This window comes from Telmatherina bonti (assembly GCF_933228915.1).
Source record: "Telmatherina bonti genome assembly, chromosome: 9".
NCBI lineage: Eukaryota > Metazoa > Chordata > Actinopteri > Atheriniformes > Telmatherinidae > Telmatherina > Telmatherina bonti.
The window spans coordinates 19,761,594-19,888,720 of record NC_136627.1 but is presented as its reverse complement, the minus strand read 5'-3'; the positions used below and the strand labels follow the sequence as shown (position 1 = coordinate 19,888,720).

General features: G+C 38.4%; 1 protein-coding gene across 2 annotated transcripts; it reads right to left on the bottom strand.

Moving 5' to 3' along the window:
• Window positions 1-9,830: 9,830 nt before the first annotated feature.
• gria4a (glutamate receptor, ionotropic, AMPA 4a) lies at window positions 9,831-124,730 on the bottom strand (the record flags this gene model as incomplete). Of its 2 annotated transcripts, none has more annotated exons than XM_079245905.1 (18): window positions 9,831-9,995; window positions 13,890-14,027; window positions 18,330-18,444; window positions 21,270-21,517; window positions 24,988-25,186; window positions 44,780-44,940; window positions 45,719-45,934; window positions 47,785-47,991; window positions 56,126-56,236; window positions 57,138-57,242; window positions 58,626-58,793; window positions 66,080-66,238; window positions 68,891-68,944; window positions 71,685-71,816; window positions 72,023-72,075; window positions 78,043-78,282; window positions 121,254-121,412; window positions 124,584-124,730. In XM_079245905.1, the coding sequence occupies 18 exons, from the start codon at window positions 124,675-124,677 to the stop codon at window positions 9,831-9,833; spliced, it is 2,724 nt and encodes a 907-aa protein (XP_079102031.1). The 2 variants fall into 2 exon arrangements, with proteins under 2 accessions (XP_079102031.1, XP_079102030.1); XM_079245904.1 differs by lacking the exon at window positions 18,330-18,444 and adding an exon at window positions 15,716-15,830 and having other exon boundaries at window positions 124,584-124,677.
• Between the last annotated feature and the right edge of the window lie 2,397 nt (window positions 124,731-127,127).

The window sequence follows — 127,127 nt, the reverse complement described above, 5'->3', positions numbered from 1 at the left end:
TTTTTAATATGTTTTGAAGACTTCCAGACTTCTGTGGGTAAATGGCTGATGTGCTCATGTCAAAGACAACATAGCCGAGGCAGCTAAATATAAATCAGCTATCACTCTTTTTAATGATTTAATCTGGCCTTTTTTCACTTCATTAAAACAATCCTTTTTTGTTGTCTGTTCAGGTGTCGAATGCTTGATGTGCATGTTGGAAAGTGACTAGTTATTTTAAGTTCTGCAACAGTGTAAATATAGTGTTAGGTTTTAAAAACTGTCTTCTACTACTTTACTGAAGTTTAAGACATTAAATATGATTAAATGCACTGCACAATATTTTATTTTGTAAATGAATATTGAAATTGTTACAAATGTAAATAAATGTCATTCATTCAAGTGCTATTTGTTAAATATAATTATTCAGTGTTTTATGTTTTTTTTATTCAGTTCTATTTCTGTTTGGTGATAGAACTGAATAAAATCTCTAGTAATAAAATGTTGGTTATGACTTTTTTGCTTTATTATCTCTCTCTCTTACTTAAGCTTTGAGAATAAACATGGTGCAAAACCTTCAGATGCTTGTTTATAATTTAAGATCAGACTGTTGAAAGAGGAAATTAACCATGTAAATATGTGACTTTTCCCCTGTAAGACTACAGTCAAGCATTACTTGAGAAAAAAAAAAATTAAGGTAACACCTTGTAATGAACAACGCTGTGTCACAGGTCTGGTACATGCAGAACATGACAATGTGGAAGTTGAAGTTTCTGCAACTAGAAAGACCTAGAGAGAGTTTTCTATCCACTCTGTTTGGTTTCTATTATATGCCTTGATTTTGTGACTGTTTCCTGCAAGAGCTGCAGTGCTGATTCTACTAAAAGGAGTAGCAACCTCTTTCAAAGACTGCAGATCATGCCAGGTACAAAAACAAAGAATAGGAAGTCACAACACAATTTCTTCACAAGCATAAGTCTACAAACCCAGAAGGTTATAAATATATGAACATAACATCAAAATGCAGAAAACAAATACACAGAAAAACAGCAACAAACAAACAAACAAACAAACAAAAAAAACCCCTTCAAGGACAGTTGTAGGTATGAACACTAGGTCATATTTGCATCTCTTTGTCAAGGTCTCAAATGCTGGAGTACCAGGTTTCTTATTGCCACTAAAGCTGAGTGAAGGAGATGGACTCCAACTGAGCAGAGCACCTGGTGAGGCTGTCTTGGAGTTTCTCTTTCTTTCCTCTTGAATGTGTTCCTTCGTTCCTCGAAATCTTTTGAGATGCTTTTGGTTGGAAAAATCTAGGTCTCCTTCAGGTTTGTGGAGCAGCAGAGAGCAAAGCTCAAAGAGAATAAGTGATTTAACAGGAAGACTGTTTGTCACAGACAGTGATCCCTGTAGGCCAGAAGACAAAAGACACAGTTTTAAAACAGAAGTCACAGCTTTGTGACAAAAAGAACCCCTGGCCAAATTCTCAGCCGTTTACAAATCTCACAGGATTACGAGACAATGTTAGTACTGTTCCAACCAAAGTCAGACCAACACATGAAATAATCAGCTAGTTACAGTCACATCAACTGTGCACAAAAACCAAATGAGAAAATTTGTATGAGTAACAAGAATCCTGAGAGAACAATACGGGGACAAGTATGGTTTTCATCTGACAGAAGACTAGAGTTGGGCGTCTGCATAAACTGATACAACAGTAATGTTTTAAGGATTTGCATGGAAATGTCAAACTTTATGTCAAACTAACAAAAACAATCAACAGATTTACTTAATTATGTGTATTAATTGTTTGTGTAAGAATCTGTTTAGTCTGCATTTGTCAGTCATTGCAGTCTGTGTCTGGGGTGCTTATCATCATTGTGTTGTTTCCAACAAGTCTACAAAAAATAAAAGAATAATAAAAATTTTATTTTAAATCTAATCACAATTCCCCTCGCTTGGCTTCACCATTTAGTTTTGCGGATGCAATCAGCCCATTTTCTTTCAAAGGTCAGTTAGTACTGATTTCTGAAAGAAAATTATGTCTTGCTTTGATTTGGGCCATTGTTGGACTTTTGGATAACTACATAATCAGTGTTCCTTGATATGCAAAAGAAAAGGTTCAACTTATATCTGCAAAAGAGAGGGGTCAGGCCAAGGTCAAGGCCTGGGATTGTTGTTTAGACCTTACTGCTTTTGATAGATAGAGATTTTACAAATATAGCAATAGCAACTACCCCTACATAATAAAACAAAAAGGGACATACATGTAGGGCGTCATTGGCTGAATTTAGCTTTGTACAGCACAAACACAACAGCTATCTCCAAGTACTTTTAGAGATACACTCTAAAATGTACCATTTACTGTAGTCCAATTATAATTGCATGAAAAAACACAAACTTTTTTTTTTATCAACATCAGTGTAGATTATAATAACTGTGTTTATTAACAACAATTACCTACCTAAAGAAACAATGAAATCTTTTTGTTTCAGTTCCCATCCTTAGCAGGTGACAGTGGAAAGGAAAAACTCCCTTTTAACAGGAAGGAAAACCTTATGTAGAACCTCATGTTTAACTCATGACGTGGTAGTTCAAAGAAGGAGACTGACAGTGTGTCAGTGTACAGGATGCACAAGGCAGCATAGCAGATGTGTGGTTTTCAGAACGAGCAAGAAGAGAGAATTTATCTGTAAATGATGCTGGTTCATTGCGACAGCAGAGCTGTTGGAGCGACGCGATCCAAACTTGTAGTTCACACATCATCCTCAGATCTATGCCAGCTTTTCATGGGGCTGCAACACGTCTTCTTCTCTTTGCTCGAGTGTGTCCCCATTTCTCAGCAACTTTCTCATCATTTTTAACCTTTTAGTTTCATGCATATCATTTTTTTTCTTTGTTTGCATTGATTTGAAGATGACCCAGTGATTTTTGACACTCCTTTCCACAAAGATGGTTGGCTATTTGGTTGTTTGCAGTTATTCTTAATGCATGAAGGTTGGTGTTCTTGCTGGCAGTCTAACAAATATTTCTTTCCTACTGCGACAGTTTGTGTAATCATCCAGAAATCCTTTGTTTTTTAATCAATTTCTAATCAGTTTCATTTGATTAAGTCTTGCATTTCAACTGAAAATATTTTAGTCACGCTTCAGATTGTATCAAATGGATAACAATTTGCCTGTTATATTTAGTCTCTATTCAGTCAGAAAATGATGTTAATTCAACCCCACAGAATCCCAGCTGCATGTTCATTTGTTGTCATCTCGTGGAGTATTTAATTGACTGCAAGTCTGTATGTAAGTGCCAGACTTGTCTGCAATCTAGAAATGTCAAGACCACAGCAGCTGCAGCGGAGGCAACAACAAAACAACTGTTGCTGTATGCTGAGTTTTGGAATTTAATTTTCTTTCCCATTTTGAAAGATGCCTGTGAGAAAAACAGCAAGGGGAGGTGGTCATGTCAAGATGGAAGCTGAGGGAAAGAAATCAGAGTTTGAGATGCATTGCCTTGAGAAAATGTAAAAAACGGAGAAATGAAAAATGACAGCAGAGGGAAGATTAAAGACTATGAGCTGACGATTGTGTGAGAACAGAGGACACAACATGGAGCTTAAAGCGGGAAAGACCAAGCCTGAGAAGGAAGGAGTGAAGCAGGGTAATACAGCAAAAAAAAAGGTGAAAAGGCTGCTTTACTCTGTGGGGATGATGGCAGAGGTTGATTGAAGGTGTTTGTGAGTGTGTTGTGTGCATTTGCACGTTAAGGTGCAAGGTTAAAAGGGTGGCAGGACTCCCCCCACAATGGTTATATGGCTTCAATTTTGAGTAAATGGAAAATACTTGTCAGTAATAACCCTGCATATTGTGTCAGTGTGTGTGTACGTGTGTGTCTGTGAAAGTATGAGAGAGATTGGAAATGCTTGTCAGTGATGGGTCTCCATTAGGAGTGTTGGGTCCTCAAGGACTGAAAAACGTCACAAACGGGGAATATTGAGCTGGAAAACTGTGTGTCTCCAACAGTAGAGACTCTGCAGTCTCAGACTCAACATACACACTGAGCTCAAATGAACAGAACTCTCCTGAAAATCATTTGCTAAAGTTAACTAAAATGAGGTAAAAAAGAAGCATAAGGAGGAACTTTACAGTACAAATTCAAAGATTTGGGGGCTCTAATAGAGTTACTTATAATCAGATCAATCAGTATTGAATGAGTTATTACTGGGTTATTTATACAGTCTTGAATTTGGGATTTTTAACTATATAATTTCTATTAAGCTGTGTTATTATTTTATCTCCTGATGCTGCTTTTGATTCTGTCTACCACAAAAGTTTGGAGCATGAGGTAGGCCTCAGCGTGTTACTCAGCCGTCAAAATTTCTGTATTACCCTTTGTGACTCTGTGTCCTTCACTGCTCTTTTCTTATTTCAAGTCTATCGAGGTTCAGAGTTAGGATCTGTTCCTACTCTGCTCCTGCTTGGCACCAAATGTGATGTTTAATTTCAATATTATTTAATGACAGTCACATTTATATGCCCCTAACAGATAACTTCCTCTGTCAGATGACTGTCCCTCTGTCTAAACTTTTTACATTTTAATAAAAAACCAAAACAAAAAAACCCCAAAACAAATAGAAGTATTGGATTTTGCTGGCAGTATTAGGCATCCCCTGTAGATTGGAATTCTTTAGGCTTGTCATAAAATTAAACTACTTGTCACTTAAGGCAAGTGGTCAATGTGAAGGCAATCATTTCAAAGAAGCATTCATTCATTTTCCAAACCGCTTAATCCAGTTCAGGGTCGCGGGGAGCTGGAGCCTATCCCAGCTGGCTTTGGGCTTTGGGCAGGGTACACCTTGGACAGCTCGCCAGTCCATTGCAGTTCAAAGAAGCACTTAAGGAAAATAATCTTTGCCTTTATCACCACTCGGCGGATTTGCTGCAGTGCATTGTATTTGTGGGTTGGTGGGTCCTCCATCTCTTGGCTCCACATGGTAAAAAGTGCTGCTGTGTGTCTTTTAAGAGGCACATCCTGAACTTCAGCACTCTTCTTTCATGTTAGCATCACTCTATTTGCTGCTTATTCATTTTAGAATAAATTTTAGAATAATTCTGTTTGTTTTTTAAATTTATTTCATCTTTTGTCACCCTACTTCTCTAAGTCGCTTCAACCCTTACACTCCTACTTGTTCTCTGAGATCAGCTGATCAAGGCTTTAAGTGTGCCGAGAACAAAGTGGAAGCTCAGAGGGGATTGTGCCTTTGCTGTTGCTGCTCCCAAAATATAGAACAGCTTGCCTCTCACATCAGACAGGCTTCCTGATTGTCACTTATAAAAATTCCTCTTGAAATCCATCTGTTCTCTTTGGCCTATGACACTTTGTGAAATGTTGACTTTATTTGGTTTCATGAATTTTATATTAATTTGTTTTTACTGTTCTAAATTCTAAATTAGATTCCATTAAAATGTGGGAGTGATCTGGCTCACCTTCTGGATCCAGAGCATTTTTAAAGGATTCTTCATCATAGTGAGAGGCCATTTTCAGAATATGTGCATATAACAGGAGCTCAGGGAACTGGATAACAGCCACTTCATCTGCATCTAACGTGTAATACAGGAGAAGTTTCCAACACGCTTTACAAGATATCAAAGATAAATCTAGATCTTGTCAAAATTCTGGACCGAAACAGGAAGGAATATGGGATCTTTGAAAGTTCCATCACTGCAAGAGAACAAATTGAAATTCAAACATGCAACAAACACCACAACATAGCCAAGACACTGTGGATTCAGTCCCAGTGAATCTTCTCTAACAGTGTTTGTTTACATATGCAATGAACATAGGGTGGAAATCACAGTTATGGGTGGAAATAGTCCACTGTGGTTTTAAGGCATTTCAAAAATTTGGAATTGGATTCTTTTGTCTTCTTTGGCCATTCATAAAAATGCAAATTAATGTGTATCTCATCACCAGGTTTTATCCACATTAGCAGCGTTCAGTTTACTTCATCTTGTGTCACTGAAACAAATAAAATTTGAAGGGAGGTCAGAAGATAAATAACCAGAGACAGACAGCAGATTCAATATTGATGTTTTACTAGAAAAAGAAACAAAATGGGACTTCAGACATTAAGAAAGAAAGAAAGAAAGAAAGAGTGTTAAAGCCAGAGTGTTGACAGCTCAGCAAACAATTTCTTATTGTTTACATTTGGAGTTTTATGAGCTTGAGGTGGCAAAAAACAATAAAAAAGGATCAAAGAAACATAACTGCATCATGTGCAACTTAACAGATTTATCTGGTGACAGCTATTCATGTTTTTGAATTCCACCATCTCTCCAGCTTTTCTCCAGCTGTTTTAGTACGATGCAGCTGTACTTTTACAGCTGATTTCCTGTGCTGATAAGCAGTGTTTGGAAAATGTATTCATTTTTATTTTTTTATTTTAAACACTAATATTTTATTAGTTTAATTTGGCTTATGGTTTTATATTAACATAAAACAATATTTCTGATGAATGTGTTTGAGTGTTAAGTTTTCTGGAATACATATACAATTCTGGAATACATGTAATGCAGGACATAAACAAGAAAATTAAAAATCAGCCAAAACATTACAAGACTGACAGGTGAAGGGAATACCTGCTCGTTTTGTTGCCTTGCTGCACCCCCGCTGGGAGTCCTTGTCTCCTGGCATCCATATGGATTTTATTTCAGCTTGCACTAACCACCTTAACATCACTGCAATCCATGCACAATCCTGAAACAGGACTCCTTGTTAGCTACAGCCTCCCCAGCAGTACAGTATGACCAGGAAATGGTCGAGAATACAACTAGCACAAAGGTGCCGTTGCAGCCTCTGAACGTCCCGCATAATAACATGGATGTGACTTGAATGTTGCTGTTGATCAGTGAATGAATGTGGGCTTAGAGTAGTTACTGTGCATAATGTGCAAGGTTAAGAACAAACAACTGCAGGAACCTCAGATTGTCATCCGGTGTTTCAAGATGTTGATTTATATCTGCCTCATAAGCTTGCTGTGAATTTAGGCAGCAAATAAAGTCTTTTGTAATTAGCTGAGGTGCCTGAACAGAGATTTCTGTTGCACACAGAGAGAAATGAAAACAAGAAAGCTATAATAAAGACTTTGGGAATGGGCAGAGAGGTACAGTACATAGAGTAGAACTGATAAAGAAATTAGCATGAGAACAAAAGACTTTTAGGAAGGGCAGGTCAGGTGAGAAGTGCTTAAGAATATTTTGCTTTCACAGTATTTATGTTATGACATAATAATTCTGAAAGCATTACCACCATGCTGGATTATGGCAGCAATGTAATTCTATTAAAACATATTATCCCACTAACTGTTATCTTATTTCAATGCATTGTTTAATGTGGATCAGCATTATTATGAAGGTAAGAACCAAATTAATAAAACATTTATATGTATATATATATATATATATATATATATATATATATATATATATATATATATATATATATATATACATACATATATATATATATATATACATATACATATATATATATATATATATATATATATATATATATATATATATATATATATATATATACATATATATATATATACATATATATATATATATATATATATATATATATATATATATATAAATAAATAAAAAAGGGAAAAAAGTATCAATTTGCATGCAAACCCTGTTCAGTTTGAATTTATGTTGGATCTCTCACTGCAGCTGACTCACATCTGATGAGGACAAAATAAACAAAAAGCACTGAGGTGATATGAAAAATGTTACACTTTTAAAATGTCACTCCTCATTGTTTCCCCCAAATCGCTTTAGTTCGAACTCTCTGCGAACGTATTGTCACTTTGTGTGGGCTGCACTCATGAATACTGTGTCAGGAGCTTCTCTAGCCCACACACACATACACGCACACACAAACACAAAGAATTTTGGGATAAAAAAAAAAAAAACACTAAGAGACTATGAACTAGTGTATAAGTAATGGTGCTTGAGTGATCACTCTCCGCTGACCCTGTGTATGCAACAATGTATGTGTGTGTGCAATTCCTATGTGTGTCCGTGTGAGTGCCAGATGGACATTCAGTGTAGAGAAGGACACACATAGACAGTGGCTAATTAATATTCTCAAGTTATCAAAAAAAACCCCAAAAAAAACAGCCATATAACAGAATGAATGCCATGGCCTCTGACAATCAGTGATCAATGTTTTCTATAGCTCTCTATAGATGTATAGATATATATTTATTTGCATTATATATAATATGTAGATTTATTTAAAAAAAAGTTTTTTTTTACTTAATTACAAGTAGTGGCATTTTTCTTTTATATTCATTATTGCAATGAATTGTTATCTAGTATGATTAAAAAAAGACAGGTGAGTTCTGTTTTGCTACGCAGTTATTTACAACAATTCTAAAAAGCAAGCTTTCATATACGGTACCCAGTCCCAGGACCTTAAAGTGACAGCAAAGCTGCTTGGTAGAGTTTTAGACAAATTGGAGAATGTACCAGTAAATTTTGACAACTGAAGTCAAATGAAGTGCACAGCACAGACTAGTGGTTCTCAACCTTTTCTCAGTCAGTGGATACAGTCGTCCAACTCCCTTCATTGCAAACAAGGAAAAGAAAAACAAACTCTAATCTGCCTTTTAAGCTGTTATGTAGATCAATTATTTAAAAGGAGCTGGATCCAGAATTTGTTTAGAATTTGGAAATGTTGTAACCCACGAATTCCCCACACATATCCATCATTTATTTTGCAACATCTGTGAGGTCCTAGCGGTCAGGTTGAGAAGCACTTTATTCTTTTCTTATTTCATCACTGAACATACAACTTAAATCCTGCTTTTGCTACTAAAAAAAAAAAAAAAATAGTACTTATCCCTTTGTTGTCTAGCATTTCTACTATTAATGCTGCTGATGGAGTACTTCATAGATCACTATGTTTGTCTTCTAGAAACCCCTGTGTATTGTTTGGCCAAGATCAGCCATGCGTGTGGCTCGAGGTTACTTCTCTTCCGTAGGGTTGATAAACTCTCTGACTTGGAAAACTAATCGTTTTATATATGTTAAGAAAGCATTTTCATTCAATTTGAAGAGTCCATGGCAAAGTAGCAAGTTCACACAGTCCTAACGTTCAAGCTTACAGTTTTCTGGTCTTCTAAGGGTTATAATACCTGGCACTCAGTCTTTGCAGGCAAGTTAAGATGATGATGGCCATGATGATGATGAAAACAATATTTGTAGTCTTAATAAGGCGTTGTAAGGGGGTGTGGCTTATTGGCCATCATCGTCCAATAAAAACTGAGCAGGAGCAGGATTGTTTGGTTGTCTTGTTTGTTTGTTTTTTTGTTTTTCATTAGCTGTGATCATTATCTTTCTCACTTCCGTCACCACAATCACGTTCATGGGTCTGTTCACAGCTCATAGTTCACTTCATGTAAATCTGTGCTGGCTTTCATGTTGGCTTGAAGATATCACAATGGTGTCCTCCCAAAAATGAGAAAAAAATGAAAGCTGCAGGAAGGAGAGATGTCTTAGCTGTCCATTGTTCTTTTTCTAAATCATTAGCTCCACAGCTGCGTTTCATTTTTTACTTGTAAAATGAGTCAGTGGCAGCAGGAAGGTGAAATGACGATGCACACTTTGCGTTTGCGTATTCAAGTGTGTAAAAATGTCTCTATATCTGAGTATTTTTATTAGGGTTTCTGTAATTATAGTCATGTGTGTATGAATATTGTATTGATGTATGCAAGTGTGTGTGTGTATCTTCGCCAAAGTCTGTGTGTTTGTGTGTCTTTAAGGCACGGCAGGTGTTTTTGGTTTTCAGGGCAGTCCAGAGGAGACCACTGCAAGGCCGGGGTGTCGAAGGGAGGCGTGGCCAGCATGCACAGCTTTGGGGCAGTCTGGCGTCAGGACGCGGCCATTCTCCCCCACACTTCCTGTGATGGACAGACGGGCCTTATTCCGCATGGCTTCGGTAAAAGACAGCTGGAGGAGGTAAAGATAAAAGAGTGGACATGTTTAAACAAACAAACAAGACATGCACTGAAAGACAGGGAAGCTGCATCAGCGAACACCATCATTTGCAGAAAGAGACCATCATTTCTTTATACATACACATGCACAAAAGACACTTCGGCATGCATGTGCCTGTGCACACATGATATACAAGTATGCTGATATACATGTCTGAGGGCGCAATCACACACATAGTTAAGGACAATACACAGACGGTTTTACTTTTTGGATATAATGTGGCTGATGTTATCATCCATAGCAATTTAAATATAACTTATTGTTATGTCACTGGAATAAACATTTCATTATCAGTCAGCTGCATCTCCTGATATTGCTCATTCATCTAATTCAGTATGCGATTCAAATCCAAAGTTTGCAGCTTCTCAAATTGAAGATTGGTCAGTTATAATATTTTACTTAGGGATTATAATAATGACATATCTGGATGTGGATTGTGGTTTTTATATGGAAAAACTATCTAAAAATGACCCTGCATTGACTCATCTGCAAGTATATTTTCGTTAAGTTGCAAATAAAAATGACATCCATGTGAATGCCTTTATGCAGGATTTTCCAGCAAAACATTACGTTGTAACTAGATGAGGAGGGTTTCTCACTTAGCTTGTCAGCAGCTTAAATACAGCAGCTTTTTAAAACTGTCTTCATTAATTACCATAAATTAAGGATATTTGGCTTTTCAGCCTACTAATAAGATTTTCAGGCTTCAGCTTGAGCTGTCCAACATTAAGAACGCTTTCATTTGCCATGTCTTTATTTGATTGTGCAGTCTACCTCCTCTTTTCTGAGATGATTACGAAACACCTTAGGGATTTTATAAATGGAAGTGAGCATATAGTAATTTATGTTAAAAGCGTTTCAAATTAATATAATGATACATTTTACTGGCAAGCAGTCTCCCATGACTATGACTGGATGGGAGCAGCTGCATCCCCAGCATACTTGTGTGAATTCTTTTGGATTTTTGCGCATGACATAAACTAAATACAGACCTGTACATAGAGACGTTAATGAATAATGCTACTAAAGGTAAAAAACTCCACGAAAAGTCAACATTTTTCTCCTTCTTTTCTTTTTTTTTTTTTTTTTTTTTTAACAACAAATGAGTTAATAGAGCACAAATTATATAAAAATAATCTCTGTTCAATTCAGAATAAATACAACTCAGTTCTACTATTCATATAATCTAATTAAATTGTTTACGTCAAGTTTTAAATGTTGGAAATGAACTATACTTTATTTAAATATCCTAAACCATTCAAAGTGTGAATGCACCCTAAACTACATATGCATATGTTTTATGAGCTACCACACTGCAACAATTACATACAGTACTTTTATGTCTTTAATCAAAAACAAAGCAGGCAACAGTCAACAAACACAAACACTGGAGACGAGATTTGGGTTGTAGACATCTGCATTTGGGGATACCATGCATTTGTGGGTTCTGGGTTTTATTTATGTTATAGATTCAGGTGTGGAAAGGATAGAATTGGGAAGGTGAATAGCCGTGACACATGGATATGGTGAGGACTTTGAAAAGACAAAAGGAAAAGAGTGAAGGAGTGATTTTTCTTTAAAGCTTTTAGAATTATAGAGAGGGCGTGACTGACTATACTGCTCAGAGTGGGGAACACTTCACACATACGGCTGCTCTATGATGTGATATTTTAGCTAAGATGCTGATACTGTCTGGTTGTAAAACTTAGTTTATGACAAACAGTAAGATACATTTTCATAAGAAATGTGCAACTTTTGAAAATATTAAGTTCCGTTAGTACTGCAACTGAGATAATGTTTAACGTAACCCTAATAAAAGGGGAACTGGCTGTCCAGAGAAACCAAATGCATTTTAATATCTGCTAATGATACTCACAAAGGAAACACACAAAACTTCTTTTTAAATGAAAGGTACTTAAGGTAAGAGATGCTATTAAGTGTCCTGCATTTAGTTGTCCATGTGTTCAGTTTCAATTTGCTGTTTCACGTCACTTGAATGTTCTTTGGAGCCACATTTTTGCAACATTGCTAAGAAGCCGTTCTATATGAAGTGTTAGTATCATCATTAATTCTTTTGCATTAATTCTAAGTGAATAAATGGGTTGTTATGAAGTTGTCAGGGCTGACCATCTGCAGAAAGGGTGCACATCTCCACTTTATGGATGACAATAACAGAAACGTGTATGGATGATCAATGGCGTGGACGACTAATAACCATAAGAGCTCTAAAAGGTAAATTCTGGCTATTGTGTAAAATCTTTTTTGTACCTTTTCTGGTCGTTGGTGGTTTCCTATGTACATTGTACTGGATTATTATGAACAAATATTGCAGATTTTTGAAAATCATGGCGAAAGAAATTAAAAATAAAATCAACATGCTCTTTAATTTGTTTCTTTAAGAGGTACTTTGCCTGTTGGAGTACATACTTGCATACGTACTCACATTGTATTCAATTAGGTTTCAAAGGTATTGCTGTGGAGAAAGATGTTTTTGCAAACTCTCAGAAGAAGTGAAATGCCCCAAATGAAATGGAATGAGCTCGGTGCAAACTGGCCCTAACAACCATAGAGCAAAGAGCAATGTTTATGTGTTTTCCTGATGTTACAGTGCCAGAGGGATCAATGAGAGGTCTTGTTACAAGAAACCGCTTTTAAAAAAGCTAAGCATCCACTAACATCAAAATATCTCAATTGTCTGTTTGTTTGTTTTTTAGAATTGGTTCATCACATTTTAGGTAAAACAAAAAAGACGTAATAATCAGAACTAAAGTATTTATACTTGGTGTCTGCGCAGCTAAGTTACTCATGGCTAGAAGCAGCCACTGACTTTAATGATAAACACCTCACTAATAGGATTTTTGCTTTCAGGACGATGAAATACCAAACTAAAATAAATTTTATAGCGAAGGGAACACTGAAACGTAAGTGAATAAGTTAAATAACATTTTTTAAAAAATGGAAAATGATTTTTTTACATTATTATCTTTATGTATCAGTTATTCTCATACATAAAGATATAAACAAAATGTCTCAATAATATTGGCATATATAAACAAATAGTATATGGACAATTTCTTCACAAGTTGGTTATCCACACACACACACACACACACACACACACACACATATATATATATATATATATATATATATATATATATATATATATATATTTATATATGTGTGTGTGTGTGTGTGTGTGTGTGTGTGTGTGTGTGTGTGTGTGCGTGCGTGTGCGTGTATGCATGTATGTAGACCACCGGTCTAAAGATCGGATACACTTTCCCATTGGATTTAATAGGAAAGTGTGTCCAAACCTTCGACTGGTAATGTATATTGCTGATTGCTGTGTTGGATCCATGCATCCCTGTTGGATCACTTTGTTGTTAATGGCTAAAATGCAGGTGCCTAGTTGTCAAGTCATTTGCCAAGAGCATCACCATCATCATCCCCATCAACATCACCATCTGCAGCCAAAGACGATGGAACCAAATCTGTAATCACTAATATCCAATCCCAATCAAAAAGAGGCAAATCAAATTTAAAGACATATTTGTGCAAAAAAGACACTGAACAGCTAAAACAAAATAAGCTATATTGGTTCCACAATGCTTGACCACAATCACATGAACAATGTAAGGCAGCTATGACGGCCTCAACAGTACAAACTCTACATCACCATCACCATGATTAACACCACCATCAGCCCACCTACATGGCAGCCTCTAAATCCTACCCCTATATCTTGACCCCCTCGGAGCCGTACACGTTGTACCCCTCCCTATAAGTGGCTAGATTCTGGGTGCTGGGGGAGGGGCTGGGACAGTGGGGGGGGCTAAGGTCCACCTTCATGCGCTTGGCTTCGGCCCGTGACTTGTAGCAGAACTCAACCAGGGCCACCAGCATGGCCAGGCCCAGGCCGCCCACAAGGATGTAGAAGACCCCGGCCACGTTGGACAGGCTCAGAGCCTGGGATGACTTGTCCTGAAGAAAGGGGAGGGAGGGCGAGAGAGAGGGAGGAATCGAGGCCAAGAATTGGCATTGTGAGGTAATGGATGTTTGGGAGAGGATTAGAAAGGAAACGTGTTGGGTTAACCACAGAGAAAGTCATGGGGAAAGATGGAAAAAGGAAATGGGAAGTTGATGGAATAAAAAAGTAGAACAATAATGGACAGTTAAAGTTTTGGAGAAGTGAAGAAGTCGATGCAGATGGAGGAGGAGAATATAAATATGCAGAATAGATTAGTTTTTAGAGTGTGTGGGGGGGTGAACGTGGGAAAAAAGCAAAAAGAGACAATATGGTACAGTTAGTTAGAGAAATGGCGAGACGTTCAGCTTCATATGTACAATTGTACATTTCTATTTCTACTGTAAGTAAATAATCACCATCAATTATCACAATGTTGTATTGTACCATATTCTTAATATCACTATAATGTTTTATCACTACTGCCACCAAAACAGCTACAACAAAAATATACTGCACATGTGTGACAATTAAAACAATCACATATTTAATCTGAGCGGTGATGACATCAATGTTAAAGGTCCCTTTCTTTTACACCTAAAATGTTATAACACAGTGCCAGTCAAAGATTTGGGCACACCTTTTCATTAGATTGAATGGGAAAGTGTATATGTTTTGAATGATTTTATCAGCTTTTCTTTAAAAGAGTTGTGATGTTTTTAGTCTGGGAATGAAGGCGTATAAATGATCTATAATATTGCAACAGCTACACTTATACAAATCTGACTTTGCTTTGACTCAATGGTCATTGGTTATCTCACTTCCATTTAGTTTATTTAGTAGATTTTAGAAATTTTAACTTTTGTGGTAATTTGGCTCAAAGAAAGATTTATTCTACATCACTTCAAGACTTGTACTTAATAAGATCAAGTAATTAATCATGACTTTTTCAAATCTTTTATAATCTAATCTAGTATTGAATGTTATACTTTATGAACAAGTTAATAAATTTCACATCATATTCACATTTTATTGCAACTGACCTGCTTTCTAATGTTTGCATTAGCTGCCATTTCACAGTATAGTCACCAAAATAATATAATAATTAGGAAGCAAAGTTGAACACTGCAAACTATTGTTCATATAAATCGATCTAAAATGAGATATTTGTAAATACTGAAAAAAATTCTGGACATGTAAAATAATATGCTATCAAACACAATGAATGCATTTTTAATAAAAAATAAAAACATTGTCTGATTAAGATTCAAATTTGAAAGCAGGAGACAGTTATTTAAATAATTTAGTGTTGCTCATGACAACACAGTGCTATTCACATTTGCTTGATGTGTATAAGGGCACAAAGACTATGCTTGCATGTATGATTAACACATCATTATGAAGGTGAGAAACTCTTAAAGCATTGTAATGAAAATGGGATTGCCACAGATTGCTACACAAACTGAATAATAATTTATGTTCATTCTGGTGTAAAAATTAACCAGAACAATAAACAAATTTTGTTAATAGAACTGAAGAAAGTGCAGAACATCACCTACAAGGAGCATGTTTAATGCATGTTTGAAGGTGATTAAGGAGGTTTTTCAATAGAAATTTTTAATGCAGTAGTTGCAGTAATCTGGAGCGTATTCAGGATGACAGTTTCAGGCTAGCGTTCTGCAGGCCGCAGCTGCGTGAGACTGACCTTACTTCCAGAGTCCTTGGGTCCACACTCTCCCTTGTCATACCACCATTTGTTTTTCAGTTTGTCTAAGACGCCTGCTTCGCTCAGTTTCAAAACTGCAAGGTTTACTGGGGTTCTTCGCGTGTAAAAATAACATAAATAACATCATAGGTCATGTTATTTTATGTTATTACGATATTTCACATTTGCATTGTACAACTCATTCACATAGAAACTTTTGCTTACATCAAGTGACCTAGCATGGATCCCACTGAGTACATGTGTGTATGCTCGTTGAGGAGGGGCTGGGGGGGACGAGGAGCTAATTCGAGCTACAGACATATGAGTGGGACCCACCTTTGTCACTTAAGGTAACACACCCATACTACCCCAGCTGTTCTTACAATGAAATATTGAAAAATACCATTTACCAGTTCTGAACTTTTTCTTTTGTACCAGCATGTTTTCTTTAAAATTCACTTAAACTCTCAGATTAATTACTTTGACTAAGATGAGTGGGTGATAAAAAATTTTGGACGAATTATTTAATTGAAGACTTTTCTCCCAAAACAAACCACAAGAGTTGTTTCTCAAATGCATGGTGCAATGACCTAGAAATGAATTTCTGTGCTTGTAATAAGCAACTAAGAGTCATTTACTGCAAGCATGTCACTTTTTTCTATTGCTAAAACAGCTCTAAAAGTTTGTGTAAGGAATTTATACTTTTCAAGGCGTTTATGATGGACTGGCGACCTGTCCAGGGTGTACCCTGCCTCTCACCCAATGATTGCTGGGATAGGCTCCAGGTTCCCACAACCCTGAATTGGACTAAGCAGTTTAAACAATGGATGGATGGATATACTTTTTATTTTAGAAAACCAGTGCTTTCTATATGTTGCATGAACTAATGTTCACTGAAGTGAACATTAGTTCATGCATGTTAAATCCTCCTAATTTCTTTTGCTTCCATACAGCCCTTTTCTGTGGTGGAGTAAAACTAGCATATCTCTTACTGTATATGCTTGTTTAAAAATCAGACATGTATTGTATGTATAGGCTTTATAGATGCATGCAGCCATATGCATGCATAGATGTATGTAAGAGTTGTATGTATATATATGTATGTAAGCAGGCATGGACATGCTTATCAACTGGCCTTCTTCTGATATAGGCTTCTCTACTAAATACTTTAGCGTCAAATATGAGTATGCGTATTATATGTTGTTGTTGTGTGATATTGTGGGACTGTGTTGGTTTGTTTGTTCTGGATACTTAAACTATGAATAAAAAAATAAAAAAATAAATAAAAATCAGACATTTTACCTTTTGAAACACTGGGCTGGCCTAGTTTATCTCTGCTTGGATGATTTGGTGTGTTTATGTGTGACTTTCAGGCTGCCTTTTGGTTTTGATCCATCCAACTTTTCAAAACCTGCATGAGGAACTTTGGTGTTCCACAAGGAGATAAGACTACATAGTTAGTTGGAAGAATAAATCAGTGTAATTAAGTTTCAGTTTCACATTTTTGCGTTGTAACTTTTGTTATAACAGTAACAAATGTGGTGAAGGCAATGCTAGTGCTCAAATTTAACTGTACGATATCTCAACTGCTGAATGATTTGTTTTAAACTGATCATGAAATTAGACTGAAACATTCATGTTCCTCTGAATATTTAGTGTATTAATTCCCTAATCATTCAATTGCAATTACTGGGTCAGATTTAAAAAAAAAGATTTTTTTTACACATTCTAACAAATACTAGCCATGCACACATTGTATGTTTGTGCTGTGGTGGTTAAAGACAGATATTTGTACAACTTGAGGGACATTTTATCTTCATTAGCTTAAAATATTGGTGTTTCAATGATTAATGGCATCAAATTGAATCTGTGAAATATATCAGAAGACAGAAAATAATCTCTATTAATTATTCATCCTTCCATTTGTCTCAGCCAGCCTGAGCTCAAGAAGATTCTACTTAGACAGTTTCACTCTCATCTTTTATCCACTAGATATTTAAAAACCAGCTTCATCTGCTTTGTACCTCTGTTCAGTTCAAGAAAAAATGGATATTCAGGTTGTAATTTTTCCAAGTAGCTGCCACCAGGGGGCAAATATTCCTGTCTTCACAGTGACTTCTCTTTTTACCAAGGTTCTGCAATCTCTTCCCATTACTTTTCAATTTTTGTTTTCTCAGAAAGACGTTGGCAGATCACAAGCAAACAAGTTGTTCTAATGAAATATATTGCTTTGATAATTTAATACAAACTTCTTTGATATATTGAAATTTTAAGGCAAGTTAGCACAGCCAATTTATTCTTTCAAAAGAAGCCATTATTTTTGAGCGCTCCATTTCTCTGATCATTATCACCTTTATATGCACCTTGACAGGTTGTTTTGATCACTGCAAGTGAGGTTTTTTTTTGGCTCACATCACTGACAAAGATGCAACATTGCATCAATGTACAGTTTTTGTTTTCCTTTAGGTTGGGGTGGGGGAATATTTAAGCTTTGCCTTTCTTTGCTGGGGCAGATGCATGTGTTACACACAGGACGGGGGCCGTTGTGAGCTGCTCAGCTACTGAGTGGCCCCCGTCACCTTGCGGTGGGGGGGGGCAGACAGAGAGGGCTAACCTTGGAATCCCCTCCCCCGCTGCCACATTCTCCTTTGTCATACCACCACTTGTTTTTCAATTTGTCCAACAGGCCCTGCTCGTTGAGTTTTAGCACGGCCAGGTTGACCGCATTTCTTTAAGTAAAAAAGGAGGGACAGATAAGATAGTTTGGTCAGAGCAGAGGATGGAGGGACAAACAGACAAAAGAATAGGAACCACAGCCAAGGGAGGAAATAAAAAGGGGAAGGAGGAGAGGAAGCAGAAGGAGGGTAAAGTAAGAGGGATTGAAGGCAAAAGGTGAGTTAGAAGGGACAATGCACCCCAGACAACGCTCACTGTCATTATTTCTTTCATCGCTGTTTAAAGTGTTTTTGATATTTTCAGATTTGACTCTTTCTTCTTCCTGTATCTCTTTTATTTGAGCCTGAACTAACAGAAGATGCTCCACACAGTGTCAGATTGCTGCTCGATGTTAACCATGTCCTTTCAACCCGCTCATGGTGCTCTTGTCCACTCCCGCTGCTCCTTTACTTTCTACCAGTGTGTACATATGTCTGCTGAATGTGTCTGTGGGTGTGTGGCTCCAGTTTTCTTCAGCTCTCCTACTTTGATGAGCTGGCTGACCTCCAAGTAAAATCCAGGCACACAGGGCTAAATATCCAGCATTCCTGCAGGCTGTGTGCAGAGATATTCAGCTAAGCTCCATGTATCAGGCTTTACTAAAATCAACTTCCCAGTTGTGGAATTAGGCTTATCAGTTGTGGTTTGTCTCTGTGTGGTATGTGGTCGGCATACTTACTGTCAGTGAAAGGGTTGACAAGAATTACATATTATTCTCTGCATTTTTACATGCATGCCATGCTTCCCCTTCAATTCTTTCCCCCTATTTTCAGGGCCTGCTGACCAAGCTTTTATTTGATGGCATCCACTATCAACTTGGCTGATCTCTTCTAACAGGTCACTAAATTTGCTGCCTACGTGTTTGCTGGTATGCCTCCTGTCTGGAATCTTATCTCAAAGCCTGATGCTACACTGTAGGCAAGTACTGACTTGGAACAAGAGATTTTCCTTTTAACAAGGTGTAAAATAAAATATTATGCACTTAAGATAAATTTTACTTTTGGAAAATGTTTTGCTCAGTGCTGAAAATGTGATAATAGATGTCTGATTAAAGAAAATCAAAAGATTCAGAAAGAGCGTTCTCTGGGGTGACTGTTATCTCCAGGCTCTGGCCTTTCTCATCCACATAAGAGGTGTAGGTTAAAAAACATTCAAACATCTTATAAACACAGTACTATTCACTTATTGAAAGTCATTAAGGAGAAGCAATAGGGAAGCATAAAACACTATTATATTCATTGTAATCATCACAATATTCATGCTCATCAACATTATCAAGCCAAACAAGGCAAATGATTTATCCACCAGGAGGAGAGGCAGACCCCCATGATGCGCACACTCTACAGCCACATGTATGCAACCGGAAAAGCTGCGATTCTGACAACTGAGAGAAGCCAGAGACAACAGTGGATAGTCCAGGAAAGTTTTGAGGGGGCTTAAAAGGAACCCATCCACTTGCTGTCTGTGACTTTTCCCTCGAAAACAGAAATCCTTGATGCATTAGTTAAACTAAGGAGGGGCTGGGGTCTTGAGGAACTTTGCACCATACACAGGGGGAGGAATTATAGAGCAGGATGTGAGGCTGATGTGCGTTTTGAGATTTGCCTATGACATGGCAAATTGGAAATGCTGACAGAGATAAATGGAGGGAGAAAAGAGAGAGCATGGTCAAAGTTTGCTAAAGTCTGTCAATTATTTTTCCTCAGTGGGCACTTGTCACATTGAAAGGACCGAGCCTTTGCATAGGTCCCCGCAAAGTGATTTTTTTTGCATTGTTAGCACACATCAATGAAACCCTTTTGTCTGCTGGAGGAAAAAGAAAAACAAATTGACCAACTTTAGGTCACTTTCTCATTTTTTTCCTCTATTTTATGTTCTTGTTTTAGATTCAAGCACACTGTCATGCATTCTGTAACAGTTATTATAGTGATAGTTATAGTTATATTTTGTTTTTAATTTAGCTTTGTTTCATTATTCACCAATTTAATATTTCATTCCATTTGTTACTCAACAGGTTTGTGTGTTTGATCCCATATTAATTTTACATTCTTGTCCCCCCAATGGCCAGGCCCCTCAGCTTCTTTTCTCACTTTTGGCTCCCGATTGTCTATGAATCCCCCCCCCCCCCCCCCCCCCCCCCCCCCCCCCTTAACCTTGTGGCTCTGGAAGAAGTAGCAGCAGTCGGAGGTTCTACCACTCCTCATGGCAATATTCTGTTACTAATATTATCATTTAATAATCATTATCTTACTCACAAATAAATGTCAAAATGAGACAATGGACAAACAGACAGGGTTACCTGGAAGGTGGTCCTGTGGAAAGAAAGAGTAGAGGACAGAGCAACAAAGAACAAAGGACAAATACAAAAATAAAAAGAATTATGGACAAAGGTGACACAGGACAAAAAATTTAAGGTGAGTTGCTCTAAATCAACAGTGAGATGATAATGAAGAATGACAGAGATGAAGGCAGAATTACATGCAATACGAGAATAAATAAAAGAAGGCGAGACACAGAAATGAAAGCAAATACAAAAGCATGATGGAGGACATAATCTGCACATTCAACAAATTTATCGTTGCCACTGCTGCCAGGTGAAAACTGTTTGACTATATTTACCATTAACTCTTCTCCATTTTGCTTTGATATAAATATAAATCAATGAAAAGTCCATTCCAATTCAAATTTCCCATTTTTGGTGAATAAATGTTCACATTACAGCAGTGACAGGTTGTTTAAGTTATTGAAAAAAAAGGCACAGCAGGGTAGGTGGAATATTGCAGCAATAGTACAGTATCAGTATTGCTACTGTTCCCTATTGTTACAGTATTCCACCCACCTTAACTGTGAGCCTTTGGGCGTAGCAATCCCATATCCTTTGGAGTCCAGGTTTCCTCCAACTTTCATGGTGTCACAAGGCTTGCGCTGCTCCGTGTATTCATTCATGGTGGACTCCAAGAGGAAGGCATACTTCCCCTTGGACTTGCGGACTCTTGCCACACCCTCCGCTGTGGTTTTGGTGAAGACGGTCGGTTCAGCAGACTTCATATACGACCACATCTTCTCGTATACGGCTATTTTAGACCTCTGTGAAAGGGGTTAAAGAGAGAAAGGAAAGGTTAACTTGGAATGAGAGGGCATGATTTTGGTAGTAGGTGTAATACACATGAATGTAGCTAATGCAAAAAAAGGATAATCTTTTTTCTTTCTTCAACAACTTGTATGTTAATTTACACAAGTCCAAGCTGTATGTCTTCTGAAAGTCAATACATTATTGTCTATAACATTTGAGGTTCCTCTAGTAAAAGATGAAATCATTCAAGTCAAAATGCTGTTTTAGCTGAGACAGAAAGGAACGGTTTGACATGGAAAATCAAATTCATGGGAAAACAACATGCTGTATTGATTATGTTGATACTCTGCATCACTTTATAACTCACTCCCATCTATGAGGCATAACCACTAGTAACTTTTAACATCACTCCTTCCAATTTCTTGTTTCAGACTCCTCATTTTATCTGACACTTATTTAGACATGCCTTCCTCCTCTCCCTCTGCAATCGACAGTAGCCCAATTTCCACCAAGCACCTATAGAATAAAGCATTGATTGGCAATAGCTGTCATTGCCAAGGCCTGGACCAAATCCGTAAGGAAGATATTAAATTGATTCCCATATTTGATTCTCCTTAGCTTTTACATGGGGTGTCCATCCTCACACAGCCATTGAACATTTATCTAGGCTTGGAACAGGAACAAGGAGGATATACTGACATAAAATAAAATAATAGAAATAAAAACAAACAGGAAAAAAACTGCACAGCTCTAAAACAGCACTGGAACAAAGTGCTTCAGTACTTGCTAAACACGTTATCACCGCTTTTCATTTATTGCAACCGTTTCTTATAAACTGCTGCAGCTGAGTTCCACAGTCCTTGAATGAAATTGCAATCCTGATGTAGTGCTGTGTCTTCCATCTTCTATTCTGATCCTCTGGCATATAATGACATTTATAAACACATTTAAAATGTAACACTATGTCTCTCTTGACAAGTCAAGCAGTGGTCTTATTTTAAATGAGTTTATGGTGCGAGTAGCGGCATACTAATCAGTGATGCAATTATGAATTCAGGAGAGCTTTTTAGAGGACATCTGCCTGACATGATATATCGTATTAGACTGTTTACATGTGTGTGTGTGTGTCTGTGTAGTCTATACTTGTATGTCGGCTATTTCTGTTGCTGTATGAGTGTGTGAATTGTGTGTACTCATGAGTGAAAATAACAAGCAGAGGAGTCAAACTGTCATCTTCTACAAGCTTCCTGTTCTTTTTTTCCTCTTTCCCTCCTGGTATTTAAGTGTTGTTCTGTCGCTCTGCAAGCGACAAGCCAGGGCCTCAGGAACTGAAATCTGCACCTGGGGGATGGTGCGTATGTATGTGTGTGTGTGTGTGTATGAGGGTGTTGATGGAGCATGACGGACACCTATCCCATAATAACGTCACTCACGTTCAAGTGGACCAGAATGACTTGCCTCTGAAGCCATTTTACCCTCTTTCTCTGTTTTCTCCTTTTTTTTTTAACTCTGCAAAAAAGTCTATTATAAATTTGCATCATCACCTCAAGCCACTTTATCCATCCATCCATCTATCCATCGATCTATCCATTCATCCTTCTTTCCTTCCTTCGAGACAAAATGAAGCAGTAATACTGATCTTTCTGTGCACGTACAAACAGTGTATAGCCTTGGAGGGATGGATGTGTGACAATATGATGTGAATCTTTCCAGATTCTTTCACAATGTCTGTGGCTGTGAAGGAGCAAATTTATGCGTTAAGTTACCTCCAGGCACCCACACAATTTTACAAACGTACCTATTGTACATGTCATGTAGGACGGATGCCTTTGAAACTTTTTTTTGCACAAGTCAAACACATAGTCTCCATGCTGCTGAACCTCCATATATGCGAGTTTGCATCTGTATGAAAATGTGCACAAACACGCACTCACATAAACACACACACACGCAAAGATAATTAATGATGGTGCTGAATCCCTCTCAGCTGTGGGAGAGTAAATTGCTTTTTCACCCTCCACAGATTTCCGCCTGCTCGTTATGTTGATGATGCCAAAGCCACTCAAAGAAGCCCAAACTGTCTACCACTTGCTGCATCCCCCCAATCCCTTGCCATGTCCCCACACACAGATACTAATATATGCATCCTCACAAAGCATGACTGCATGTACTCACATAACATGCATCTTCACAAAAAGTTTGATTATTATCTGTGACACGTTGACAAAGGTGTTTTTGGTCTTATGCTTGAAAAAATTGCACTGTGTGCATTTGTGTATTTACTGTTAGGACTATTTTTGTAAGGTAAGAAGGCGAAAGGTTGAAATCCCTGCAGTTCTTAAATGGACATTTCTTTATAGTCCGGGGTTGTTTTCTGCCTACTTTTGGATTATGACGACTCCTTTGTAAAATATTCTGCAACAATTCAGTGTTCATCTTTCCCAAGTCCAATCCAGCGTGTCAAACTCTGGTCTTCTGGGGCCATTATCCGGCTCCAACACACCTGACTGAAATTAACAGGTCATTGTGAAGAAGTTGAGAAAATCTGTTGGATCCATTTGAATTAATTTAGGTGTGTTGGGGCAGGGAAACAACTAATATGTGGAGAACAGGAGCCCTAGGACCAGAGTTTGAAACCCCTGATGTAATAAATCATTATCTTAGAACTTTCTGATATTTGGCATTTTTCTCATTATTGATGAAACTTGATTTAATAGGATGGGAAAGTAAAATAATTGCAACAGGACTGTGGGAAACATCAATGAAAACAACTGCATTCATGATTGGACATATTTAAAAAAACACTTAACTCCTTTAATATAATTGAATGATTTTTAAAGATAATTTTAAACCTTTGAAACAAAATAACCTTGAAAAGGGGTATCACATTTATTAGCCTTTAATCCTCAGTGACTCTCAGTTCAATATGAGGAAATGGTCCATTTATCTCTGTCTTCTAATAGGACTGTGTTTACGCCAATTGTCGTTCCTTCTTGTTCTACTTGAAATGAAAGCTGAATTCTTCTGATTGGCTTTTACAAATCATTAATGATGAACTTAATGTCTATCTTAAATTTACATAGTCTTAATGGGTAAATAAAGTCTCAGAGAAATTTTGGGGCTTTTGAAGATGGTTTTGACATCTCTCAAGTTACACATACTTGATGCTGATATGCATGTGTAAAATAAAAAACAATTTTGTGTGCTATTAAAAATATATACAGATATTAGCTGTCAGAATTTCTCACTCCTTGATATTTTTTTCCTATTGTCCTTAAATTTTTTGTCACATTTTTGATTGGACTTAAGATAATCCTATTTATGAACATGTCTGGACAGGTTTAAATAAAAGTCTTAATTGTTAAATCAATAGGATTGGCCCTTCTGCATGTCATCTGAAGAATTCTGCAGCCTTAGGTTTAGATTAACTTCATGAGGTGAAATTCCAAAACTTTCACAACAAAGTAAATCAAGAGTGAATCACCCTGAAGAACTCCTTTGTGGAGCCTGAGTCCAGCGTCCCATAGGCGATCTCTGTCTGTTTGGCCAAGTCCTCTGCACTCTCTATCGGTGAGACCATCCTCTCCACAGTGAGAAATGCAGCCAGGTTGGCTGTGTAGGACGAGATGATGATAAGAGTGAAGAACCACCATACACCTCCAACAATCCGTCCAGACAGGGACCTACAAAGTGTGGAAAAGAGAAAAGGTTTGAGAGAAGCATGAGGCATGGCAACATGAGAAAGTAGCAGAGGAATGAGGAGACGGTAAAAATGAATGTGCATAATAAAAGGATGAAAATAGTAGAAATGAGTGAAAAAATGAAAAAAGTAGAGAAGGAAACATAACTGCAATTAGTTCCTGAGTCAAGAATATCCAACACTGCATCTATAAGACAACTGTACATGAGTATAAAACTGACAGTTCCCAAAGTAATTGTCTTTCAGCCTCAAATCAATTCAGCAGTAACAATAATGCCGGCTACATGAAAGAAATTGCAATCTGGACACCCTTCCATCTTACTCTCAACCTTATGCTTTCTTTCCTTCCATGTTTATGCTTTTTATCTACTGAATGTAAGCAAAAGCATCAACGCAAGTGAGTAAGTAAATGTGTTTTTTCTTGGGGTTAAGTTTATGTCAGCCTGTTTGTTACCAAGTAGAAGGATAAAGACCAGCTGAGTGAGTTTGTTACAGAAAATGAGAGAAAAAAGGAAGGATGAAAAAAGATAATTTCAATATAAAGCACTTTATTGGTAAAAGCAGAGAAGATACAGCAAGATAAAATGATCTGTTTATGAGCTGAGCTGAACAAAAGGGATTGGAGGAGCTAAACACTTAAAACATCTCTATTTGATGAAAAGATCCAGCCATCCATTTTCTTAACAGCTTAGTCCATTTCAGGGTCATGGGGAAGATGGAGCCTAGCCCAGCAATCACTGGACGAGAGGCAGGGTACACAGGTCACCAGTCCATCACAATGCTTTATGAAAGCATGAAAGATTAATTAGAGTCCCCACATGCTGACTTAATCTAACACGGCCAAGGTAAGCTGAGCTTTCAGTGCAAATATTGGATCATTAACTACCATACTTCATGGATTTGTCTGCCGTTGGCTCAGTAGAATTCTTTTCGGCTGTGACCATGGTATAAATTATATATACTCCAGACTAGAGGTATTATCTTTTTATGACGATTCAGGATGAAAAATAAGGGACATTTTCACCACAAGTTTCATGCTGGTGTCATAAGTAGTGGTAGAACTGAGATACAACTAACCTCTCACAAATGTTAAAAAAAAAAAAAAATCAGCACAACAGGTGACTAAATACTTTCTATGCAACCTCATTATTGAAAGTGTCTACAAGATATTAAACTTGAAACAAGTCATGTAAAAAGTGGAGCTTATGCTCTGTGGTGGATTACAACCAAGTTCAGTAAGACAGCGAGGGTAGTTTACAGTATATGTGACGGGGTCAAAGCATGGTTTTTAAATTAAGTAGTTTTTATTGCATGTGTTTTTATCTTTGCTGTGCCACTAACCCCCTTGGAGGCCTATTGGCCTCGCCCTTAATTGTTAAGTGGGAACACCTGTGAGTGGCTGGGCAGACTCTTTAAAGGAGCAACAGGTGTGGCAGAAGAGAAAAAAAGAAAAGCAGAGGAACACAGGACAAGGAAGGGGAGAGAGCTCCTGAAAATGGATGATGGCGATGATGACGACACTGGCGACGGTGGTGATGACGATGAGGAGACTGCTGAGGGGCCAGTGACGACTGGTCCCGCCACGGCTTGGTGGTGGCTAGGCGGAGCCTGAAGTGCAGCAGCCGGTCTGGACCTTAAGGCGCAGCTACTCAGTCCTGGGCCTACGGATACTCCTGGCCCAGGACCAAGCGTGAGTAAAAATGGCTTAGTTTAGGGTCCAGAGGGAGAGGCTGGCTGCAGGAGGGTTCCCCTCCTAAGCGTGTAGACTGCCGCGTATGCTCCTCTCTGCAGGTCCTGGACGTGATGTCGCCAAATGGAAGGCTGAAGACAGGATCCGTCGCTGCAGAGAGGAGGGCCACCCCAAGCCGCACAGTGGTAATTTTAAAGCACGTTTTAAAAGACATTTTAGGGACATTTTAGAGGACTGGGGTTTTATTATTTTAACCTTTTTATTATTTTATCTTTTTATTAAACCATTTTTATTGAGATTTTAGTGTGGTTGACTCCGCTCCCCCTGATTTTTAAAAGAACCAAGGTGGCTGGGAGGACCCTTTTTTTTTTTTTTTACCTGTTTTTATTTTCTTTATTTATTTTATTTTAACATGCCCCGGCCACCCCCCGTTACATATACACAATTTCAATGTGGACATTAATCACATGCTGGATCACAAAACTTAAGTTCTGAACTCCTGTAAAAGCACAACTAGTTAGCACAGAATACCTGACAAACTGGCTAGTTTCACATGAGAATTTTAATACCGGACAATCTTATCCAAAAAAAAAAAATTATGTTTTATTTTAATCTGTTTACTTTTCTGTAACTCAAACACATGTAATCAAAACAAATAGTAAAGCAGAGACATGTCACCGTTTGAGATACTTATTTACCTTCACATCCTCTGATGAGTAGTCATTTTAAAATCCAGTGCTCAGTCTTTCACCTTGTTTGGTTTCTACATCTTTCCACAAACTACAGTACTGGGCTCTTTAGCTGGTAAATGATCCATCTCAGTCCTGGCTGATGGCCAAACGCATTACCTATTCATTTGCCCCCAGAAAGTAGTAAACAGTCATATGTTCAAAGTAGGTTTGTGTGAAATGACATTGAAAAAAAATGCTTAGTGGAGATAAACTGACTGAACCAACTTAAAAACTGACCATTTAAAAGTTTACCTAATTTTTAAGTAATAACTTTAGGTTATTTACATAACCCCGGTTCTCTGAGTAATATGAGTGAGATGTCTCACTATGGGATGCACGCCTCTGTGCAGCTCTCAGAAGCATTAATCTCATTACGCCAATCCTGATTGGCTGGTGAACGTGTCCGTCCGCATCAGGTAGTGCCATCTACCTTAAATAGCTCATGCGGACGGCACCGCCTCATTCAAGATAAGCACCTCTTCTCACTCGCCCAAGCAAGAAGGGTTGTCTGGTGAGACATCTCACTCATATTACTCAGAGAACCGGGGTTATGTAAATAACCTAAAGTTCTCTTTCATAATATTTCGCTCGATGTCTCACTATGGGATGTGGTAGCTCCCGTATTGCCAGACAAGCTTATCCAGCGTCCACCAACCTACAGGAAAGAGTCCTCAGGACGTCAAAACCGCGCGTGCTAAGCACGGGGCGGAGACATCCAACATGTAGAACCGGACAAAAGTGAGAGGCGAGGACCAACTCGCTGCGGCACAGATGTCCTGAACCGAAACTCCCCTAAATAAGGCCCATGATGCGGCCAAGCCCCGAGTCGAGTGTGCTCGCAGGCCCCCAGGAGGCTGCAAACCCTGACTCGTACAGGCCAGAGCGATTGCCTCCACCATCCAGTGGGACAGGCGCTGTTTCGTGACGGGCTTTCCCTTATGAGGAGTAACCCAGGACACGAACAATTGATCGCTCCTTCTGAAACTCTTAGTCTTATCCATGTAAGTGCGGACTGCACGAACTGGACATAACGACCTCTGTTCTCCCGCGGAGAGACCAAAGGCGACCAAGTCTATAGGGGAACAGGAGCCCACCACCTTGGGCACAAAAGCCGGGTTGGGTTGGAGAAGGCTTTCCGTTTGTCAATCAGATCCTGTAAAAAAGACAAGATCGTCCCCACCGAGCACTGAAAAGGAATGTGGCTGTACTTGCGGCACCATTCCTCAAACACCCTCCATTTACAGTCATACAATGACCTAGTGGAGGGGGCCCGCGCACTCTGTATAGTGGAAATTACGCGCTGTGGGAGCCCCACGGCTGACAAGTTGTGCCACTCAGGGGCCAAGCCCACAGTGCCAGGCGTTCTGGGTGTGGGTGAAAGACCGACCCTCCCCCCTGCAGCAGCAGGTCCCTGCGTAGCGGGAGCTGCCAGGGCTGCAAGCGCAGCAGCTGATATATCTCTGCCAGCCAATGCATCGCAGGCCAATGCGGAGCTATCAATATCAGGTCGTGACCCTGTTCTCTCACTCTGGACAGAGTGGGAGGTATTAATGTCAGGGGAGGGAACGCGTAAAGAAGACCGGGCGGCCAGGCGTGCGCTAACGCGTCGATGCCCAGGGGAGCATCCATGCTGCGCAGGGAGAAAAACATCGCGCACTGCGCGTTGTCCTTGGAAGCGAACAGATCCACAGTGGCCCGACCGTAACGGACCCAGATCTGTTGCACAACCTCTGGGTGCAGAGTCCATTCCCCGTAAACCGGCGCGCCTCTGGACAACAGGTCCGCGCCCGTGTTCAGAGCTCCCGGTACATGCGTCGCTCTCAAGGAGACAAACTGGCCGCAGCTCCAAAGGATCAGTTTGCGTGCCAGCGTGTGTAGCTGACGGGAGCGTAATCCTCCTTGGCGGTTGATGTACGCTACCGCCGTCGTATTGTCCGTCCTGACCAGAACATGATGTCTGACCAAAGACGGTTTCAGGGAGAGGAACACCGCCAAAAGCTCCAGGAAATTGATGTGAGTTTTCTGGAGGTCTGCACTCCACAGCCCCCTCACAGGCTGGCCTTCGTGGATTCCACCCCAGCCTGTCAGGCTTGCGTCTGTGGTGATCACCTTCCTGGACAGAACTGGACCCATAGTGACTCCCCGGGTCAGGAAGGACGGAGCCCGCCAGTGGCGCAGAGTCCTGACGCAACCCGGAGTGACCAGCACTTTCCGTGCGCCATGACGCACGGGGTTTAGGCCGGACGAGGCCACCCAAAGCTGAAACTCCCTCATGTGGAGGCGGCCAAGTCGGTCTACAAGAATTTCAGATGCCATCAGTCCGAGTAATCGAAGACATAATCTGAATTGAACAGATTTGTCTAGACGAAAAAGTGCGAGGCACGCCCTGAAAGCTCTCACCCGCTCTGCCGAGAGGCGCGCTGTGAAGGTCACCGAGTCCAGGGATAATCCCAGAAAGATTATGCTTTGCACCGGAGACAGCCTGCTCTTTTCGGTGTTTAACCTGAAACCCAAGTCCGACAGGTGCCACACCAGAATCTGTGTGTGAGCCCTGGCTTCCTGTTCTGATTGTGCCAAAAGCAGCCAATCGTCCAGGTATGTAGCCAAGCGGACGCCCTGCCGCCTGAGCGGGGCTATCGCCGCCTCTGTGCATCGCACGAACACTCGCGGACTCAGAGACAGGCCAAAGGGGAGTACCAGGTACTCGTAACAGATCCCCTGGAAGGCAAACCTCAGGTACTTCCTGTGGGGAGGATAAATTGGGATGTGGAAATACGCGTCTTTTAGGTCGACAGAAGTGAACCAATCGTTCTGTCGAACAAGGCGCAGCAGAGATGCATGTGTCAGCATCCGGAATTTGTATTTCCTCAGGTGTCTGTTCAGAGCGCGTAGATCCAGAATCGGGCGAATTCCGGTCCCCCCCCCCGTTTGGGGACCAGGAAATACCTGGAGTAAAAGCCGCTCTGACATTGTGCGGGACTGACAACACAGATCGCTCCTTTGTTTAACAGGGAGGAAATTTCCTCCTGTAAAACTCGAGCGGTCTCCCCTGGAGCCTGGGAGTGTATAATGCCGGCGAAGCTCGGGGGAACAGTGGCAAACTGCAGCCTGTATCCCCTCGAGATCGTCCTTAATACCCAGGGCGACACCCCGTGCGCGGCCCATCTCTCCCTTCGGAGGGAGAGCGGAGACACACACTGCAGGCCTCCCACCGAAAGAGCGTTGGCGCCCTCTCTTGATGGAGTAGGGGAGGGACTCATCGGCGGCACTGGGCTTCCCTGACAGCGCAGTGACGGAGCCGAAGCCCCTCCCACACCGGAGAAAGCTGAAGCTTTCTTCCGAGGGGAAGCTGCGGGTCCTGCACCCACGCTGTTTATTCTCACAGCTTTGGTTTTCTTTTTTATTAGCTGCGCCCTCGGCACTCTGCCTGGATGCTGCAGCGAAACACTTTTTATTTTCTTTAATAAAAGTGTGTGTGTGTGTGCTTGTGGACATGAGAGAGGAGCAACCGCTGAAACCTCTGTCGTCCAATGTCCAATTCCCTCGTCTTGCTTCGGCACGGTCCGTGGCAGCAAGGAGGTGGGGGCGTGGGAAAGCCCTGGACGCACACTCGGAAACCAAACAGGTGGAGCTGGCAAACGGGGAACTGCCAGCTGCACCGGTGAAGAGAGCAACTTTCAGGCTGCTCGCTTCTTCTTCCTGGCCTGGAAAGTGGCAGCCTGCGCGGGGGGTGCCGGCGCAGCTGCGATTGTAGCCGCTGGTTTCTTAGGCCAGCTGGCCCGACCGGGCAAAATTGGTGGGGCGGGCTGAAGTTTCGGTTGTTTAGGCATTTTAAACTGCGAAACATGGGGGGCAGCAGGCGCAGGGGCCTTGTGCTGCACAGGGGGGGAGGGAACAGGAGGCTTTCGGGGAAGGCAGAGCTGAAGAGCTCGTCTTCCTTCTTTTTGGCTTCACATCTTTGCTGCACTGAGGCCAATGCTGAGCCAAAAATTCCCTCCGGAACAATGGGCATGTCGAGGACGTCGTCCATCTCCCTGTCTGACAGGTTGGCAAGGTTGAGCCACCGCGCCCGTTCCTGCAGCACCATAGTTCCCAGCGCTCTCCCCGTGGCCTGGACCGCGCAGCGCTGGACGCGGAGACACAGGTCGGTGATGACCGGAATCTCCTCCCACGTTGCTGTGTCCTGGGTTTGTCCAAAGTCCTCACACAGCTCAGCCTGATACGCTGTGAGCAGGGAGAGGACATTGAGCGCTCTGGCTGAGAGCGCAGCCGCCTTGTACGCCTTTTCAGTCAGGGCTGACTGAAAACGGTCAGTTTTGGATGGCAGGCTGGGGCTCCTGGAAGACACTGCTGACAGCCTGGGGTGAAGGTGGGCTGCCACGAGTGGTTCCATTGGAGGCATCCGGAGCAGGCCCAAGCTCTCCATCGCCTCACAGTCGAGGGATGAGGCCCCGGGAACCGGGCTCCTGCTGCTGTACGGGCGGTCCCTCCATGAGCACGTCACCTCGTCCAGCAGCTCCGGGAAGACGGGGAGAAGTTGTTTTGCCACACTCTTAGCTGAGGGTAATTTCTTCCCTTCGTAGCGGGACCTGGCGGTCTCTGCTACAACAGCCGGCCAGGGGATAGCCAGACGGGCAGCAGCGCGTTTACACACGTCGAGCATGTCCGAACTGGGGAGGGGAGAAGCTGGTGTGCTACCCTCGCCTCCATCCCGAGTGGTGGTGGAGGCCGCGGGCTTTGCAGCCCGGGCCGAAGTACTAAAGATGTCGTCCTCCTCCTCGTCCTCTGATATGAGGAGACTCGAGGCGACATCTTCATCTTCTCCATAGTCCAGGTCCAGGACGTCTTCCTCCTGTGGGGGGTCCGTGGCCAGGTCGAGCTGGGAGCCCCAGCTGACACTGGCCTCCGGTACCACTACCGCAGTGGACCCGCCACCCCCTCCCCTTTCGACGGCAACGTCGGTGGAGGTGAAATAAGGGTCATGTCCAGACAGGCTAGCTTGGCGAGCTAGCCGTCTGCGGAGACTTTTTACCGTGAACACCGCACAGTGTTGACACGAGCCCGGGACATCTATTGCTAGCCGGGCGTGTTCCAGCCCCAGACAGCACGAGCAGACCTGGTGTGGGTCTCTGCTCGAAATTTTATTCCTGCATCGACAGGAACGGGCCCCAGAGTCGCCATCACCTCTGGTGTGAGGGTTCTTTGCCTCCATTCCCAGCGAGCTGGTGAGCGAGCGGGGAATTGAGGTGGTTAGCTGGTGTGCTAACCGTGAGAGCCGAGGAGTTAGCTGGTGTGCTAATGCTCGACAGTAAATTTTATTTTTCGCCGTGGTGAGGCTGAAAAATGGTGACGACCGAGCCGTGGTGGGGCAAGGAAGCAGAGGAGATGGTCTGGTGTGACCAAACGAAGCGATAAAATGCGCCTAAAGGCTAGGTAGCGCCCGGCGACCGAAGCTAAAAGGTCAGTCTGCGGACAGTTTAGCTAGCTAGCCCAGACGCGAGATATGCTCCGAGTGAGAAGAGGTGTTTGAATGAGGCGGTGCCGTCCGCATGAGCTATTTAAGGTAGATGGCACTACCTGATGCGGACGGACACGTTCACCAGCCAATCAGGATTGGCGTAATGAGATTAATGCTTCTGAGAGCTGCACAGAGGCGTGCATCCCATAGTGAGACATCGAGCGAAATATTATGAAAGAGAACTTCTATTACATTTGACACAATCATGTCATCCATACCCATTTCCCCTAACATGGACAATACTGTACTTTGGCAATTAGGTTGTCAGTCACATATTCTTATATGCAGTCTGATATTACGGCAAATTATTTAAACCTCAGAAAGCCATTTGGTAAGACAACCCATCTGATCTGAAAGCAGTACTTTGTGAGTTATTTTTGTTGGGCAGGGTTTAGTTTGTGCCAATGCCTGCCTCGGCATAAATGGTCACCTTTTAGACCAACTTCAAATTCTGCTGCTGTTCAGAGCTGAGCACAATTCTTAATCCTCTGTCTCACTGTCTTGTTCACACAAATATGAATTGATAGTGTTTGTCCTTGAGGCATTGATTTATTGGGCTGAATTAATGAACCTTCAGTACACTGTGATAGATTCTTCTATGAAAGAGTTGTTGGGGTTTGTAATATTCTTATTAGTAGACAATAAAACCTTTTTTTTTATTTTTATTTTTTTTATTCATTTATATTTAGCAGATGAAAGATGGACTGACAAAGACAGGTGACTGAAAATAAAGACTTTTAAATCAATAGGAAAAGATGACAAAACACTTCAAATGTAGTTTTCAGCCACTATTGGAGACTTGCTGTTGACAAAATTAATAAGATAATCTTTACATTAAAACCAAATTTTGTAAAGTGTGTTGATTAGCTCAGAAAAAAATTAGATATTGATGACAGGTGAAAATGGAAGGAACATGGGAAGCATAATTAGAAACCAATTTCACAAGTTCAGCGAGGCCAGGGTGTATGACATGACAGATGAGTGGAAAAACTGCGAACTGTGTTGATGAGATCTGATGAGGGGATTTTTTGATTTGAATGGGCACTTAAACAGAAAAGAAAGATATGTACAAACTCACCGCTGAGCAGAAAAACATAATTACACTTGGTAATATGACCAATATTTTTTTTAATCAGAAAAGAAAAATGTTATAACTGCGAGCAGTAAGAAATTGTACTCTCCTACATCCAGAAACAATATTTTAAAGCAGATGCTTTTTTTCCTAAACCTAACCAAGCAGTTGTGATGCCAAAATTTAACCAAACAGCAAAAATATACAGTGAAAAACAGCAGGCCAGAAATCTGTCTGTCATGTCACCAAGGTAATGCTGTTTACTAAAAGGATAGTTGCAGGTGTGTTGGAAAAGGGGCACATTAAAAACCTGCAGCATACTGGCCCAAGGGGTCCAGATTTGGTGATCCCTGGAATCAACAAATCCTTTTTGTAAACATATAATATTTAGAAAATACAGTATATCCACAATAGAACCAGAGAACTTATATAGCATCTTTATAAAAATAAATACCGGTACTGTAGGAGTCAAAAGTTGTGTCCAAATTTTTGACCCAAAAGTTGCTATCTTATTAGTTTGTACATGGTTGTCTGATGGTATAGGTTTCGTTTATCAGGGGGTTGCCTGCTGATCGATTGGAGGACATGTGCATTATGAGGGGTGCATGTTGGTGCATATGGGTGATCTTATGTGATGCAGCTGTATGCAGACTGTGTGCAGTTTTATAGTGTGTGTTGGTATGCAACAGGAGAACCATTCCATAGCAGGTCATGTATCATCTATGATAGCCAACAGATTGCTTTCCCAATCCTCTGTGTGAAAGATTAATGGCACGCTGTACCTCTATCTCTCTCTCAGACACACAAACACACACACTGCTTTAGGCAATACAGTTTGTTTTCATCTAATGCATCTGGATTTTCTCACCTGACTGGAGAGATTGCAATTTTGACTAGAGTGTGTTTTTGAGCTGTTTGTCTGTGCTGTATTTTCTTTTTGTTTTCCCAAGGATTAATGGATGATCAGTTCTTGGCAAGTTACTCGAAAACTGTGATTAATTACTGATGCTTCCTTCTGAAAAACTTAGAAGCAACTGCAATGCATCAAATTACTTGACTTTTGTTACTGAGTCAGCTCCTAGAGGAGTTTCTTTAAAAGCTTCCAACTTCACTGTTCCTCATTTCACAGAGGACACAAGACAGGTTTCATTACGTGATGGTGCCAGATGTTCACATATTTTACCACGGCATATCACAGTGTGGCTTATGATTTGTAAGTTCAATTAGGTTGCTACAAACAACAGAAAGAATGAATAATGTAGACAAATCCAAAAAGAAAATCCATTAGATTTCCCTCCCCCTTCCCAATTTGCTCCTTTATCTTTTTCTTGCAAAGACTACAGGTGTGAAGTAAAGACAATTGATTAATTTGATTGAAACAGGCAGAGAGACTTCACAGTAGATGGAGACAGATTGACGAGCAGAATGCATAGACACTCACTTGAAAAAGATCTGATTGATAGAATAAAAATTAAGTGCAGCAGTTTGAATTCAAGAAAATAATAGGAGGGATCAGACAGCGTGGAAGTCTCACAAGATTTATATAAAAGATAACTCATAAACAAAGTCAGCCAATCAGTGTCACTGGCTTCTAATGAGTGACCTTGAGCCCAGCCATTAATTACCCAGTGGACCTCAGTGTCCTGCTACAGTTAGTTAGTCATGCCATTAGCTGGATCTGTTGCTGCCATTAACTATTCAGCACACCCACAGCCATTTACTCAATACTTTGACATTATACTTGCAAACACACGTGCTTCAGAAGTACTGAAGTGCAGCACACAAGCATACACACACACACACACACACACACACACACACACACACACAGTCTCACTCGACGAGCACACACACACACACGAGCGCAGAAAGCTGTAATTTCAGATGTTTATTGACAGAGACATATCCATTCCCCATGAGATGTTCACTGGAGATCCCTTTACCACTCCTCCTACACTCGCTCTTCTTCTGTGAATGCAATCTCCTATTTTTCTCCACTGTTTATTCATTTCAAGCTATTTTTTTTCAGCTCATGTGACATTGCCTGACTGTCAATCCTTTTGTTGCCATCCCCTCTTATTGTGACCAGGGCCAATTACAGACATTAGGAATCTGAAAGCTTGTGGGCGTGGAGATGGCAGGTGGGTGGTGCAATTGCCTTACCAAGGTCAGTCTGACAACGTGTGTTAGTGTGTGTAAATATGCATGTGTCTGCTATCAGACACTACCTTGCGCTTGAGTAGAAAGGTGCAGGAACAAACAACAAGTTGGTGAATTTGCAAGAAGTAAATAAGATGTGCTTTTCTTGCTCAAAAAAGTAGGGAATGCACCCTTCTGCATGCCACCACATGTGTGTATCGTAATTTATTACATAAAATGATAGATAGATAGATAGATAGATAGATAGATAGATAGATGAAAGAAGGAGACAACGTGGGAGAGGTGAATAGGGGGTATGTGTTATACTGTGTCTTCCAGACTGCAGATATGACTGCAGCACAGAGGGAGGGACCCACACTGAATACCAATAGAGCAGCCATAGCAGCTCAATACACAGAGTCTCCCATACACACACAGATAGAACATGCAGAGCCAAATTATCACAGTAGAAACATCTGAGGCTAATTAAAATGGTTTAAAAAACACAATACAGGTATTGGTTTTAAAAAGAAAAACACCAAAAAAAAGTGTGAATGGCAAAAGTAGACAGAGATGCATTCAACCTGTTTGTATGGAAAATTTCTTCCTGTAGAGGCCGCCTCCTTCCTTTATTTCCCTTTAATTCCACTGTAAATATCATCCTCAACACTTACCACTGAGGATGAAGTGGAGAGGGTAGAGGAGAGGAAGTATAAATTCTAAATAATAGGAGCATCCCAGAGTTAGGGCTGATTCATGGGGGTTGAAACATAGATAATAATGTGCAGGAAAATCCATGAAAGCATGGGATTTCCATCGGTTAGAAAGCAACAAACATAAAAAGAAAACTTTAATGTTTCAGATAAATGTCTTCTGTTGATTTGGACACGGTGATCCCTGTACCTTACTCTGTTGCACACTCATTTACAGGACTCTCTTGCAAAGTGGAAAATTCTGGGAGGAAAATAATTCAATTAATCACTGCAATATGTTCATTAAGATTCACATTTTGCAGGTGACAACTGTTTTTGGAAAAAACATTTCAACTAAGCAATATGGCATTGGTTGGTCCTTTGCTGAGGCAAACAGGTGGATATTTGTGAGGAGGATATTTTCCATATGTATGAATCTACACTTAATTAAAATAATTAAATTACAATGTAGTGATATTCTGTGTGCTCTATGATGGACTGGAGAGAGGCAGGGTGCATCACCTGATGATTGCTGGGAGGCTCCAGCTTCCCCATCACCCTTATGGACTGAGTATAGAAAATGGAAGAATGAACATTAATTTGTGTCTTTTATAATGTCAGCTAATGGAGATATCAACACAAATGCTAGTCTTTTCTGATGCTTTAAAAAAAAAAAAAAAAGTACTATTGATTAACATACTGATTGCCAAATCGAACCAACAAGCTCATTTACATACACAGCAGAACACTAAGCTTGTGTGCACAAGAAGCCTATGTAGAAAACAAATTACCAGTCTCCACTTTAATTTAATGGCTCCGCAACTGCTGCCTGATCCTGAACAATAAAAAGACAATAATAAATTTGACTGTAGTTAAACGAAAGAGAAAAGTCTTACGATGAGGTCAGGGAAGTTGTCTAATGAAAATATAAAGTTAAATTGTTTACCTAGATTCAGGAGGAAGTCTACGCCTCAAACACACATCTAATCACCAGGTGAGCCTTTTTATATTGAGCACCAAATCAGCAATACTTGTTTTGTTCTCCCTCTATCCTTTCCTCATTCACTCTCCCTCCTCCATTTATACACCTTCCCATCTACATCCGTTCATCCTTCCCTCTTTTGTCCATTCAACCACTCAGTCTCAACTTCTCACATTCATTCATTTATTCTCCCTTTCTTTCACACATCCATCCATTTCTTCTTCATCCATCCTCATCCTTTGTGTAGGTAATTCAAGACCACAAAAGATAACAGTTATCTTAGTGAAGTGGTTTAATACACACTTTTATTTTAAGGTTAAAAAAAATGTTATTGACTTTTGATTTTGTTACACATTGCACCTTAAATCCAGTAAACTCACTTTGTTGAGGTGCGGTGTTTGCTACTGAATGTGTTATGATGTGTGTTACTAAGGGTGTTTTTTTTTTTATCTTAGCTAGTGCATCTTTGAAATTGTATCTAACAGGTAAACTAGTTCATGGTAATATGCTCTTTGCTGTAAAAACAAAGTAGCTGAGTCATTGGTAAGTAACAGGGTCCTGATTATCAGCGGTTCTGCTTGATAATGAAGCTGGAATAAATTGTGGTAATTACTGAATTTAGTTAATTGGGCTAAGATTTGTAGATCAGTGCAGTTTTAGGATGCAACCTGCAAAATTGAACATTTTCATATGTGCTATTTTTTAATTGAGACTACATGACAATGTTAAAACAATGACAAAGTAGATGAAGACATGAAAAGCATTAATCAAACACAATGCCTTTTCAGCAGATATGAAATCCAATAATGAACCTGTTTTTTTGTCATGAATTTCCAGCCGCCACAACAAGATCTTGTTCTTATTTTTAACTACTTCTTTTAAAAGCAATTAATAAAAGTAATATTTAAGACAAAAAAATGTTGCTGCATAGCTGCACATATCAAAGAAGAATGCGACTGAAAAAAGTAAACTATAATATATCATTCTAACATGGGTATAAGATATCAGTACAGAGACAGAAAAAGCAAGTGTTGCAGGCAAAAGAAAATTTAAAGGAGTTAAAGGTTCTATAGCAACACGTAAATAAGTTACTATTGGCTTAGCTGAAACACATTGCTGATAGCAGGTGTGACTGGAGTCAGCATAATGACTTTACCTGCTTGCAAAGGTGAACAAGAGAATAGAAGATAAAAGGAAATGAACTGAGGAGATTAAAAAAATGATATGACATTATGATATGCATGACATGTCTCCCTTAAAAAGGCCATAATTTTTGCAGAGCAGAGTGTCTCAGTGCCTCATCCATCACATGAATTTATGGTGAAAAGCCTGGTTGGCAGTTTTATTCCCTTCTTTCATCAATGAATCAAATGACTAATTCTTCTCACAATATTTCATAATATTTTCTAACTCTTTGACATCATCTGAAATTTAAATCAATGGCACAGCGAAGACAGTAAGATTTGGCATTGTCAGAGCTCTAGTTTATTTTGTTAGAAGACTAAATGTGGAAAAGATAAGGAAGAAACCATTTATTCACCCAAGTAAAGTCTCATCACTTCCTGCCAAATACACTTAATCCTATGTGAACAGAAATTAAGAGTACCATTCACATATATATATATTTTTTTTCGGTTCTTCAGTGGCTGTATTAGCAGTAGCCACGTTGGCACTTTAAAAGCTAAGATACAATCACCCATTCATAAAGCTCAAATGGCAACTGTTAAATGTGAAGCCTATGCAGAAGTGTCAAAAAAATTCAGTTCATCCACTAGGAGATCCAAAATAAAGCAAAATATCTCCACAGACTCCCATGTTAAAAAGGCCATCTTCACAGCAGAAATAAACATGTTTACAGCCTGGTACAAAAAAACCTTTTAGGTCTAATAGCTCAGTTTTACCTTCATGACAACTGTGGAGGGAGTGATTTTTAAAAAAAAAATTTTTTTTTTTTATAACTCCTCTATTCATAAGTAATTTAATCTCAAAATTAGGCATAATTAGGGCTGTGTCTTTTGATTGACAGCTACCCAATGTCCAGCTGCAAGAAGGCAGATTGTAGCACAACTGCGAAATTTAGCCGGTTAACAGCGTGATTTCGCTTTAGCCCGCCTACTTTGGTTAGCTCCTTTTAACTCTGGGTTAACTGGGTTAGCTTTAGCTACAGGCAGGTCGGAGTTCGCTAGATGTCATTTATCCACCCTAACCCTGACAGCCCTCCTTTCAGCTCCACGCTTTTAGCCTTTTTTGTATTTTCCGGCCGAGACGGGACGTATGACCCTGCCCTGACTGAGCTTCGTTTCAGCTCTTCAGAAACCGATGGGTTACATCACAGAGGCTCCGCCCTGTCTTTCTTTTTATACACAGGTCCTTATATATTGTATAAAACAGGAACATATCACACTTATGCTGACTCTGATGAGCGTTGCAGAACCAGGGCACAGAAAATCACTGACATTCTAGCTGGTGGAGGTTTATTCTCTCTTCCAAGCTATACATGTTAAAATGTTTTTTATTTATTTTTTTTTATTTTTTATTTTTTAACATAAAAATATAGACTCAGTATCCCAAACAAAATGCTATAAATTCTTGATTTAGGGTATACAGCTTTGAAAATGTATGCTGCCACTGTAGATGCATGGTGTACTTCAAGTGCTCTCCCTCTACCATCAGCTTCTATTTACTCATTAATAAGCAGTATTTCTGCACTCCAGTGTGTCCACAAATTGTCAATATACTAATTAAGAGGTGGGTATCTACAAAGCTGTTATCTGTATACAAGAGATCGTTGCAGATCAAAATGTGCGGCGTGTTTGCATCAACAAGATCCACTACCACCCTGGGAGTAGCGCTACGTTACAAAATACAGCTTTGATACCAGTTGTTGAAATATGGTTTATCCAATGATCTTAAGTTGCTCTAAATAAAACATCCCAAATTCACTTGATGAATTGCATGGGCTGTCTATAGGAAACATCTCACACTCAGTTTGCCATTGAAACAATCTTCCATTAGTGAAAAGTCATGCAGATAATAAAAAAGTAAAAGTATGAGGAAAAACTATATAACTGACAGATTTCTCATTGCAAGAATATAATCTGGTGTTTCTGACTCCAGTAATCCTGGCCCATAGAGGACTTGTGCTGTATTGGAAGTGTCAGTGCCCAGTGATTTATATGACAAACACTTGCTTCATGTTTAGTATCACATTATTGCTTTGACAGCTGCAGCTTATGCACAGGGCCTGCGTGTGATGGAGTGGTTTACATGTGTGTGTTGGGTTGTTGTGAAATGATGGTTATTTTCTGCATGTGTGTGCAAGAAAAAGTAAGTGTGCAAAGTGTCTGTTTATTCATCTGCAGACTCTACATGTTCTTGTGTGTGTAAATGTGTGTGCCTGAGGCTGGTGTGAGGGTTTTCCATTTCGTGGGAACAGAATTTGCCTGTCAGTCACACTGAAGCAGGGAGGAGAGAGAGACGACAGGTGTCGAGATGGTGAAAGAGATGGATGAAAGAGGAAAAGAGACGGATGAAAAGGCTGAGTCTGTGCAGCTGATGAAAAAGTTTTGCAATTTGTTTAAGTGATAAAATGTTGATGAGGGTGAAAGGAAGAGGTTTGGCAACACTTGTTGCGAAACAGTTTTAGAAATATAAAAACATTTTGTGTTTCTGTTGGTTATGTTATATTCATGGTCTGGACATGAATAACAAAGATGCTGTATATTGTAAATCAAAGCTCCTTCATCAAGTTTATTTTTTCTACATGAAATACCTACTTTAGGCTATTTTTTTTTAGTTTGTTCCTCTTTGACTTAAAGACACACCACATAACTTTTTGACCTCAAAACTTTGCATTCTACAAATGTTGCTACCCAAGCGGAGAAACCATGCATCTTATTCATCCGAGATGTTACGTGATGTTACAGCTCAGTTTTGCTTCACACACTGCGTCACATGCTAGTGAGTGAAAATAAACACACCAGACTTTTTAAATGCACACTGTGGCTGAATCAGCAACAAAAAGCAACAAGGTAATAACTGAGGTAAGGTGGAAAAGAGACTGAACAAGAGCTAGGACAAGAGTCAAGATAGGACTGTCGTTTACCAGATGGAGAGAGCTTACAGGACAAGTACAATGTTGAACTATCTATCGATACGGGATGCGTCACTGTGAATATTGCTAAAATACGTTCTTAACTAGAATAAACAAATTAGTAATTTTTGCATAAATCCTTTAAATAATCTAAATATTACAGCCACATAACCTGCAAATATACAGCTAAGGTCCATATCCACTAAAACTGATTACTGCTTTTAGACTGTGTGGTTTAATTTCGATATGATTATACAATTTCTGAACAGGAAATAGTCCTTACAGAAAACATTATAGAAACTCAACATGTACCACCTGTTATCCTCTTGCTCTTCTGTACTTGTTTCATCTTACTTTGATAAAGAAAGTGGTTCTGATTTCTTGTAAATACTAATCAGCACAGTGCTTAAAGTGGAACTATTATGTGCATTTCAGGCTAATTTATTTTTATTTCTAAGACCAGAAGGGATTGATTGGGATTGATCGAGTTATTGTCACAAATCGCTTTATTTACTTCAGACCGACCATCTCCGTAGGCTGTCAGATCAGCCTGTGGGCAAAACGAGTGGATTGAGACTCTTCTGCATTAAGCCCCGCCTCCCGCCACCGCGCTACATCGGGAGCGCGCACTGCACCTGCTTTCGCCGTCATTGTAACATCTCAAACAGAAGGATTAGGCTCATATGAACTCAATAAAAAAAAACAAAATACAATGTCAACACATAGCATACAGCCCTACATGTTGGAACCTGAATCAGACCCTGCAAACGAAGTGGAAAACAGCAACCCACAGCAACGAATGCAGCAGGATGTCTCTCTTTGGTAAACTCACCAGCCATCGTTGGAAATAACTTTATCTGACGTTTTCCACCCGCCTGATGTATTTGTACATGCCCTTGTTAACCAGTAGAAGGTAACCAATCACTGAACCTTATCCCCCGGGACGTCACAAGGATTTTGAAGTAGAAAAAACTCTTTAAAACGACGCGTTTTTCATCGCTACGGAAACCGAACGGAGAGCGTGCTGGAACTCAAACTCAAACTCAAACATGCGTTTAGGTGATAAAAAACAGTGTCGTTCACATGACTGATTAGGATTCAACACTGTAACACTGTAGAAAGCTTAGAAAACTCCAAATACCACAATAGCACCCCTTTAAAGATTATTTGATGTTACTCGTAGATTAGCGGTGATGAAAAAAATGAAAAGAAAATGCAATATGTCAAATCATTCTCTTCTTTCACTATAATGAACAGCGTGATAGATGTATCAATATTCAGCACTGTTAAGGTACTGATATATTGGGGCCATTGTCAGGTCAATGATTTCAACTTGCACTAAAATTAGTCAGATAAAGGATCAATAAGTGAGACAGATTGGATTTAATTATTCAACTAGGCCTCTGTCACTTCCTAGTTAAAATCCACCTGAATAAATAAGTGAAGTTTAAAATAATGGTTACCAGCAACACCATGTCTTTATAAACATAAAAAGTATAACCTTAAAAAATGATAATGTTGGAAAAATGTCTGTTCTGCCTGTGCTGTTGTATTATGTTTGCTCATACTATGTTTATTTCACCTACATGTTAAGGAGTAAAAGAAGTGTAAAACACATTCACTAATGACAATCCTCATTTAGAAACAGAAATGTATATTTGGTGGTGTTTTGTTTACAGAAGAGCTGTGAGGCAAAATTGCACATTAGTTAAATAAACAATGAGATGCACTCAAAAGACTTCAGACTGAACTCAGACACTTGATCCACCACATCCAACTGAGTCGTGGAAAGGCAGGTGAATAAGGATGAGACACTTTTATCAATAAGTCTGTTGGCACCTCCTCAATCCTCCCTGAATTTCATGAATGTCACAAATTTCCTTGATCACATTTTCAAACTTATCTTTAAAAATGAATCTATATTACTGTTTTCCTGTCTTTCATATCACAACATGACCCAATGACCTTTTTCATTTCGGTGACTGAAGTTTTCCCTGCTTCAGTTAAGCACACCTGCTCATGTTTTTCCCTTCTTTTCTTTTGCTCATCATCAATCATTCTTTTCTTTGTTGTGGTGTGAAGTGTTCCCTGCTGCTCCTTCCCTCCTTAGATTTTCTCCCTAAAGGTCCTGAGGATGCTGGCTATAAATATTTCACTAAACTGCATTCTCAGGTTATCAATTATAAAATGCCATATTCTTATAAATATTCTAAAAATACAGCTGGACTCTGCCTCTTCCTTGATGCATTAAAAATTTAATACACACCTAGCAAACTGCTAAATCTTCTACCACACCAGGCCCGCATGGACATGACTGCTGGACTGAATGCAGGTCTTCTCACTTTTAGATGTTTTTGTTTGCATGTGTGAGCATGTTCTTCTGTGTATGTATTTCGTCTCCAGCACTTCCTTCGTGTCTGTAGCGCAGTGTGTCTTGGCAAATCAGACCAGTTCAACATAAGGTAAGAAAGTGCCAAGAGAAGTTACTCACAGAGTCAACACTGAATCTGCACAGGCTATTACTACAGCAGTCTAACAGACAGAAAGACACATTCGTGCACGCATGCATCATGTGTGAGGCCTCAAATACTACCTCTGACTGTCTCAGTCAGATGCGTGCGTACTAATTTTTCAAACACTCGTCACATCTCTTGCTCACCGCGGCGAGATGTCGCAGCCCTGTTGCATGAATGCTCCCAGAGAAAACCACAGAGAGTTGAAGATGCCAAACTCGTTGGGAGGCTGGTCGGTTGGGCCCTGCTCTGTGGCTCCCTCCTCTGGTTCCTCTGCATGCCACTCATATGGACTGAAACGACTCACCTGAGACCATCAATAAAGAAAGAGCAGAGTAGGTAGAGTTTTTTTTTTTTTAAAAAAAGAGGACAATATTAAAGATTTATCATGTCTACACATACTGATTCAAGCCTGGCCAGATGGAAGTTGGAGCTCTACAGTTGAGATCTCACCAGCCTCCATGTGCTGATAAAATTATCAGAAATCTAATTTTACTAATTATTATTTGTTCCACATGCGTACTTGGCCTTTACAAGGAGAAAGAAGGAAGTGAACTCAGGGAAAACTACTCAATGACGACCGGAATACATAGAAAACGTTGTAGGGTATTTTGTCTGACTGATGTTAAAGAGAAAAATGTTTCCTTGAATATTCAGACAACCTGGTGTCATAAAAGCTTTGCTAATGTAATCTTGTGTTTGAGTGTGATGGTGTCTCTTTCATATTATATAATTGCATGTCTGGCATACATAAATGACTGATGCTATTTCTGTCCATAAACGATGAAAAGCAACAAATTCCAACCCAGATGGTTTATTTGGTATTTTAGAATCAGACTGCATTCATAAGGGATTTAACAATTATACAATAACTACAAATGATGTTCTGATAAATGTGAAAGAAAAAAGGGGATTTGACTGTGAATACAGTTGAAATAACCATCCATGTATGTTGATCAAACTGACTTTTGAACCTTTTTCCTCATATCTTCTCTTTTATCCCTGACCACAAGTCTTTAACAACCCTTTAATAAAACCTCCAATCACATTAAAGAACTGATGTCTAGTTTGTAACAATCACTCACCAAAAACAAGACAACGCTGACTCCAATGTAGGCAAACACTATGCACATCCAGATCTCATAAGCCAGTGGGTCCAGGAAGGAGAAGACACCAGGTTTAGACTTCTGAGGCTTCTTGATCATGATGGAGATACCCAGAGACATGAAGGGCTTAGAGAAGTCGATCACCTCCTCTCGCACCAGAGTGATGGTCAAAGGGGCCACAGCAATTTCTGCTTTCTGCAAAGAGGTAAGAAAGGCTGGAGGGTTCACTGTCACATTAAATGTAATTATTTGGGAGTGAATTAGAAGTATCTATGAGTGAAACAGAAAGAAAGCAGGGATAATAACTTGTATTGCAGGTCGGAAAAAGGAGGGGTTGAAAGATACCAATGAGGGAGAAAACATACCAGAATGATAAAGTGGTAATTCTTACAGTATATAGACCTAAAGTGGCACATCCTGAATATAAACTAGTCTGCTAGATCTAACACACATCTGCATGCCAGAGTACACATAAACATTCAAGGACACAAATTCTGTCTAAATATATGTGTTTATGTGTGTGAGTATTATAACCGGAAAAGCTACCAAAATTAGTGATTTGCCAAGAAGTTGTCGACTAAACAGCTGGAATCCGTAAACTGTAAGGACTTGGTTGAAGAATTCACTGAAAACATCAGCACCCAGATGTGGATCTTTAACAATGAAATACAAGCAGAGCTAAACAGAATGCAAACCTCATGTATATGGTTCTCTTGGAACAAAAACAAAAAACAAAAACATAAAGAAAACCTGCTGCTTAAGATTAACTAGTTATTAGTCACTCATGTATCTGAAACTACATACCCTTTTTAAAACTAGCTGTGTCTGAATCTAACATTTACCCTCTATGCTCAATAAATGAATCAACATGCATTCCTTCCCTGTGGAAGAAGCTGGGGCAGTCTTTAGTGACCCATTCACTAATATTCCAGGTTTACTAAGCTTCATAAACTGCAAACATCTCCACAAAGTCTATATAAATGTCCACTGCAGGGGATACAATCTTAGTTCACTACATTTAACAAGACTTTTGAGTGTTTTCAGTTTTGTTGTGGAATATCTTGCAGACTACTTGCAGTAAATAAAATCTTGTAAAGTGGAAAATCTTCACATGATTTCTTCATAGGGTAACATCTATGTGCTTTTCTGTCTATTTGCACCCATATTTTTGTAGACCAGTCATTGCCCAGTATGGCAAACATAGCTGTCCTGAACTAGAAGCCAAGCAAGAAATGTGGAGTGGCTCAAGATAAATTTTGCACAGTGCTGTAGCTACACCTTTATCCTTATTAAATATTCTGGAATCTGTGGAAACATATAATGGCCGGGCTTATTATCTCTGCCGCTGCTCACAACAGGGAGCTTGATGGTGTGTCTTGTGTTACCACATGAAGAATGAGGCTATTAAGGTCATTCATTATCTTGTGCAAGCTTAAAAAGAAAAAGGGGGAAAGGATTACTTCTGTGTGTATGCACTGTAGCCATCACTTGACTCCAATCCTTCATTAAGACAGTGAGTGTATAACTGCACAGTTGCGGCATACAAAAAAACAAAGCTTGCATTTAAGAAAAATCAAGAGAAAAGAAAGAGAAAACACAATTAAGCAATAAAGAACAAGATAAATTTTTGCTTTAATATTAAAACCCACATATTTCCTATGTGTGGTAGAGGGGTATTTAGAAAGGATTGTGAATGTCAAAACTGATTACTCAGTTTTGCTGTGTCACCTTCCACTATGGCCTCTGGAGGGTAATTGATTCAGTCACCGTTCTGCAGCTACTTGTCCACTTTCACTCAACCTCAAAGTGACGAGTGACATTGTCTCTTGCATGTCAATAAAGTTTGGATTCAGGCAACAATGTGAACTCTTGGAGGGTTATAGACATAATTAACAAGGTTGCCAAACTCTTTACTTAACAGTGAACATTTCATGACGCAGCGTCTCTGCAGGAATGGAACACGGTAACAAGGCAGATGCAGGACTTGAGACAAGTTTATATCCTGCATGCATTATTTTTACAAGCAGTCTTGTTTTCATACTTACCCCATACACAAGCTCTCCAACCATGCCGTTCCATATCTTTGTCTCTGGGTCTCGCGCTCCATATTTGCCATCTGGTACAATAGAGATCTTGTACTTGATTCCAATGTGTTTGGCAATCTCTGAGGCCAAGTCCACACAGTATCCCTCGTACTGGTCATTGCCTTCATAAAGCTCCCAGTTTTTCTTCAGCATCACATAGGGACCTTCCTATAAAACCAGCATAAGGGGAAAAAGACAACTGTTTGGAGGAAGATGACTGCAGCGATCAAGAAGAACCATCAGCTGGTTGAAACAGTGAACGGGAACGAGCATGTACAAAGTAAAAAGAAAAATCCTTCAACAAACATACAAACTTAACTATTCATGTAGCACAATGTAGTGACTAATTTTTTTTTTTTTTTTTTTTTAGCTATGTATAATAACAGCAATCAGCTAAACTTAACAGAGGCTGAGTGACTGTCATTGACTGAGGTTAATATGGATTTTACAGGGCAACATCTACTGTAAGGTTAGTGTTTTATATCTTGCATTTCAGACTTCCAGTGGTTTTTTTATTCCTTCAACAGACCCCACGTGACCCTGCTAGGACCCACACTTGACTCAAGATAACTCTCAAGCTGAGGAGACAGAAGTGGCCAAGAGAAAATAATAAAAAGAGTAACCAGAAAAAGATGACAACTGCTTTGTTAATGTGTGGTAATAAGAGGATTTTCGTGCATGCAGTTAAATGCCAAACAAAATAAAGAAACACAAACTTGAAATTCCATATAAGAGATTAAAAACAAACAAACACACACACACATAAACACTGGTCCTAATGACTGACAGTGCATCTTTCAGAAACAGTGAGTTATGATATTAAACTTGAATCTGTAATCTAAATGAAAGTAAGCAAATTAAAATCCTATCAAATCCCTTTTAATCAAAGATTAATGTGATCTATTTGGTAAAACAGTTGTTTATAATATCAAACACTCCCAAGCCACAAAAGACTTTATGAAGATAATAACCACAATGCAGAAAGATAACATACTTTGGACTGAATTCTTCATTCAGAAAATTATTTTGCATTCAAAATAAATAGAGTTTAATCACTGAGGATTTTCAAACTGGCACAATTTAAAAAAGAGCAATAAAATCACAATGACAAAAGAAAGCCAGATGGCATCAATAGCATCTTCAGTCCAGCAAATTAATTCACACTGAAAGCAAATACAACTCAAAGACATGGAAGCCCCCCAAAAAACTATATTTGATCTTTTTTGTCTTGAAATGAAAATATTTACTTGTGTTCTTGTATATGACAGTACAACAACAAGTTTTACATGCAGTTTGATGTAAGAATAATCAATAAAATAGCAATATATCAAGCTTTTCTAAAGGATCTGCTACAACACATTTTCCCATCAGCTCCATAGGTGGGCAATAAACAAATGTTAGATAAATAAAAATAAATAAATAAATAAATAAATAAATGAAAAAAAAATAAATAAATAGTGTGCTGATAGGATTCTTTGTGATTTTGAATCCACAGAGTGAAAACATTGTTAAAAAGATTTTTTGTTTGTAGGATTTTGAAATAAAGTTTATCCAACTGAATTCAAGCAACTGTCAAAAAATCATTATGATACCGTTCATCAATTTACATTCGTGCTGAAACATCTCATTTTTGTTACTGTGATCACCTTAAACGTAAATACACAATGTTAAAAGAAACATTTACAGCATACAAAATAAGGAAAAACACTGTAAACTCCTGTACAAAATTCTCAGTACATTTCCAAATAGAACATTTCTTTCTCATTGTAAGGATTTAGATTTCAATTTAGGCAAACAGCTTTTTTCTTAGGCCCTTCAGAGTTATCACCAACCCCCACAGTAGACAACATCACCACCATCATCATAAAAAAACCACTTTGTGTTGAGTGTAAAAGCATACAAAATCATTTCTCCCAAAATATCATTATTACAGACATTAGCAGCTCCTGGGGCTCAATCCTCTGACTCAACATGAATCATAATGTTAATGAACAAAGAAACAGTTTGAATAAAATTTCTTTAACAGCTCCATCAACACTTTTCTGTACTGTTCTGACATGAGAACTAAACCGTAAATGTCCTCAAGGCAATGAAGTCAACTGAGCCATTGTTTATCATATTTCATAGATACATGGTGTCCTATACATGACTACATCCTTTCATTTCACCTTTTTGTTATTCTGCAATTACATACTTGATACTTTCTGATCTACTACGGCAATAACTGTCCTACCAACAGTACTGGCAGAATTAGGGGGCATAATTTTCTGGAACTCTTTAGCCAAGGTAGCCCATTAAGCTCATCAGCACAGTTTTGAAGAAGCTTTATTTTCCCTGTCATTTTATGCCACAGCACCACCGGCGTAGTGTGACAATGAAAATTTGTCATGTTCCAGCCAAGTTCAGGCAGGAAATATATTAATCTCACTGCTTCATCACAAAGGCACTGTTGCAATTAACTGTATATACAATTAGATTTATTTACTATGTTTTAGGTATGCTCTTTGAGTGTGTAAGACTAATTTTATCCTTTTTCTTTCAGCCATAACCCTGATGACTGTGATCTTTAAAGAAAGCAGCAAAGCAATGATGAGTTGTTTCTGTAACATCAGGGTGTAAATTTTATTAAATAAGGGGAAATTGATTTGAGCAAAGGTGGTTTTAAGTCTTTTTGAATCATTGATTCTCATACTCTGATTCTCATAAGATGTCAGATGTTAGAAAAGAATCCTAATATGAGCAAATGAACAGAAATAAAAATGTCCGTACAGATACATGGAAGCTGGCACTGTTTCACTTTAAAACCTTCTGACACTTTAGAACTTATCAGTTTCCTCCAGATGCCTTTTGCCTTTGTGTGATGGTCGTAGTGCTGGAAGTGAGCATTTTGTGCTCAAGGTACAGATTTTAGTTGTCGTTCAATGCCACTGTGGTGAAAAGATCTTTGTTATGTGCAGCCTAATGTTGGCTCATGAGTCATTGCATATAATGAGAAGACAGGTGAGATGAGATGAAAACAGAAGAAGGAATTTGACCAAAAGTCAGACGGAAACGTTTATAAAGAGAGCTTTCATTGTACTGGCTGTATGGAACTGCAGAAAAGAGATGGAGATGATCTAAGTACAAACCAAGATAGCTACGGAGAGAGAAGGGATGAGACAAAAAAGAATGGAAACTGGGATGGAGAGACTATGGGAAAATGAGAATAAAAAATAGAGAAGAAATGGAAAAAAACACAAAAGCAAGCAAGAGAAGATACAGTGGTAAAAAAAAAGCAGACATGAAGAGGGAATAGGTGGGTGAAAAGGGGACACAAGCTTTGTAGAAGCAAAATGGTAGAGGCTGATAAGACATGAAACATTTCACAGTGGATCCAAAATGGCAGACAGGACCTGTCATCCAAGCGAGTTGGCCAGTCAGTGAAACAGACAAGCACCAGCTGAGCAGACACCTCAGTGTCCAGTTCTTCATTCAACCTGCCAACAGGATGTCACTGCATTTTAAAAAACTAGATTGTTAGGTTAAAGTTAGATGGCTACCACTGGGATGACCAGAGAGACAAGCTGGGCAATCAGTCAGTCCCAGCATGCTTCATTTGCTATGTCAGTTTATTTATCCAGGTAATGTGAATAGAAAATACACCATCTTTACATGTTTGGACAGCAAATCAGTCATTATCTTCCAGAAACATACCCATATAGAGACCAGGGTAGTTTGGTCTGTTAAACTGACCATTTAGGCATCTAATATACTGGTTTGCCAGACCACCACAAAAGACAAGTCACTTTCCCAACCAGGGGATCAAACAGCAAGATTTTGCTTACTTGGTTTAGGCTCAACAATTATAAACAATGTAAACTACTGTTTATATAACAATAATAAATATAAATTTTATCCATAATGTTATATTAACATCTATCACTTAATGATGGCTAATGCGTATATTTTGTAAATTTTGCATCCTACTTGTGCCAGTTACTTGCTTCATTTTGGGTAGATGATGAGAAAAAAAACAAAACAAACACCTTTGCAGGTAACTGTGGATTGACATCTATTTACATCGGTGGTAATGGGAGGTACTCACCAATAAAAGGAACTAGCTCTCTGTGATATCTATCTTCACAAATCATGATCTACTGTATCATACTAACTTTAATCAAGCATTTAAAATAACTACCCTGCGATGGACTGGCAAGCTGTCCAGGGTGTACCTTGCCTTTCGCCCAAAGACTGCTGGGATAGGCTCCAGCTTCCCCTCGACCCTTCATTGGATTAAGCGGTTAGGATAATGAATGAACGAATGAAATAACTACCTCATCATTTTGTTAATTACAATGGATTAAGTGTGTACGCTATTTATCCCCACTGATGCACTTTGCAAATTAATAATTGTGCTCATATGAACACATGGGTTGCTATTAAGGTTTTCAAAGTTAAAGCGTCATTAACATGTTAATTCAACTCCTTTTAGTTACATCAATTTTTAAATGTGCAATTAGCGCATGCACTGCATGGTTTCAGGAACTGATGCAGAAATGAGGTTGTTGTTCTACAGCAGAAATGGAGACAGAATGGATCTTTTAAAGCTCTGTCCACATGAGTTGTGCAAGAACTAATAGGATATTTTATTATATGATTCTCAGCTTCTCCGTTTCAGGCTAAAACACTTACGTCAGCCTTGGACATTTACAAGCATTTCCTTTTCCAGTGTTTAACATTTCAGAACAAAGGTTCTGCTCAGTGCAGTTAGTCCAAATATTGCAGCTTCCAGCAGAAACGTCCTGATAGTTTTACAAGCAGAAACCTTTCAGTAGCAGATCTGGATAAACTAAAGAAGCTAGAAACGGTGCTGGAGCCTTGCAGGATATTTAATCCTGTTTATATGTTTGTTTTCTAACAAAGGTGATGTTTTCAGAAGTGCTATGCCAGAGAGTGTCTGCAAAAGGGTTTTGTGTGCATATGTGCGCATGTATGTATGTGTGTGAAGTCAGCATTAGTTAAGTAAATTTCACTAGAAACTAGTGTCCTTCACTGCACGTACACAAGAAAGGGATATGTATCCTGTTATGGTGCATTTAGAGACAGATACAAAAGCTGTGATTATTATGTGAATAATCACGAGTCAACTCAGGACATTATGTGAATAATCTTGATTAAAATTTTAATCGACTGACAGCTTTAGTTACTATACATGGTAATTCATGCATTCATACTTGAACATTACTGAATGTATGGGTATTAATTTCACTCTTTACTTCTCATATTATCAATAGAAGCTGCATCTTTCAGAACAGTTTTAATATATACTCAGTGTTCACATGCACAGTCTCTAAAAGCCACAAATATTAGCAACTGTTGCGTCCATACCAGTCTAGCATGTCAGAAATCCTCTGAGAAGAACTTAGAACAAGCTATCTGAGCAGTTGTGACTAAGTCTACAGCTGATTTCTGACATTCTCTCTTGAAAAAGCAAAGAAAAACTTGTGGACATTCTGTTGACGTGATGTCTATTGATTTTTAATGCAACAAGAAAAATGGATGAGTATGGTGTCAGAGTAAGGGTTAATGGAGAAGGAGAAGAAACTGAACTAAAAGCGTTGTTTTGCATGCTGCGGATGTCAAATGTCAAATCTTTATAGAGACTACAGAAACAAATAGAAATCAGTTTTCCACTTGTGGCTTTTCTCACAAGAGGAAGGCAGAATAAACAAGGCAACCCATTGCCTCATAGGTTTCAAATACAGAAGCCATGAGTCTCCTTTTCATCTAATCTTTATGGTGGTGCTACAGCAGAGTAACCCACCTTAAAAGCACAGCAATGGTAACAGAGCAAAACATCAATATTTCAAACAAAACACAACAGGGAAAAAAAAAAATCTCCACCAGAAATAAAACCAGTTTTTGTACAGCATCAGCATCGGTTTGGCTGTTCCTTGTCTTTTCCAGGGGTCTGTGACATGTGTTTCAGTCTCTTGCTCTGTCTGCAGACTCAGGATCAGTGTTGCAGCAGAGGCTTCCTCATCATCAGAGGCTGCAAAGAGGAGGAGGTGGCTGAGCTAATGTTAGTCAAGGCCTGCTGAGGTCACCATCCACAGAGAAATATGCATGGAGAGCAGGGATGGAAGTAAAAACAAAGGGTGTGGGAGGCAGAGGAGATGAGTTAAAGACAGACAAGAAGATATGTGGATCAGAAAGATTAAGGGAGGATCCGGGTTAGGAGAAAGTCACATAAAAGACAGACATGGGAATGGAACAAACACTGAATACAGTAATCGCACTAATTTAGTTTGTAGTGGCAAAAAGATAATGTACTTTTAAAAACAAACCTAACAGTGACACGAACATCAGTATATGAATATATTTTAACCATACAGTATTATGATATACATACATAGAATTAAAATGAGAATTTGCCGTGAAGAAACATTTTGCCCTTCAGTATATCTAAATCGATTGATGTGTTTCTGTATCTGTATCCAGGTGCAAAACTACCCCTTCTCATGCATGTTTGAAACTCTGGAAAAAAAAAAAAAAAATCCAAATTCTTTTAGTATTCTGTATGTTAATAAAATCATGTTTAGCCTTTCATATGTTTCTGGCCACACAAGGCAGAGTAGACTCATTTTTATCATCAAATCCATCTTTAAAAAAATTGTCCATCAAACAATTAGAGATATTGTGATCCAATTTATATGTATGCTGGATTAAGCAATGTGCCTAGAAACAAAATCCTGAGTAACCACAACCCCAGCATCTGTAGCAAAAAAAAAAAAAAAAATGTCTGGGCTGAAATTAGTCCGTTGAGTTGCTTTCACTTGCATCATTTTGCATGCTTAATTGAAATAGACTGATTGCATTTACAGGAAGGGGGTGGCCACCATAACAAGGCTGCAGATGGGTGAAGTGAAATCATATGCAAGCTGAGGATGTGCACCGATTAACTCTTCTTCATCCTCGTTTGTAGAATAATACGGGAATAATTAAAGTGGGTTGCAGAGCAGTGCCTACGTGATAGCCATTGGAAAAGACTGAACTGAGGTCAACTCGAAATGGTTATGTGAGGTCAGATTTAGATTTTCCTACTAATGAGACATTAGTTTAATCTTCCAGTTGGACAAGTGCCACCCCCTTCTGGCTGTGCTGTGAGGGCTTTCTTTGAGTCATATATTTCATCATCATCTCCAATCAGACTTTTCTTCAATGTTAACAAGCCTCTGGCAGGAAACTCTCTCATTTCATACAAGTCAAATAAAATTTACTGAAAATACGATTAATTTCATTTTGTAAACTGTTGAAATTTTTGCCAAATGAAAAATTGTATGCACATGTTGTTACCAGCTGAGATTTTCCCCTTAACATAAGCACCTTGTTTTTGAACTCCTGTTGCTGTTCTACTTCTCAGCTCCGCTCTCTCTCTCTCTTTCTAACTCTCTGTCTCACTATGTGGTGTTTGAGAAATATTCACAGCTCTAGCTGTGAAATGGATGTTGACGGAAGCATCTATACTCATAAAATGTGTACGTTTAAATAGGCTCAAGCTCTAAAGCAAGTCTCTGAAGCGTGTACATTGTGTGCTCCAACTCCAACATCAACCTGCAGCTTCTTGTTGCTGCTGAACTAGTTGAACACTAGAGGCAAATTACCTGCTCCAAGCCTGACTAGAGTAAACGCACTTCAAGCACTTTCTGTAAAGGTTACAGTACTTATCGCTGGGGGCTGATGTGCCCATTGTTTCTGCCAAACACTGTTGAGCTTTTTTTGTTGCATATCAAAGGGACTTGTGTTGCTTGTGATAGATGTGAGCTTGTGTTGGATGTAATGATGTTGGCTTTATGGACTCTAGTGATAGTCCTATGATTAACTAAATTAATGACATTTGATTACACAATACATTTTTCCCCTAACCAGGGTCTTGTATTCATTCAGAACCCTTTATTGCTTTTCATAGCTTTTCATAACCTACAACAATCATAAGGTCCAATAGTTTATAACAAGCGCATAACATAAAAGTCAGTTTTCCCTTCCCTTTTTCTGTACCGTACACACACCTGATCTTGCTTGGATGAATGAAAAAAATGGGTGCACAGGGTAGAAAAAATCTTTTCTAATGTATGAATCACATGTCATTTACATTTTCCATAATGCATCACGGTAGTTTTTAAAGGGAGCTCAGGTAAACCAACATCTGTTTGAAATTACGTTATGGATTTGGACCAAGTGGACCAACTAGAGGCAAGCTTCTTCCTATCCATTTACAGTAAGGACACTAAAATAGCTATCAAACATTCACAGGGTACATTACCATGATTGTTGTCACAACAACCGTCCGGTTCTCCATTGCTGAGCTGTCATTTGAGAGTCCATTTTCATTTTGAACCAGCACAAGTTTGTCTATGTCATTCCAGTAGCCAATCTGAAGTAAGAAAAGGAGAACAAAAAACAGAAAAGAACCAGTTAAAAGACAATTCAGGAATCGATAAATAAAACTTGAATTTATCCACAATTTAAAAAACCACAACACAATAAAAATAAGTTAGGAAAAACAACCCACTGTAAAAAATAAGCATACATGAAATGAAGAGCAGTGAATATAATATGAAAATAAAAAATAATTAGAATGAGCTTATTCCTGCAAATTTCCCTTTGGAACAATAGAAGATATTTAGTGTGAGCCAGAAACTGCTGGAAAATTATTTTATTATAGAAAATACATCAGAGCTTGTATCTAGTTAAAATAATTTAGGATTTTTTAAGCTTGTTTTATATGTATATATATATATATATATATATATATATATATATATATATATATATATATATATATATGTATGTCTGTCTGTCTGTCTGTCTGTCTGTCTGTCTGTCTGTATGTATATATATATATATATATATATATATATATATATATATATATATATATATATATATATATATATATATATATATATATATATATATATATATATATATATATATATATATATATATGTGCTTGTGTGTGTGTATAAGGAAACTCCTGACACTCGTAGAACTGCGGCTCTCTAGGACCACATTTAAACACTCTTGTCTAAGAGGGTTAAAAAGAGAACCAAAGAAATATAACACAGTGAATACTGGATCATGCAATTCCCAAAAAAAACAGATACAAACGCAGGTTTTGTTAATAATAAATGAATGAATGAATGAACTGTTTTTTCCAAAATTTTCATGCATGCTTTCTATCCCCACCAGTAATCTTCTTTCTAATGTCTCAAGCTATTCAAGTTACAGATTTCAGGAGGTCTATTTGTCTCTGCATCATGAAGAGAACTCACCTTGCGAGGTCCATTGCTTTTAAGTTCAAACACATCCATGGTATAATTGATTCTCCGACCGAAGTGATCAAACTGAATATTTCCAGTAAGGCCTTGAATCCGCACCTGAAATGATAGTAATGGAGATGATAAGGACAAAACCAAACACTGTACATTAACATTACTGCCAGTGAACACTCCTATAAGTGTCAAACAATGTTTGTGTGCTCATATATTATTGAAAAGAAACAGCACCAAACATCTAAATTTGTTGAGAAAAGAGTTGCTGATATGAAAGAATTTGCTGAATAAATGCAATACTTCCTTATGCTTAGGCAGGCGCTTTTATTGCAATGGGGGGTTAAGACGTAACAGTTTTCATTGTCAGTGGGAGTGTCCACTAAAAAGTAATTACAGAGTGTAAAAACAAGGTGAGGAGGAGGTCACAGCAGGAATCTGTTGTGGCTCACTTTTCTTTATTTCACAATAACGGTTGTATTTTCCATGATCTGTAGAAAACGGCTGGTCTGTATTAAGCTGCAACATTTTTATTAAAGAGAATGGTCGCTGTCTCTCAGTGATAATTTCTGAGACAGACTATAACTGTGATTATAACAGAAGTCTTGGGATAAAATAGTGGTCACTGCGACTGTGGCTGCTTCGTTTTATACAATTATGGCTGTGACATACTCCATTTGTTTCTAATGGCTGCAGCACTTACAGGTGTTGCATTGGCAACACTCTAACCCTGAACCCCTGTGGTCTGTTTGTAACACATCTGAAATAGGAGCACAGCAGGTCTAAATAGTAACAGCTGGACGTATCCACAGCAGCATAGATTGAACCATAGCAGCAGCCAAAGTCCAAACAAAAATCAGTGAGCTTCAGCTTTAGCAGCACAGCCAGGCAGAGCAGCTGTTGCAGATCGCCCTTTTAAAAGAATAACGAGCAATGATTGCAGCACATAGTGTCAAAGCACATCAGTCTCAGATCTGAAGTATACACAGTGTCCCACTAAATTAGCAGTGTACTGTAACTACACTGAATCAGAAACAAAATGCAATGGAGAAGGTGATGCAAGGTAACACAGACGTTGTTGCAAAACAGCAAAAATGTGCTTTCAGATTAAATAAAATAGCTCACAGGAAAAACTCTTGCTGTGACCTTCCAGAAGGCTCCATGTAAATAAGGGGTTTTGTCATTGCTATCAATAAAATATGGCAAGAAACAACTTACAAAAAGAATAGGAATAGATTTCATGTAGGTAATAATGATCCAGCCAGTAAAGAATCTGTCCAAACTGGTTTAACTATGAAGTTAAAAGCTGGTTTCTGTTTCAAGATAATGACAGAATGTGACAGGAAGAATATGAATAAATAGGAATGGCAATTCACAGTACTTCAACGTCAGCATTTCTGGATCATTTTTGTCCTTTAGTCAGTTTGGACTTTATTCGAGTGTAACTTAGTGTGCATTTGTGTTTCTATACAACAACAAACCTGTACCTACCTGTTTTAGGGCACGCTCCATATCTATTCCCTGATTCCAAGGAGCAGCCGGATTGGCAAGGCAGTCGCCAGCATTGCCTCTCCGACTAATATCAATTTTCTGCCGACGAAGGGTGCGGAAGGCCTCAGCCATTACCAGGACGCCATCATAAGTCAGAGATGAGGTATACTGTAGATTGAAGAAAAACAAAGATGAGAAACAAGGTTTGTGTTTAAAGACTGTTTTTTCTTTTTCTTTTAGGAAATTAAACTACAAGTTCAGCCCATGTGGAAATGAACGCTAAGATAAACTTCACTCTGCATAAATAAACAAATAAAAAGAAACGCCACCACCATGTGTAAAATGTTTTCAAAGCCACGACCGTCTAGTAGCATGCACAGCAGCGAAAAACCCAATGTTTGAATAAAATCCTCAAGATTACAGTAAGCAAATATTATTTGACAACTTTCTATGTAAGATGGATAACTGTTTAGTTAAAATAGGGTTTTAACAAACAGTTTGTACTGAGCAGAAATTAAGGAACTTTATTGTTTCAAAAATCTATAAACAAACAAATTGAAAAACATAAACACTGGCATCTTTACGGTTGCCCTGAAGTGCAAACCACAATTCTTTACAATTACAAAACAAAAAACAAAACAAAACAAAAACAAAAAAACGCAACACAAAATTAAAAAACAGCAACAAATTGAAAATTACAACAAAATAAAAAAAAACCCAACACAATGACAAATTAAAAAACACAATCAATTAAATTAGCACTACCAAAACATTCTAAAAAGCACAACAAATAAAAAACGTGAAGAAAATGATAAAACACAATGACAAATATAAAACAACAACAAAGTTAGGAAAAGCACAACTACATTAACATACCAGAAGAGGTAGGTACCAGCAGGCGACAAGAAAAATCGCTGATTGGACAGTGGTGCCAGACGGCTTTTGAACCGGAAGTTGTTGTGTATGTAGCGCAGTTTTCAAAACATGAACGTAACCCGTCGCCCAAACATAGCTGCTGCTATCCAAGAATATTTTGATTATTACACACTTAACACAAAATGTGTCTCAACCAGCACACTAAAACTACTTCGAACACTTCTGTAGTATTTAACACAACAAATTTAGTACTACTTCAGCCTTTCCTCTACTCCAAACTGAACGAGGTATAAAAGTACAACAACTTCCGGTTCAAAACCCATCTGGCACCATCGTCCAGTCAGCGATTTCTCTTGTTGCCCGCTGGTACATACCTCTTCCGGTATGTTAATGTAGTTGTGCTTTTTCTAAGTTCGTTGTCGTTTTTTTTATGTCATTGTGTTTTATCATTTTTTTGTGTTTATTTCATTTTATTTTATTTTTTTATTTGTTGTGTTTTTTTTTTTTTTAAGAATTTTTTGTAGTGTTAATTAAATTTGTTGTGTTTTTTAATTTTTCATTGTGTATTTTTTGATAGTTGTTGTCATTTTCAATTTGTTGCTGTTTATTAATTTGTTGTTGCATTTTTTGTTTTGTAGTTTGTGTTTTTTGTTTTGTTGTTGTGGTTTGCACTTCAGGGTCACCGTACATCTTGGATAAAGATGATTGGCTCAAAGACTTGACTGTCTTGACTTTTGTTCAACTCCACAGATAACCTCAGATAATCAATTAGCTGCTTTAAAATGTTACCATACCTGAAAAAAGTGTCAGCTTTAGTTCAGATTATTGTTTTCAAATGAAGGGAACTTATATTAAAAGAAGTTATATTAAAAGACATAAGATCTTGTTGTTGATCAAATCCACTTTTATTGAGGATTTGCTTTGATAATGATGTTTAGATTTAAAAGTTTCGTTTAAAAGTGTCAAAACAAAATATTTCAAACAGGTTTCTGCACTTTAGAAATTATAATCCCAAAATAAAAATACATAAAAAAAAAAACTGACAGTAAAATAAGTATTTAAAGGGGTGCTATTATGGTATTTGGAGTTTTCTGAGCTTTCTACAGTGTTACAGGGTGGAATCCTCATCAGACATGTGAACGGCACTGTTTTTTTATTACCTAAACGCATGTTTGAGTTTGAGTTTGAGTTCCAGTTCCAGCATGCTCTTCGTTCGATTTCCATGGCGACGAAAAACGCGTCGTTTTAAAGAGTTTTTTCTACTTCGGATAAGGTTCGGTGACTGGTTACCTTCTACTGGTTAACAAGGGCATGTACAAATACATCAGGTGGGTGGAAAACGTTGGATAAAGTTATTTCCAACGATGGCTGGTGAGTTTACCAAAGAGAGACATCCTGCTGCATTCGTTGCTGTGGGTTGCTGTTTTCCACTTTGTTTTCAGGGTCTGATTCAGGTTCCAACATGTAGGGCTGTATGCTATGTGTTGACATTGTATTTTTTTTATTTTTTTTTATTGAGTTCATATGAGCCTAATCCTTCTGTTTATGAGATGTTACAATGATGGCGAAAGCAGGTGCGGTGCGCTCCCGATGTAGCGCGGTGGCGGGAGGTGGGGCTTAATGCAGAAGAGTCTCAATCCACTCGTTTTGCCCACAGGCTGATCTGACAGCCTACGGAGAGGGTCGGTCTGAAGTAAATAAAGCGATTTGTGACAATAACTCGACCAATCCCAGCCCTTCTGGTCTCAGAAATAAAAATAAATTAGCCTGAAATGAGCAAAAAGAGCAAAAAGTGAAATATCATCAGTGTCTAAACTCTTCAAACTGGCTGTGATCTTGACAGATTGTTCAACAAATTCATCATAGGTAGGGTGAATGTGCGGGAAACGACATGTTGAGCAGCAACACCCCCACCCAGTATACATTCCAGCACACAGTGCCACACAGACAGAGGCAGTCAAAAACCCAGCAGGATGCTTTCACATCACGACAGAAACAAGTGGAGGGATGAAAATGGAAGAAAAAAAGGGAAGACGACTGAGTTGTTCTGTCTCTGCAGGTGGTTTCTGTCTCACAGACATCCCTTGATTAGTACCACACAATGTGTGTTTTGGATGGCTGTGTACCATGTCATCCCCCTTTCATTTCTCCTGCTTGAAACCGAAGAAGCTGGCAAATGGTAACTATAGACTCAAAATCAAGGAAAAAAATCAGCAAAATTGAGCAAAGTACTGTACGACAGTCCTTTCTGTGTCTGTCGGGACAGGGTGGAAACACCTCTGGGACACATAGATTACAGTATTAGCTTTAAAAATACGCAATATTTTGGATTATATTTCCAGGTACGTTTCACATGTGTGATGTGTTTTCACTGCAAGCATGGAGTCTTTAGTACAACTGAAGCGTAGGTAAGCAAGTACAAGTTTACTCTACATTTCATACAAGGCCAAACACCAAGATTTATAAATGATGTAGAGAAAGAAAGCATGTGACACGTTCTACACGCATATTTATGAAAAATGCAGGCATGGCATTTAGAACTGTGAGTATCTGCTATCAAGCATTACGACCAGTGAACTGAAATGACGATTGTGCTGCAAGCTTTAAAAGCTGCAGGCTTTTATAAAAAATACATTTATTTAAAAACTAAATAATGTAATATTTCATAAAATTGTTTAACAAAACAATAACAAACAAACAAACAAAAAAAAAAATATATATGTATGTATTTATATATATATATATATATATATATATATATATATATATATATATATTTTTTTTTTTTTTTTTTGTTATTGTTTTGTTAAACAATTTTATGAAATATTACATTATTTAGTTTTATATATATATAAATATATATATATATATATATATATATATATATATATATATATATGTATATATATATATATGTATATATATATATATATATATATATATATATATATATATATATATATATATATATATATATATATATATATATATATATATATGTGTGTGTGTGTGGTGTATGTGTGTGCGTATATATGTATATACATAGATTGCTTTTTATCTGTGTTCTTGTCGACAGCCAGATCTTTAGTACGCCGTATTGTATTGTTCACCGTCTCTGTTATTAGGGAATTTCAGAGCATTAGATATGGAACTAATACATACTTCTGGAACACACCTTAAAATTTGGTTAGCTTTAAGTTTCAAGCAGAAAAGGAGCCAGCAGTGGTATCATAGTCGATTTGTATGACCCTAAAAAAAGCCTTTAGGAACACCAGAGTATTCTTACTCTTTCCCTAACCATTTCTTGCTCATTTCATTTTACATACATGTTGCCATGGTCTTTGACAATGTACAAGACAAATGCAACATACGTGAAGTAGCCATACCCGCCTAGGATAATTATACCACAGTTAACCACAATTCCTCCATTCCTTATTCATCAGCTAAATTCTCCTTCCTTTGGACACATGTGTGACATATTTTTTTCTCATGCACGAGTGTCAACTTAATCTGGATGACAAATTAACGTTTTATTGAGTACAGCTGTAATGTATTTGCTGTCACCCCTAAGAACAGAGTGAGTCCTAAAGAAATTCTCAGTACACATACACTTTTTTATAACTAGGTACATGCCAGTGAGGGAATTTTAGGAACATGCAGTGAAGTTCACAAACACTTATTACTTCTAAGTTACAACCGTAACTTATTATTATTATTATTTTTTGTTTGTTTGTTTTTTTGATGGTAATCTAAACATAAGCGCAGCAGTTATATCTTATTTCACTACATAAATTATCATAGAAATTGTCCACTTTCAGTGTGGAAGTCATGAATTTGTGATTCGTAAAGTGGAGTAAAGCACGAAAAGCTGTTTATAACACTGGGTCACAGGTTCAAACCATGGTTCATACAGGTAGATCCAGTGCAAAACAACTACATGTTGGCTCTCAAGTGATATCAATCAATGTTAGTAAACAATATCATTGATGCTCTAAAACGCTGATTATATCATGTCAATGAAGAAATAAAGAGGAAATAGGAATAGGTTAAAACAAAAAGGGAAAATCAGGCAGACCAACATATTAACTCTGGAAAGAATCCTAGTAAGCTGAACATTCTATCTGAATGAGCAGTTATTATTACTCCTAATGCTATTATCTGATAAGCTATGCAAATACAGGTTTTGCAAACCTATGCCGATTCTTAAGATGTGATCACAGGTGCATGAAAAAGATGAGCCTTGGCAAGAGAGCTTGTAGCTCAGTGAAGTTGGGTCAGATCATATGCATAATAGCTAAACTTTTATGACATTTCCTTGCCAGGTCACTGGTCACTTTCATTACCTTTTAAATGAAATTTCAAAGCACAAAAAAAGCTAATTTTGAGGCAAACCAGTGGTTAAGAGGTTTTGATTGATGGAAAAAGGAAGTAGCTAAAATCCAGTCTCCTGGGAAAAAGGGGTGAGTCCCAACTGTGCTTTTCATGCCACACATTCTTAGACCGGATTTTTGCTTGGCCTGAGGCTACTAGCTGGCCCAAGGCAAATTGAGCTCAATTTTATGCAACAAAAATTGGCCAGAGGCAATTTGAAGACATCTTTTGTCTCCAGATGTTGGACTATTTTCTGTTCTGTGTTAAATCATTAAAACCTTGTTTGTAAAAGAACGGTATGAATAATTTTTCCTCAGTGCAACCACAAGAACATTTTTAATGCACTTAAAAGATATTTGCAGCTCCTACAGTTGACGCAACCTGCAGCTGTGTTTACCTTTTTGGTTCCTCCAAGTGTTTTCCCTGTGTTTATCTGTCGCAATCATGCATAATAGGTTTACCTCAATTAGCACACAAACTGTTGAGTCAATGGTAAGGAGAGATTGATACAGCTGGCATCATTTAATGAGGATTCATTAGCTGGATCTTAGAGTGATGATTAACAAATTTACAATAGCCTGCAGGTAAAGAATGAAATGCCAACAATAAAAGAATATGACCTACAAAATATATTTGCATCATTTGCAGATGTGTATTGTACAAGCCATTATTTCAGTCTTTTTTTTTTTTTTTTTTTTTTTTTTTTATATGTTGTTTATGAGCCAGAGGGCAGTGAACCAAGAGCTGCAGTATGATGTATTTTTAACGAGTAGGTGGACATATTTCTGGTTAATATATGCAGCTCCACTTGGTTTCAGGTCAATACTCTGTTAATAGCGATATGCTTTGGAGGTCAAGAAAGACAAAATCAGAGATAGAAAAGAAGGAAGTATGGGAGTTTAAATATGGACAATGAATATGCAAGAGAAAAGAACCTGGTAAGAGATAAAGTACAAAATGAGGGGAAACAGAAATATAATTCTTCTGTGAATTGAATGAACACTACGCAGAACAGACTGGATGTCTGAAGTGTACTTGCATCTTGCTAAACTTAACGGTAAATCACATATTAGCCCTTGCACCTCCCATATCCTGATATCATGCTCTGATTGGCTAAGAAGGTGTGTCAAACGCACCACATAACATGGAATTGTTCATATGCAGCAGACCACTCTGTGACTGGATAGTTCTATCTGCACCTGCAGCTTTTCTGGTGAGTTCGGTGCAAAAACAACAATTTCACACCAGCAAAAACTGTCATAAATGTGTATGTGAATGTGTATGCTGCAGATGGTGTTTTGATGTGCAGTAAAGCTACATTTCTGAATCCCAACAAAACTCCCCTCCAGGCAGTAATGAAACATCTTTGTTCTACAAAGTTTTTGCTTATTTGCCTTGACAGATCCAGGAATGCAGAAATGAACATTTCTTTTCAACGAGGAATAGACCAGTTACCCGACATACTTTTTTTTTTTTGTTTTTTTTGGTTTAGCCTCTATTTTAGGTAATATGTTTTATGTACAGTGTATTAATAATATAATTTATATATACACACATATATATATATATATATATATATATATATATATATATATATATATATATTTGTGTATTGACGTTGACTGATATCACTTGAGATCCAACATGTAGTTCTTTTTGCACCGCAATTATATATATATTCCTTTCTTACTCAAACACAAAGTTGGATGAATGCTGCTCTGATAATGATCATTATGCTGGACTGTGGATGTTAATTTTATTACTACACTTTTAAAAGTATTTAACATATCCACTTTCACTGATTACTGCTAAATCACAAAAACACTTTTCAGGAACTGCATTAATATTTACTTTTTGGGGAGTGCAGAGGTCTTCGGTGTGCTTTGGTGTGTTATATATGTGCTAGTCCTGGAAAAATACAGAGTTTGACCGTTCATTCCAGTTCTCCCTTTCTCACTCATGCATATTTAGCGGCTCATGCTTTACTTTTGATTAGTTAGCAGTTTACAAGTGCAATTAATACACCTTCTTACACAATTGCCCTTTGAAAGTTGACCCAATATTGGCCCATGAATTCTATGGTTAAAACCACATCTGTTTAATTCTGGGTTTTCCATTTGTTGCTGGCTTGCAACAGTTTCAAAGGGCAAAAAATCAGCAACTTTGAATGATGCTTTCCATCATGAAAACATGCATGTAATCTTTACCTTAGGTGGGCTTTCAGATCCAGGGTACTCTCGCTGGTCCAGTTTATTCCAGCGCTGCATCAATTTTATGACAATAGCTTTGCTGAAATCCACCAGCTGAAAACCGGTAACGTTGGCTCCACCATGCATGAACCTCTCGAGGGATATGTCTTTAAAACCCTAAGAGAAATCAGAAGTAAGAAAAACCCAAGACCAGATACTAAAGAGCTAATATGTATCAGCATATGCTCCCACACAGTGTATACGCCTTTTCAGCTACTCATTTACAGCCCTTTCACGGGTGTGAGAGTGATTTTGCGTTGAGTGACACTTCATTGTGAGGTGGTGGTGAAGAGGAATCAATCTGGGATAATGCCGGAGACAAAGATACCGAGTAAAGACACGTGAGCATTATCCAGGGTTGATGGATGCTAATTGCTAAAAGCTCTGAGAGCCTATTTAGTTTGCAATGAGCTCATAGACTCCCTTTTCACAGCCCCGGAGAGAACAACTGTTAAACAGATTTAAGGGATTCAGTTTGAGGCCATATATCATCTCTTGATATGGGCTCCAGAAGCTTCTGACAGCAGTGACCTTGTCAAAAATAGACAAATGGTAATATATCAGTCCACAAGTCATAGGAACAAGGACCTTTTGTGTGAGTATGATAGGAAACAAAACATCCTCATACACTCACTTGCCAAAGTAACACGCACATTTGCAAATACAAGGTACAGCAATTTAATCAACATTTGGAGCATGTGTGAGACACAATCAAAAGGTTTGTGAAAATGCTGCAGCAGATTTTAATGTTTGTTTTATTGTCACTTTTTAATTACATATGGTTTGGTGAAGTTTTTATTGAACTGTTCGGTAAAATAAAAGGCTAATTAGGGGAAAGGTGTAATAAACTATAGAGCAATAACTTGATTTGATTTATTACAGTCTTGAACTTGAGCATGATGGTTACAAATTTGATCAAACTTTCAATGACACTACATCACTGACAGTATAGGAGTATTCAGCTGCTGTCAGCGCAGGTTGGGCTGCTGCAGCTACTGGCTGGAAACTACCTTTGAGATGACACAGCGTTTTCTCTTGACTGACTGAAAGCTTAACTGATGGGGACAATGTGAGATATGTTTTGATTTTCACCAGGTTGGTCATTGCCTCTGGAGTGTCTTATGAAATTTCATATCATTTTCTGTAGCTCATTTGCTACAGATGGACTGCAAACTCAACAGTTTTCATTTCCAGCTGAAGGACGTGTCAGCTGTCTAATTCAGTATCGTTCCTGCTCTAATACTGGGAAGCAAATAAGGCTTTTAAGAGTCATATTTTGAATAAGTTTAATCAACTTTACTTTTACTATCTGGAGATTGTACGCCAATGAAGATGTTTAAAACTAAAGTGTTTTTATGGAAAGCATTAGTCTACCTCAGGGATGGGCAACTTCAGTCCTTAAGAATCTTAATCCAGCAGGTTTCAGGCTGTTTGTTGCTCTAACACTCCTGGGTCAAATGAATAGATCCAACTGCTGTTTGTCAAGTTCTGCATAATGATCCATTTATTTAACTCAGATATAATGAAACATTGAACCATATAAACCTGCAGTACAGTAGCTCATAAGGACTGGAGTTGACCATCCCCGCTCTAGCTGGTAAGCCCGCAAGAACAGACTGTTGTAACTTGGCTTACTGAATGATTTCCAACAGGACAGCAGCGTTTTTTACGTCATAGAGACTTCTTAGGTCAGCCACAGACAGCCAAACAAATGATTGAACCTTTTGGAACAACAGGTAGTCTTTTTGGATATCCAGTGTAGTCAGTAAAAACCTGAACAATTGGTAAAATACAGCCAGTTTAGCATCTTCTGTTCCTCATACTGGTCATTGATTAAGAATTAGAAACATGTTAAAGAATAACAAAAATCTCATGAATTAATCTTTATGTAAATATCTGATAGTTGTGAAATTGTGCTTTATCAAGTTCTGTCTATTTTGCTATTGACACTTTTTTTTAATTTTTTTTTTTTTTTATCTTCTTTAAATGCAACCAAACCTCATATGTTCTGTGTCGCATGAATGTCAAGCAGAATACAAATGGAATCTTTATTATTAATTACAAATTATTCTGTTCTTTAAAGATACTTATTAAAAGATAAACCTGCCTTAGAAGCTTCTCTTCCCTTTTTCTGAGTAGCCAACATAAAAAATCAAGCAGACACTGATGACAAGTTCCTACTGAGCACAGCTCATCTGCAAAGATATAAGTTGCTTTGACCTTCTAAACCAATTTCTCAATCCTGGTCTTCAGGATCCATGGCTATGCAAGTTTTAGTAGCACCGCTATGTTGACACACTTGAATGAAATGAATGGTTTGCAAAGAACTCAGTGAGAAAGTTGATCAATCTGAATCAGGTGTGTTAGAGTAGGAACATGTCTCAAACATGCAGGGTGGTGGCTCCACCTGGACTGAGAAATGTTACTCAACAACCAGACCTGTTCTTTTTTTCTCAATAACTTTAGATAAAAAGATTTTTTTTAAAAAAATGGAAAAAAGTGGGAGAAAACATTGCACAAATGCACAAACTTGAATGTTAAAATAAAACAAAAAGTTTTTTTTTTTTATGTTAGTTTAAACTATGCAAACTGTTACATATTAAAGCCCTGTCTTGCTAATATTTGCATATCAGACAGCCTGCTGGTGCTTTCTTGCATATCAACACAAGAACAATCCACAAGCCTGCTAATAAAACAAAACATCAAACCAACACCAGCACAAGCATGTCTCATTACGAAGCTGCAAGTGGTGACATTAAAAATACTCACCAGGTTGGCTATGATGTAATGGTAACCTTTCACATGTTTCCCCACGCTGACAGCCTGGAAACACAGAAAGAAAGGGAGAACAGTATTACTTTATCATCTCCTGTTGTGTGACGTGGATTTGGAGCATGGGAAGGGAATCAAACAACAAACAAAGGTTACCTCCTTCTATGTTTTGCCCCATTATTCCCCTTATAATATCAGCTTTGCATAATGTTGATGTAAAGCAGAAGAAACTACTGCAGTGGTTTATGAGACACTATGTGAGCTAGCATGTAGCATTTTCAGCTTGAATATAATTAATCAAAACCCAATAATTTACCTTGTTTCACCAATTACAGTTTAAGGAGCATTAAAAGTTTGGTCTGAAATGAAATTTTCTGAATTTATCTTTTTTTGTCATTGCTTAAAATCAAGTAAAGAGATGGAATAAAATATGGCATATTGTAGGACTTTTTTAACATCATTCATGAGCCTAATTAATAAACTATTCACATTTTTTTGTCTCTAGTCTCACAAAACACATCTGCAGCTATATCCTGGCACACACAAACACACGCATGCACACACAGATCACAGCTGGCAGGGGCAGACAAACAGAACAGTCTCTGTCTCACAGCAGGGACGCTCGCCAATGGCCGCTCTGCAGAGACAACTGATGGGTGTGAGTGTTTGTGTATGTATGTCTTGCTGTACAATTAAATAGATGTGTGTGTGTCTGTGTGTGTGTGTATGTGAGTTCACCCACCACTGAAGCCAATTAAGAAACAATCTGTCTGTCTGACAACAGGGTGCGTGTTGTGGGTGTGTTCAGGACTGCACGCTGGAGCTGGTGTGTATGTTTACTTGCCCGAAGTCTTAGAGTTTGCGACGCAATTCATCACAAATGTGATTTTTATGTAAATGTGTGTTTGAGACGTGTTTGCTTGTGTGCGTGTCAGTTGCATGTGTCACTGAGTTTGTCAGAAGTGCATACGGAGGAGTAAAAGTGATGACAAGTGGCAGAACTGATGGGATGTTACACTCCAACCTGAGTCAAGGGGCATGCAAATACATACTCACACACACACACATTTGTGCCACCTGTCACAGCTCAAGTCTCAACCATCAGGCAAGACAGATAATCTGATGAACTTAGACAAGCACAAGGTGTCAGAGTGCAGGCCTTGATGGAGTGTGTGCCTTTGTGTGCACTCAAAAGTGGTGTGTGAGCGGACAGTATTGTGACATAAATTCAAACACACGCTGAAGTAGTTGTTGGCAAAGTCACATTTTTCATGTTATGAACTCCAAGGAAAAATGCAAATCTTGTTTTGCTACTGCATGTCAGCAGACATCTGTAGTGCTTTCAATTGGATTAGTGGAGCAGACAGGAATGAGAAAGACATGAACAATAATGTAAATACTTACATACATGCGCACACACACACATATGCATACATATCATATATTATATATGATTACCATTGTTCCTTTTTTGCACAAGCATAATAGTCAATTGCCACATCTTATCCTGTGGTTGAAACTGACAATTAAGAGAAGGCAGTGCAGCATTATTGAGTGTTAAGTGCTTTTAAGTCTGGGTCAGCGACAAATCTCCACACTCTCACCCATCATCTCACTGATAACAACAGTACCACTTAAAATGACACTGTAGCATCATTAAAGCATCATCTCCTGAAAACAGCTGTGGGATTTTTTTGGGGGGATTTCACATTACTGTCAGTGTGCCTGAAGTTGTGTGATAATACTTTTCACTCAAATAATAAATTTGGAACTAAACAGGAACTATAGAGTGTTATTGAACTGCTCCATGAGAAGTAAAAATTAAACATGATTCAAATGTTTGTTAAAGATTATATATAGATTATATATAGATCATTCCACTGTTAAATAATTGGTCACTCAGTTGATTCTGTTATTTTCTAATTTTCTAAATTGACTTGTTATAGTAAATCATCGCATCGAAGCAAGTTCCTAGTTTGTGAATTTTGTAACTCACTGACAATGGCAATAAAATTTATTCTGATTCTGATTCTGATTCTGATTCTAAATGTGGAAAGTGAATATTTGTAGATCCAGTCCACATATTGAAATAAAGCATTACCTGGTAACCATTGCTCCGGTGCTCTAACAATGATTTGGCTGTAGTAATTTCATAAATGTTGTGCTAAAATCACCAGGCTTATTTCTATAAACAATTTTACAATACAATAGTCTGTCAACATGTCTATAATGTAGCAGTTTTTCAATCAAACAAAAGAAAAGACAAAACCTTTTCAATGCCTATCATTCTGAATACTGAAATATCAACAAACTATGTGATGTGTACTAATATTTATGTATTTATTATTTGTAAAAGTATTTTTTTTATTTTTTTTATCCCTAATTCTGACTGAAATTGTGGCGTGAAAGTCTCTTGGTAATACTTTGTTTGATGGAACAGGAACTTGGTCCTTTTATGTACCACGACTGCCTATATGCTCTTGCGTCATTACACATAGTTATGAAATCTTCTGATGACATTAAGAATGGATTCATGCAATGTAAAATGTAAGCATGTTTAATGTTGGCATGTCACTTTTTGGAGTTTTGAAAAAAAAAAATTACTTTAAAATTTTGAGTATTGACATATTTCAAAATATAGTCTTTTCAATATTTTGACACAGGAGTACACCTATTTTGTAAGCCAGAAAGTAGTACATTCATTTTATCACTTTGGATTCTGAATTTGGTTCTGTGCACCGGACCAATATACCTATTTCACATAGTGGTGCAAGCGTGTGTTGTATATTACCTGCTCTAGTATGCTCTGAAGTCTCTCAGGCTCCAGGTCAATGACATATTTTCGTTCCTGCCGCCGATCCAGGTCTTCTAGTAGTCTGCGATATGCTGCTTCGTTGAAACTCTCCACACAGATTGCGCTCACCTGTTTTTCCATATTTTTCACATGGAATGTGCTCATGAATACAAACAACTTGTAGAAATAAGGTCATGATTGTAAACAACAAGCTTGTTAAGCATGTTTGTTTGTGTGTATAACTACTGTATATATACTGCATGAGATCGTGACGGTTTTCATAATGTGTTTTCTAGCAAATGCCCAGGAATGTATGTGCTTGTGTGTGACCTAACCTGCCATGCATTCTGCCCCGCTCTCTCCATAATCGCTTGCAATATTGCATAACCTAAACAAGAGAAAGTAAGGAAAGAGAGTAAAAAAAAAAGTAAAGGTAGAAGTAATACTGATATAAGGTAGAATCAACAGTTAGGAAACCAGAAATGGTGTTATTGCACTTAAAATTTCCCAGTAGTGTTTCAAAAGTCTTTATTTGCCACAATTCTCTCTGACTGCTGTTACCTTTGAAAGCATTTCAAGATAAGCACAACTTTTCAACAGATTTGTCTGATACACTTATCCTTCAAAGCAACACCATAATGTCTTATCTTTAAAAGAGGGTACTTAGTACCACTTTATAAACTTGCCTCTTTTCAGGAAAGTGGGATCTTTGTGATTGATAGTGATAAAAGTATAAGTGCATTTTATAGCATATTTCGTTCTTCCTTTTCGAAAGGTGAACTTCACTTCAAAACACACAACCATATAATGATTTCATAATCTGGAACCAGTAACAGAAACAGGTTCTGTTTCTATAAAATGATGGAATAAGAGTTTGAGCAAGGTATCAGGAAATCTAAAAGATGACATTTATAAAAAAAAACAACTTTCACAAGTCAAAAGCAAGGGAAGAAAAAGTATATTATAAAAAAAAAGCACAAGTACATTCAAATTGTCTTGAGAAGTCGTCAAATTGCCTGCATATTAAAATCCACTTAAAATAAGATTAAATAACATCTAAATAACATATTTTGACCATTTTGCTGTTCTTTTTATTTTTTATTTTTTATTATTTTTTTTTATCAATTAAAGTATCTTTGGTTGGATTATGTGGACATGTTTATTTCTTAAATGAATTGCTACCAGAGATTTCAGAGTCGCTTATAACATGTACCTGGTGTGCAGTGCATGTTATTAGCTCCAGAGATACCAGTTCTATTTGTAAAAGAAATATTCGGGGTGATCTTTGTAAAAACACTGCTGCCTCTTTGAAGTTTGCTTTAAGTTATTAGGTTTCTGACTTCTATTGGAAGATTCAGCAAAACTTTCAGTGATATAATTTAGTATAAAAGAAAAGAAACACATACTTTTTGAACCTTTGATTAGAAATTTGGACATTATACAAGCTTTGGTTGTATAGTGTTATTAGTAGGATTATTGTGTTGTATGTACACACAATAAAAAAAAGGAAAAAAATACGTATCAATTATCCATAATATTAATCAAAATATTGTTTAATCTGCTCTGAGATCTGAGTGCAAATACATAAAATGAAAATACCTCACATACACTCACATTTGTCTTCTGTCAATGTACAAGCACAAAAATGACACACAGAGACTTACTTTTTAGATCCCAAGCCTCTTAAGTCATGTTATAAATAAACATGTCTGTGCGTAAATTAATTTAAGTGTGTTCAGGGTTGCACGTGTCTTTGATTTAGGTGTGTGTGTACTTTGATTGTGAACCCTGCACATATATTAATTTAATGCTTGCACAGATGCACTTGGATTCATCTGTTTATCCACACTTTGGTATGTGTGCATATGCATTTGTCTCTGTACGCAGTTGAGCAGGTAGGGGGGGGTATTTATGTGGGAGTGTGCATGTCAGCAGGCTGTCGGTGAAGCACAGCGGAGCAGGGGACATAAAACAGATCACAGCATTACTGCCCATTTTCCAGCACATTACCAGCAGCAGGGCCTGATGGGAGCCTATAATGAAGGGCCCTGCCTTGGCCAAGTCATGGGTGAGTACAGTCCAAACTCTGTGCATCTATCCTTCCCACCATTTCTCCCCACTTTCCAACTTTTCTTAAGCCTTACCCTTCCTCCTGCAATATTCCTCTGTACATCCCTCAGGGGCTGTGATCCTGTCTTTCCTTTTACTCTTTCTGTAATCTCTCCCCTACTTCCCTCCCCTTGCTACAGATCCACCTCCACTTCTCCCCGCCATCACCTTATTTGTCTCCTCTTTCCTTTGACTCGCACATACCTTCTGTCTTTTTGGCAGCCCCACCAGCTCAAATCACCTAGCCTGTCTTTTGTACTACGCTTTCCTTCTTCTCCCTGCATCTGCTCCCCTGCGCACTAACCCAGACAACCTGGACCACAGTGAAGTTGGCAGAGGCACAGACAGAACACACACACACATTGCACAGCTCATCAATTCCCTAACACACCACTATGTCATGCTCTTTTGGGATTTTGCATCATGTTTGACCTGTGTTTCACTCCCCATGGCAGAGACTTTGTCTGTGCACGTGTGTGTTTGAGAGAGAAATAATGTGCCAAGCATTCCCATGACAATGGTTAGGAGCTGTGCCTGCCCAACTAACTGTCATGCACTGTGTGACAGCATGGTCAAATTAGAGGCAGGTGAACGCTCCAATAGTTTAGGCCAAACTGTATAGTCTCATTCTGAAATGTGTGAAAATACACTTTCATTTCTGAAGTGTTACCCTGTTCATTTCCAGTGACACTGTCTTTGATGTTACACTTTATCTGAATAGCATCTCAGATTAAATCTCAGGCAAACAGACACCCAGATGGTACTTGTGCATTTGTAATATAACCATGATATCTATGTGCTTTGCAAACTGGATCCAAGTTTAACATCTGAACTTTGGCTTCTTGAACCAAACTAATTTGGATTTTTAATTCTGTTTTTAAGTTTTAGGTTGGGTTTAGTTTTCAAGAACAGGGTTAAAGGAAAGCTGATCTGCCATCTCATATTTATTTTTTTAGTGCTTACAATGTGGCTCTGAAATGACAAATTTCAGGTGCTCTGAGTTTCAGGAAACCTTTAGAACTATTTAAATATTTGACAAAAATGTCCCCTACCTCTTTGCTCCATGTTGGGCTTTTTTGCTTTCATTGGCTAGCTGTGTTTCTTTTTCTTTGCTAGTTGTCTACTAGTGAAGCATGCTGACTAAGTCCTGTACTTCCTGTAATAGGGATGAATCACTGCACTGTGGCATTTTGATATGTGTCAATAAAGAAATGGTGCAGGAAAAATCAGGATAGACATGAACTACTCATTTGTTCAAACTCCACTAGCTCACCAAACCCACTTGAACTGTGCTGAACATGGACAAAAATTGATTAGTTGGGTTACTTCTTTAAACAGGCCCAAATTCTGCTCAACACAGAAGACAGATATGCAGATGGACGGACAGTTTTGTCTGTCTTCTGCATTGGTTACAGACATAACTTGGTCCGTATTCAGTAAGTTTAGCCCTCTGTTACTTGACATAGAAAACAGAGCAATACCACCAAAAATCACCGGCAATTAAAAAGCACCTGAAGAAAAAAATGCAGGAAAAGTTTAAAAGAACAACATTATCAATAATTGTATACATGGCGTAAACATTTGAAGAGAGGAGGTGTGCATGTATTCACATCTAGAGCCACAAACTAGCATCATAACATGAAGTGAATGCTAACCTATTATTGCCCACCATGAAATGACTAAACAACCATGGCAATGTAAAGGATGTTTGAAAGTATTAGGGTGGTGATGTATGACAAAATTTACACCATTTACGCACATCTGGAAACATAAATGATCTATAAGGAATATGTTTTGAAATATTGTCCCACACATTTTGAAAAGTCTTATGAAATTCTGATCCAGCTGTCAAATATTGGTGAAAGCTTGTTCCTGGATGGAAATATTTTTTATTAAGTCCTCGGAAAAAGAGCTTTTGATGCTCATCAAGTTGTTAAAGCTTATTAAGTTTGTAAGACAGAAGTCACTCTTCTCAATACACACTGTACATTATAAATCGGGGAAGCAACATTTTATGTGAAAGGTCTAGATGCAGTCTAATACAGTTTTTGTCTTTAATGTAGGTCTTCATTTTCCATTTTATATGATAAACAGTTTCTATAAGTTGTCAGTTACTATCTGGTTGCTATCATATCCACTTTTATTATCTTCAAGGTCAAGGGGGCAAACAAGCCAAAGGGCAATAAAGGGAATTGTACTGTGAATATTTACAATCAAACTATAACATATTTAATAAATAACTTGTCACAGAATCTTTTTCCATTTTTGAAACACAATGGTGATATAATTATCAATTGGAGCTGTTTTGCATAATCTAGACCAGAAAAGTTTTTTGGTTGAACTATACAGGAAAATGTGGGCAGATCTATCTTCGGATTAAATCTCATTAGTATGTTGTACACAGCTAACTGAATGCACATAATCATTTTACTATCAAAGAATAGGTAAGGGTAAATTCATTGTTTTAAATGCCTAAAGTCAAGGTCCTGATATAAAAATAACAGGAATCTTGTGAAAAAGCCTGTTGATCAGTTAATAAGAGGAGAGCCACCGAGAGCTAAAGCTTTTCTGTGCAGAGAAATGGCATTAAACTCCTCTCTACCAAGTGATCAGCACTTTGGAGTAATATTATAATGCAGATGTTGCTGCACAGGTAGGTCAGAGTAAACACTAAAAGCATAGGTTTGTATGCATGTGTCACACACAGTTGGAAAACAAACTCTTCACACACCCCTCTCTCTCTCTTAGTCTTCGAGTTGATTGATTTACAACTTCATTCCAATAAAGTTAGGCAAAGTGTGAAACATAAAAAATGGAATATAAAGATTTTAAATCCCATTTTAACCTACATTGAGTTGAACACACAGCAAAGACAAGACATTTAATGTTCAAACTTTTTTTGATTTTTGCAAATATTCACTCATTTTGAATTTGATATATACAACATGCTCCAAAAAAAGCTGGAAAAGGGGTCACAAAAGACTGGAAAGTAGAAAATGCTATAAAAAAAAACACCTGTTTGCAACATTCCAGATGTTTACGGTTTGGAAATGGGTGAGTGTCATGATTGGGTATAAAAGACGTATCCCCCTAAAGCTTAGTCATTTAGAAGCAATTATGGGGCACTTTGTGAAAAACTAAGCAAACAGTCGAAGTTAACCTTTCTCTATGTATAATTGCAAGGAATTTATGGATTTTATCATCAACAGTCCATAATTTCATTAAGCATTTAGGTCATCTGAAATAATCTCTGCACATAAATGTCCAGGCTGAAAACTAACATTAAATGTCCATGACCTTCAGTCCCTAAGGAAGCACTGCATTAAAAATAGACATTATTGTGGCCTCACAAACAGTTTAGAAAGCCATTGTCAGTTAACAGTTTGTCACTACATCTACAATTGCAATTATTTGTGGAAATCGTGGATATGGTGTCCTCTGGGCCAAAGAGGAAAAGAACTATTCAGGTTGATATTAACACAAAGTTGAAAAGCAGCATCTTTGAGGGTATAGGGGTGTGTGAGTGGGCACGGTCAACTTGCACATCTTCAGGGACCATGAATGCTTAAAGGTACTTTGAGGTTTTCAAGCAACACATACTGCATCCAAGCAATGTCTTTTTCAGGGACATCCCTGCTTATTTCAGCAAGACAATGCCAAGCTACATTTAGCATGGTACAAGCGTGTAGCTTTGCAGGTACTTGCTTACAGTTTAGACCTGTCTCCTATTGAAAAAGTGTGCAGCACTATGAAGCGAAAAAAATACCACGACAGAGACTCCGGACCTTTGGGCAAGTGAAGTTGAAGATCAAGCAAGAATGATATACTTCCACCTATAAAACTTGAACAATTAGTGGCCCTCAGTTCCCAAATGCTTAATGCGTGTTGTTAAAAGGTGATGTAACAGAGTTAAATGTGACCCTGTCCCAGCTGTTTTAGAAATCTTTTGCAGGGCTCAAATTTAACATGGGTGAATATTGACAAAAATGACTAAAGTTGATCAGTATGAACATTAAATTGTCTTGTCTTTGTTGTGATTTCAATTAAATATAGATAAAAAAGGATTTGGAAACAAGTGTATTTTGTTCTTATTTACATTTTAAACAGCATCCCAGTAGTGTCTAATTCAATCAGTTTTGTAGATATATACTCTATATTTTACATTTTAACGTGGAATCTCATTCAACACCCTTCAGATGCTTATGTGCCTCACCTTGTTACAACTATTTGTCCCCTTAATGCTTACCTCTGTCGGTATCATAGAGGAAGACAAATCGGTTCCAGTCGTAGTGGTCAAGCAGTGATAGCAAAGCTCCTCTGATGGACGGCCGAAGCTGCAGCGTGAACTGGCCCTCTCCTTCAGTGGGGAAGCTGGGTGTCACCAGGCTGATGTGCAGGGCTCCACAAAACGATGTCAGCGTGTTCACTGAGCGCTTGTCATAAAGGCCAAAGATGGCAAAGACTCCTCTAGAATACTGAGAACAGACTGATGCGCGGAGGAGGAAAAGAAGTGGGAATGCAGATGAATGTGGTGAATGAAAGATGAAGGAGAGACACAAAAGAAAATGGATACAAATTAGAAACAGAAATTTAAAATATACAGAGCAGAATAAATTTTATAAAATGTTGTTTGCTGTTGTTCTGAAAATGAACGCTTAAAGAGTTAGAGCAGTACCACAGGGAGGTAAATTACACTCACAATGTGGAATCTGTTTAATAGGCAAACCATTTTAATGAGCCGCCACATTAGCTTGTGCTGTGCCATACAATGCCGATTCATTCCTAATTAGACTCACAAACTGTATTTTTTTGGCTGTGTGGCTCTGAATGTCAAAAAAGTCTTTTAAGCCTGAACAGATCAGGAAAATGCATCAGCCTTTTTTCATTTTTCCTTTTTTTTTGTATTTTAGAACATGTTGTGACAGATTTCTGGCACCAGAAGCAAAATCTTCTTTGATACATAGTTGTAAAGTCTAAGTACAAATTCTTGGACAAGCATGTGTTGAAATCAGATTATCCTTTGAGCCCTTGGCAAGGAATTTTCAAATTTTCTGACTGGCACAAGATCATTCCCATGAGCCAAAGCTGGCTTGGCTGCTTACACATTTGTTAAGGAAATTATGGTCAAATAACCCAACCTGCTTAGAGCTGAATATCCTCAAGACCCATCTCTGCACACTTGTACATTCAGACACAAACCCCTTCACCGAGCTGTGTGATCACTTCAAATATGGAGAAATTTCCGTAGCTCAGCTTTAAAACATTCTGCTGGGTTGCTTTCTTAAAATTGATCTTTGCAGTTTAGGACATTGTATGTTAAATAAATAAATAAGATTCTCTTGAAAAAAAAAAAAGTGTGGAATCCTTGCACATTCTCAAAAACCCACAAAGCCAAAATGCCAGCAGTTTACTACATTTTATACTCTTTAATGTCTTTATTCCACGTTTCCCATTATCCTTCATCCTCTTATTTTCTCAACTCCTTTCTCTTTTTAGCTGCATTCATTCTTTCAATCAGTCTTTTTCAAGCAGACTTGTTTTGGACTCCGGCACTATCCTGCATAATATTTCACTGTCCTCCCTGCAATACGTCATACGGGAGCAAACGGTTAGGGCAGAAGGATTGCAGGCTTTGCTTTTAACATCATTTGGACATTACTCACAAACCTTTTATTTCTCCCTCTTTTTATCGCCTTGTGTATCACTGTTAGGATATTTTCAGCCCCTTCTGTTTCTAAGGAAGATGCTCCATCCATCCTTTCTTTCAGTTCCCACCATTCACTCTCTGTTTTCATCTATGGCTGCTTCCTCTCTGCTCCACCCTCCCTCTCCTCCTGGGATTCAGAGTAATTCCATTATCAGCTATAAGCCTCAGTGGGGGTAAACACAGAGGGAGACGCAGCTTTAACGGTTCAGCTCGTGGCAATTAAACAAAGCTGTGGCCCCTGCACCCAGTGGGCGATAAGGCAGGGATTTAGTCTCTGATTATGACAGGAGCTAAATGTCTTCAATTCAGAGAACTAGCATAGTAGCTGTACTCAGCATGCGTCATTCAGCGGGAGCTGAGTCATGCTGTCCTTAGTGTTTCTACTGTCTTCCACAACGGTTCTCACACCATGTTCATTTATCATTTTTTACATCTTTGAAGGCATGGCAAATGAGACTGTCAGGAATAATAATAATAATAATAATAATAATAATAATAATAATAATAATAATAATAATAATAACAACAATAATAATAATAATAAAAATAATAATAATATTTTTCATCCTAATTGCTGGGTGTTCAGAGTGCACCTTGCCTCCCATTTGCTGATTACTGGGAGGCTCTAGTCCCTTACAACCCTGAAAGCGGTACAGAAAATGAGTTAATGAATGAATGAATTAATATTCCCAGATGGAAAAATAAGACTCTGCATTTAATCACTAGCAGATTTACAAGAGAGCAAGTTACTATATTTTGGCACCTGGACAGTTAAAGGTCTTGATTTGGGACCAGCATCTCTGAAACCAGAGCAGACATGTGAACCCTGATATTTTGTATAGTAAGAAATAAAAATCTAGAGAAAGGAAACAATTTTCTACTATTTGTGAGTAGTAATGAGTAGTAATTTGCATGTGTAGTCTAAAATTTTACGCATGGAGCAGAACACCAGTTTGCAGATGATTTACTAAGAATGAGAAAGCAAATCGGTGGCAGGTGCAAACGTGTTGGAGACCCCCTATTTAAAATGAGGGTTTTGCATGTTTCGTGGGTTTGCAGCATGGCGACTTTGAAGAGAAAGTGCAAAAAGAAATTTATTCCTGGTATTGAAAGTGTTGGTTAATGAAGCCAGCAAACACGTTAAGGACCTCCAGCAAAGAAATTTGACTGCCACACAAAGAATCGCTTTATGGGAGCACTGTTGAAAACGGTAGTATATATACACCAGTACTGCCTTTAAGTAGACCTGTAATCCAGTCATACAAATAAACCAAAAACAGAGAATAAAACATAGAACCTGTGAATGTAAACAACCACAGAGAGAAAATTATTGCACAAATCAAGCTGAATTGGATACACCAGTGCATGTTTTGCTATAAAAGCCATGTAATGCTCAGTAGCATCAGCAGCAAGAATCCAACACTGTAATCTGCCTTCAGCCACTGGTGTGGACATGAGAAAACACATTTTGTTCCGTTGACCATTCTGGTTAATACATTTTGAGGAGAATCTTAGCAGATCCATGTGATTGCACCTTAATGGCCTTTTATTCTAATTTGACTGAAACTAAAGGCACTGATGCCGTTAGACCACTTCCCTAAGTTTTAGTTTTTACCCACCACCTGGGTCTTCATTGACAGGGCTGGGAAGACATTACTGAATAAATACCAAACTAACTAAATCTGCATTCTTTAGCACAGAAGGGAAAACAAAATATCATTTTTAATTGCTCTACACTTTCTTTCTTCTTTCCTTTTTTCTTCACCTCCATGCTTCTCAGCCCTCTGATTTCCTATCTTTGTTCACTGATCTTGGCTTTGCCTCTCTGTCACTCATATCTCTTTGTTTCTCCTGTGCCTTCCCCTCTGAAATGTTTCTCTATGGGCTTGTTTCTCAACAATCCCCCTTCACCAACACCAGCCTGCCGCAAGGCTGGAATGTGCCAGACAGTGGCGTCATAGTAATAAAATGTGTGCTAACCCGGCTTCATGAAGCTTTAATGAGAGAAGGGTACCAGGGGCATGGTGCATCATCACTACACTAAAAGGACTGGACATAGTAGGTCTCTCAGGACCTCTTCTACATCTTGTTGCTTCACTCTTGCTTGTTCTTTCCACATCTGCAATTGTTCGTTTTTTATGCAAAACCTCGATTGCTTCTGCATTTGTAATTGCTCTCTCTCATATCTTTTTATTTGCACATCTGAAAATGTTTTTTATTTTTCATATATTCATCTTAAAATGGACAATCAGCCGTTCAGGGAAGAAAATGTTCTGTCGAATAAACATAAAAGCAACTTAGCTCTCATTTCTTTTCTAGTGCCTTCTCGTAATTCCCTGAACCAGTATTTTTCTTTTCTTTGGTCTTTACACAAGGACTTTTGTTGACAGAACAGATTCTAAGAAACAAACCTGCTTCTGATTTCAGTCAGTGCACTAAAGCGCACACTCATGCACAACCTTTTGACTTTCTGTCCTGATGCATGAGTTGCTTTTCCCCATTAGTCTGAATAACCACCATCTAGCTGCAGAGACAATCTCCATAAAGCGAAAGATATCCTGCAAAATACTGGGAGCTCTCATTACCAGCAGGCAAGGCCAAAGTAAAGGAAGCATGTGCAAATGAGGAATACAAGCTAGTTTAAAAGCTATAAGCTGCATTTTTTCTTGCAATGGACGACAACACATATGGTGCAGCACAGTAATACTTGGAAGTGGAGAACGGCTGTAAATGGCAATAATAATCCTTTATGAGCAATATAATTAAGGAGAAATCTACTGTTCAGTGCTTTATGCTCACATTTTACATTCAACCCATTTCCAGCAGTTGCCTCTGGAGGAGAAAGGTCTCGTACATAAATTCTGCTCAGCATTGCCAGAGCACAGAATGCTCCTGTCAGAGAGAAACAAGGGTAGATGGTGCTGCAGTAAACAATGGATTTCTACTGAAGCTCATATCCAGATGACTAATCTCTACTAGCATGCCATAAAATAAAAGGAGACTTTGGTAGAGTCAACATATTGAAAGAGAAAGAGTATTTATAAACCCTAGCATCTAGTTGTACAATTTATTATGTTAAGGAAGAATATAGTTGCATTAAATAATATTAAGTTAACATGATTATGTCAAACTTTTGACTGTATATAACTGGAAACTGGCTCTGGATCTTGGACTGTATCCCAAGATGCAAATGGAGAATACTAAAGGCCAAAAAATTTGTTGTGAAATGTAAGGAGAGCTGGTGAAATAAGTAATCTATGCTAAACTTGAAAAAAGAGCCCTTCTGTTGATAGATGTAACATTTTCAATACCCACAAAATAAGTCCAGTTGACCTCAATCAAAGTAGCTTGGAATATCATGACTTGGATGATTAAGTAACATTTTACACATGTTATTTATTAAACCTGCTAAGAGAAACCAGTGAGTAGCAGGCTGATCAGAAACTTTTGGTGTGCCCACGAATCGAGGAGTCAGACACAAATCACTAACAATGTCAGTCTCTATGTGCGATACGTACACAAATATGTAAGAAAGTTTCCTCAAATCTGTTTCTTGCATTTGTTTTAAATAGCCTGCAAGGAGCTTGGCAGAGTTAACTGTGATCAATAGAAGACACTCCAAGTAAAAGATTTTGTGTTTGTGTGTGCGTAAGAGAGACAATGAACCACCATTTTACGTCCGAAGAGGCAGGTCTATTTAAGTGGAGCAATATGAAAACAAGACAGAAGACAAAGTTTGAAGATCAATAGTACACAGTCACTTCATGGATTTCATATTTGTCCCTTTATAGTACAACAACAAACAATATAGAATAACATGTTGAACTGTTAGGGGAATAAAGGAAATCCATGTCGGAATCAGGATTGGTTAAATTCTTAAGAAAAGGAATTTAACCGATACTGAAGATCTGACATCAGTTCCCTGATGTCCACTCCACATCCCTCAGCTTCATAAAATCACTACTTACATCATTTTGCTGTGGTCTTGGTTAATGAATTTGATGCTTATTGTTTGATACGTTTTTGAAACGCTGATGTACATTAACTGAACATGTCATGAGACACTTTTTGGCATGTTTTTGACTTATTCTTCTCCACACTGACAGCAATTTTATAGCCTCAAACCAAACAACATACACAAGAATTATGCGGATTATATTGTGGCATCATTTCAGTGTCATAGAGAAATAATTATTACTGAATGTGAATAAATTGTTGTGTTTGCAAGTTTGGGTTAAACATGTTAACAGTATGTGAAATGCACCAACATCAGCTGCTGAGGATTTGTTATTGAAACCAGGCCTCAAGTGTGCTCATCAGCAGCATCACAAAGACCAGACAAAAGATAAAGCTTTACAATCAATGGTCTGGAAAGGACATTCAGCCAACTTATGGATTTCATATCAGATCCTCTCCACTAGAACATAGTTTACAAGATAACTGAGCCACAATAGGTTCATAAACAGGGCGGCGATTATTGAGAGTGATAAAGCACCGTGGTGGAGCACAGTGCTGGTTGCTTGTGTGTGTTTCTGGTTCACTGTGCTTGTGAATGAGGCCATTCATCCCTCTGTCATCTTCTGTCTGTCTCCGTGTAAGTTCCCCTTTTCTTTCCTCTTTCACAGAAATGCCTCAAGCAGCGAGGAAAAGGAGGCTTCACTTGTTCTCAATGAGGGTAGGAAAGAAGAAATGCTGAGAGAAAAATAAAAAGCAAGAGAGGAAGAGAACCGTTCCAAAGCCCACAAGGGGGATCTGACAGCAACAAGAGAGCATAAAGTCTGCCAAGCAGACACTGCAGAGGGGAAGAGGAGGTGGGGAAAGGCATAGACAGAGGGAGAATGTGAGGAAATACTGCCGAGAAGGTCAGTGAGAGAAGAGAACTGTCTGGAAATGAGTCCCTAGATATGCTAACAGCTGTTTTGTTGTGTTGGGAATTGTGTCAAGATTTGAGAATGTACAAACAAACACGTTCTGGCTCAACTAACATCAACTAACACACGCACGGAGTTTCCCTCGAGGGCCAATCAGAATATGTTTGTATTTAGCACCAGTTTTTGAGATTAGGGTTGAAATTTTGGTCAGGGGTTAAGGACATGAGGGGGGAAAAAGGCTTCTGGGTAAAATTGTCACCAACATTACTTCTTTGCCCTTTTTTAAAATATCCTTCCTCTCTAAAGCTCCCCTTTGTTTTCCTCCTCTTCGTCCTTAGACTGTGAGTAAAGAGTTCTAACTGGAACAAGGGATCATGTTGTTAAGCTTTCATGTCTGTTTCTACACGCTAACTGCCTTCTGCCTTTTAACTAAATTAGATACATAAATAAATTTACTTCAATAGTTACTCCAACATAATTTCAAATAAATATAATCTGGCTCTGATGAGTTGTGTACAGAGCTTATGCATTAGTTTTAAACAAGCACGAGCAGCAGAGAATCCCTTCTAAAATCTATTCTTTTCAATGATTAAACTGAGACAAACTGGATAATCATCGCTTTGCTCTTCCCCCCAGTTTCCCGTCTAATTTCTTTAAATGACAAAGTTTCCCACAATTCTTTGAAATAGGATTAACTGGAATTTCTTTTAATTCTTTTTCTAATAAGTTTTCCTCTCTTTATTGATTAACTGACACTTACAGCGAACAATACTCAGCGAAGTTTGTTCTCGCTAATCTTGAACAGATTGTGTTTTTCTGCAATTTCTAACAATGGACAAGATTTCCTGTCAGTTTCACACTGTCACTAGAAATAATGGTAATAACACACATCTACAGGAATCCTGACAGAAGTTTTGGAATATTATCAGTCTCATAATGATAATATTCAACTGAGCAACTTGTTGCCCAACAGGTTAATGCATTCGACTGTTAATGTCTAAGACACATTTTTTCCTCTTCATATGCATTTGCTCTTTCAACCACTTTTAACCACAGTATATTAACAAAAAAAAATGTGATCCAGCACTTTTATCCAGCACTTTCCCTAGAGAAATCATTTCATGTCTACACACTACTGGTAGGTAGTGTGTAGTAATGACTAGTGGTGACTAGTGATGTTACATTTAATGAGGTCAGTCTAATGACATGCAACTCAGCTCTCCAGCTCTAAAAAATAACAGATACTTCGAGGTGTGTGGTAAAAGTGATTGTCTTTTGGTTACTCTTACATCAGCGTGAGACCAGAGTTTCTTTGCATCATTTTCAGTCTCGTCTAGGTTTTACTTTTTCTTTTTTAATGAACTATTTATTTATTTTTTAGTCTGGTTCACCATTTACAAAAGTTAGTTTTGAAAAAACAAAATCTCAGTTTGGTATAAATGCATCCCTTCAAACTCAAGCTGTTCCTCAGAAAGGGTCTTTTTGTGATGAGTGTGTGGCAGAGACACCAAACATCTAGTTAAGAGACATTCAGATAACACAGGTCTGTGGTTAAGGAATGTTAAAATGAGATGCAGTCCTCATTTGTAGAATAAGAAATACATGTCCACAGAACCACCACAAATTTGCAAATGAAATCAAATTAAATCATTTTAAATCATATTTATTTGTAGAGCACATTTCGAGAACAAACATGTGACACATGTTAAGTTGAGCAGTGTGCTTAACAGCTATCAGATGCAAAAGATAAACAACAAAACCAACTAAACCCCAGAAATTCCACCACATCACCCCGGTTCTCTACTTCCTCCACTGGCTCCCAGTTAACCAGCAGAAAACCTTTATATCCCTCTAATTGGTCTTTTAGCTCATCAACCTCTCTGGTCCAAATTACTTCCAAGACTGTGTCTCCCCACAATCCTCACTTTGCGCACTCAGGTCAGGCAGCCAGTACTTCCTCATCATCCCCCATACTCGGCTGTCAACCACGAGTGACCGTGCCTTCTCCTCCCTGGGGCCTCGGCTGTGGAATCAGCTGCTTGAATCAATCAGGTTGTCAGACTCCCTTGTGGCCTTCAAAAGCAGCCAAAAGCTGTTCCATGCCGCCTTTGGCAAATACACTTTTAGCTGACTGCCTCCATGTTTTTTCTATGTTCCTAACTGTAAATGGATTGACACTTTTAATATTATTATTTTAGAACTGTTACGTTTTATTATTTCAGACTTTTATTTTTGAACTGTTGTTTTTAACCTTGTTTGATTTAGAATTATGAAGCACCTTGAGATATTGTAACATTTTACCGCATGCTAAATCTAATTTATCATTATTATTGATTTTATTATTATTGTTATTACTATTATTATTATTAGTATTACAATAAAACATTTAGAAAAGCAGGCATGGTAAAAAAATAATGACAATAGTAATATAAATACAATAAAAGATTAAATTAAAAAAAAGTTTTTCGAAGGTTAAGAACAAGCAAGCTTTGAGAAAAATATGAGTTTTTAATCGGGCCTTGAAGATATTTATGGAGGCTGACACTGACTGAAATGAAGGCTGTTCCAAAGCTTTGGGACTATTACAGAGAAGCACAATTCCCATTTCTCTCTCTTCAAGAAGCTGGAACAGATAAGAGAGGTTGATTTGTAGATCTAAGGCATGTAATGGTGGTATACAGGCAGAGAAGTTCAAACACATAATAGGGAGCTGCACCTTACCAAGCTTTGAAACCATATAAAAGAATTTTAAATTTAATGTGATATTTTACTGGAAGACAGTGCTGAGACATAAGGACAGGAGTGATGCTGTCTCTGTTCTTTGTTCCAGTTATGAGTTTAGCTGCAGCATTTTGGACTGTCTGCAGATGAGACAGAGCAGAGTGAGAAACACTTGAACAAATGGAGTTACAGAAATAAAGTTTTGGGGAAATGAGCGATGAGGTATCTGATTTGAAGTTTATCAAGTAGAAGATCAACTTAATATAAAATACTCTTCTTTACTGGAAAAAAATAACATAAACAACACACAATTCACATTTACAGGACCCAACAGCAGGCAGCAGAGCACGCACCAAAAGACAAAACCAAACACAGTATGGAGCAATCCCAAAAACTGCATGGACCAAATACTGAACTCCCCATCACACCAACCATGCATGATCCAAACTGTTCACTAAAACACACCAACACAGCTCTCCCCATCACACATGCAAAAATGCTGGACAAGACAACACAAACGCCACCCAAAAGCCGTCAATTAAAGAACCTTCTTCACACACCATGAACAAACCCTCACCACCATGGGAAGACAAAAGGACAAGCAGCAACGCAACCATGTAGGTACTTACAAAACCGAAAGTGGACTACTTCCCAAATTGTTATAAACCAGGTGTAAGGCTTTGACAAAATTAGGAAATGACATTCAAAACTCTGAAAATGATATTTTATTTAGAAAAATATTGCCCTTTAGAAGTAGAAGTGTATGGTGTATAAAAGTGCAAGACCAGTCGTGTAAGGTGGTTGTAAGCCAGTGTAGTGAGCAATCCAGTCTGCAAGCAAGAGGAAACAGAAACGGACTGAAAACCATTCTCGCTGGATGCACCAAGGCCAGGTGCTGTAATGAAAAGGAGCCGCTCATTTGGCTCAACTTATGGGCAAAGTACAAATTAGTACTGGTCTGTTACGAGGACAAGACTAGAGCCATAAGCCATAAGTGGCTGAAAAAAAGTGAAAATGCAGTAATAATTAAAAAACAAAACAAAAAACAAACAAACACACAAAAAAAAAAACAGCAAAAGTACCTTTTACTTAAAAACATATATAGATCACGAGGAAGTCTAGGTTCTTGGAACCAAAATATAAAGAGATGAGTGGTTTTTGCACAGTTCTATAAAATGGTTTAGCAGATAAATTCACCCAAACAGAAACCTTGTGCAGAAAACAAATGTATTTCATTTTTACATGTGCAAACCAAGTAGACCGGTTACTCCAAATCAGTTTTATGTAAAAGTGAATTTACTCTCTGCATTGCAGCATGAATCGCTGATACATGCTGGGAAATACACTCATCTTTATTTTCATGTAATTTCAAGAACAATCAATAACAAAACATGCTAAACTTTTAGAAAACAACATAGTGCAATGCAACTTTATTCATAACTCACTTTAAAAACAACAAATTGACCGAAATCCCACAATGTGCAGAGATGAAACTAAAAACAGAATCAATAACGTATTAACTGATAATTAAAACAATACAAAACCGAATTACAGTGTAAACAAAAAAAATAAAAAATCTCTGAAAAATACTGTCCTCCAAAAAGACCCAGATGAGGGTAAAAAGTCAAATTAATTTAAAAGCCTATATTTTATTCCATAACTTTTTTCCTATGTTGTGACATTGCATGAAGTCCAACACAAAAACGATTTCATGAAATTAAGACTGTTGCCTTTGTCTGTCAGAATCAACCAAAACATGGAGAATCACAGGGACATGAAAATGAACACACAAAACAGCTGAAGTTTGATGTGAGTTGTAACTGCTCCTATTTACATCCAATGAGCCATGAATCTAACCAATCAGCACTTCTCCATTTTCTGTAAAATCCTGAGGAAATGAACAGATTTTGGTGACATCTCATTAGTCTCTCAAGTTTGTATCTCTTGGCTCAGCGCATTATTTGGAACATCAGCTCTGGCTGACGAAGACATTGTTGCTCTCTCATCAAAATGACAAAGACGCATCCCACATGAAACTGCTGAATCAAGTCCTCCAAACGTTCCCCTGAAAAGGAGCCTACGACAGCAGGCCAAGCATAATGTCTCCAATCTGTATGTGCAGCAAATTAAGAACATCCACCTGTCAAAACATTTTCAGGTAATTAAACACAAGCAGAGATTTGACACGCAGCTGGCAACTCTTAGCAGACCTGGCATGTCTAATGTGCATTACTCTTCAAGGGAAAATATTCAGCTTGATCCATGACCAGCACAAAAATTGATGTGTCACCAAGGAAAATTGTAATTTCTCCTTAACAAACAACATTCTAGCTTTCCAAGTCTTATGACCTTTAAGGAACAAACAATCCTTGTTTTCATAAATGCATAATTTAAAAAAGAAAAAAAATAATAATAAGAGAATAAAAAAAATATCTCCAGGACCTGTATTCACCGAGACGTGTTATCAAGCTTATAAAACGAAACCTGGCATAAAGGCTTGGGGCAAAACTATGGTCCAAAGCATATCTGCTAACAGCGTGACTTCCCAGTAAGACATGCATGCACACATTGATAAACACACCCACACAGAGTTGGGGCAGCGTCTACAGGATGAACACTTTGCAGGAGAAACTTTGCTTCAGCCATGAGGTCTGCATCCGCAGAGATAAAAGATAGACAGAGCAAAAAGGAGACAAGGAAAGGATAAGAGAGGAAGAAAGAGGGAAACTACAACCCACCTGTCATAGGGCTTTGCAGTGTTCCCCCAGGACACAGCCTTTTACACAGGGATAATCTGTGTGTGCATATGTGTGTGTGTGTGTGTGTGTGTGTGTGATGTGCATGTGAGAGATGTGACAGAGAGCCTTTTCACTCTGGTCATCTTTAAGCACTACTAACAGTAGCTAAAACCCTCCGGGCTTGTCCAGTATGAACACAGTCATTCATCACACACACAGACACACACACACGGACACACATGGTGGATATAAAATCCATTCATCATAGCGGGGGCGGGGGGGGGGGGGGGGGGGGGAGACGAGAATAGAAGAAAAGAGAACGGGGAGGAGAAACTTACACAGAAGAAATCTGCAAAAACCGTTGCTTTCCAACATTAAAGCATACTTGATGTGCGCTAACTTGTATTTTTTTTTTTTTTCCTTGCAGTGTTGTAACAGCACATAAACTCTCGAATATTCCCAGTTTTTTAATTTCACACTCTGGTTTGACAACCCCAGGTGCATAAAGACATTTTGCAGGACCAGCTTAACGTAGAGGTGGTTTTGAAGTGAATGCCTCGGCTGTCATATGCCTCAGTGGGATCATGCCTGAAGAGTGCCTGCCAAAACATGATAAGTGTTGTGCATAGCAAGCACACAGAGCGCCAACCAGGTCACAGATACATTTTTACAGAGGTATGACGTAGGACAATACACATGAATATGAAATTATTACAAGCTGGAACGGTCAGAAATTTGTCATTAAGTTCTGACTCTGTCACAGATTTTCACACTCCCAAAAATGTTCCCAGATCATAACTGAACAGATGCGTGTTTAGGAAGGGATGAAGCTAGGGTTTGGATTTAATAGGTTTCGAGATGCTTGTGATCAATAATAATGGCTTTTTTAAAAGTTTGAAACATGATTATTGTTAAGAGAAACCAATGTTGACTTTTTATGGGAAATAGGAAGCAAATGCTCATTTTTCTTTTCTTTTTTTTTAAAAAAAACTTGAATAATGTTGCAGACTTCTTTAGATTAACATCCACCCTTTCCTGAACTTGTATATTTAACCCCTTAATCAGCTCCTAACTGTTCCTGGGTCTTTTTTCTTTTGTTTTTTTTTCATAATAAAATCTGATACATGTTTCATATTTAAATACTACTCTTCATGACGGACCTAGCAGGTCCATAATGCACAGTAGTGATGAAAGTTGGTATCAATGCTTTTCTGATACAATTTAAAAAATATGGATTCATTGCATCTGTTCATCATCATGCGGGAGACCACTTGTTGGACTTTAAAACAAACAAAAAAAAAACCAAACACTTTTTTGCACTAGATTGTCATCAATTTTGAAACGGCCCAGGGTGTGTCCCGCTGATGAAGGGGTTAAAGAGACTTTAAAATGACATCTGCTGTCTTCCTAAGTTCCCAGTTGACATGAGTTACACAGTCAACAGTCTGCCACTGGTTGCTTTGTCATCGGGATGGAAACAAATGCCATTTCAGCCAATTGTTTGGGCACATATCATTTTGAATAGTCAGCTGCAATTTAGTCAGTTTTCAAGCATTTCAACTGTAGATGCAGAAGTAAAATTTGGAATAATGTCTGATGCCAAAGGTTACACTGCATTTGCTGGGCTTTTCAGATTAAACAAAATAACTGTTTTACACCTGTAAACACTAATGTTACATATTTTATAAGATGTTACAATGACTGGATGGTTGGCACAAGGTGGCAGATTTAGTCTCAAACTTATTTTCATTTCTCATTTCCAACAGTAAAACACTGACCACACACTGGTGCATAATGAGTCAAAGAGTGCGACAGATTGAGAAGCTGTCAGGGATAACTGTCTCTTAAAGCCCAATGTCTGTTGCCTGCTGTTTCAGTGAAAAATGGTAAATGTTTCCATTCCTCTGTTTCCTTTCTCTTTCTGACCTTGTCTCCTCCACTCTGATGATTAATTTTATGGGTATAAAAGGGAAGGAAACAATGAGAGTGAAAAGAGGACTAGAGAGTTGAGGCAGATGAAAACAGGCATAACTGTGTGTGTTCATGTGTGGGTGTTGTGCATCTATCCTTTTATGTCTCTAAAACTACAAGAAATGGGAAAAGGATGCTTGATGGAATGTCTTGTGAAGTAATGAAAATGTGTCCTCGTATTTGCACCTGGATATGTGTGTGTGTGTGTGTGTGCCTGCGCATGTGCCCGGCACACACATACAGGTGTTTTTGCCCTTCCAGCTGAGTAGGTCCACGGTGATTGAGTGTGCTCACAAGATAAACAGAGCAGTAAGGAAACAGAGGAAATGACATCCCACCACCTATTTCTCCTGCTGTCTCACTGCTTATGTCATCATTCTTTGCTCTTCCCTTTAGCCCATGAATCTTATTCTGCTGCTGGTCTCCTGCATCTCTTTCCCACCTTTGATATCAGGTTTGCTTAGCTCTTTCTTTTAATTCAGTTCAGTTTACCTCGTCACTTTAATTCAGTTCAATTCAATTAAAGTTGACACAATTGGCAGCTCTTAATTTAAAAAGGTTTGCACAAGATAAACATAATGAAATTAAATTAAAAGCAGTTTAAGTTAAGTTTCAGAGGGGAATTATAATACATATTGGCATAATGACATATAATGTAATGCAATTTAATATGAAATAAAAATGTCTTTTTAAGAATATAAATGTTGCAAATGCAGTAAATGTGATTTGGTTTAGAGTGCATCTTTTACTATGGAGCTGAAATTATTTAAGATGCCCTTTTTTTTTGATAAGCTGACATAGGCCAAAGAATAGAGGTGAGGATGGGACTGGACATACAGGTAGGGTTATGGTTTTCATGACTCAGTCCAACTGTGAATGCTGTATTTGAGGTAAAGCAAACCATTTATGTTTTAGTTGCAACCATCTCATAACACCCCACTGTTAAAGCAATACTACAACACTACCTTTCTGACCTCAAAGCTGAGCTTATGACTTGTTTTGATGGTAAACTTTCAATTATTTTAGAAATTCCCTGATTACTTTAAAACTTTTCTTTGAAACTCAGAGCATAATGTTACCGCTGACCTTCACAATACAGCACCACATCAGAAGCCAGCAACTGGATATCAACACAATGCTTATTTAAATGTGCACCATGACTGTTTCAGCAAAGAAAAGCAAAGAAAATTACATTATTACAGAAAGAGAGAGTGTCAGAGCAAGTTTAAAAACTAAATGACTTTTCCTTGGTAGAGATAGCTCAGAGAAGAGACAGGAAACAATATGAAAAGTGAATTTTACTCCGCGTGGCATCAAAGTATGAAAATCTGTCAAATTTTAGTTGTGTTGTCTTTAAAACCACTCAAATATTAAAGTTAAAAGTTGTATGCTATGTTTTAGATAATAGTAAGTTGGCATCTCCTGCTAAGTAACCAAAAATGAAGCTGCATAAATGCACAAATGCAGACAGACATGTTTTCTTTGCAGGCAAAGCAAGCAGACACAAACACGTCATAACAACTTTATCTCTTTCACAGGAAATTTTGTCATTATAGCCTAACAGAGATGCATTTCTCTCAAAACCAGCAAGAGTGAGAATCTTACAATTTATTTATGATTGAATTTAGGACTGATTTAATACATGACGAAGGACAAATTTAATGGAGCTGTGGGATGCAAGAGGCTCTCTGATTACTGCAGTCATCTATCAAAGCAGACCTAAAAATGAGAAAGCATGAAGAAAAGTGAAAGCTGCTGAGAACTAAGTAAATGTGTATCTGTCACAATGACTGGCTGTCACCTTGGCCTTTTGTTTTTGGTTACTGTTACCAGGACAACAGTAACCTTATCAAATGCAAAAGTTTGTTTTACAAGTCGTATGTTTGTATTTTTTTTTTTTTTTTACCTCTGACCAATAATGCCAAAGGAGTGTAAATACCAATATGGCAAAAACATAACAAAGAATTGATACAAAAGCACAAAAGAATCAATCTAAAAACAACATAGTTGTGCATAAAGATGCACAAAGTATCAGTGTTTTTCAAAATAAATCGTTTAAAGCATAAATGTACAAAGCATATATTTACATCTCACTACCCGCTACACATAACCAAAACACACTATATGTAACTTTTATCTGATTGGTCTATAAGCACACTAATAATTGACAGATTAAACAAGGCTACTTTCAGCAGGGTAAATTATCACTAACTTTCACTTGTTGCAAAACTTTAGGGAGTTCTTTGTAGTACTCTTTAAAACTCAGAGCAAATTTATATTAGGCACCAATGCCTGAACTAAAATAAACCCTATATTTCATTCTGATATGTATATTATAGTCTACAGAAATCCCAAAGCTACATATGGGACAGATCAGCTTATTGTTTGTAGTTGAGGTACATGGTCTCTAAAGTTGTAACAAACTACAAATCTGTCACAGTATCAGAAATTCGTCATCAGAGACAAATCAAAAATAAAGTAATATTGTGACACATGTTGAAAATGAGTGTCTAGATAAGTTCTGCTGTACAGGTTTACTTTAACATGTGCTCCACTTCCAAACTACTTCCAACTCAGAGGTGAAGTAGTTTATAAAGCTCTATAGTTTGGGTAAATCAGAGCGAGTGTCACTCTAGTTTTATCTGTCTTTTTGCAGGAGGCCTTTTAAATGTAAAAACATGTTTGATGAAGTCAAGAAAATAGAAAACTGTTGCACAGTTAAAACTGGAGATGCAACTTATCCCCTTTTCCTTTCTTCTCCCATCATTCATTGTTGACTTATTCTTAATAGATTCTATCATTAAAAAAGAAGAAAACAAAAAACACCTCACTTCTTGTTTCCTGCAGGCCATAGTGCCATAATCTCTGTGAAGGCATGAGTAGAACATGGAGCTCTTTCATTACCACTAGCTGTGTGTTGGGGAATAAAAAAAAAACAAAACTTATCTAGCCTCTTTACATCCTTGTTTGGATGGAAAATGTGCTTGCTTCTTAAAGTGCTAAGAGCTGAGATTATTTCTGCTCAATGTACCAGAGTGATTAAAGTTAAAAACCAATTTTACCCAAAGAGCTTTGTGCTTTGAGGAGTCTCATATCGTCTCGTAGCAACAGTGGAAACTACCACCAGCACTTTCCCCGAGCATCTGCTAAGTGCTGCTAGCATAAAAAAAAAGAAGTTGCTGTGCATGTACAAGCTTTAAAGTGGCTCATATCTCTCATTGAATAAGCAAAGACAGCTATTTAATTAGGAGTGCCATATCGTATTTATTTGTATTTATTCCAGTTCAGTGATATGTTTACTGGTTCTTCAGGCTTAGAGACCTTCTGCTTTGTACCACAGACAAACTTACAGTTTTTGATCAAGTTATAAGAGTTAAATTCAAACCTTTTAGAGAATTCAGCTAATAGTGCTGCTACTTTTTCATTCATTATCCTAACCGCTTAGTCAGAGTCACGAGAAAGCTGGAGCCTGTCCCAACAGTCTTTGGGCGGAAGGCAGGATACACCCTGGACAGCTTGCCAGTCCATTGCAGGGCCCAAACAATCACTCTTCTGGGCAATTTAGAGTAACCAATTAACCTAACATGCATGTCTTTGGATGGTGGAAGCTGGAGAACATGGAAACTCCACTCAGAAAGGCCACTGTGAAAACCTTGCTTCAGCTGAGGATCAAACCAGCAACCTTCTTTCTGTGAGGCCACAGTGCTAACCACCATGCCACCATCCAGCCTCCTGCTACTTAGATTTACAAAAGAAAGCCCTTATAAGTTTGATAATTTAACAACAACGCTGACATTTGCTGCTTATTTTGCAGTCGTAAGGCCAATAATCCTTGTAGAAATAAAACTAATTCCGAATGTCATATAAATTAGTTTCACATTATACATGCATAATTCAATACAAACATTGATTGTCAATACATATTTTGTACATTTATACATAAACATTGTTATTGTATCCATGCTGATTTTATATACACTGCTCAAAAAAACAAAGGAAACACTTGCAACAACCCAGCAGCAGCAACCCACTGCTACCTCCTTCTTTGTGCAAGGAGGAACAGGAGGAGCACTGCCAGAGTCCTGCAAAACAAGCTCCAGCAGGCCACAAATGTGCATGTGTCTGCTCAAACAACTGCTCAGAAACAAACTCCATGAGGGTGGTATAACGGCCCAACGTCCACAGGTTGGGGGTTGTGCTTTTAGCCCAACACCGTGCAGGACGTTTGCCATTTGCCAAGATTGGCAAATTTGCCACTGGCGCCCTGTGCTCTTCACAGATGAAAGCAGGTTGATACTGAGCACATGTGACAGACGTGACAGAGTCTGGAGGCGCCGTGGAGAACGTTCTGCTGCCTGCAACATCCTCCAGCATGACCGGTTTGGCAGTGAGTCAGTAATGGTGTGTGGTGCCATTTCTTTGGAGGGCCGCACAACCCTCCATGTGCTTGCCAGAGGTAGCCTGGCTGTCATTAGGTACCGAGATGAGATCTTCAGACCCCTTGTGGGACCATATGCTGGTGCGGTTGGCCCTGGGTTCCTCCTAATGCAAGACAATGCTAGACCTCATGTGGAGTGTGTCAGCAGTTCCTGCAACACGAAGGCATTGATGTTATGGACTGGACAGACCTGAATCAAATTGAGCACATCTGGAACATCATGTCTCGCTCCATCCACCAACACCAAGTTGCAACACAGACTGTCCAGGAGTTGGAGGATGCTTTAGTCCAGGTCTGGGAGGAGATCCCTCAGGAGAACATCCGCCGCCTCATCAGGAGGATGCCCAGGCATTGTAGGGAGGTCATACAGGCATGTGCAGGCCACACACACTACTGAGCCTCATTTTGATGTGTTTAAAGGACATTGCATCAAAGTTGGATCAGCCTGTAGTGTCTTTTTTCATTTTCATTTTGAGTATAACTCCAAATTCAGACCTCCATGGGTTGATACATTGATTTTCATTGATAATTTTTGTGTGATTTTGTTGTCACCACATTCAACTATGGAAAGAACAAAGCATTTGATATAAATATTTCATTCATTCAGATCTACAACATGTTACTTTAGTGTTCCCTTTATTTTTTTGAGCAGTGTATTAAACAATGGAGATTTTTGCAGCTTCATGCAGGGAATAAATTTGGTAAAACCTAATGAAATCAGCTATACTGTACAGCTCCACCAAATATCAACAATGCACAGTATGAAATAAAAATCTTTACATAACATACACACATATCTCTTTGACATAAATGCAGTCAAAGTCGATACAGTATGCATTAGTAATAAAAAAAATAAAAAAAATTCTTAGTGACGGTGAGAAACATGCAACTGAATTTATAAGATCTCTCACAATACCAGCCACCAAACTGGCTACTTTTTTGTGTGTCTGCTTAACTCCCAGCAAGAGTAAACACAGACTGTCTATGCCAGAATGTTTGGGAATCCAAAACCAACACATTAATCATTAAAGAAACTTGTGAACCAACTTGTCTGGTAGACGATGTTACAGCTCTTGCTTATGCAGTTTTCACTGACTAAAATGGACCACATGCACCGATGATGAATTCTGGCAGGTTGGTTCACAACACACGGATTAGCACAACAGATGAAGCTATTTATACTTTACATAATCTGCTGACTTATGTGGACAACTAGAAGTTAAATATTAAATCTGCTTGTTATAACATTTGATGTTGGTAGAAGTAATGCTGAAGTTAAGATGCAGTTAAAGCCTCAGTATGAGCAGAGTACAAGAGTGAAGATCACAGCTAAATGAATGGGTCAGATATGATGTTACATCCAGCTGAGCTCCTGTCATGATTGCCACCAAAAGTCAGCTAAATCACTTACCGTAGCCGCTACACTCAGGAGTGAGACTGTTGTGTAAGGTGTGTAAAGGTAAGCTATGTAGTGCTTAGCTGGATAGGAATCTGTGTGGCAGGAGATGTGTGGATGACATTTGTTCTGAAATGTTCACCCAGATCTGTCTGTCACAGTAAATACTGTCTAAAAGCCCTTATTGAGGAAATAATTTCAAGTCATGGATATCTGAATTTCTCTCAAATGTGGTGTAAATAAGTTCAGCTTGTGCATAAAAACATATTCATAACTAAAGGTTTTCAACTCACTTCAGAAAATCTCCTGTAGTTTTAGAGACAAACTGCCACATCAGGCTTAGCAAAGTACACCTGCAAAGTTAACTGTGCAAAGGAGAGATGAAGCTACAGAGAGTCAGAGAACGGGTCCTTTCCCTCTCCTTGCTCCTGTGAGTGTCCACAGTTCTGCCAAGAGAGTAACCACATTTATTCCCCCTGGGAGTCTCTACGCACAGTCACACTGCAGGGAAGCAGCACTGTGAACAGTCCTTGTCCTCAAGCACAAAGTTAACGTCTTCTGATGAAAGCTAAACAGCCATACAAACACACTCCTGTCCCATTCCCTGTCCCTGTGTGTGCATAAATTATCCTCTTCCCCTTAAGATGGTCAATCATGGCCCAAGATGAACTTGAAAACAAGTCACAGTATCAGTGATATATTCTATGAAAATGTGTTGGTAAAAGGTCATTTCTACCAAATACAACCTAAGAACAGCATTACCTACTCTCGGCCTTACCAAAACAAAACAAGCCAAATGTGAAGGGCAGGCTCTGCTGTGCATGGATAAGAGTTTAAAATGACCTCTTAAACACAAGTGTGAAGATAATCTAGTTTGTATTTTGTCCTTGGTTTCTAGGTGCAATTCCATGTTGCCCCTTAAAGTGAAGGATTAATGGGCTGAGGTCTTGAGGTTGATGTATGCATTTTATACACATCACATCAACTTCAACCTCATATTTGTGGCTGCTCCATCAGAAAAAATACAACGTTGGACTTATTTTATGCAAAGGTTAAAAATGCATGCAGCTCTTCTGCCCTGCCTGCTTTAGGAAGATCAAACCGAAATTTGGTTCTTCTCACCTTTCACCTACAAGAGTAAAAGTTTAGACTCTGTTTCCCATTAGACTCCCATTTTGTCTGACAGCAGAACTAATGTTGATGATGATGATGACTATAACCAAATTTGACACATTTATGGTCTAATTCTATTAAATATGTAAAATACATCTGTCACAATTCATTCATTCATTCATTTATTCATTGTAGATATTCAGGTTAAGTTCAGGTTGCTATTAGTAAAGCAGCAAGTTACTGTTGTCTTGCAACTGTGCACTGATCAATTTCATATATATATATATAATCATGTCAAAAAATATGAAGAAGAGCGTTTGTGGTCATTTTATTGTTCAGATTATTATCAAATTTATCTAGATAGTGAATCATAAAAGGGATCAATTTTAGAACATAGTGATGAATAAATTACTGACAAAAATCCTGTTGTTAACACAGTAGATCTGATACAGAAATAACATGATTTCTGTAATTATTAAATTCCAGATTCTTATATCTTACTTTTATTTTTGTACCACTGATAGTTGTTAAAAGAGATAATTTTAGGCACAATTAAGTATGTTGAACAACCCTGAGAAGCATATGGGAGACATTATTTGTTACATAACTGAATTGTCTATTGAAACAGAGGAAACCTTAATACATAAAGTTAGGAGGCATCTTTGAGTAAATTTTAAGTATCATGACTGTATCTCAAGGCAGAGCCAAGTGTTCTTTATTTTTTAAAAATCAAAATATGGTCACCTTGATTCTAACATGACACAGTGCTGTTGTAATATTTCAGGTAAGTCTCATTAGATGCAGTCATAAGTCAGTAATTTCCTTAACCTCTTAGTCCAATTAAGGGGGTCGCAAGGAAACTGGAGCCTATTCCAGCAGTCACTGGGTGAGAGGCAGAGTACACCATGGTTAGGTTTCCAGTCCAACACAGGGAAACAAACAACTATTCACACTCACACCTTGGAACAATTTAGAGAAACCATTTAACATAACATGTATGTCTTTGGAAGGTGACAGGAAGCCAGAATACCCAGAGAGAACCCATACACAGTAAGAACATGCAAACTCCACACAGAAAGGCCACCACTGAACCTCCCCAAGCCGAGCCTCGAACCAGCGACCTTTTTACTGATGCAGTGTCAAATCAATAAATAATATTCAGGAAAATCATACTTTAAAATTGCGTATGTTCTTATATGTGGTTTGACTGCTACAGTTTTGATACCATATGTTTGATGCTTCATTGGTTTTTGTATGTGGTTTGTCTGTGATATGAAATGTGTAACTCTGCCCCTATCAGTGATGAAAGTTAGTATGGAGAACCGGTCAGTCAATTTGTGGGACGGTGTGAAAACAATCACCTCATGTTAAATATTAGTAAAACAAACGAGATGACTGTTGACTTTAGGAGGAACTTAAGTCTTAAAAAGATTTGAAGTGGTGGAGAACTATAGAAACTTTGGAGTGAAGCTGAACAACAGACTGGACAATGAAACCTTCTACAAGAAGGGACAGCCTTCTTAAGTAAGCTAAGATTCATTAAATGTTCGCAGCAACATTTTAAATATCTTCCCTAAGTTTGTTGTGGGAATTGCAATCAACTCTGCAGCCATCTGCTGGGGCGGCAGCATCAGAGCCTGGACTTAAAAAGTCTGAACAAATTGATCAAGTAGGCTAGTTGTGTGCTTCTGATAAAGCCGGAGCTGCTGGAGCTTATTGTCTAGGAAAAGATTATTAACTGCACCGGCTGCTGAAGATAAGCGAAGATTCCTCACATCCAAACGTAGTGTGCTTAGAGCGAAGCTTAGTCAAGTCCAGCGCAAGACAGAAAGGTATTGGAGGTAAATCTGTCAGCAGCCCTGGCCCTTTAGAACAAGGCAATATCTTTTTTCCCAAATAATTATCATTATTGTTTGTATTTAACAAAAAATAAATAAATAAACCTACTTCAATATTGTAATTTTTCTCTGGGATAAATAAAGTAGTTTTCATCAATTTAATTTTTATTTAAATATCGCTACCAAGGAAAATCTAAAGAAAGGCAAAGACAATATGAACCATGGTTTGGGTATAGCTGTATGTTCAATATCTATAATAGCCTACATCAAGATAATTACTTGTCACAGTGACTGATAGTTTTTTAATTACACGTCACTCAGTGTGTGAAGTGCTTATCATACTACGTTTAAGTTTGAGTTTAACCTCTCCAATTTCCCACAGCTTTTCTTGCCAAATTAATTTATGTGTCTAATCTTAATAAAAAAAAAAGGGCATTTCTTCTCTACTTTATCTTCCTTACAGTGGCTGAAAACATCTACATTTTCCTGTTTTTAACTTAAACCTCTGGTGTTGTACTCCTGTTGCCACTGTGTATTTTGTTTAAACTTATCTTTGCCTAAAACCTGTTTGCCAAGAGATTAAACAACTTATTTATTAGAAAAGTTGATTTCAAGAGACAAATTCTTTGAAGATCTGTGAACATACTACTATGTTGGAATTACACAAATAGGCTGCATGGGGATATCATTAAATTCAGGGGAACTGGACTGCCATTAATGCATTTCATGACTTTTTATCACTGTGTCCTCTGTTGGATATCACTGGGGACACCATTCAGTGTTGATGTAACTTTGCACTCTATTAACCTCAACAAAAATACTGTATAACTCAATAAAAGGTTTACCATAAGATTGGCTTTTTTAATGACTGTAGTTATCACAACTAGAAAAGGGTTAATTACACAAATATGTAAACCATAGCAGCAGTGTGAGTAATTACACTGTTCAGTTTCTGAGTCACAACGGGCATTTCTGGATAAAATGTGTCTCTTAAATCCCTTTTGCACTGCGTTTCTTCAGAATTTTATTTTTTAGCTTGCGAAGAGACGCTAATGTGATGGCTTTACCAAAAGAATACAATTAAAAGTAAATCAGACATGCACATGCAGTACAGAATCGTTTTAAGGCTGTCTGAAAAATCTTTCATCCAACCATTGTCTTCACCTCTCATTCTAAAACAGGCTTGTGGGAGGTCCGGAGCCTATCACAGAATCTACTAGGGAAGGCGCAGGATGCATGCTGGACAGGTTATCGGTTTATCACAGGGCTAACACAGAGAGGCAGATAACAGCTCAAGCTCACAATGACTCCTAGGAAGAATTTTGGAGAACAAGCAAACGCCACATAAAGCCTTCAGCCAGAGCTCAGGCCAGGAGCCTTCAGACTGTGAGGCATCACCACGCAGCCGAAGAGAAATCAAGTAAAATTTACTCAACTATTAAACTATTAAACTAAATTTTCCTATGATCCAAATAGTTAGAAGTCTTTGTCCAGTGGGCCACTCATTTCTCTCTATTGTTACACTTGTACTGGACGTACAGTTAACACAAAGCACCGTATCTTTATTTAAATCACAGTCACAAAAAATCACAGTAAAACCACCTGCTTTTAGCTTTTAGCACAATAAGAAAAGTAAACATAACCAATTTATGGTTTATAGATTTTATATAACTATCAATATTTTCTAGTAGTCCAGATCTCTGTCTAAGACTAATCAAAACACACACAAAAGCCATTTTTCTTTTTTAAGTAGTTTTTGTTTTGTTATCTGGCAAGCGTTTGAGCCTGCGGGATAGGTTTAGTCTGAATTGCTGTAGGTCATCTTGAAGTGCCTCTGCGCATTATATTCTTTATTCCTTGAGCTGATGCCAAGATTTCCCTTAGCATTTTTTATGTTTGCATACTTCTATCCAGTTGTTTTTGTTGTCAACATCTTCTGCTTCAAATATAAAGTTTTCATGAGGAGCTAGTGTCTTTTGGCCTTCCGTCATCAGTGTAAACAGCAGTGCTATCCAGCATACGCAAAAAATTTGCAAAGTGGTGCACTTACAGTTTAGCCGCTGCTTGTGAATTATTAATGTTCTGTGAGTAAATGGGCAATGGGCCGGTCCTGGCGTGTGAGCCACCAAATGAAAAGCCCTTTCTTAAGCAGACTCCTTCTCTTACAATTAAGCCATTGCTCCGATTAATAACACAAATCTCAGCTAAACCCGAGCAGTAACAGTTCAGCCCAGTAGACTCAGGAAACACTACCAAATTATTAATAACTGGGCAAATAATTTAGACTGAAATAATGAAATGGACACATGGAGAGAAAATTTATGTGAAACGTTTTGTTTTTATGTTGACTAAGTCTTGAAAAAGTTCTCTATTATTTATTCGTACTCTTGATAAATCCCTTAGATCGGGGTCGGCAACTCGAGTACACAAGGGCCACAGTCCTGCCAGTGTTTCAGAGTTTCCCTGCTACAACACACCGGCCTCAAATCAATGGCTAATTAGCAAACTAGTGCAGAGGTTAAGGTCAAGATCTGCACCAGTCTGCTCATTTAATCGCATGTGTGTCAGATGTGTTGCAGCAGGGAAACTCTGAACATGACTGTGGCCCTCGAGGACTGGAGCTGCCCATCCCTGCCGTAGATACTGCAATAATTAATTTTACTTCAGTGTGTATTTGATGAATAATTTCCCCATGTTATCTTGCTGAAGTGTACAAACTAGGTGAGTTGAGGTAGTTTTTTGTATCATAGGGCATGCTATTTAGACACACTGGATTTTTACAGCCTAATACATTCGTCTTCACACATGTGTGCATTCAGAGCCGTATCTGCACAATAAGATTTGTGCACATACAGAGACAGAGGTTGACAGGTGTATGAATCTGCTTTTCTTGAGGCTGGACTGTTTGGATGCAGACAAACACAAGGAGGGCACCTAATTACACCTAACAAAACTAAATTAAGTTTGCACAATGCAAACAACTGCTTAGATCAATGGCTAGTTGGATGAGATGTAGGGACACACACACATTCAGTAGATATTATTTTCTGCCTGTAGTGTACCCAAGGGGGGAAAAATCCTTTCTTGCTACATCTAATAATGACAGACATATTTCCCAAGCAGAATGTGTAGTTAGTGTCACATTTGTTAGTCCTTCTCTTGACTCTAATTTAGTCTCTGCTGGCAGGATTGCATAAACCATCTGCAGCAGCCTGCACTCGAAAAGTTCAGGAAGCTTAAAAAGCACTGTCTCATAAAAAATAGATTTTCTCTATAAAAAGAAGCTACAATCTACAGTACAACCTCAACTAATTCTGAGTTGTCTCCACAGCTCTTACAAATTATATGGGCAAGGATGGCCAGGAAAAAGAAAAACAGCAATGTTTTGTGGCAGATTTTTTCCACTTGGCAAAAAAATACCACTGTAAAACAAAACTCTATGAATTGTTTTAGTAACTTAATGTAAAGATGAACAGCCTTTGGTTCTGAGTTAAACATTTCCTGTTACTCATTACAATCTTTTTTTTTTGTTTGTTTTTTTTTGTTTTGTAATAAAGTTCTCAATTACTAATTTTTCTTAAGTCTCACATCAGTTCCATTCACTTCTCTATCAGCGGTCACGAACACTGTCCATGGTGCTGATTGTGCTGCATCCCAGTGCAAAGACAGGTACATCAAGGCATGATGCATTTGTAGCAAATATAGGGTATACAATTACAAAACACAAGAAACATTAAAAACATCATAAATACTTCAAATGAAAGAAAGTAACTTTATTCAGCAGACAACTCTGTTCAGTATAAATAGCAAATGAGCAGACAAGCCTGAACTCCAGATCCCTTGATTCTGCTGACATGGCATGGGTTCAGCTACTTCTCTCAGATGGGAACGATTACAGCAAATCAGTTTTGCCGTACTGAGGAGCCACGATTATCTAACTATTAAACGTATATTTTTATGGGATATGGGGTGCTCTTTTCTAAGATAGTGGTGAACTTATCCATGGAAAATGAAAGGTGACTGAATCGTGTGATCGATCTCAATATGGTTCTCCAACATTGGGTTTTGCGGTTCCTTTCAATGTGTTGCACACCCATACATTTTTCTTTCTTCTCAACACCATATTAGCACTAGTTATTCTACGTTGAGAGTGCAGTATAACTGCATGGTTGTTTGGTTATGTATAACAGAAGCCTGGTTTCTTTCAACCTCTGCAGATCTAATCTTTCCTCCTCCTTCACCCCACATGACTGCTCTGACAATATTACCTTCCCATATGGAGAATATTACTCTAGTATGCCATCTGTACTATCTTCCTATCATTCCCTGGAGCGTGTGACTGTGTGTGTGCATGAGGACTAGAGCCTGTGGGAAAATGTGAGAAGAGAGCGGGACATGTGTGTATGTGTGTGTGTGTGTGTGTGTGTGTGTGTGTGTACAAGTCTACAGTTAAGTGAATGAGTGAGATATGGAGAGAAACTAAGTGCATGTGCATCAGTTCCAGTGATTCATAATCTGTATAACATAGCCAAGAAAAGACACAGTGTAACAACCCCCACCTAGAGCTGAATGTCATACTGTAGCAGTTATTCTTTGCCTGAACTGCTTTCTTTTCTTTTTTTCAGATACACTGCTATCATTGCTTTCATGTGAAAACTATAGGCAGCAAGACAGGATTTTTTAATGGGTGGGATGATTTGGAACTTACTAAACTACCATAGCTTCAATCCTTGTCCTGCCCTTCCCCATCAAATACCCTTCTGACCCAGGTCTTTCATTTGTTGCCTCACCTGCTGCCTCAAAACACAAAAATCTCTGGAATAAAGAAAGATCATCGGAAAAGGTAAAAGCAAACAATGAAAGACCACTGATCAAGCTCTGGAGAAGGAAAAATAAGCCTTTGTTTAGCTTTACATCTACCTATTGGAGTTCTGTAAATGTAATTACTAAGTCTAGTCTGGCAAGAATTAATGTCAAAGGTCTCAGAGTGAAGGGTTTCCCTCCAGCTGCTCTGTCGACAGTCAATAATAGCTGCACATGAACTGTAGGCGCTCGAATTAAAATGTTGCACATACTGCAGGCCGGCGGATGGATGGAAGCGTGCAGATAATGACTGCAAAAAAAAAGATAGCTGCTTATTAATACTCTTGGTGCTGACGGAAAATTGTCTAGTGCTGCTAAATAAATATGGGTCAAAGTGTAAAAAAGTGCTTTCTAACGTTAAAGGGAAAAAAACAAGGATGAGGGCAACAGCCGTGGGACGCTTCAGGCAATTTGTGATCCCATTTAGTAAGCACCCTCTGGTGAATCCTCCAACTAAAAGGGTCCCAGATGGGAGGGCTTTGGCCTTATTTTTTCACTCTTTTGGCACTGCCAAAAGGTAATGTTGATGCTAAGCTGGTTTACATTACTGCCTGTCTAAGTGGAATCTGGCTTAGGAATGTATGGCTGTGACAAGAACACAAACTGATGAGGAAATACACACAGAAACATGTGCTCTAATGATTTGAGGGTAATTCTGCTACACATAAGTACAATGCAGCTTTCTCCACTCTAATCATTATGTTTAGTCTGGAAGCTTTTTTGAGTGTTAATAAAAGGAAACCTCCCGTTACTCCATTGGAACGAGCTGTTCTCAGGTGTTGAGCAAAGATCTGAGTTTCTCACCTGTAAAGTGTACAATACAAAATTGTGGACTACATCTAACAGATATCTCCATTAATTAAGGAGTAGCTTAATGTATGTTTGAAATGAGTATGGTTGTTTTGAAGTCATGCTTTCTGAATTTGTTTCCTTATTCTCCTTCTCAAAGTCAAAGTTTTGGAATTCCTGTCCTTTTTCTGTTGACGATGAGTGAAAAGGAAAGAGACGCAATCTGGAGCCTCAACGCTGCACATCAAAGCCCCACTGGAATCTGAGAATGTCTTTCAGCATGTTCTGCTTTGGCATGTTTTTATATGATCAGAGAAGGTGTTGTACTGCCTCATCAGCAGAACAGTCAGGGGTCTGAATTTGGCTCAGCAGAAAATCTGCTGGGCTGCTACCTGGATGCACATGGTCACACACATCCTCAAGGTGCACATCCAGAGACTTGTTTGTAATTATGACACAGTGATTTTGTCTATGTTTCCACACTCGGTAAAAAGAAGAAGACAGACACACTGAGGGATGTGCCCGGGGGTAAAAATAGAAGCAATGGAAGTGTCCATCCATCACTGTGACTGTCTGAAGGACTAGATCGATTGTGTGTACGTGTGTGTGTGTGTGTGTGTGTGTGTGTGTGTGTGTGCATGCATGTGTGTACGCGTGTTATTTGATGCACTCCACTACCTCAGAAAGAAGAGCCAGCATGTTAGCGGGTAAACTGTGATGTGACTTTTGAAACATAGACACACACAAACCTCGCTGACACACATGGATGCACTCACACACATCCAGGCAAACTGGTGAGTTTAAGGAAATAAATACTAATGCTGAAAAATTCAAGACCTCAAAGGCCACTAAACAAGCCAGCAAGATCACATCTAAACACACGATGGGCTTTTAGCTTCCTAGCATAAAGGTTAGATTACTTGCTTTTATAGCATTGCTGCCTCTGTATGCGTATCTCTCTCCTTGTTAATCGCCAAAGTGTATAATTAATTATTTTCCTCCATTTCCACAAGAGCCCTTTTCTGTTCATATAATCCCTGGTTCTGCAGTGATCACTTTAATAGCTTTTTTGCTTCCTTCCCTGTCTCTTCCTATTTGTAAGTGTGATGAATTACCTGCTGGTTACCTTGGAATCTATTACCCATCCTGAATACCAATGGGCCATTAGGAATGAATTGGATTAAGACTGGCACAGAACATAAGAATGAGGTTTGAGAGAATATCTGTATCTTAGATGAGCTTTTTTTTTTCCTAGAAACACACACATATTATTTGTCTCCAGTTAAAGGGAGAATCTGAATAGTTTAAGAGTTAAAAAAAAAAATTGACTTGCATAAATGAACAACCCATACCGGCTTTTTTTTTTTTTTTTTTGAGTGTATGTTTGAGTTGCAGTGTCTGTGTATGTGTGTAAAGGTCACGCCTCTCATCTCTAAGTGAGCCTCAGTGAGAAGGGCTGAGTGGCAGCACTCATCAATATTAACTAATGCCCTTCCTTTCATCTCCATCATAAATCCATGGAAACAACACACGTGGGTTTTTGGGACTCCTTCGTGTGTATGTGTTGTGTGAAACAGACTGAAACTATATGGCAAACCTTGTGAGTAGGATGACATGAGAACATGTGATGACAGTGTGATAAGGCTATTAGACATATATTCAAAAAGCAAGATGAAGGAAATGCTGTAAATGTTAAAACGTGGATAAACGGTGACCACAAGTGAGTTGTAAAGGAGAATGTACAGAAAAAATGGATGTGCCATATGTTTCTGATTGTGCCCATGTTTATGCATACACTTATAAAATAAGAAAACATATATGAGAGGAAAAAGAGAAGCCAGTCAGTAAATGCAAATCCTTTGATTGGAACATGAAAACAACTGCAGCTAAGCTGAGAGAGAGTGAAGAAAACAAAAAAGACGTCACAGACAATTACCGCAAACATGGCTCCATTCACAGTGAACACCCCTGTGTTTTGCTAAGGCGACACGTAACACTTGAAATTAGCCGTTATCTATTCTCGTGCTTTTTTATCTTCCAAACACCAGAGTAAAAAACAAACTGAGGAAACAAACTTTTCTTTTTTCTTTTTGTCTGTTTACACCACTGTTTTTATGCCCACTGGGGAAACAGAGGTCTTAATGAAACACAGTAGACAGACACAGAAAAATGAGGCTGTTATTGTGTGAGTACATGCAAGTGTGTGGGTGTGGGTCATTGTGTGTGCATGTGTGTTAAAGAGCTACAGTCACAGCCTTTCATCCTAGCAAAGTCAGATTACCTGGAGGGAACACTGCTACGCACTGGGGAGATACTGCATGGTCTAATAATATTACTCACTCTTCATTAGTATGGAGGCTCAAACAGACTCGCAGGAGAATGCAGTGCTGACCTGCAAATGATTGATGTTTGTCTAAGCACAGCGAATGAATTCAAATGAATGTTTCAATGCCATCTTTATACTACTTGCCTGTGTACCGCTGAATGTCGTTGGAGGATTTAAGTCATCTTAAGGGCCTGTAGTATGTAAAACTTGCAATAAGACTTCTCACTCTGTCTCATTTTTGCCTGGAGGAACCTCACAACCACAAAACAGAATTTCATTAATATGAGTTTCAGTGGAGCGTTGGTGTCAGCATTACTCACTAAATGCTGATCTATCCCACCCCCCGTGCCCACAGCTCCATTTACCTGTTCTATTACAAAGTTTTACTTACTGTATATATAGACTTATACAACCAACTCTAACTGCTGTTTACAGACTAAACGACATCCTTTAAGTGACATAACTGTAATGACTGAGTGATGAATTGTGCAGATTTGGTATAAACATTTCTATAAGACTGACTTAAAAAGTCCACCCTGTCTCTGCACATCCTGTCACATTCCCACACTACCCTGATCACTCTTATGCATGTCCCATAGCCTTGATAAAGACTTGATAAACATAGAATAACTGATATTTTAGTGTAGTAAGCACAAATGCAAGAAACATTATCAAAGTTTAGTTTAAATAACTTGCATGAACAGTGAATAAAATGGACTACAACATAAACAGAGGGTAACACACATGTTTTCCAAACATGTGTTTTCTAGCAGAGTTAAGGCTTCTTGCCCCTTAGCTAAAAAAAAAAAAAGAATAAGAAAAAGAAAAAATACACTGAAAAAAATTGATGAATAAGTTTGAAAAACACACTAATATAACTCTTGCACATAGAAAATAAAAATGTTTCCCCTCAACACTCCCATTTGAACCAGCTGCAGAACACACTGAATGGTCACTGAACTCTTATTGCTTCCACAAGGTTTGCTGTGAATGCAATGCACCACAATAAAGGTAATCTTTGTAAACAGTAATTTTCATAAATGCTTAGTTTCCTGTATCCACCACAATACAGCCACACCGATGTCTTACAGCTTTAGGGCAAACAATGCAAACTGTTTAAGTCCCAGCATCCCTGATGCTTGCACTGAAGGGAAAAATGTGCTTACATTTTGGAGAATCACTTTTAACTTAAATTTTGCAGCTGTACAAATAGCACTGAATGCAATCCATAAGCCTTCTGTTGGTCTTAAGCAGCTGCTGTAGCTTGCTAATGGGAATATGTGCATGAACTTAAAGCGAGTGTCAATTTAATTCACTGGTTGGGAAAAAGACCCACCAAATTCCAGATATAAAACCAATGATTATCACTCATATATTCCAGCCTGCAACCCGAGATTTATGATGTTATGCAAAGTACAATAAATTGGACTTTTGCCAAGGTGTTTTTCAGTACAATTTAATAATTTCTGGCAACAACTGGTTTTAAACCAGGGTTAAAAATAAACCACAACTTATTAAACAACAACATGTATGTCCATTTGGTGGCCAACACGTAATACTGTACCTCAGGGGAGTTACAATGCTGCAATGCTGAAATTAAACTTAATAGTTGTTGCTATGCCAGTTGCAATGTAAGCAGTAATTTACAGTGCTGTCAGAGTAATCCGCCTCTTCCCTTTTTAGAATCTCAGATATAGTTTCATACTATTACCTCCTCTGTGGCCATTGCATGACCGTGCAAAATGTCACTTGTGAAGATGATGGCGCAATTCTATTATCAACTGACTTAAATCATCAACAAGATGACTGAGGCATTTCAGGGCAGAGGTGTGCAGACAAAGGTACAGAATGATGATCTATGAACATGTAGATCCTGTAAATCAGCCAATGTGTCCAGGTATCAAAGACAAAGTCAGATAAAGAGTATATTTAAAAAAATGGTGTGCTCGTGTGAGCATGTGTGTGTAACTTGGGTGAAATAATGTATGCCTCATAGCTGCAAAGAGTCAATTAGTATTTGACATTTCTGGCCTCGTTCTATCATCTGTTTTGACTGCAAAAATGGGAAATGAACCATAATCATTATACATGTTGATTAACTCAAGCAGAAGGCTTTCCATACCAAGGTAACATGTCTTTTTGTTTTGTTTTTTTTAGATTTTTTTTTTTTTTAATTTACAGTGAATCAATTAGACCAGCAACATTACAGGAGGGTTGAGCTACAATACCAGTCAAAGTTTAACCACACTTTTCCATTAAATTCCAGGTGTAAATACGTCAAAACTTTTGACTGGTAGAGTTAAGGTGAAAAACAAAACCCTGTAAATCTCAATTTCATCCATTTAGATGTTACTAAATAATTTAAACTTGACATTTGTGCAGTCTTGACTATCACGCTGCCAGGTTTGATGTTTGCCATTTCTAGAGGAAATGTAACACTTACTCAGTGTTGTCACAACATCAAACTAGCTAACAATGTTGGAGTCATATTGTAGTGGTGTTGTAACGAGGTGTTTGCAGGATGTCAGCATCTTCTTTTGAGATTTGTGGGAAAACAATTGCCGCTTCGTCATTAAATTGCTGAGCACTTGAAACTAGAGTGAAACAAGTGTCACCTTTGTATCATTTTCATAAACACATTACTGGTTTAAAAAAATCACTTTACTAATGAATGTTAAAGGAACAGAAACTGTGAGATTTCTAGTGATTAAAACATTTGACTTCCCAAGGCTATAAAAATCCTTTGTTGTTATCCAAGACTGTGAACCAGGTGATTCTAAATGTTCATGTTTCATTGCTGAACCACAACGTATCTAATAAATAATGTAGAATTCCCCTTTGGAAATGGAAATTGAACTGAATTGTATTTATATTGCTCATTTGGATGCTGATCAGATGATAAAACTCCTCCAGCTTGATGTAAAACAATAAAAGGTGCTACATGCTGGTCACATTCAATAGCTAGATAATTGTCAGCATATTTGATGGAAAGATTTGAAGTGTGAAAAGACAGAAAATGTAAATTAAGCTGTTTCCATTGTATCCTGTCATTGGAAAGTAGTGATATCAGTGAGGTTCTGTATGTTGTGTAAAGAGCTGATCAGTCATATCACTGAAATGTTTGATTGTTCAGCTTTCCTGATGAGTTTTAGCTTTTTTCTTTTTTTAAGAAAATCTCTTGCTTTGGCATATTCACCTCAGCAATATGTACTTGAGACATTCTTATTTTAGATTTAGAGTGAGTGAATTTGCACCAAAGTTTAGGTAACAGTGACACTACTTCTAATGATCTATAATGATCAAGCAGCCCCACCAGTTGATTTTAAATCAAATTAACCCTGCTGTTTGCAAATGCTAATGTATCCAGACCTAGAGGAATACCTGAAGCCTGTAGTGTAAAGCTGGATTTTCTCTTAGTGAAGTAACTTCAGGGTTAATCCGGGGATTTCTGTACAATGACAGTGGTTCACTCCTTACTGATAACCTGCTCCAGAGCAGGTTCCGTTTTGTATAAGGGCTCAATGATTGTAAAAGCACCAGCTCCTGACCTGTCAGTTTATTGGAAAAAAGCCTGCTTATTCTGTCTACGTTGGTATGCAGATTATGAGTCCAGTACTCTGGAAGGAAAGGAATTTTAGAATTAGAAGCATTGAAGAAATAAAGCCTTGCCACTGACCGCACTGAAGTATGTTTTTGTATGTGTTCCCAAGTCTATTTAGCTTTCCTAGTGTTGCATCTAAAAAAATGAGGTTAACAATAATGGTCACACATGGCATAACTGCAATACGTTAAGGGTATGTATGATATGCACAACACAAAGAGGAAAATTCCAGCAAAAGAAATTTCTCACATGGGAGCTGAGCCTCAAAAGAGCGGAACGTAAAAAATAAACAAAAGGAAAGATGCTGAAGAAGCATCTCTGCCCCAAACGCCTGTGTAATAAAGTGAAATTGAGTGATGAGAGTGCTGTCCGTTTATATTGTCTGTTGAATTAATACTGTGTGATTGCACAGATTTTCATATTAATGGGATTATTGTTTTCTGCCAGCATTTCTTCCTGGCTTTTGCTGTGGCAACGGTGTTGGATAGAATGACCAAGTTTACATACAGCATCTCAGTACTACTTATCAGGATTGTAAAGGTCTGGGTGAGAATCTAACATGGAAATGACCTCTACTTTCATCATTGCTTTAGATGGAAAAAAAAAAACAAATCAGTCGTCATTTTTAAATTTATTCTTCAAGAATCTTTACAAATCTTCTGAAGTGTTTTAGCCTGTTTTTGGTTCTCTATGGAGTTTCAAAAACGTATCCATCACAGTTCTAATGTTGAAGGCTGCTTTCCCACAGCTTGTTTTTCAGTATGATGTTTCCAACATGTCTGATTACAGCTGCCAAGTGGAAGCAGGCCTATATTCCCATGCTGACAGGAAAATTATTGCTTCTCAGCTGATAATTGAAAGTGTGTTGGTGCACTGATGACCATTAACACACGTATACACATTGCCAGACACTCATGCTGTATAAATCCACACTTCCAAAGAGTACATCGGTGTGTTCCATTCATTTTGCATATCCTGGCTAGGAGTTTTAATTAAATATATTTCTGGAGCAGCTGGCGACAAACCGTAAGCTCCTCCCTGCCACACACACCTACACTTGTACACACTCTCCTTATTTTCTTGCCCTTATGAGGTGTGAGAATGCAGGTTTTGTTAGGACTTTTGAAGGGAACCTTCTCTCTTTCGATGGGTAAGCTTCAAAGTACACTGAGTGGACACTTATGAAGGGGGGGGGGGGGGGACTAAACATGTAACGGTCCTTTGCAAAGATAGTTCTACCAAAAAGAGCAACAGAAGTAAACAGATGACAGCCCTGGAGGCTCTGGAACTCATCTTTGATCTTGCTAGTGAAGTAGATGAGGATATGTCTGAAGATGAAGACCATCTTAAGGTTAATTCTAAGTCTGATGATGAAGAAGCAAATAAGGAAACTGCTTCTCACATCAAGCCATCTGATGATGTCGAGATGAGCATGACCTTTGTGACATGTGCTAAATTAATTTGCTCAAAGCACACTTTGATGACATGCCCCTCGTAAGCAGTGGCAACATTTATACATACACATTGTTATTGTATACTTAATGATATTTCTTGTTCCAAATGTTGCATTAACTGTTACAACATAATGTGACCTGTGCACCGTGGAGGCTCCCACACATGCACCATGTTATTTTTGCCTATCTCTTATTGCTTACCTTTTTTTTTTTTTTTTTAGTTTATTTGTACTTTTTTTTTTTTAAAGTGTTTAGATGGAGTTTACCTTCAATACAAATCCTCACGACTCATTTAGCTTGATTTTAAGTCCATTAAAAAAAAAGAAGAATTTAAGTGTGACTTTTAAATCATAAAAAAAAATAAAATAAAGAATTATCCTCATTTAATTATAATCAGTGAAGAACACCACTCAACTAAATATTGACTGAAATGGTTAGTAAGGGTTAGTTTTAAAGTTTATGAGATATAAGCTATTCATTCATTCATTTTCTGAACTGCTTAATCCAATTGAGGGTCATGGGGAGCTGGAGCCTATCCCAGCTGGCTTTAGGCAACAGGCAGGGTACACCCTAGACAGCTTGCCAGTCCATCGCAGGGCCACACAGAGACAAACAACCACTCGCACTCACATTCACTCCTAGGGGCAATTTAGAGTAACCAATTAACCTAACATGCATGTCTTTAGATGGTGGGAGGAAGCCAGAGTACCTGGAGAGAACCCACGCATACACGGGGAGAACATGCAAACTCCACACAGAAAGGCCACTGACTGAACCCCTTCCCAGGCAAGGATCAAACCAGTGACCTTCTTGCTGAGAGGCCACAGTGCTAACCACTGTTCCACCATGCAGCCCTAGAGATATAAGCTATATTAACTGTAATTTTTTTTTTTTTTTATTTGTGACCCTTTTGGATAACTACAGACTCTGGGTCAAACTGACCCAGGGACAACTTTGGTGTTCCTGACAAACAAGCATACCAGGAGGGATAATTGCTGTTGTATGTCTGGGCTGATTCCTTTTTTCTTTTACGTTTAAAAACAGGAGGACAAAGCAAGATGGGCGGATCCAGAAAAATCTGTCTCCACCAACTTGACTCAATCAGGCTGCAAAGATAATCAGGTGCAACCTGCATGTAAATGCAATCTGCAGCAGTCAATAATACGTAAACTGTATTGATTTGTGAGTGATTCAGCATAGGCACAGTCTATATTAACTCATGATGACTGATGAGGCTATGCACCACTGCAATGATAAACCACTCAAACCACACCAGACCAAATCATTATCATCATCATCATCATCATCATCATAAATTTCTGACGTTATAGAAAACAATGGCATAGAAGAGAACATAATAGCACATGATGATTTATTGTTGGCTTGGTTTTGAATAAATGTATAAAAACATATCCAGGTCCATATTTACTGCCACAGCTCCCTCCCCCATCTCGAAGGTGATTTTATGTCTCTCTTCATCTCACTCTGTCTCAGTGGATATACTGTATATAGTTCTCATGCTACTCATAGACAAAGATGTGCATATGCTCATGGACACACACACTAGCAAGCAGCAGTGGCAAATCTTAATTCAGTTTTGCACTGACTCTCTTTGACTGAGGACAAACAAATTTTAACCTTAAAAGAGCCTCATTTAAGCACACAACCTAACAAGAGTCACACCTTGTGCCTCTCAATTAGGATTGACTTTGGGCCTGAGGAGCATTCCTTGTTCCAACCATTCCAGCTTTTACACTAGAAAAATGGGTCCCAGTACTGTAAAATAAATTCATACACATAAGTATTACTATGTAGCTTACAGTCTTAATAATCCTTATGTATTTGGCTCTACTGTACGGTGCAGTAAACAGAGAAAGGAAAGTGTGCTCCTCTGGGTGAGGGGCATAAAAAAATGACTCATACACATAAACACATGCAAATAAGAAAAACACAAATACACACATACACAGTATGTATCGATGTACCAAAAGAGGAGGACATGAGAACAAAACAGAAAGATTGACAGCAGCAGAGGATACATGGATGTGTGACCCTGCTACAAGAAAATGAGTTGTAGTCCTCTGTGAAAAGGGAAAACGATAGAGACTGGGGATTTTTATGATCCATTCACGCTTTTTGAATACAAGAATTGAGAATAACTGGCCAAGGTCAGAGTCAGAATTCCCTATTCTAATTCAGAGCGTTGTTCACTACCCGCAGCAAGAGTAAAGGATTAATTTAGAGATCCATTCACCACGCCTGAGCAGGGGGGAAGAAACAGCAAAACGTGATGAAAAAAAAAAGGGACAGATGAGAGGGAGCAGGGGTAGGAGAGGGAAAGATGGGACAGGACAGGGAGGAAGAGGGCAGGAAAATAATGAGGATAGAGTGAAAAAGAGAAGTGGTTCCGCTTGTTATGGATAGCCTGCAGAGATACAGAGCAGGCAGCTCACACTGAAGAGCTACATTTCCAAACACTCCTCCCATCTCCCATTGCTTTATGAGCTAGTCTACCTATACACCTGTTTGAGGAAAACTGGCAGAAACAAGTTCTGGTAACAGAAAATAAGTGAGACGAACAGGGAAGAAGAGAAGATACCAGTAAAATAGTTTATACCTGAGATGATCAAACAAAGAAAATCTCCTAAGATACAGAAGGGAGAAGAAAATATACCGATTATGCATAAACGGTATAACTCTTCTGCTTTTCCTAATATCAGTAGATAACATGAAAATAAAACCAACAATTCATTAGTTCATCTCTCAAATCTGCCTGAATTCTCTTCAGTCTCAAAGGCTCCGAGCCTGAAGTCTATTCATTTCAACTGATGACATAATTCTTTCCAATTGGGTAATAAATATTTAATTACATTTTTAAAATAGACCACTTAATTTCTTCAAATACACACTGTAGCTTTTAGCAAACTTTAGTAAAAAAAAAAAAACCCTGTGCCTTAATGAGAGATGATTTTCAGTCACAGATGAATTCACATGCAAGTTTAGCTGAAAATATGCTTACATGACAACATGTCAGCAGGATGGTGTTGGTTTGTAATCAACACAGTGGCCAGAATTAATATTTTTTTCATGTTTATATTCTTATTTATTTATTCTTTTTTCTGCATGAGTGATTGCTGTGGCCTGTGTCTGATAGCACTGATGCCAAAGGTAACTGTGTACGTATCACCAAAGAACAGAGCTGGTGAGATTATGTATGTTCAACATTTAAACAAAACTTTTTACGTGGAAGACTGGACTGTTCCAGTAAAGTCATGCATTGTTATAAGCTCATAACTCCAAATTAATTCAAAGACTTTTGATCCTACATCAGCAGGGAACTGGCATTTTTGACACAGAGTGAAATAGCACATTAACCACTGATGAATTACCACAAAACTTGATATGGATGTTTGTGTTGTTTGATAAGGACATTTATGTTGCTGGAAAAGTAAACTATTTACCAGTTTATACCCTTTAGCCATGTCATTGTTTTTAGTCTCTCAAAACCGTCTGAACTGATGGACTCTAATAAAGTAGCAACTACAGCAATAGCTAAATTTTGTGGAGCTTTGTTAACAGTAATAACAAAAGCTCTGACTTTATCTTATAGTTTTACTTGCAACCATCTTTAGTTAAAAATCATCAATCCCACACAACTCAACCCAATCACATCAACACTGTATCATGTTGCGCCAACTCATTATTCAAGTTTCAAGCTTATTCAAGCTTTCACTGAAATATTCAAACTCTTATTGCTATCTTTTCATGGCTGCCCTATTTTTTCTATTGACACATTTTTAAAATCCCTCTTTCATAGATTTGTTTCATAGATTAATGCATTTCATTGGTGTGAAATGCATTAACAACAATGACAAAGATAAAAAATAATAAAAAGGACACCCTATGTAAGTTAAATTGAATTCTTTGGGTTTTAACTATATTTGGCTGCACAGAACTAAGTAGTTTTAACTGAACCACAAGTAGGTCATTGGGATTAAAGTGAAAATAGTAGAAAGATGAGTGCGACTAAAAAGAGAGATCAGGGTCTCTGGTGCCCACTGCAACATATCTCAGTCAGTCAGGCTTGAGTGCATGTGTACAGACTGTAAAACACACACTGGATTGTTTTATACACTCAGAGATGATTATGCCTCTCCCCTAAGCACACGCATTTGCTCAACGCTAATAAATTCATACACCTCAGATTACATTAAAAGAAACCCACCTGATGTGTATTCATAGTGTCTCTACCCACTCACCCAGCTTACAGGCATTGATACACCGTGGGATGTTGTTTGTGGGTAAAAGGTGACGGATGGACTATTAATTTTCCAATCATTGTGGGTTGTTTTAAGTAATCTATTCATCAGGGTGTGTAATTTCAGGGGCAGGAGAGAAATACATTTGAAAACTGGATTAAATTAATGATTATATGTGACTTGCATTAAGACAAGAAAGAAAATCTTGGCTGAAGGGGTATCAGACTTCTAAATACATATTACTCAAACAGAATATTAATCAATTGCCAGATGATTCTTCTATGAATGATATTCTTTGGAGGAGCACTGTTGTTGTATAACGCTGTATTGATTTTAGTCACGCCACCTAGTTAATAACCCCACTGATTGATTTCTTAAAGCTTAATGACATAAAACGGTAAAATAATAAAACGCAGTAACTTGAAATTTCCATGAAATTAGATGGATGAGCCATATGACTCTGTTAATAAAGGGAAGGAATATTGTTCATCTCAGAGAAAAATTCAGCATTCAGCAAAATTCTGCACCATATCCACGCATTCATGAACAGTAACTACCTTTACAGTTTGGAAAAAAACTTTTTGGTCCTTTTCTGAATCATTTAAACCACCACACTATTCATTAATGCATATTTTTCCAATCCGGGGCTTTATTACATTGCCCATACATTAAAACAAGCTTTTTCTGGCACAAAATGGAACCTTTATTCACTCCCAGTAGCTGACCTACAGGCAGCTGTTGATGAGCAGCAGAACAGTGTCCTCATCACTACTTACTGGAGCAAGGCTGTGCACATAGACAGACACCTATCTGCAATAGAGTTCTTTTGATTCATAAGGCACAAACATGTGTGTATCAGCAGGTCTTAAAAATATGATAATGAAACCTCACTTCTGAAGATCCTGACTAGCAAAAAAAGGTGTCCCTGTTGAGAGCCAGAAGCTAGTCCGTATCACACAGTCCTAAAAGTGATGATCATGTTTGGGATCCTTGTTTTGTTTCACATCATGTGTTGTTCCTGTGCCTTTTGCCCAAAGACTGGTGGGATAGGCTCCAGCTTCCCTGCGACGCTTCATTGGACTGAGCAGTTGGGAGAATGAATGCATGAATGAATGAATGTGTAGTTTCTGCAGAGTAGCATAATCTTTTTCTCTGTAATGACACCTATTGTTTAGACTAAAGACTGCAGCGAGTTCAGTCTCGAGTGAGTCACAAGCAGTGGCATGGGGCTGTATTAACCTAATATTTTGCTTGCACTTTGAACAATGAATGGTTTTACAGAAGTCAAAATTCAGAAAAATGCACAGCCTTTTTCTTTTGGGTTTTTATGTAATTAAAAAAAGACATTTAAGTTCTGAAATAGAAAAAAAAAAAAAAAGCGCGTTACATTTCTATCAAAGTAAATGTTCATATTAATATTCATGCTACACGCGTCCCCCTGCACCAAGCTGTCCCACCGGCACTGGCAAGTTCACGCGCCTCACAAACAGTTTATTCAGTTTCAAAGGAATTGTTCACTTTTATTATTCTTTTCAACTATCGAACCTGTTCAAAGTTCATCTGATTATTTTGTTTGTTTGTCATTTAAATTCCAGTTTGCCAACCCTTGTGGCTGTCTGTCTTCAACATAACTCAGAGTTATAGGTGGACTTTAATTAAATGGAATAAGAAACTAGTGGTTGGGTTTTGGAGGTGATCCGGTTCACTGCTGGATCCGGGGATTTTTTTTTTTTAAAGGACCCTTTACTATTGGGAGATGAGAATAATTTTGCCATTAGAACTTATAACTCAGAAGTAACGCACACCGCCATTAGCAAAAAAAGAGGTCTATGAGTGATTCTAGTTAAAGTTGTTTTAAGTTAGAACTGCGAATGGAAGGTCGAACTTGAGAAACTTACTGTCAAACCCCTGGAGGCTGCATGCAGTGTGATTAGGGTTGTTTGTCAAGAAGGTCCTACACTTCCCTAATGACTTTTTCTTTAATGGTGAGGACTTGCAGATGTCCTCTCAAACTGGACGGATGCTTCAACTCCACATGTCTCTTCAAATTAGAACTCTAATGAGGCTGACATTTTAACTGGCTTTTTATGTGAAACGATTGTTAAAAATACTGTGACAAGAAAATATAGTGAATGAAGTAAACTTGTTCTGTTCTATTTCACTCTTTTGCATTTATAGATCATAAATGAAGAGTAAATTAGGAAGTATCTATGAGAAAGCAGAGGCATATCAGACTGCAGCTGTTTGAGGTTCATGTTTTACTGATTGTTTTGTCTTTAGTAAAGACAGAAATAAAAAATTTAGGCAGCCATTGCTAGAATTAGTTAGATCTTCACTTTCAGAATCATCTGCAGATGTTTTTTTTAACATACCTGTGAGTAATCATAAGCAAACAAAGTGTGTGACGTGCATGCTGCTTCTACATCTGCAGCTCTATTCCTTTCAGAGCGGGATTGCACTAATCTACTGTTGCCAGTTTGTTATGCTAGAGGGCGCAGCGGGTGGTGGGTGTAGTTTGAAGTTGGTGTAGCATAGGTGAAAATGTAAGCAGAAGGACCTTGTTTAATCCGAACAAGTCCATGTTCAAGTTCTTCATTTACCATTGCGAAACATTCAAACCAGTTCAGAAAAAAGAGTGCATTCGATGAATGCATTTATTTCAACATATTCATGTGCAACATTGTGTGTAACATACTGCCCACGCCATCCCGTTAACACTAACTTGCCTGTACAAACATGACAGAATCTTCCTCACTGACTTCCAGGTCAAGAGGGAGTGTGAAGGATTACATCAAAATACCCAGAGCAGAGACAGGGATGGTGAAAGATTAGCAGTCATCCTTGAAATGATCAGAGAAAAGACACACATATCAACTGTTCCTCCTTACTCTGAACACAAAAGACCCAGTTTACACTCTGTTTCTGACTGGTCCTTGACTGGTTATAGTTTAAATAAGTTGATATAAATTGTGCAAAGTGACATTACCTTTTTGCAGATGGGAGGGATAATAGTGTATGATATATGTCATAGAGAGTGTGCCATAGTCTGCTAAATTACATGTAGCCATAAGGGATATCCAAAATGCCACATACATTCTTAAACTGTCCAAAATCAACACGTTAAAGTACCAAGAACTGTTTCTCACATGCCAGGTTTCGTAAAATTGCATTCATCTGCGGTACCGTGCTTATCATAAAGCTGCTGTTTGATCCCTTAACGTGCCTAATTAAACCAATATTCATCCAGCAGAATGGAGAGATTGGCTCCAGCCAATCAAACATGGAGACAGGACAATGAAGAAAGATGCAAAGAAAACAATTGTCACTTTTTTTTCCAGTAATTCGTTCACAGACACACACTGAAATACTTACAAGCATTAGTGACTGCGAAGCTATTGGCTGTTTCGATGTTGTCGACGTGTGGAACCAGGTTAAAGGGAGCTTCCGTAGCGTTAGGGCTGGTGTTGTGAAGGAAGATAGCTAGTCGGAATGCTGTGTACTCCTGATCTGTATTCCTAATGAATAGTCCACCTAGAGAGGGGGGGAAACAAGGGGAGAAGGACAAGATGGAGAGGAAGTGAGTTATTGTAGGGCGGAGAGGGGTCGAGTAGAAACGTGGTTAGACACAGAGAGAGGCAGGAAGAAGTGGGGAAAGAAAAGACGGATGGGGAGAATGGGGAAAAACAGAGGAGGGAACAGAGAAGAAAGCCAATATCTTCATTAGCTTAGTTATAAAAGCTAATTTGTCTTTCAGCACATCTTCACTTTCAGTCTTATGCACAGGCAGGAATACAAACACACTCATGGATGCTCACACCCCTCATTTCACTGATGGAATCTGGGACAGACAGAAGAAGAAAAAGGAAGAATGGAGAAACCTGTAAACTGACTGGAAAGGCTAATGAGTCTGAGAGGATATGAGACAAACAGAGGAAGTCCAGATGAGATTATGTCATTTTAAACATGGACAATCCAAAAGATGCAGGAAGAAGCATGCAGTGAGTTTCTAAAAAATCATTGTATCATCAAAGTTGAATTTTTTTTTTTTTTTTTTTTTTTTTTTTTTTTAGTTGACACATTAAGACAAGCGAAGACATTATGCAGATTTTAAATATAAGTGAAAGCAATGTGAAGACCACTATGTTGAATGGTAATGAAGAAAAACAAACAAAAAAACTGATTTAGGGGTCATGTCCTTTCATGGCATGTTCAAATAACATATTATGTCCCAAGAGGAGCAGCCTCTATTGCATCTGCCTAATAAGAAACTGATACTGCAACTGTAATCTAACACCAACAACTGCTGAAACCTGCTTAATAATTCAAACATACAGTTTTTTTGTATTTGGCTTTATTACATAAAAGGGAGAATAAATTTAAACAACTTAAAAATGTTGGCAAAACAAATGTGTAATGGGCTTTTCCTGCTTATCAAGTACACGGACAACCCATAAAATTATAGGTGGACCAGTTGGAAAAGATAAAATAACTATGATCAATACATGGACCACCTTCAGGAAAAATGCAAGCAGGTTCTGGGAAAATATCCCTGTGGACACAATTCACTACAGACTAATATTTAAGATGAATCTTCCATTTTGATCATATTAAAACATAGAAAATCTATACAAAATTCCTGATTCACTTTTTATAAGCCAAACCTCTGAACACTTAAACAGTTTTCATTCCCTTTTAGTTTTAGCTGCTGAACTGTGTAAACTTTAAAAACTGCAACGTAAACAGTTCATGACTGCACACGTTACTGAAATGAAATATCAGGTGGGCAGCGTCGAGCTATGCACAAGCTTTATTCTGTACAGAAAAGCAACTCTATTCAATTAACAGTTAAATTAATTAATCAGGATAAAAATATTTGACAGTATTTGACATGCAGGAAGACCTCAACACACACATTGTTACAATCAGATTTACAAAGTCTGAATAATGTTTTAATACAACATGGTTGAATAAAGTTACTGCAACTTTCTTTGCTCTGCTTATTGGCCTGTTTGGAATGATACTCGACTACTACTACTGGTTTAAGTTTTAGCAGAAACAGCCTAGGTTCAGTAGAGCTGGATCACACCAGCAGACTGCAAAGCCTCACAACGCTTTAGGAGTGAGATGGGAACAAAAGGTGAAGGGTTACAGGGGAAGAGTTGGGAGACAGAGGTTTTTGAACACAGGGCAGTCATCCATGTGCCGACATGTTCCTCAAAGATTCAGCAGCATATCATCAAAAATATCTAGACATTGGGATTAGCTGCGTAATGTGTGTGATGTGCATGTTACATCTATTTGTATCACGCATAAAGTGCCACCAAAATCGAAGCACTAAACATGGTTTTAATCATGACTGACCAAATGTAATGTCATTATTTCTTTCTTTTTTTTTTTTTTTTCACTATGGTGCAAAGGATGAAATCTGATTTTGTTTATAGTTGACACATTCATACACAGAGAGAGAGACATTCAGCTGGATGAGGAGTGTAGATATGACCCAGCATGACATGTTATTGTATGAGTTTCTCAAAGTAATTTCAGCTTCTGTCTCTGCTTGGCACACTCATACACACCCAAACCCTATGTCAAATTAAAACTGCCTGCCACTGCTGAAATTACACGCGTGCAGTGCAGAGACAAGCGGGTGACTTCTCAAGTGAAGTGGAGCTAGAGAGCCAGGGGAGTCGTCATGCATGTACAGTATGTCTGGTAAGTGGGGGGAAAGGAACAAGAGCACAATAATGTTTCATTACAGTATGTGCATGAATGTAAGCTTGCTCACTCTGGGTTTGGGTCCATGTGTGGAGCAGTTTGTAACTGGGGGAACATATAGCATGCATGTGTTCATGCTCATGACCATGCATGTGCACGTTGCACATAAGCACACACATGCCTAAGCATCAGTGCAAGTATCTGTGCGAGGCAACCAGATAATATTTAGCGCATTAAGTTTATTGGCAGCTGCGAGGAGACAGAGTCAAGGAGCCGAATCTCATTATAGGACCTCCCAGCTGCCCCCCCACAAGGAGTGATGCAGTGCATTCATTATCACACGCATGCCTGCTTGAATGTGTGTATGTGCATGTGTTAGGGAGAGAGACAGAAAAATGAGATTGCATGCATGTGTGGTCCTGATGTACTGAGCAAGCCACTGATGATCCAGCTCAGGTTAACTTTATCTCTGATCTGTTCATAGGGCTGAGAGAGGCTTACCCCGCACTAACGCGGGCTAAACGGAAAAAGGGGCAAGCAGAGAAGCAGAAAGCGACAGAGAGAGAATACTGCAGTGTCTGTACACTGAAGAAGACTAGAAAGGAACAAAGCTCCCTGAAACATTCATGAGACCGCAAACGCTTTTTTTTTTCAAATACACGCAAATAGAGTAAAACGACAAATTGACTGAGACACTTTCTGCGCATTTATGTGCATGTGAGAGTCAGTATAGGAAAGTAGAGATTTTGCTTCAGTTAAAAAAAAGAAAAAGAAAAAAAAGACAACAAGAAGAAAATTATTCTGTAGTTGTATGTTTTTCTGATCCAGAATTCTTCATTAACCTGTTTTTCGCAGCGCTGGAGGGTTATAATGCGCTTTTCCCCCCCTCATGGTGACTGTTGCCCGCTTAAAAAAACCCCGTTCATCTTCTGTGTACTGTGTCTGATCTGAGTGCCCGTGCGTAAAATCAGTAATCCTCCAACTCACCTATCTGCACTGAGCTGGGGAAAGCCCCTGTCGCCAGCCCCCAAAGGGTGGAATACACCCCAAGAAAGTGCCAAGAAAAAAGAATAATCCTCATTTTTTTCCTCTTTCCTTCAATCCCTTCAGAAACTGTTGAGAGACATTGAGAAAGAGGGGAAGATGCGCAGGAAAGGAAAAGCATTCAGAAGAAAGAATGAAAAAAAAAGGGGATGAGTGAGGGTTTTTCCCCCTTTTTGTTTTTTTTTTTTTTTTTTTAAAAATTATTCCCCAAGTAATATTCCTATTCCATGGTAGTTTCGCTCGTATTTCCCCCCCCCTGCAGTGTCCGCTGAAGACAGACCTGTGTGTCCCAAACACATGTAGGGACGCGGAGCGAGGAAGAGTGGTACAACTCGCTAGAATGATTGGCGAGCTGGGAGAACAGGCTGCATGGCAGAACTGGACATGCGCGCCCCGTCTCTATCTCTCTTTCTCTCCTACAAGCCCACCCCCTTCTCCCTCTTTCTGCCTCTCCTTGTAAAATAGTCTGTTTCTGTTGGAGCCCTTCTCCTCCTCTACATCTTCCACTTCATCTACTGCACTGCCTCTTGATATGATCTGATCAGCGTAAAAGCAGCCATAAACATAATTTACCGCAACCGCTAATGCTTGTTTACGCGCACTTCCTCGTGGTTAGGGACCTTCTTTTTGAACTTCCGGCATCATTCAACCAGCAGAACTTTATTATTATTATTATTATTATTATTATTATTATTATTATTATTGTTGTTGTTGTTGTTGTTGTTGTTGTTGTTGTTGCTGCTGTTGTTATTATTATCATTATGTACAACTCATTTCTCTTTGAAATGCATATGCGTGCGCTCATAAGAAAGAAAGTAGCTATGTGTTCCAAGTGAAAATTTAGAAAAGAATAATTAATCCTTCTTATTTATTGTGGTTTGATAGGTGAGGGCGCAGCAAAGTAAGATTGAGTAACAGAGAGTTTGTGCGCGCGCCAAACTGCATTGCCAACCTAATTCATCGCAGCGGTCCATTGTCAAAGCAAGCTCTGTGTGTGCCACCAAAGCAGCCGGATTCGAGCCAGTTGACTGAGAGAAACGTCAGCCCTCCTTCAGCTCTGCAACGCTGATGGCGCCCTGGGGACCCTCCTAAAAATCACCATTATTACAATGTCAGGACTTTATGGGCGCAAACATCTGGTTTTGAACAGGAATAAAAAATACAGAGAGACATTCGAGTAAAATGGCGAGATCATTCAGCAACAGCCTGGAATAATGAGATATCTTGAATTGCTCTAAGTAAAGCAATTAAAAATCATAGCCAGGAGTACATTCTGTTACAGTACGCTATCCGTGTCCCATTCTGGGTAGTTTAATCAAGCCTGCTGGTAGCAGGTCGGTAAAACTGACAGATGGTGTGGGATCGCGTAGTTACACGGTGGAGAGCACAGTTTCATTTTTCCAGATGGCAAACGAAAGGGATGCTTCACGGACTGTCCCAGAGAAAGACGCGCTCTGTGCGTCTCTGAAGGGTTTTTCCCGCTCGGCAGCAGGATTTGAAGTATCTTGGTAAAAAAAAAAAAAAAAAAGTTCAAGTTCAACGTTTCAACGTTTAAATATACTAAACATCTTCAATGATTCAAAATAGAGTTTAGACCAAATTATTGCTCAATAGTATAGAATTACACACTAAAATTACGGATGGCTTTTGATAAATTTGACCCTCCACATTGCCTCCCCTGTCCCCCAAACCTTTAATGTCCAGTTGCGCAGCGATCGGTGCGCGCAAACTGTTGCTTGTATGAGAAAATATCAGTCTTCAAAGACATGCACTTTCTCTTGGGACTCATTCAAAATGCTCTAAAAGTCCAACATCAAGTCACTTGTTGCACTAGTGATGATATCTCCTGTTCAGCACTGACAGGCTCTGTCCATGGTGCTGAAAGTGGACTGTACCACTGTTTCACTGGCTGCAGGAAAGAAAAATGCCTTTTGGTATTTTAAAGTTCTGGTCTCTTCAGTACATCATCTCCTAACATATATGTAAATAAAAAAAATACAGCAGCATATAAACTCTCTAGCTAATTCACTCTGGATTCAGCTGTACTAATTAGTAAATCCCGTATACTTCAAAGTTAAACTCTTTCCTGCACTTCACATGATTTACTTCATAAACATGATTCATGTTTATAAAGCAAATCAGACGCTAACGGAGCGTTTGTGGTCTCATTGGTTTGCCTGTCTGCTATAAACATGACTCAAGCAGCAATGGACGGATTTGGGTGAAATTTTAGGAACTCCAATAGAAGACTGGACACGTCAACAGATTTTGCAGGTTATCTCGATCACTCCCTTGGCTCCAGAATTTTTTTATTAAAGGATTTTTTTTTTTTTTTACAAGTGTAGGGAATATCTGGAACCTCGGTGAACTTTGTCTCATCGTTTTTTTTTTTTTTGCCAATGAAAACTAAAGGTTGCTAAATGGCCATTTGGCCAGTGGTTATCAAGCGTGACAATGCTGATGGAAATATATGTATATATATATATA